General features: G+C 42.6%; 1 protein-coding gene, 1 long non-coding RNA gene and 1 pseudogene across 4 annotated transcripts; 1 reads left to right on the top strand and 2 right to left on the bottom strand.

Moving 5' to 3' along the window:
• The first annotated feature begins 33,252 nt into the window (after positions 1 to 33,252).
• Positions 33,253 to 110,673, top strand: MFSD14B (major facilitator superfamily domain containing 14B). 3 transcript variants are annotated; one of them, XM_003912003.5, is made up of 12 exons: positions 33,263 to 33,657; positions 69,650 to 69,745; positions 80,422 to 80,484; positions 90,115 to 90,242; positions 92,690 to 92,804; positions 96,643 to 96,861; positions 98,556 to 98,669; positions 101,391 to 101,462; positions 103,769 to 103,881; positions 106,013 to 106,110; positions 108,079 to 108,221; positions 108,934 to 110,673. In XM_003912003.5, exons 1-12 carry the CDS (start codon positions 33,550 to 33,552, stop codon positions 109,183 to 109,185), a joined length of 1,521 nt encoding a protein of 506 aa, XP_003912052.2. In that variant the 5' UTR covers positions 33,263 to 33,549; the 3' UTR covers positions 109,186 to 110,673. The 3 variants fall into 3 exon arrangements, with proteins under 3 accessions (XP_031509892.1, XP_031509891.1, XP_003912052.2); XM_031654031.1 differs by lacking the exons at positions 96,643 to 96,861; positions 98,556 to 98,669; positions 101,391 to 101,462; ... (2 more) ...; positions 108,079 to 108,221; positions 108,934 to 110,673 and adding an exon at positions 92,964 to 93,169 and having other exon boundaries at positions 33,258 to 33,657; XM_031654032.1 differs by lacking the exons at positions 92,690 to 92,804; positions 96,643 to 96,861; positions 98,556 to 98,669; ... (3 more) ...; positions 108,079 to 108,221; positions 108,934 to 110,673 and adding an exon at positions 91,543 to 91,930 and having other exon boundaries at positions 33,253 to 33,657.
• Positions 83,846 to 84,459, bottom strand: LOC103878541 (annotated as a pseudogene).
• A 24,730-nt stretch (positions 110,674 to 135,403) lies between the features above and the next one.
• Positions 135,404 to 141,405, bottom strand: LOC108582209. The gene is made up of 2 exons (XR_001895424.3): positions 136,373 to 141,405; positions 135,404 to 135,872 (listed from the first exon to the last, which is right to left on the bottom strand). It is a non-coding gene; the product is annotated as an uncharacterized LOC108582209 (long non-coding RNA).
• Positions 141,406 to 144,179: the final 2,774 nt, after the last annotated feature.

The following is a 144,179-nucleotide window of genomic DNA, read 5'->3' as shown; positions in this document are numbered from 1 at the left end:
GAACCAGGGGGATATACAGGTCGATACTTTACCTGGATTACTGCACTTCACGTAGCTGAATGCCATCTCCTTAATTCTCAGCTGAACTTTTACTTCCTCTGGGAAAGTAGTTCTGATTTTCCCCCCACAAAACTAGAAAACATAAATCCACAGGAATCCCACTGTTGAATGAACTAGGGAAAGTGGGTAATTTTTAGTAGAGATGGGGTTTCGTCATGTTGGCCAGGCTGGTCTCAAACTCCTGACCTCAGGCGATCTGCCCACCTCAGCCTCCCAGAATGCTGAGATTACAGGTGTGAGCCACTGCGTCCGGCCTAGGAAACTTTCTGAACTGCAAAAAGTCAAAAACACAATTACAACAGCTCTACTCTGTGTACGTGCTTTAGGAAATAATGCTATTTACCTTCATTTTCACATTTTCAACAATGAACAGGCACGATTTGCTAGTGAACAGGACCCCAATTTATTGTTTCCCTTATTACTATATTTCTCTATTGTTCTTATGATTCTACTTTAAGAAGATATTAATTTAATACTATGGAGTTGTAATTTATTATATTGGATACCTAAAAGGGGTAGAATCAGGTTGAACAAAGAATTTTCTTGGCATAATTAGTACAAATGTTTTGTTTATGAACTGCAGCAGTATCTCCTTTAGACCCAGGCAAGAGGGACCCTGCTCTGAACCCTAGCACCCCAACACATTTTATACACCCCAATACCTATGTTGCTTTGTTACAGGCAAATGGTACTTTCGTCTCTCAGGACCCCATGCCCTATTCTGGCACAGCATGACCTAAAGCCCTAAACACCCACGCTTATGTGCAATGCTGCTCACCAAGAGATATCTCTTGATCTATGCTCCCAAAACACAAGGCATCTGCATCGAAGGTCATGAGAGTTTGTGGGTTGTATGCTATTGATGTCAAAGCAGATACTGTTCCAATTAGAGGAAGGATTCCAGAGGAGGAGGCACTTAGGGAAGAAACAAACATAATTGCCTGCCAAATCCTTACACGTGGATAGCATGAAAGCAATTAACTCTTGCCACATTGAAATATTGGTATGCTGAGCATTCATGTTCTTGTCACATTCCAGTTCTGATTCCTGAGGTACTTAAATTACTTTGGTATTCACCACAGTTGCGTATAGGACCGGAGAAACATTTTGTAACACTGAATGATGCATGCTATTCTTACATTTGTATGTATGTAGGACTAGCCCCGTCTCTACTAAAAATACAAAAATTAGCCGGGCATGGCAGCGCATGCCTGTAATCCCAGCTACTCAGAAGGCTGAGGCAGGAGAATTGCTTGAACCCCGGAGGCAGAGGTTGCAGTGAGCCGAGATCACACCACTGTACTCCAGCCTGGGTGATAGAGTGAGACTCCGTCTTGGAAAATAAAATAAGTGAAGGCCAAAAAAAAAAAAAAAAAAAAAGCAATATGTATTTTATTTTTTTGCTCATCCCCAAATCACCAGCTTATCATCAGAGCATCCAGACACTTTCAACCATAATAACACTCAATTATCTTGACATTTTGCCTTTTTTTTTTTTCTAAGACAAAGTCTCGCTGTGTTGCCCAGGCTGGTCTCAAACTCTTGAGCCAAGTAATCCTTCTGCCTCAGCCTCCTGGGTAGCTGAGTTTATAGGTGCACACCATTGCACTAGCTCCATTTTTAACTTTAGGAGAAATAGAGCTTTAAACCAATTTTAAAAGTTTAATGTTCTGTAATCCCAGCACTTTGGGAAGCTGGGGTGGGCAGATCACCTGAGGTTACGAGTTTGAGACCAGCCTGGTCAACATGGTGAAACCCTGTCTCTACTAAAAAATTAGAAAAATTGGCCGGGCGCGGTGGCTCAAGCCTGTAATCCCAGCACTTTGGGAGGCCGAGACGGGCGGATCACGAGGTCAGGAGATCGAGACCATCCTGGCTAACCCGGTGAAACCCCGTCTCTACTAAAAAATACAAAAAACTAGCCGGGTGAGGCGGCGGGCGCCTGTAGTCCCAGCTACTCGGGAGGCTGAGGCAGGAGAATGGCGTGAACCTGGGAGGCGGAGCTTGCAGTGAGCTGAGATCCGGCCACTGCACTCCAGCCTGGGTGACAGAGTGAGACTCCATCTCAAAAAAAAAAAAAAAAAAAAAAAAAGAAAAATTAGCCAGGTGTGGTGGCCCATGCCTGTAATCCTGCTACTTGGGAGGATGAGGCAGGAGAATTGCTTGCACTTGAGAGGTGGAGGTTGCAGCAAGCCAAGATCGTGCCACTGCACTCCAGGCTGGGCATCAGAGCGAGTCTCTGTCCCCTCCACACCCCCTGCCAAAAAAAACTTTTAATATTTTAGAAAGGTGCATTTGTCAAGCTAGGAAGATAGAGCATGTTTTCTCTGACAGTTTAATTCGATTTGCAACTTAAATACCTGGATGTAGCATATTTGGGCCTTCTTTTGCATTCTTAGTCTGGGCCCTGCAGGTGTTAGGGGAAGTCTGAACTACTCTAATGGTTTGATTTTATTTAAAAATTTTTTTGAAATGGAGTCTTACTCTGTCACCCAGAGTATAGTGCAGTGATGTGATCTCAGCTCACTGCAACCTCCGCCTCCCAGGTTCAAGTGGTTCCCCTGCCTCAGCCTCCTAAGTAGCTGGGATTACAGGTGTGCACCACTACCTCTGGCTAATTTTTGTATTTTTAGTTTCACCATGTTGGCCAGGCTGGTCTTGAACTTCTGGCATGAAGTGATCCTCCCTCCTCAGCCTCCCAAAGTGCTGGGATTACAGGCGTGAGCCACCGTGCCTAGCCATAGTTTGATTTTAAACACCAATAACCTTGATATTTTTGAAAGCCTACTTGTTTATTACTTTTCTCTCTGGGACATTGCAGCTATTTTTTTTTTTTAAGAACAACTCAGCAAAATGAAATTCCTGTTTATTGTCGGACAACATTGTTTCACACATACATCAAACAGGCCTCCCCCCAAAAAAATAGCAACTTCATAGACAAAAAAAGGAAAAAAAAAGGTCAGGCGCAGTGGCTCACGCCTGTAACCCCAGCACATTGGGAGGCCGAGGCGGGCAGATCATGAGGGCAGGAGTTCGAGACCAGCCTGGCCAACATGGTGAAACCCCGTCTCTACTAAAAATACAAAAATTAGCTGGGCGTGATGGCATGCGCCTGTAATCCCAGCTACTCGGGAGGCTGAGGCAGGAGAATCACTTGAACCTGGGAGGTGGAGGTTACAGTGAGCCAAGATGGTGCCACTGCACTCTAGCCTGGGTGACACAGCAAGACTCCATCTTAAAAAAATAAAAATAAAAGGAAAGAAAAGAAACCTTTTATCTTTGGCCTTTTTGTTTTTGAGATGGAATCTCACTCTGTTGCCCAGGCTGGAGTGCAGTGGCACGATCTCAGCTCACTGCAACCTCCACCTCCTGAGTAGCTGGGATTACAGGCACCCACCACTACACCCAGTTAATTTTTTGTATTTTTAGTAAAGACCGGGTTTTGCCATGTTGGCCAGGATGGTCTCAAACTCCTGACCTCGTGACCTGCCCGCCTCGGCGACCCCCAAAGAAAGGCCTGGGATTACAGGTGTGAGCCACTGCACCTGGCCTGTTTTTTTTTTTTTTTTTTTTCAAAATGGAGTTTCATTCTTGTTGCCCAGACTGCAGTGCAATGGCAGATCTTGGCTCACCACAACCTCTGCCTCCCGGGTTCAAGTTGTTCTCCTGCCTCAGCCTCTCAAGTAGCTGGGATTACAGGCATGAGCCACCATGCCCGGCTAATTTTTTGTATTTTTAGTAGAGACAGGGGTTTCTCCATGTTGGCCAGGCTGGTCTTGAACTCCCAACCTCAGGTGATCTGCCCGCCTTGGCCTCCCAAAGTGCTGGGATTACAGGCGTGAGCCGCCACACCAGCCGGCCTTTTTAACCATCTCAGACAAACTACTTACAGTACAGCTAAGTACATACACAAAAAAGTTACTGGAATGGTGGGAATCAGATTGCTTTTCTGTTGTTGTTTTTGCTTTCTTTTGCAAGTTTTTTTTTTTTTTCTCCTTTGAGATTATAATGAACGTGGTCACAGTCACACCACAAGTAAAGTCAGAAGTAGGACAGAGAACGGTCCGAAGGCTGCTTTGGTCATCTGAGATCATTAAAAGTGGCTGACCCTAACAATATGTACAAAAATATAAAATGTAAATAAAAAACACAAACAAATTTCTTTTCTTAAAGTACTTTTAAGAAAAAAATCAGGGCCTTGGAAATTTTGGTTCTTTTTCCTCCCTTGTTGCAAATTCTTACGGTTTGGGTTGGGTGGTGGAGAGTGTGTGTCATCTGTGGGTGGCACTGCCCATGGCGGGCGGGCCTCAATACTGCAAGGTGACCACCTTTAGATTCTGAAGCAGGAAATGGAGGGTGAATAGGTCACGGTGGCCTTTTTTTTTTTCAGTTTAACTTTTCCTTTTTTGCTGTCTAGTCATCCTTGTCGGTCTTCTGCTTGTTGGTATGGACATCATCATCCTCATCATCTTCAGCTGCCGGCTTGCCTGTAGCAGACTCAGCTTCCTCGTCTTCATCTCCATCCTCTTCCTCACCATCACCTTCTTTTTCCTCCTCCTCTTCCTCCCCACCATCTTCCTCTTCCTCATCTACCTCATTGTCAGCCTCCTGCTCTCTATTTTCCTCATTAGCATTCCTGTTAGCAGGGCGTCTCTTCCATTTTCCGCCTCTTCCACAACTTCCTTCTTCTTTAAGTCCTTGGTGATGATTTCAGAGCTGGTGTCTAGGGCTGCATCTGACACGGTGGGGCACGTTGGTGATCTGATGCAGGGGATTAAAAAGAAAGCGAGAGCTGGGCACCGTGGCTCACGCCTGTAATCCCAGCACTTGGAGAGGCCGAGGCGGGTGGATCACGAGGTCAGCAGATCGAGACCATCCTGGCTAACACGATGAAACCCCGTCTCTACTAAAAATACAAAAAAAAAAAAAAAAAAAAAAAAATAGCCGGGTGGTACAAAAAAATTAGGCAAGCGTCTGTAGTCCCAGCTACTCGGGAGGCTGAGGCAGGAGAATGGCGGGAACCCGGGAGGCGGAGCTTGCAGTGAGCTGAGATCCGGCCACTGCACTCCAGCCTGGGCGACAGAGTGAGACTCCTTCTCAAAAAAAAAAAAAAAAAAAAAAAAACCAAACACACACACACACACAAAAACAAAACAAAACAAAAAACAAAAAGGAAGGAAGGAAGGAACGCAAGCACGCACAGTTCAGGGACTCTGGCGATAAAGCTGCCGGAGTCCGTGGCGAGCAAGGAGCCCGAGGAGGAACAATGCAAAGATGGCTTTTGAGAACAGCCGGTCGGGATCTTGAAACTATTAAAGCCTAAAATCATTAGCACTGTTTTCTCCCTCTAAGACATATGTGGCTTTTCACTTTGCTTTTTTGAGATCTATTCTTCTGTCGCTTCAGGTTGAGTGTGGCCGGATCTCAGCTCACTGCAAGCTCCGCCTCCTGGGTTCCTGCCATTCTCCTGCCTCAGCCTCCCGAGTAGCTGGGACCACAGGCCGGGCCACCTCGCCTCGGGCTAATTTTTGTGTTTTGTAGAGATGGGTTTCACTGCGGTGCTAGCCAGGATGGTCTCGATCTTTCTGGATCTTGTGATCCGGGCCTGCCTTCGCCTCCCCAAGTGCTGGGATTACAGGCTTGAGCCATCGCGCCCGGCCCACTTTATTTTCAACTGAATGCTTTCACTGTTCTGGGTTTAGTAAGCTTTTGGTCTTAAAAATATCCAACAATGCAGGTAAGAGGCCAAATGACTTTATGCATGAAATATTGTTAAGATGAGGCATTTTCCTATAGAAAGGTGACCAGATTTGAGGAAATTATTTAGTCAGTATCAACATTTCTCTGGATTTATATACAGTACAGATTTTACTTTCAGGCTTTCCTAGTAAAGTTTCTAACAGACCTGGAAAGGAGAAGGAAGAGTAACATCTGTTGCAAAACCCCAGTTACATGTAGGACAAATAAGAATCTGGTAGAGAGGTGACTTACTCAAATGACACACTGATTTGGGATATATTAGGGAGAACCATTAATTCTTGTCCATAAGGCTTGATTTAGAATTGTTTTTTATTTTAATGGAAGTTCTGTAGAAAGAAAGGAATACTTGGAAAAACTGAGCCACTTGTAAATACTTGGAAGATGAGAAAAGAGAGTGGTTTAAAATCTTCTTACCGTATTCCTATTCTCCTCCTCTTCCTCCTTCTCATCATCATCAGAATCACAATCAGTCAGTCAAAGTTGGCACTTTATTAGTGTTGAACAAGGTCAGTATGAAAACACAAAGTATAGGGAAGTTGTGACACCCAATGTGTACAATTTCTAAGTCACACCTCTCTGTTTCACATTTATATAGTTACTTCTCAGTTTCACTTGAATATGGTTATAGAACCATCAGGTTTGATTGCCTGTTGCATGGTAACAAACCAATGCACCAAAACAGTGGGGATTGCAGCAGAGAAAGAGTTGAATAATTGTAGGGCAGCTGAACAAGAAGACAAGATGAGAGGACTCTTCAAATCTGCCTCCCTGAGAGGTTTGGGGATGGAGATTTTAAGGGGTCTGGACAGATGATGGTCTAAAGTATGGGGATTGCTGATTGGTTGAGAAGTTTGGGGGTGAGGTCACGGGACCAGGAGATGCTGAATCGGTTTCTTGGTAGGGGTCTTCAGACCGGTTGGCATCAGCCATTCAGCTGGAATTCAGGATCTGAAAAACACCTTAAGCAATTCTTAGGTAAAAAGGTCTCGTGTCAGATTCTATCTATGGGAGCAGTGGGGGAGCAGGTGGTCAGTGTGCTGCATGACCCTCGATTGGTTAGCAGCTGCAGGGAGATGAGTCAGAGCACACCAGTGCCTGGTTGATGCCTGACCACAATTCAGCCTAAAGCCTGGCTTGTAATTCTCATTAACCCTGCGAGGGTGGTTTTTTCCTTGGGCTTTTACCCCATTCTAAGCAACACTTCTATGGATATTTTTGACTACATGTTTTTTGTAGTGCACGCTGGAAAATATTCTGTGTGCTCAGATTATTTTTTTCCAAGACTGTTTCTCATTTATTGAGTGCTTACTCCATGGTAGTTAGGCACTGGCCTGGGCACTGGAAAACAAAGGAATATAACATGGCCCCATCTTTCTCAGCATAAAACTTATCAGACTGTGTCCATTGTGTTTATTTAAGAATATATTTACAATACTAGTGGTTCTGTTTATAGCTATCCATCTTACCTCACCCCCTTCCCCCAAATAAAAAATAAGCAATGTTCAATTTTAAGACACTATCAAGGCCAGGCACAGTGGCTTCCACCTGTAATTCCAGCACTTTGGGAGGCCAAGGTGGGCGGATCACCGGAGGTCAGGAGTTCGAGACAAGCTTGGCCAACATGGTGAAACCCCATCTCTACTAAAAATACAAAAATTAGCCGGACGTGGTGGCAGGCTCCTGTAATCCCAGCTAGTCAGGAGACTGAGACAGGAGAATCACTTGAACCCAGGAGACAGAGGTTGCAGGGAGCTGAGATCACGCCATTGCACTCCAGCCTGGGCGACAGAGCGAGACTCCGTCTCAAAAAAAAAAAAAGAAAAAAAAGGCCAGGCATGGTGGCTCATGCTTGTAATCCCAGCACTTTGGGAGGCCCAGGCGGGTGGATCACAAAGTCAGGAGATCGAGACCATCCTGGCTAACACAGTGAAACCCCGTCTCTACTAAAAATACAAAAAAATTAGCCAGGCGTGGTAGTGGGCGCCTGTAGTTCCAGCTACTCAGGAGGCTGAGGCAGGAGAATGGTGTGAACCGGGGAGGCGGAGCTTGCAGTGAGCCGAGATGGCGCCACTGCACTCCAGCCTGGGTGACAGAGCAAGACTGTCTCAAAAAAAAAAAAAAAAAAAAAAGACACTATCAAGCTACAGAAATCAAGGCAGTGTGATATTGGAGAAGACTTAGACATATAGAATGGAACCCACACATAGATCCTCACAAATATGGCCAATTGATTGTTTTAAATTGTGGTAAAATACATGTAACATAAATTTACCATCATAACCATTTTTAAGTATACAGTTCAGTATGGTTTAATACATTCATATTTTTGTACAACTACTTTCCAGAACTTTTTTGTCCTGCAAAACAAACTCTATTTCCGTTAAACAACAACTGCCCTTTTCTCCTTTCCCCAACTCCTGGCAACCCCCATTCTACTTTCTCTTTCTATAAGCTTGACTATTTTAGGTGCCTCATATAAGTAATCATATAGTATTTGTGACTGGCTTATTTTACTTAATGTAATGTCCTCAAGGTTCATCCATATTGTAGCATTTGTCAGAATTTCTTTCCTTTTTAACACTGAATAATATTCTCTCGTATATGTATACTACATCTTGTATATCCATTCATTCATGGATGGACACCTGGGTTCCTTCTACCTTTTGGCTATTGTGAATAATGCTGCTATGAACATGGGTATACAAATATCTGTTCAATTCCCTGTTTTCAATTCTTTTGGGTATTGTTATACTGTGAAATATATATTTGGTCTTTGTTCCAATTTCCTGGCATACAACTCCTAAGATCCTTGGAATCTCCAAAGTGATGTCTTTTTGTACGCTAATGAGTTGACAGATGGCTGGTAGCTTCAGGATGGGGGCTGGTCACCAGAAATGATTAGAAGGTGGGGACTTTTGGCCCTAGCCCCATCCTTTAGAGAGGAAAAAGGGGCTCAAGGTTAAGTTGATCACCAGTGGCCAATGGTTTAATCAATTATGCCTACCCAACAAAGCTTCTATAAAAAACTGCAAATGACAGGGTGTGGGAAGTTTCTGGATAGTTGAACTTGTGAAAGTTCCTGGAGGGTGGCATGCCTGGGAGGCTATAAAAGCTCCACGTCCGTTTTCATCTTTTACCCTAGGCATCTTTTCATCAGCATCCTTTGTAATAGTCTTTATGAGAAACTGGGAAATGTAAGTTAAGAGTTAAGTGTCTTCCTGAGTTCTGTGAGCCACTCTAGCAAATTAATCGGACCAGAGGTGGGGATCCCCCATTTCTAGCCAGTCAGTCAGAAGTGCAGGTAAAGCAACCTGGGGCTTGCAATTGGCATAGGAAGTGAGGGGCAGTCTTGGGGAGAACCCCACACACTTCTGGTGTCTGAAGTACTCTGTGTTGGGAGAGTACAGTAGGATAAATCAAGTTTGGTTATTAGTAGTAGTATATATTATTTAGTATATATTATTATTAATATATACCCAGAAGTAGAATTGCTGGATCATAGTGTAATTCTCTCTTTAATTTTTTGAGGAGCCACCATACTCTTTACCTTAGTGGCTACACCATGTTACATTATCGTGACAACAGTGCTCAAGAGTTTCAGTTTCTCCATATTCTTGCCAGTGTTACCAAAAAGGGGTCCCGACCCAGACCCCAAGAGAGGGTTCTTGGACACAAGTTCATAGAGTAAAGTGAAAGCAGGTTTATTAAGAAAGTAAAGGAATAGGCCAGGCTCCGTGGCTCATGCCTGTCATCCCAGCACTCTGGGAGGCTGAGGCGGGTGGATCACAAGGTCAGGAGTTGGAGACCAGCCTGGCCAATATGGTGAAACCCCATCTCTAATAAAAATACAAACATTAGCTGAGCATAGTGGTGTGTGCCTGTAGTCCCAGCTGCTCGGGAGGCTGAGGCAGGAGAGTTGCTTGAACCCAGGAGGCAGAGGTTGTAGTGAGCCAAGATCGCACCACTGCACTCCAGCACTCCAGCCTGGGTGACAGAGCAGGACTCGGTCTCAAAAAAAAAAAAAAAAAAGTAAGGGAATAAAGAATAAACAGTGGCTACTCCATAGGCAGAGCAGTGGCATGGGCTGCTTGACTTAGAGTTATTTCTTGATGATATGCTAAACAAGGGGTGGATTATTCATGAGTTTTCTGGGAAAGGGGTGGGCAATCCCCAGAACTGAGGGTTCCTCCCCTTTTTAGACCATATAGGGCAACTTCCTGACATTGCCATGGCGTTTGTAAAAGGTCATGGTGCTAGTGGGAGTATCTCTTAGCATGCTAATGCATTATAATTAGTGTATAATGAGCAGCGAGGACCACCAGAGGTCACTGTCATCACCATGTTGGTTTTGGTGGGTTTTGTCTGGCTTCTTTTTTTTTTTTTTGAGACGGAGTCTCACGCTGTCGCCCAGGCTGGAGTGCAGTGGCCGGATCTCAGCTCACTGCAAGCTCCGCCTCCCGGGTTCACGCCATTCTCCTGCCTCAGCCTCCCGAGTAGCTGGGACTACAGGCGCTGCCACCTCGCCCGGCTATTTTTTTTGTATTTCTTAGTAGAGACGGGGTTTCACCGTGTTAGCCAGGATGGTCTCGATCTGCTGACCTCGTGATCCGCCCATCTCGGCCTCCCAAAGTGCTGGGATTACAGGCTTGAGCCACCGCGCCCGGCCTTGTCTGGCTTCTTTACTGCAACCTGTTTTATCAGCAAGGTCTTTGTGACCTGTATCTTGTACCGACCTCCTATTTCATCCTGTGACTTAGAATGCCTAGCCTCCTGGGAATGCAGCCCAGCAGGTCTCAGCCTTATTTTACCCAGCTCCTATTCAAGATGGAGTTGCTCTGGTGCAAACGCCTCTGACACCAACACTCATTATTTTCTGTTTTTCGTTTTGTTTTACAGTAGTCATTCTGATGGGTATGAGGTGATGGCCAATTGATTTTTGGCAATGGTGCAAAAGTAATTCAAAGGAGAAAGGACAGTCTTTCCAAAACCAGTGTTGGAATAATTAGTCATCCGGCAAAAAACTGAACCTTGACCTAAATTTCACCTTATACACAGACTAACTAAAAATTGATTATACATGTAAATGTGAAAATTCAAAGCATATTTAAAAAAGAAAACAGAAGAAAATATTCATGAACTGAAGTTAGACAAAAAGTTCTTAGATATGATGTCAAAAGCCTAATCCACTAAAAACATGACAAATTGGATTTCATAAAAGTTAAAACCCCTGCTCTGCAAAATACACTGTGAAGAGAATAAAAATACACACCACAGACTTGGAGAAAATGTCAGATAAGTGAGAAATCACTTATCTGACAGACTGGTATTCAGAGAATATAAAGACCTCTCAAAACTCAACAGAAGGAAAATAGAGTTTAAGTAAAAAATGGGTAAAAGACTTGAGCAGATACTTCATCAAAGAAGTTATATCAATGGAAAATAAGCACAAGAAAATATTTTCAACATCATTAGCCATCAGGAAGTGCAAATTAAAACCATAGTGAGGCTGGGGGCAGTGGCTCATGCGTGTAATGCCAGCATTTTGGGAAGCCAAGGAGGATTGCTTGAGCTCAGGAGTTCCAGACCAGCCTGGTCAACATAGTGAGACCCTGTCTCTACTAAAAATAAAAAATAGCTGGGAATGGTGGCACACCCCTGTAGTCCCAGCTACTTGGGAGGCTGAAGTGAGAGGATTACTTGAGCCCTGGAGATTGAAGTTACAGTGGGCTATGATAGCGCCACTGCACCCCTGCCTGGGCGACAGAATGAGACCTTGCCTCCATAAAAACAAAACAAAAAAACCATAGTGATACACCACACCATTAGCTAAAATAAAAAAACTGACCTGACCAAGTGATGTCAAGAATGTGGAGTAACTGGAACTTGCACACATTGCTGGTGGGAATGCAGAATGATGCAGTCACTCTGGAAGAACGCTTGTCAGCCTTTTATAAAGTTAAACATATGCTTACTATATGACCCACCAGTCCCACTCCTAGTTATTTACCTTAGCAAATGAAAAGTTATGGCCGGGTGCGGTGGCTCACACCTGTAATCCCAGCACTTTGGGAGGCTGAGGCGGGCAGATCACAAGGTCAGCAGATTGAGACCATCCTGGCTAACATGGTGAAACCCTGTCTCTACTAAAAATACAAAAAAATTAGCCGGGCGTGGTGGTGGGTACCTGTAGTCTCAGCTACTCGGAAGACTGAGGCTGGAGAATGGCGTGAACCCGGGAGGCGGAGCTTGCAGTGAGGAGAGATCGCGCCACTGCACTCCAGCCTGGGCGATAGAGCTAGACTCTGTCTCAAAAACGAACAAACAAGCAAGCAAACAAACAAAGAAAAGTTATGGTCACATGAAAACTTGTATAGCAGTGTTTCATAAAGCTTTGTTTGTAATACCCCCAAACTGGAAACAACTGAAAACTTCTCCCGCTGGTAAATGGGTTAGTAATCTTTAGTACATCCATACGGTGAATGGAACACTACCCCGCAAAAAAAGGGACCCAGCAAGTTGGTTGGATCTCAAAGGTAACATTCTGAGTGAAAGAAGCCCGTCTCAAAGGTTTACATATTGTATTATTTCATTTATATGACAACCTCAAAAAGATGCAACTATAAATATTAGAGAACTAATCGGTGGTTGCTAGGAGTTAGTGGGAGAATGTGGCCTTAAGGGAGCGGCACGAGGGAGTTTCTTAGGGTGATAGAGCTCTTTTGTATCTGCATTGAAGCAGTGGCTATATGAATCTGTATTTTTTAAACCTTCTGGAAATAGCCAGTCACGGTGGCTTATGCCTGTAATTCCAGGACTTTGGGAGGCCAAGGCTCGGGGATCATTTGAGCCAAGGTGTTTAAGACCAGCCTGGGCAACGTGGCAAAACCCCATCTCTACAAAAAATACAAAAATTAGCCCAGTGTGATGGTGCATGCCTGTAGTCCCAGCTACTCGGGAGCCTGAGGTGAGAGGATCGCTGGAGCCCAGGAGGTGGAGGCTGCAGTGAGCTGTGATTGTGCCAGTGTACTTCAGCCTGGGTGACAGTGAGACCCTGTTTCAAAAAAAAAAAAAAAAAAACAAACAAACTGATAAAACTGTACATAAGAAAAGTCAATTTCACCGTAGGCTAACTTAAAAATGAAATATCTAAAATAATATTGACATGAATACAATAAAAATGTTAACATAAATAACATAGTTATGCAAAAGAGAACTTCACAAAAGAATATCCAAAAGAAAAATGTTATAGTGAGAAGCATGGCATTGTTTTACAATTTTGCAAAAATTTTTTTCTGCCTTAAAGAAGACATTGGATTCAATTGTATATATATAATACTATGTATCTTACAGACTCAGCAAAGCTCTATTGTACACTCATGAGACAATGAAAGTAAATTAGACAAGTCATTCCCAGTATTTTTTTTTTGTGAGATGGAGTTTCACTCTTGCCCAGGCTGGAGTGCACTGGCGTGATCTTGGCTCACTGCAACCTCTGCCTCCTGGGTTCAAGCAATTCTCCTGCCTCAGCCTCCCAAGTAGCTGGGATTACAGGCAAGTGCCACCATACCCAGCTAATTTTTGTATTTTTAGTAGCGACAGGGTTTCACCATGTTGGCCAGGCTGGTCTGGAACTCCTGACCTGCAGTGATCTACCCGCCTTGGCCTCCCAAAGTGCTGGGATTACAGGCATGAGCCACCATGCTTGGCCCCAGTATTGTTTTGAGAATACTTTTGACCTCATAGACCGTTCTCCTAAAAAAAGATTTGGGGATTCTCCAGGGTTCCCTATGCCACACTTTGAGAACCACTGGCCTATGTTATAACTTTGTGCTAAAGGAAGTACTTTTCTTCTTATGATTAGTTTTAGGGAAAATACTACTTTATCCTTCACAGAAAAAAAATCATTTAATATATTTATTGATTGAATTATGATATACAGTCATAATTTTAAAAGTCTAATTCAGATGTTTCTTTTTTTTTTTTTTTGAGACAGAGTTTGCCCAGGCTGGAGTGCAATGGCACGATCTGGGTCACTGCAACCCCCACCTCCCGGGTTCAAGCCATTCTCTTGCCTCAGCCTCCCAAGTAGCTGGGATTACAGGTGCATGTGCCACCATGCACCATGCCTGGCTAATTTCTGTATTTTTAGTAAAGACAGTGTTTTACCATGTTGGCCAGGCTAGATATTCAGATGATTCTTATACTTAAATGGTCATTTTGTTTATGATTTCCAGTAATAACCAGCCCTAGGAACCTTAAAAAAACCTTCCTTAAAGGGTTTTTTTTCAGGCTGGGCGTGGCAGCTCATGCCTATAATCCCAGTGCTTTGGGAGGCTGAGGTGGGAGGATCACCTTAGGTCAGGAGTTTGAGACCAACCTGGCCAATATGGTGAAACCTCGTCTCTACTAAAAATAAAAAAAGTTAGCTGAGCGTGGTGATGCGCGTCTGTAGTCTCAGTTACTTGGGAGGCTGAGGCAGGAGAATTGCTTGAAACTGGGAGGCAGAGGCTGTAGTGAGCCGAGATTGTGCCACTGCACTCCAGCTTGGGCGACAGAGTCAGACTCTGTCTCAAAAAAAAAAAAAAAAAAAAAAGTTTTTTTTTCATTATAGGAGAGTAGATATTGTTTTCACCATATAAGAGGAATGACTTACAAATTATTTACTGTCAAAACTTTAACATAGCCTTTTCTTTTTTTTTTTCCACCCTGAGACAGAGTCTTGCTCTGTTGCCCAGGCTGGAGTGCTATGGCCTAATCTCGGCTCACTGCAACCTCTGCCTCCCCGGTTCAAGCAGTTCTCCTGCTTCAGCCTCCTGAGTAGCTGGGATTACAGGCACGCACCACCATGCCCAGCTAATTTTTGTATTTTTAGTAGAGATGAGGTTTTACCAGGTTGGCCAGGCTGGTCTTGAACTCCTGACCTCATGACTCCTGACCTCATGATCCGCCCACCTCGGCCTCCCAAAGTGCTGGGATTATAAGCATGAGCCACTGCACCCGGCCGCCATTTCTTTTTTAAAGTGAATAATGGGATTCCTTGTAAGGAGTGGCCTATCATGGGTGAAAAGATGCTTGTATACCCCATTTCAGGTTATACTGCACTGTTCTTTTGTTTGTTTGTTTTGTTTTGTTCAGACAGAGTTTCGCTCTTATTGCCTAGATTGGAGTGCAATGGTGCGATCTTGGCTCACTGCAATCTCTGCCTCCCAGGTTCAAGTGATTCTCCTGCCTCAATCTCCCAAGTAGCTGAGATGACAGGCATGCACCATCATGCCCGGCTAACTTTTTGTATTTTTAGTAGAGATGGGGTTTCTCCATGTTGATCAGGCTGGTCTCAAACTCCTGACCTCAGGTGATCTGCCTGCCTTGGCCTTCCAAGGTGCTGGGATTACAGGCATGAGCCACTGTACCTGGCTCATACTGCACTGTTATGTGAGCAGTACTATTCTTCTTGGAAGCCATTTGCTGTCTATACATCAGAAAGTTTCACTTCCTAAGAAACTTCATGAAATCTATAAGCAGCTTCTTTGAAGATGGCCTTTTGTAATCTGCATATGACCCCAAATTCTGAAACTGACTAGGACTGATTGCAACATCAGGAAGGAGGAACTTCCTGCCTCTGCAAGGTTTGGGCAATGTGGAGGTTGGGGCAGGTGCCACCACCCCGGGGCTTAGACTCAGTGAGTTTGCCTGGGACCCAGCTCTGTTAGCTTAACCAATATCTCAGAGTAAAGGCTATTAAGTAGGACAATCTGATCTGGTCTAAACTAATTTTGGCCTGGTGCAGTGGCTAACGCCTGTAATCCCATCATTTTGGGAGGTCAAGGCCAGAGGATTGCTTGAGCCCGGGAGTTTGAGACCAGCCTGGGCAACATGGCAAAACATTGTTATTACTAAAAAATAAAAAATTAGCGGGATGTGGTGGCACACACCTGTAGTCCCAGCTACTTAGGAGGCTGAGGTAGGAGGATCACGTCAGTGAACCAAGGTTTAGGTTTAGACCTGTGGACCAAGATGGCACCACTGCACCCCAGCCTGGGAGACAGAGGAAGACCCTGTCTCAAACAAACAAACAACACAAGAAAATCCCATTGTATTTGGAGTTGGCTGTGTTTCCCTCAGTAGGCAGGTTCATTATTGAGAGTTGGAGGCTTACCATCTAGCTGATATTTGTGGATGGTTAGACTGCTTTTCCCTGCCAGTCTCTTGGAAGCAGTCAAGGCAACCAGGCCTTTAGTGGAAAAAGGAGAAGAGACAGGAATACCAGAGGCAGTCCCTCAACCTTGGATTTCTCAGCCTCCATAACTGTAAGAAATAAATTCGTTTTATTTATAAAATACCTAGTTTCAGGAATTCTGATATAGGTAACAGAAAATGAACCAATATAGTACCTATGGTCCAAGATCTTTAAAGGGAGCTCCTAGGTCCAATATCTGGAAGAAATGTTACAACTAAATAACAGAAAGATTAAAACATGGGTAAAGGACTTAGACATTTCTCTAAAGATATACAAATAGTCAACAAGCACATGAAAAGATATTCAGCATCATTACTTATTAGGGAAATGCAAATCAAGACCACAATGAGGTACCACATCATGCCTACAAGGATAACTATATATATATATATTTTGAGACGGAGTCTTACTCTGTCACCCAGGCTGGAGTGCAGTGGCGTGATCTCAACTCACTTTAAAAAGAAGGAAATTTTGACACACTGATGAACCTTGAAAACATTATAGTAAGTTAAATAACTCAGTCACAAAAGGAAAAGCACTGTATGATTTGACTTATAGGAGGTACCTAGAATACTCACAATCGGGCAGACAGAAAGTAGAATGGTGGTTGTCAGGGATTTGGGGGACAGGGAGTGGAAAGTCTATAATGGACTTGGAGTTTCAGTTTGGGAAGGTGAAAAAGTTCTGGAGATGGACAGTGGTGTAGGTTGTCCCAAAATGAGAATGTACTTAAATGTTACAGAACCGTGTACACTTGGAAGTGGTTAAAATGGGCCAGGCATGGTGGCTCACGCCTGTAATCGCAGCACTTTGGGAGGCCCAGGTGGGTGGAACACTTTGGGAGGCCCAGATGGGTGGATCACCTGAGGTCAGGAGTTCGAGACCAGCCTGGCCAACATGGTAAAACTCCATCTCTACTAAAAATACAAAAATTAGCCAGGCATGGTGCTGCACACCTGTAATCCCAGCTACTCGGGAGGCTGAGGCATGAGAATCACTTGAGCCCGGGAGGCAGAGGTTGCAGTGAGCCAAGATTATGCCCCTGAACTCCAGCCTGGGCAATAGAGGGAGACTCTGTCTCAAAGAAAAAAAAAAAGGAAATGGTTAAAATGATAAATTTTTGTTATGTATATTTTACCACGATTTTTAAAAATAAATGAGGTATTGATACTTCATTGACAATGTAGATGAACCCAGAAAACATTATGACAAGTGAAAGAAGGCAGAAATTGAAGGTCATATGTTGTGGTATGATTCCAATTATATGGAACATCCAAGATAGGTAAATTCATAGAAACACAAAGCAGATTGGTGGGTACCAGGGGCTAGGGGGAGGAGGGAACAGCGAGTGACTGCTTGGTGGGTACAGGGGTTGGTCTCCTTTGGTGTGAAGAAAATATTTTAGAACTAGAGGTGATGTTTCTTACAACCTTGTGAATATACTAAGTGCCTCTGAAATGTGTGTTTTAAATTGGCTAATTTTATATTATGTGAATTTCACCTCAATTTTTTGCAACAGAGACTCCTTCAGGGTGAGCAAAGGCCTGGAAACAGTATGCAGATAAAGAAAAGGAGAGAAAGAGATAATCAGTGCATGCAGTTGTCAGCTGGCTGGGACCTGAGGAGAGTCACTTCTGGAGGCACCTGGTCTTTATCCCGGTCATCAGCTACAAGGCAGGCATTAATCCTGTGATCCTTATCTGAAGCTCAGGTTTGATTCGTTGTTTTCTTAAGTACCTAGTGTTATCCCCAAGCTTGTAATAATAGTTTCTTAATTGTTACAGCCAGTATCTCACCTTCAGAAGTAAGATGCTTAGGAAACCAAGACAAGGAACTGTGTGTTGCAAACACCATCACCCTGGAGAAGAGGTGGCAGGAGGTGACCTACAGAAAATGGAGCAATAGCCTAGAGCAAGAAACACAGAACAAAAGAGAAATGAGGGGTTAGGCAACCTCCTGGAAGCACCAACGGGACAAGCACATATTCAGGGGCCTCCTAACAGACTCAACTTCCAGCATCCTCAGATGCAGATAGACATGTGACATAGACATTCAAGACTGGAGAACTCAGGGACTTCTGATTTATATCAAGAAATGCAAAGGCCGGGCACGGTGGCTCACACCTGTAATCCCAGCACTTTGGGAGGTCGAGGCGGGCAGATCATGAGGTCAGGAGATTGAGACCATCCTGGCTAACACGGTGAAACCCCGTCTCTACTAAAAATACAAAACATTAGCCAGGCATGGTGGTGGGTGCCTGTAGTCCCAGCTACTTTGGGAGGTTGAGCCAGAAGAATGGCGTGAACCCAGGAGGTGGAGCTTGCAGTGAGCCAAGATCGCGCCACTGCACTCCAGCCTGGGTGACAGAGTGAGACTCTGTTTCAAAAAAAAAGAAAAAAGAAATGCATACACAGCAGACATGTGCCTGTGGAGTGGAATTCTGGAAAAGCTCACAGCCCAGAACATAATGCAGACTCCCCCAGCCACAGCACCTTCCAATCCTGAGAAGAATGCTGACTCTCCATCTGAGCACCCATTCTCCTGCAACATAAGGGAGAGGATTTCACCTGAGGTTCAGACCAGCATCTCTAAACCCAGCTCCCCACCTCAGCCTGTTGGTGGCACTTGTAGGAGAAGGGGAGATAGTATGAAAAGAGCCACAACTGGAGTCACCTGGACAGGGTGGAGCTTGATGGAAACTGACATTTGTGCCCGTTGGAGGCAAATGTAGAATTTGGTATCTTCCCTAGTGTCAGGCACATGAAACTCTTCAGTGCCCATGACTTTTGACAGTGACTTCAGAGCACATCTGGAAGACCCATGTGGCCCAGGCTTCACACAGGCAGGAGCTCAGCTTCACTCACAGCAGGATTCCTAGTGCCAAGAACACCACAGGTGCATAGCAGGTGATCAAAATAATTGTATGTGGCTGAATCAGTGAGGGGTGAGAGAGAGGACTTGATCCTAGCTGCAAACTAAGAGACCTCATTAAAACCTAACGTGGCTGGGCGCGGTGGCTCACGCCTGTAATCCCAGCACTTTGGGAGGCCGAGGCGGGTGGATCACCTGAGGTCAGGAGTTCGAGACAAGCCTGGCCAACATGGCGAAACCCTGTGTCTACTAAAAATACAAAAAATACAAAAAATTAGCTTGGCATGGTGGTGGGTGCCTGTAATCCCAGCTACTTGGGAGGCTGAGGCAGGAGAATCGCTTGAACCCAGGAGGCGGAGGTTGCAGTGAGCTGAGATTGCACCACTACACTCCAGCCTGGCGATAGGAGAGAAACTCCAACTCAAAGCAAAAAACAAACAAACAAAAAACACCTAACATGTGAGGTCCGGCACGGTGGCTCAGACCTGTAAGCCCAGGATTTTGGGAGGCTGAGGCTGGAAGATTGCTTGAGCCTAGGAATTCAAGACCAACTTGGGCAACATAGTGAGACCCTGTTTCTGGGAAAAAAAAAATTACCTGGGCATGGTTACAGTCCTAGCTACTTGGGAGGCCGAGGCAGGAGGATTCCTAGAGCCCAGGAGTTTGAGGTTATGATTGAGCCACTGCACTCCAGCCTGGGCAATGGAGCGACACCCTGTCCCTCTACAAAAACTATATATATATATAGTGTATGTGTGTGTATGTAAGTGTGTGATACCAGAAAAAAAAAAAAAAAAAAAAAAAAACACCTATTCATTGTGGGGGAAAAAAGAGCCTGACTTTGGAGGTGTATAAGCATGGAGTCCGGTTCAAATCAGGCTCTGATCTTTCTGGCTCTGTGATATGGGGCAGGGCATATTACCAAGCTCAGCCTCAGCGTCTCTACCTGTGAAATGGGCTTGATTCGGTACCTACCACACAGGGCTATTGTAGAACTATATGAATTAATGTTTGTGAAATATTTAGCATGGTACCCAACACATGGTACTCAGGAAGAAACAACTCTTGCTATTAAGTGCTTTGCACTTTGGTTTCCACAGAGCTAACAATTTTTACTGTCTAGCTTTGTGTCTTTGAAAGATTTTTGAGCTCTGAGAATAACCTCTTAAGACCCCAACACTTCTGGAAGAGGTCACACTTTGAGCTTCAGTAGCTGGCATATTTGTCAATTAGTTAACAGTGTGCTGCAAGCAAGTCCCTGTAGAGACTGTTCACGGGCATGAGCCACAGGGAATACAGTGCGAGGTCTGTGGAGGTGGCAGCTGAGGATGTCAACAGGGAAAGCAAAGAGTACCAAAGACAAAAGTTGCCCAGGACAGTTCTGTGTTAGCTACCTGGTGGCAGTCTGGACACCCAAAGATAGAGCTGAAGACACCTCTAATGCAAGAGGCGGATGCCCCGGAGACGTGGCTGATTCCTTGGCTGATTCCTCAGCCCCGCCATCGTGCAGCTTTGTGACTTCCTGGAGTGCCTACATGCAAGCAGAAAAGTCCCAGGATAAAGAAATGTGGATATTCCACATATTTTAAAAAGAACTGGAGGGATGAAGAGGACGAGCTGTCCCAGCAGGCCCGGGACTGCCCTGGTTTTAACACTGAATGTTCCACATCCTGATAACCCTTAGTCCCAGGCAAATCAGGCCAGTTGGTCATGTAATTGGAGGTTATCAAAGGAGGTTGGTTTTAGCATCCTCTTCCCTTTCCTGTTACATTGAGACCATAAGGTGCAATTGAATAAACTTGATTCGATTTCTTCAAAAAAGCCAGAAATTGATCTAATAGGTTTTGCTCGTATTTGGTAATTGAATTGGACTGTATACAGTCTGCATGTTTACCTTATTTTCTATTATATAATGGTACCAAATATCACAATGATTTTTAAAAATTAATGTCTTTAGTAGTGGATTACTAGGTGTTGAAATGCTTTATAATATACTTATGAAAACATTTGTACAAATAATTTTATCCTCCACATGACATTTAGAAAAGTTTAGTCTGGCTGGGCGCGGAGGCTCACTCCTCTAATCCCAGCACTTTGGGAGGCCAAGGTGGGTGGATCACCTTAGGTTAGGAGTTCCAGACCAGCCTGGCCAACATGGTGAAACCCCGTTTCTACTAAAAATACAAAAATTAGCCCGGTGTGGTGGCGTGCACATGATTTTTTTTTTTTTTGGTGGGGGCCAGTGTCTCCCCGTCGTTCCTTTTTTTTTTTTTTTTTTTTTTGAGATGGAGTCTTGCTCTGTCGCCCAGGCTGGAGTGCAGTGGTGCGATCTCGGCTCACTGCAAGCTCTGCCTCCCGGGTTCACGCCATTCTCCTGCCTCAGCCTCCCCAATAGCTGGGACTACAGGCGCCCGCCACCACGCCCAGCTAATTTTTTGTATTTTTAGTAGAGACGGGGTTTCACCGTGTCAGCCAGGATGGTCTCGATCTCCTGACCTCGTGATCCGCCCGTCTCGGCCTTCCAAAGTGCGAGGATTACAGGCGTGAGCCACCGCGCACGGCCTGCTGTTATATTTCTTATACTCCAGTGTCAGTGAAACTATATCATCCTTTGTAAAATCAATAAAATCCCTGTCAATTTATCTGGCCATTTGATACTTTATCATCTATAATTTTTCAAGACATCTATTTGGTTGAAGTGCCTTAATCAATTGATGGACTGTACCTCAGTCTGGTGTGGCAATTTATATTGTATTTTCATCTGAGTTTATCTTCTCTATTTCATGAGCTTCACTAGGGTCCGTGGTTCTCAAGTTGGATGACAAGAAACCCCAATCTTCCATACAGGGTACAATTTGGCCATTGGTTTTAACTCAGGTCATGGCATAGCAGTTGCATTTCTATGGAAACAAAGCTAACCTTGGAAATGGACTCTAATCAAAGACTCACTAACATCAAACAAGTCATAGCCACATTAAGTAATGACTTAAAGGCAAAAATCAATAGTAATTCACTTTGAGCATTTAAAGAGTTAGGCTCTCAGTCACTGTCTTTGAGATTTTGAAAGGATAGTAGAAAACAGCTCATTCAACTGCCTTATTTAATAGATGAGCTCACAGAAATGAAGTAACTCAGTCAAAGTGACATTGGTTTTCATGGCTAAGTGCAGGAACTGGAAAATAATGGAAGTATTGTTAGAAATTACAATAATATTGAAATTTGACTTCAAGCTAATGGGTCAAGTATGAAGATATTAGCTTCACAAACTCAATAGCAAACATGTCCTAAGAGAAAAGACAATTTTATTTAGCACTATCTTTTTTTTTTTGCAAAAGATTTATAATAAGATAAAGAAAATAAAGTTTGTCTGCTAAGAGAACAATGCATTACTTCCATAATTTCTTGAACAACTGTAATGAAGCCAGAGTATCCCAAGCTTCCCTAGCCTAAAACAGTCTACCACATGAACGTGAGGCTGTAGCCTCACACATCTGAGCACCTCCTCACTATCCACATCTGCTTATGCCGGGGTTTAGTCCCTACCCAAGTGTCACCCTAGTCTTGCCCATGAGGACATGCCCAGTGGACTCAAGTGCAAGTCCATCTGTATTTTTGGGCCTTTCTCTCATGATGGTGGCTTTCACTGTGATGCTCCCATGCCCTTCGAGCCCTGAGTGCAAGGCCAGGGTGCCCCACAGCCCCCTAGCTGCTGCTGAGTTCCCCACCCCACAGATGGGAGGTATGTTCCTCCCATTCTGGGTCTCAGTAGGTCACCTGGGCCCTGGTCCTCTGAAAGCCTATTGAATGCAAGTCAGCAACACAAGGCTGTTTTATTCATTACCCATACAATTCAAGAAATCCAATTTGCGGCCAGGCGCGGTGGCTCAAGCCTGTAATCCCAGCACTTTGGGAGGCTGAGACGGGCGGATCATGAGGTCAGGAGATCGAGACCATCCTGGCTAACATGGTGAAACCCCATCTCTACTAAAAATACAAAAAAAAAACTAGCCGGGCGAGGTGGCGGGCGCCTGTAGTCCCAGCTACTCGGGAGGCTGAGGCAGGAGAATGGCATAAACCTGGGAGGCGGAGCTTGCAGTGAGCTGAGATCCGGCCACTGCACTCCAGCCTGGGCGACAGAGTGAGACTCCATCTCAAAAAAAAAAAAAAAAGAAAAAAAGAAATCTAATTTGTGAGCCAGTATTGACTTGAGGCCAAAACCTCCAGGGTCATTCTGCCCCGACTTGAATCCTGGCACCACTTATTGCTATGTGATCTCAGATGCCATAACCAATCTCTCTAATTCTGTTTCCCTGCATTTAAAATGCAGACAATGCCCATGGTTTGCCCTAATGACTCAATGACTATGTATTAAAGGGCTTACTATTGGCCTGTCATGTCTCAATAAATGTGCTACCCTTCTTTCTTTGTGTTGACCCTGGATGTACAATTGCAAATAAAACAAATACTTGTCTTCAGGATGCTTGCAGTCTACTGGGCCAGTTGGATTTATTTCAGTTCAACTATTGGCTAACAGATGAACAATAAAAAGTATTGTCAAAAAGATGAACATCCAGAAAGAGTCTATTTGGTATACAGATAATTGTGATAAATACAACAAAAATATGTGCACAGGGTAAAAAGTAACAGGGAAAGTGACCAGGAGACTTTATAATTACAGTAATGTGATCCAGGCTACATTGACTGGCACTTCCCAAACACTCTCCACAGGGGAACCAGGATGGGATCAATCCTAAGACCTTCTCACTCATTCAACTAAGGCAGTGAGGAATGGGAACAGACAGAAAGGGGTGGTTTAAGCCAGCACTCAAAGTGTTAAAATCAAACCAGTGGAAAAGGATCAGCTGACCAGGCTGAAGGGAAAGGCAAACTAACCAAAGGAGGTGACACAATGCTCAGCTAGTCAACAGCAAGAAGACGAGGGTCTTGGCTGTGGCTTCCACTGGAGTTCGGAGGTACGGAATTTTCCTCCTACACAGTGGCCTTCAGTGTTGTGCTTGTTGATCCTTAAAAGAATGTTGGTCAGGTGCAGTGGCTTGTGCCTTTAACCCCAGCACTTGGGGAGGCCAAGGCAGGAGAATCTTTGAGGCCAGGAGTTTGAGACCAGACCGAGCAACAAAGTGAAACCAACCTTGGCTCTACAACAGCAACAACAACAAACTAGCTGGGCATGGTGGTGCATGCCAGTAGTCTCAGCTACTCTGGAGGCTGAGGTGGGAAGATTGCTTGAGCACAGGAATTTGAGGCTGCAGTGAGCTATGATCATGTCACTGTACTCCAGCCTAGGTGATAGTGTGAGACCCTGTCTCCTAAGGAAAAAAAAAAATGTTAACAAACTGTTTAACACCCCCTGTACACTTTTAAGTTGACATTTAAGTTTACCATTAGTTTGTAGATAAAGAATGTATTTTCCAGGATATTGTAGACTGGCTTTCAGTATATTTTTGTCAGACTTTTGAGGCCAATTTGGCTCTTTTGCTTAATGGAAAATGGGAGTGTTTAGGTCTCAGGGTGTGCTCATGAGCAGGCTGGGATGGGTGGGAGGCTTTGGTGAGGTGGCAGAAGGGTGATTGGACTGGGAGGAAAACAGGAACTTGGAGAACAGAGACACTTCAGGGAGCAGGTTAGCTGTAAGAAAAAGTACACACCTAGGACGAGGGCCTGGAAATTGGTGATCTAAAAGCTATCCATGGCCACGTAACCCCTGAAAAGTCTTTCCATATTACAAGGGGTGTACATACCCTAGTTTGAACACCAATGCTTACGTTCTCTCAAGTTCACAGTGTGTGCCAGGATTGAGTGAATTAAAAAGTATAGCATCAGGGTAGACAATGATAGTAGTGCTAGGCAAAATTACTCAAAACTTGGAAACAAAGTAAAGAGATTCCACTTCCATCAATGTCATGCTATAAGACGACTGTCTGACAAACCCACCCAAGGGTCTTCTGACTCAAAGGGTTTTGACTATTTATTTTTGATATTATGACTGATTAGGCTCAGATATTTTACAACCCTGTAAAGTTAGAAATTGTCTCCTAAGAAACTGATGAGTTGGTTTTCTTTTCCATGGTGGAAAAATGAGAACCCCAACTGCTACAGTTTGATTGCCCAATAGGACATTAACCGGGGCTACATCTAATGTACCGACATTAATTCATCCTTCCATTTTGTTCACGCTGACTATAATAATCCTGGTTTTTCAAATTCTCTTTTGAACCCACTTTATGGGTTCCCTTATTACTGAGATAAATAAAATGTGGGCATGTGCTCACTATCTCTTGGGTAAGATTTTTTGTTTGTTTGTTTATTTGTTTTTGTTTTTTGAGACGGAGTCTCACTGTGTTGCCAGGCTGGAGTGCAGTGGCGCAATCTTGGCTCATGCAACCTCTGTCTCCCAGTTTCAAGCGATTCTCCTGCCTCAGCCTCCCGAGTAGCTGGGATTACAGGCACCCACCACCACACCTGGCTAATTTTTGTATTTTAGTAGAGATGAGATTTCTCCATGTTGGCCAGGCTGGTCTCAAACCCCTGACCTCAAGTGATCTGCCTGCCTTGGCCTCCCAAAGTGCTGGGATTACAGGCGTGAGCCACCGTGCCCAACAAGATTATGTATTTTTTTTTTTTTTTAACATTCAGAGAACTATATGTTGACAGAAATCTAAACAAAGTGTACAGAAGGTGCAAGGAAATGTTTTGCAATATGGAAAGGGAAACTTGGAGAAGACCTGGTGGAGATCATACCTGAGCTGAGTCTTAACAGGAATTAGAATTCCTATAAACAGGAATTAGACAAATGGCTGGAGGAGAAGGAGAAAGAGGCTATTTCAGACTGAGGGAGCCTCACAGGTGATGGGAGCCCAATGACATGGGTGTAGAAAAATGCCAGGAGATGAGGCTGACAGGTGGGCAGAGGGCAGAGCCTGAGGCATTCATGTCATGCTAACGTGCCAGAGGCTTTTCCTTCATGAAAATGGGATATCTTGAAGAATTTTTAGCAAGAAAGTGACGTAGTCAGATAGATTTGTATTTCAGAAAGACCATTTTTTTTCAAACTTTTAGGTTTAGGGGTACGTGTGCAGGTTTGTTATATAGGTAACCTAGTGTCATGGGGGTTTATTGTACAGATTGTTTTGTCACCCAGGTACTAAGCCTAATACCCAATAGTTATTTTTTTTCAAATCTTCTCCCTCCTCCCACCCTCCACCCTCAAGTAGTCCCCACTGTCTCTTGTTCCCCTATTTGTGTCATTGAGTTCTTATCAATTAGCTCCCACCTATATGTGAGAACATGTGGTATTTGGTTTTCTGTTTGTGTACTAGTTTGCTAAGGATAATAGCCTTCAGCTCCATGAGTGGTCAAGCAAAAGATATGATCTCATTATTTCCTATGGCTGCATACTATTCCATGGCATGTATGTACCACATTTTCTTTATCCAATCTGTCATTGATGGCCGTTTAGGTTGATTCCATGTCTTTGCTATTGTGAATAGTGCCACCATAAACATACATGTGCATGTGTCTTTATGATAGAATGATTTATATTCCTCTGGGTAATATACCCAGTGATGGGACTGCTACGTTGAATGATAGTTCTGCTTTTAGCTCTTCAAGGAATTGTCACAGTGCTTTCCACAATGGTTTGAACTAATTTACACTCCCACCAACAGTGTAAAAGCATTCCCTTCTCTCTGCAACCTTGTCAGAATCTGTTAGTTTTTGACTTTTTAATAATGGCTATCCTGACTGGTGTGAGATGGTATCTCATTGTGGTTTTGATTTGCATTTCTCTAATGATAAGTGATATTGAGCTTTTTTTCATATGTTCATTGGCCGCATGTATGTTTTCTTTTGAAAATTGTCTGCTCATGTCCTTTGCCTACTTTTTAATGGGGTTGGTTTTTTTTCTTGTTGATTTGTTTGAGTTCCTTATATTAATAGAGGCTGGATATTAGACTTTTGTCAGATGCATAGTTTGCAAAAATTTTCTCCTATTCTGTAGGCTGTTTACTCTATTGATAGTTTCTTAACTATGTAGAAGCTCTTACATTTAATTAGATCCCATTTGTCAATTTTTGCTTTTGTCACAATTGCTTTTGGTGAGAAAGACTAAGTCTGTGTGAAGAGTACATGCATAAGTGGAAGTGAACCCAAAGATATACAGCAAACTACTGTGAAATTGGAAGGGTATGAACTAAGGCAGTAAGCAGGCATAGAACAATCTGACATATAAAATAAAGAGGGCGTAACAGTTGCTTTGATGTATGAGTGGTGAAAGAGATAGGAGGTGAGAAAGGGCATAAGCAAGATTTGATCATTGACTATGCGAGGGTGACAAGGAAAAAGAGGAGTTGACCTACATCAGCAATTCCTGCTTCTGGCATGGAGACGGTTGTGAAGACTACAGGGACAGCAGGCAGCATGCTGCATACATTTCCAGCATGTGAAACAGAAGTAGGGCAAGGAAAAATGTCCTTACATTCCTACTTTTTACATGATTCACACACATTGTAGAATAAACCCTTTGCCTGGGTCACTCAAAATTCCACCTTATTATTATTACACTTTAAGTTCTAGGGTACAAGTGCACAATGTGCAGGTTTGTTACATAGGTATACATGTGCCATGTTGGTTTGCTGCATCCATTAACTCATCATTTACATTAGGTATTTCTCCTAATGCTATCCCTCCCCCTGCCCCCACTCCACAAGAGGCCCCCGTGTGTGATGTTTCCTGCCCTGTGTCAAGGTTTTCTGTCCTCGTGATAGTTTGCTCAGAATGATGGTTTCCAGCTTCATCCATGTCCCTACAAAGGACATGAACTCATCCTTTTTTATGGCTGCATAGTATTCCATGGTGTATAGGTGCCACATTTTCTTAATCCAGTCTATCATTGATGGACATTTGGGTTGGTTCCACGTTTTTGCTATTGTGAATAGTGCCACAATAAACATACATGTGCAGGTGTCTTTATAGCAGCATGATTTATAATCCCGCGGGTATATACCCAGTAATGGGGTCACTGGGTCAAATGATATTTCTAGTTCTAGATCCTTGAGGAATCACCACACTGTCTTCTACAATGGTTGAACGAGTTTACACTCCCACCAACAGTGTAAAAGCATTGCTATTTCTCCACATCCTCTCCAGCATCTGTTGTTTCCTGACTTTTTAATGATCACCATTCTAACTAAAATCCCACCCTTTTTATAAAACGTTTGCCTGGTCCATCTGACTCTGAATCATCTTGGTATGTATAATTGCCAAATATACTTTTTTTTCAGATGGCAATTCACATCTGCCTTTTAGGCTAGTGCTGAAAGGAAGGCAAATAATTGAGGAGGTTCAGTAAGGATAGTTCTCCATGGAAAAAACAAAAAAAAAGCACCAACCAAACTGAATACTCTCTTATAGGACTGACTATGCATTGCAAATACTGAAAACAAGTTTTGATTAGAATTTTATCTTAAACTAAAATCTGTTGCCAGGCGCAGTGGCTTACCCTTGTAATCCCAGCACTTTGGGAGACCAAGGCGGGCAGATCACCTGAGATCAGGAGTTTGAGACCAGCCTGGCCAACATGGTGAAGCCCCATCTCTACTAAAAATACAAAAGTTATCTGGGCGTCATGGTGATCCCAGCTACTCAGGAGGCTGAGGCCAGAGAATTGTTTGAACTCAGGAGGTGGACGTTGCAGTGAACTGATATTGGGCCACTATACTCTAGCCTAGGTGACAGAGCGAGACACCGTCTGAAAAAACAAAAAAATTATCTGGGTCTGGTAGTATGCGCCTGTGGTCCCAAGCTATTGGGAGGCTGAGACAGGAGAATCGCTTGGGCCTGGGAGGCAGAGGTTGCAGTGAGCCAAAATCGCACCACTGCACTCCAGTCTGGGCGACAGAGCAAGAGTCCATCTCAAAAAAAAAAAAAAAAAAAAAAAAAAAAAAAAAAATTATCTGGGTGTGGTAGTATGCACCTGTAATCCCAGCTACTTGGGAAGCTGAGATAGGAGAATTGCTTGAGCCTGAGAGGCGGAGGTTGCAGTGAGCCCAAATTGCACCACTGCACCCCACACTCCAGCCTGGGTGAGAGAGCAATTTTCCAACTCAAAATAAAAAAAAAAATCTGTGAAAATAAGTTTATCTTAACACATTAGGTTATAATTGCAATTACAAAGTAGTGCTTGGAACAAACAAAATTAAGTGAAGTGTGTTTTAAACATTTAGACAATTATCATAAGACAGTCTGATATCCTTTCACACAGGGAACAGCAGACAGGTGGAGAAAGAGCAACAAAGATACCACGTGGAGGTATTGCTTTATACACCTTGGCTGGGATCTGGGCCATGCAGGTGCCAGCTCTGGATTTCCTTCCCAGCAGACAACTGCCAGTACAAGGAGACTCACATACGTTATTGAACAACTCAATTGCATCATACTTTTAAAAAGATTCAAATTATATATAAAAGTGATGAATTCAATACTATTTACCCCTTTCTGTTGATTACAAAGTGACCACACAAGGGAATATTTAGGGTTGTGTGGTGGTAAATGCCTAACTCTACCTATTTCTCTTGAACTCCTGGTCTCAAGTGATCCTCCCACCTCAACCTCCCAAAGGCCTTACAGGCCTGAGCCACTGCACCTGGCCCATCCATTTGTCAAAATCCACATTAACTATACACTGCAGAGAGTTAACTTTATGCAAAGTAAAGTGGGATCTTAGGATAGAATGGCCAGTAGGACAAATGAATTTAATTATATTACAAAGGTATTTTATAACCTCACCAAAGTGAATGGGAAAAAAATAAATTGATTTGAGTAAATAAATAAATCAAATTTTGATTGATTAGTCAATCAAAAAAGAATTGATTTGTGTAAATAAAATAGAAATTGAATTGATTTGGAAAAGTGTTTTGACTGGCTATCAGGCTAAAGACAAAAAAAACTGTACATAAACACTATAGTTGGAAAACTTGCTTCCACAGAGTTAGAAATTCTGAAACTACATGTATTGTTAACACACACACACACTCACATAAGTAGAGAGAGAGAGAGAGAGCGCACAGCCCCCAGATCCATATCATTGCTGGGAGAATTAAGTGCTGCCCATAGACTCAGAAAGGATAACTGGAAGCTTGTGCGTGGTCTCTCGTGGACTCTGCTGCCTCTTACCTTTGCTGATTTTCATCTGCATCCTTTCACTATAATAAACTGTAACTATGAGTAAAATGGCTTTTTGGGGTTCTTCTAGTGAATCATTAAACCAGAGAATAGTCTTGGGGATTAAAGACTCTCAGTTATTAGATACCCTATTTTAGCATTAAGTTTAACCCAATCTTAGAATCCAGCTTCAAGACCAGATAATTAATTTATTTAAAGCTAAAAATCTCAACAAAAGTATTAAATAGAAATCAGCAAGGCTAGGCACAATGGCTCACACCTATAATCCCAGTACTTTGGGAGGCTGAGGTAGGAAGATTGCTTGAGCCCAGGAGTTGGAGACCAGCCTGGGCAACATAGTGAGACACTGTCTCTACCAAAAATGAAAAAGGTCCAGGCATGGTTTTATGCACCTGTGGTCCCAGCTACCCAGGGGGCTGAGGTGGGAGGATCACTTGAGCCCAGGAGGTCAAGGCTGCAGTGAGCTGTGATCGCACCACTGAACTCCAGCCTAGGCAACAGAGCAAGATTCTGTATCAAAAAAAAAAAAAAAAAAGCAAATTGTTTGAATTTCTCCTCTTAGGAAAAAGAACTGTATTAGCATATATTACTCTGACATAGTTGATATGGCAATATCAACCATCAAAGATATAATGGTATACTTATCTGGTATAATTTATAAATTTGCCTCAGTAGAATCACAGCCTATTCTATAGTTAAATATATACACTGCTAGTATTATAGCAAACTTCAGTGGCTTTTGTGATAAAGAAAATAAACTTCAAAAACTTCATTATTCCCTCTAGAATAACTTTATTGTGAGTCTATTTAAGAAGACAGTCCAGGCTGGGCACAGTGGCTCACGCCCCTAATCCCAGCACTTTGGAATGTTGAGACAGGCAGATCACTTGAGGTCAGGAGTTGGAGGCCAGTTCAGCCAACATGGTGAAACCCTGTCTCTACTAAAAATACAAAAGTTGGCTGGGTGTGGTTGCAGGTGCCTGTAGTCCCAGCTACTCGGGAGGCTGAGGCACCACAATCATTTGAACCCAGGAGGCGGAGGTTGCAGTGAGCTGAGATCATGCCCTGTACTCCGAACTGGGCAACAGAGCAAGACTGTCTCAAAACAAAACAAAAAAAGTCTACAAAATTTTCTGTTTCATGGATACAGGAATCAGAAAATGATACCCAAGCTCATAAGTGGCATAAATGTAATACTCAAACAGCATGATATAATGCATATATTCCCTTTGTGTTTTGAAAACTATTACTTAAAACAATCATTCAGAAAAGTAGACAAATCTGGGTGTAGTGGCTCACGCCTGTAATCCCAGCACTTTGGGAGGCTGAGGAGGGTGGATCACCTGAGATCAGGAATTCAAGAACAGCCTGGCCAACATGGTGAACTTGTCTCTACTAAAAATATAAAAGTTAGTCATGTCGTGGCATGCACCTGTAATCCCAGCTACTTGAAAGGCTGAGGCAGGAGAATTGCTTGAGCCCAGGAGGCAGAGGTTGCAGTGAGCTGAGATTGAGCCACTGATCTAGGCTGGGCGACAAGAGCGAAATTTTGTCTCGGGAAAAAAAAAAAAAAAAAGGCCAGGCCAGCATGGTGAGTCCGAGGGGGGCGGATGACTTGAGGTCAGAAATTCAAGACCAGCCCAGTCAACATGGTTAAACCCTGTCTCTACTAAAAATACAAAAATTAGCCGGGTGTGGTGACGTGCACGTGTAATCCCAGCTACTCCACAGGCTCAGGCAGGAGAGTCGCTTGAATGCGGGAGACAGACGTTGCAGTGAGCCTAGATCACGCCACTGATCTAGGCTGGGTAACTGTAGCCTGGGTAACAGAGCGAGACTCTGTCTCAAATAAAAAGTAACAGTCAAAGACTTCTGCAAAGTGTGTGTGTGTGTTTGGGGGTGGTGGGTGGGAAGAGAAAGAGAGGCTTTTTTTTTTTTTTTTTTTTGAGACGGAGTCTCGCTCTGTCACCCAGGCTGGAGTGCAGTGGCACATCTTGGCTCACTGCAACCTCCGCCTCCTGGGTTCAAGCGATTCTCTTGCCTCAACCTCCCAAGTAGCTGGGATTACAGGCGCCCACCACCACGCCTGGCTAATTTTTGTATTTTTAGTAGAGATGTGGTTTCACCATGTTGGCCAGGCTGGTCTGGAACTCTTGACCTCAGGCAATCCGCCCATCTCTGCCTGCCAAAGTGCTGGGATTACAGGCGTGAGCCACCCCACCCGGCCTGAAAAAATTCTTAAATGAAATAACTTTAATTCAATTAAAATTATTAATCCTGTTAATAGAAATAATTTTATTCTTTTTTCTATTGATGTTTGTAAAAAGATCAAAATATATTATTGTTTTGTAGTCTTTTTCTTTTTCTTTTTTTGAGACAGAGCCTCACTCTGTCACCCAGGCTGGAGTGCAGTGACGCCATCTCGGCTCACTGCAACCTCCGGCTCCCAGGTTCAAACTATTCTCCTGCCTCAGCCTCCAGAGTAGCTGGGATTACAGGCGTGGCCCACGTGGCCAGGCTGGTCTCTTAACTCCTGACCTCAGGTGATCCAGCCCCCTCGGCCTCCCAAAGTGCTGGGATTACAGGCGTGAGCCACTGCACCAGGCCTCTAGGCTTTTTTATACTTCAGTATTCGGTAAATATCTTTCAAATTAAATAAACATAAAAAGCCAGGCTTTTCCAACTGTTTCCTACACATTCTGCAAGATATTAATCATGTTTCAAGAAAAAGTGTTGTGTTCAAGTACGTTTGGGAAACATTGTTATTATATTATTTTCTTCTTGGAGAATCATAGAAAAACTTGAGAGGTTGGTGGGTTGGCGCAAACCAAGACCAAAAACTGAACTGCAATCACTACCAAACCCCCCCGAGTTTGCTCCTCCCTACTTGCTAGGCTCAGTCCACACTCTCCGGAAAAAGAAATCAGACGTAGGGGGTTCTCGAGATGACGTATTTCCCGCGCGCCGCGAAGTCCTGACGTTAAGGCGCCAGTCGCGAGGTGAAGGCGGGGTCTGAAGTGGGCGTGGCGTCGCTGGAGGCTAGTCAGACGCGGGACCCGTTCTCGAGGCGGGAGCTGAGGTGCGGGGCGGGGCCTCCTGCCTTGCGCCGGCCTGTGGGGAGGCGGGGCGGGGCACAGTCTCTTGACCGTCCAGCCCGCCCCTGACGCCGCCGGCAACTGCGGGAGTCGGGGTCGGAGCGGTTTGTTAAGCGGTTGGTTCTTACAGCTGCGGTCCTTTGCTAACCTGACCGGCAGCTTCAGCCTCCGCCGCCTCCTCAGCCCTCGGCGCCGCCGCTGGCGCCGCCGCCCGACCCGCAGGCCGCCGCGGGCCGCAGAGCCCATGAGGGCGCGGGCACCGCCGCCGCTTCCGCGGCGTCGCCGTCGTCCCGGAGCGCCTCGAGCTGGCGCGGGCATGGCCGCGGCATGAGCGTGGAGCCGCCGCCGGAGCCAGAGGAGAAGGCGGCGTCGGAGCCTGAGGCGGGAGCCATGCCGGAGAAGCGCGCGGGCGCGCAGGCCGCGGGGAGCAGCTGGGTGAGCGCGGGCGCGGGGCCCGGCGGCCTGAATCCCGGGAAGGCTGGGTGGGGTCGCACGCGGGGCCCGCGAGTCCGTCGCTCCGGGCGGGGGCTTCGGCTCTCGGAAAGCCGGTCTTTTTCCATGGGGTGGGGGGAGGCGAATTCATCCCGAATACAAGTTTTTCCATCCCGAATACAAGTTTTTCCTAGTGACTGCAGACAGAACTTTACAGGATTTGGTGGTTGTTTCAAAAGGCGCTAGACATGGGACAGTGAATATAAGTAGTCATTCGGTTATTTCAGAGTTCTCCATCCCTGTAACAGTGGATAACAGTTTTCCTGGCGCATTTCTGCCCAAGTCTACATGGAAAACGGGTAGGGAGCATTTGAATCAGACCGTCGACCGGGAAGTTGGCGGCAGATGCTGGGCAGCGCCTCGCTGCTCCTTCCGTGTCCTCCCGGCGTCGGAGGGGCGGTCGCAGCGATGGGGAGCAGAGTTTCAGGGGCGTTGCTGGGGACCAGCTGAGGAGCAAGTTAGGCCGGCCTCTTTCTCCAGTTTTACTTTTACTTGAGGTCGAGATGGCTTCTGACAATAATACAGAAGCAATTGAGCCCTGACTTAATTGGCCTGGTTTCGGCAGAACAGGCCTTGTCTGTGTCAGTGGTTTCATATGGTGGAATGTCCGAGAGGCTTTGTCGTTTCTTTAAGGCCTGAGTTTAAAAAGGATTTTTTGTTTTTTGGTCTTAGTACCTGAAATATAGAGAATGTTATAGTGAATAGAAACTCTGACACAATGGGAAAGTTTTCCCAAAGAAAAGTAGAAATTTAAATATATGCTTTTTGGTTTTAGATTTTTAGCGTACATACCTGATTTTGTTTTTAGTTGAAGAATGCTAAGTGTTTACATGAACGTATTTGGGGGATGTAAATCCCTATTAGTAGTTTGGGAGGGCAGGTGAAGCAGGAGGAGCAGTAGGTAGAACGGAGCCGGCAGAGCTGGTTTTTCGTCCTGATTTTGCCTGAACAGTGCGCACTCTGGACAGGGTATTGAAACAGCCTTGCTCCTCAGTGCCTAATCTGTAAGATGAGTACTTAGTTGAAGTCCCCTCCCAGCCTAAGTGACTCCCTATTTGTGAAAAGCATTTCAAAGTTACGATCTGTAATATGAGAAGCTTATCTTGTCGGGGGAGAGGAATTCTGTAGAATCGCTTTCTCTCATTTTGATTCGTGTTAGGTAGACTTGTCCTCTTCCGGCTTGCTACACAAAACTAAAGCACCAGTTCCTCCTTCTGTCTGCCATGAATTGATGGACAGTAATAACTAACCGGTGGCCCCGCTAGTAACCTGCGAGGTAGCTTCCTTCACCCCTTCCCATGCTTACAACAACCAGAAATTCCAGTTTATTAGATACAGATTTTAGGTTTTTATCCTCTCCTATGCATTCTTGTGCTCATTTCCTCAGCATTTTTGACCCAGACTTGGACTATCTCTTTCAAGACCCTTGCTCACCCCAGCGTCAGTCCACCTTGCACATGGCTGAGTAGTGTGTTCTAGCATGTGAAGATGATCATTACTGCTGTCCTTAATTTTTTTCATTGGCTCCTTATGACTTACAGAATAAAAAATAGATTGGCAGGTTGAAGCATTATTAGCGTAGTGATTAGACGAGCATGCTTGGAATCCCAGTTTCCACAGTTTGGTAAGTTAACGTAACTTCTGATTAATAATGGCATTTACCTCATAGGGTTGTGAGGGTTGCCGCAACTTGGCATCTAGTAAGCCCTTAATACATATTAATGTTATTATTTTTTAATAATCTTCACATGTATGATTGAACGATCACAATCTATAGGTGATCTTCTGACTGTGATAAAAGGAGTAGTTGTCTCCCATTTCCTAATGTTGACAGGAACTAGACCCCAACCTAAAAATTAAAGTTGCTAAATTTATGTGCCTAAGAGCAGAAATTTGTGAGGGATATTTACTCAAAAAAAACTAGACTCAGTTTATTCCCCAATTCTTTCTCCGTTGAATCCTGATGGTAACCTGATTTTGGGCACGGGTAGGTTCCTGCCTGGTCTTTCCTCCTCTCTGAGAACGCATGGAGTTGATGTTAATAAACTGATGAATACTGAGTTTTCTTGGTGTTTGCTGTAGATAGAAGACTAGCGTGAGCAGGTAGCAGTGTTTTTCTGAGTGTGTGGACGTTGGGAGAACAGTGAATGCTTTTGATGATATGTGTTCGTGTCATATGCTAGTACCCCTGAATTATGCATTTTTCCTGTTTGCAGTTTCTAATGTCACCTCCGGGTGCTGTGTCCTATAGCCCCTGTATGAATTGATTTCATTTTAATGTGTTGGAATTTCCTTACAGCTTGGTTTCAGTGACACTCATGATTTCAGGTTCTTAGATGCTACTGGTAATCACAGGGAAGATTGTCCAGCTGATAACTTTTTTGTTTTTTGTTTTTTGAGATAGGGTCTTGCTCTGTCATCCAGGCTGGGATTCAGTGGCCAGTCATGGCTCACTGCAAAGTTGAATTCTTGGGCTCAAGCAGTCCTCTCACCTCAGCCTCCTGAGTAGCTGGGACAACAGATATGTGCCACCATGCCTGGCTTTTTTTTTTTTTTTTAATTTACTTTTGTAGAGATGGAGTCTTGCTCTGTTTCCCAGGCTGGTCTCAAACTCCTGGGCTCAAATGATCCTCCTGTCTCAGCCTCCCAGTGTTGGGCTTACAGGTTAGAACCACTGTGCCTGGCCCTTCAACTTTTTTCTACCTTGTTTGGCAAAAAGGTATATTGACCAGCAAAAGATACTGGCAAAGAGATGTCATAATCTGAAAAATAAAAGATAATCAAGTATTTGCTCCAAGAGATCATTTCCTTCTAGAAAAGGGAGGTATGCAGCTAGGCGCGGTGGCTCACACCTGTAATCCCAGCACTTTGGGAGGCTGATGTGGGCGGATCACGAGGTCAAGAGATCAAGACCATCGTGGCCAACATATTGAAATCCTGTCTCTATAAAAATACAAAAGTTAGCTGGGCACGGTGGCGTGTGCCTGTAGTCCCAGCTACTCAGGAGGCTGAGGCAGGAGAATTGCTTGAACCTGGGAGGCGGAGGCTGAGACTGGGGAATTTATCAAGAAAAGAGGTTCTTTAGTCTGTACAGGAAGTGTAGCACCAGCATCTACTTCTGGTGAGGGCCTCAGAAAGCTTGCAATCATGGCAGAAGGCGAAGGGGAAGCCGCTTATCATGTGTGGGGGAGGGAGCAAGAGAGAGGGGAGGAGGTGCCAGGCTCCTTTTAGCAATAAGATCTTGGCCGTGTTCGGTGGATCACTTAAGGTCAGCAGTTCGAGACCAGCGTGGCCAACATAGTGAAACCCTGTCTTTACTAAATATACAAAAATTAGCCGGATGTGATGGTGCATGCCTGTATTCCTAGCTTCCTGGGTGGCTGAGATGGGAGAATCGTTTGAAACTGGGAGGCGCCACTGCACTCCACCCTGGGTGACAGAGTGAGACTCTGTCTCAAAAACACAAAATAAACAAAACCAATCAGATCTTGTGGTAACTAATGGAGCTAGAACTTACTCATTACCGTGAGAAGGACACCACACAACTGAGCAGAGATCAGCCACCATGACCCAAACACCTGCCGCTAAGCCCCACCTCCAACATTGGGGGTCACATTTCAACATGAGATTTGGAGGAGACAGATATCCAAATGGTATCTGCCTTAAAAACAAGTTGGATAGTTTGGTTTTCTATTCTCTAGAAGAGTTTGTCTAAGATTGGTAATACAGTTCTAGAACTTTATAGTTCTTGGCCTTTTGGAGGTTAATTCTAGAACAGTGTAGGTTTTCTGTTTGATTTTTAGTTCTGTCAGTTTCAGTAAGTTGTGTTTTGTTGGGAATTTGCCCATTTTCTCTAAAATGTCAAATTAATTGGCATAAAGTTGTGAATAATGACCTCTTAGGCTCTTTTCACCTTCTGTAGGGATTCTTGGTGTACATTTTTTTTTTTTTTTTGAGACAGAGTTTTGCTTTTGTTGCCCAGGCTGGAGTGCAATGGTGTAATCTCGGCTCACTGCAGCCTCCGCCTCCCGGGTTCAAGTGATTCTCGTGCCTCAGCCTCCCAAGTAGCTGGGATTGCAGGCATGTACCACCATGCCTGGCTAATTTTGTATTTTTAGTAGAGACGGGGTTTCTCCATGTTGGTCAGGCTGGTTTTGAACTCCTGACCTCAGGTGATCCACCGTTCTTGGCCTCCCAAAGTGCTGGAATTACAGGCGTGAGCCACAGTGCCTGGCCCCCCGGCTTTTTTTTTTTTTTTCCTTTAAAGAAGTGGGGCCTCACTCTGTCATCCAGGCTGGAGTTCTGTGGCGCACAATCATAGCTTGCTGTAACCTTGAACTCCTGGGTTCAAATGATCCTCCTGCCTCGGCCTCCCTAGTAGCAAGGACTGTAGGCACGTGGCACTATGCCTGGCTAGTTTTTAAATTTTTTTGTAGAGATTGGGTCTCCTCACTATGTTGTCCAGGCTTGTCTTGAACTCCTGGCCTCACGTAATCCTCTAGCCTAAGCCTCTCGAAAGTGCTGGGATTATAGGCATGAGCCACCGTGCCTGGCTGGTACTCTGCATTGGTAACTTGTGCTTTTTCTTTCAAAAAATATTTAATTTTCTAGCATCTTCTGGATAAATATTCACAAATATTGCATGTGGTGATAATTTTGTATGTTATTTTGATTTTAAATAAACTAGAATATCCAGGAAAGTATTCAATGGTAATGGTAAAAGTGCATACAACCTCCTCTGCATAACAGGAATACATTAATTTTTTCTTACTGTTAGGTATCCTGTTGGCTGTATACATGTAAACATACTTTTACCCTATGGAAGCATTTTTGAAATTTCTCAGTTTCAGCTGGGTGAGGTGGCTCATGCCTGTAATCCCAGCACTCTGGGAGGCTGAGGCAGGTGGATCACGAGGTCAGGAGATTGAGACTGTCCTGGCTAACACGGTGAAACCCCATCTCTACTAAAAATGCAAAAAATTAGCTGGGCGTGGTGGCAGGCGCCTGTAGTCCCAGCTACTTGGGAGGCTGAGGCAGGAGAATGATGTGAACCCGGGAGGCGGAGCTTGCAGTGAGCCGAGATCGGGCCACTGCACTCCAGCCTGGGCGAGAGAGCGAGACTCCGTCTCAAAAAAAAAAAAAAAGAAATTTCTCGGTTTCTTACATGTGTTCTGTCTTCCCCTTTCCCTCTTCCCTTCCTCCAGTTCAGCATGTCGTAGAACTTTCACAAGTGGTTATGAAATCGTCAGATATGCTATGGAGAAAGAGATTATGGCATAGCAAGAGCAAGAGCATTGTTCTGTGAGAATCGGAGAGAAATCTATTCTTAATGTGTATTAATTTATTTTTTTACTTTTGAGACAAGAGTCTTGCTCTTTCATCCAGGCTGGAGTGCAGTGGTGTGATTATGGCTCAGTGTAGCTGGGAACTCCTGGGCTCGAGTCTTCCTGCCTCACCTTCCTGGTAGCTGCGACTACACGTACGTCCCACCATGACTGGCAAATTTTTAAATTTTTATTTGTAGAGATGTGATCTTGTTTTGTTGTCCAAGCTGGTCTTGAACTCCTGGCTTCAAATAATCCTCCTGCCTTGGCCTCCCAAAGCATTGGGATTGCAGGTGTGAGCCACTGTGCCCAGCCTTAGTCTGACTTTTTTATAGTTAGCTTTGTATTTGCTTGTCCTTTTTAAACAACCTTATTCAGTTTAATTGACATAAAATGAACTGTATGTGTTTGGAGTGCACAGTTTTGTGTTGCAACGTGTCTATACACCTGTGAAACCATTATCATAATCAAGATAGTAAACATTCATCACCCTCAAATGTTTGTTTTTACGTCCCTCTGCACCTCCATTTCCAGGCAATAATTTATCTATTCTGTCACTATATATTGTCTTGAATTTTCTTCCCTTTTTTGTTTTTTTTTTTGTTTTTTTTTGTTTTTTAGAGATGGAGTTTCATTCTTGTTGCCCAGGCTGGAGTGCAGTGGCGCGATAATGGTTCACCGCAACCTCTGCCTCCGGGGTTCAAGTGATTCTCCTGCCTCAGCCTCCCCAGTAGCGCAGATTACAGGCATGCACCACCATGCCTGGCTAATTTTATATTTTTAGTAGAGACGGGGTTTCTCCATGTTGGTCAGGCTGGTCTCAGACTCCTGACCTCAGGCGATCCGCCTGCCTCGGCCTTCCAAAGTGCTGGAATTACAGGCGTGAGCCACCACGCCTGGCTGGTTTGAATTTTCTAGCATTTTTTTTTTTTTTGTTATTTTATAAATACAGCGTATTCTCCTCTTTGGCTTTTAAAAAGTTCAGCCTAAATTATTTTGAGATTTATCAATGTTATGTAAATCCACAGTTCATTCTTTTTAATTACTGAGTAGTATTCCATTTTGTGGATGAACCACATTTGTACATTCCCTTGTTGATGGACTTTCGGCTTCTCACCAGTTTTTGGCTATTACAAATAAAGCTGCTGTGAACATCTGTGTGCCAATAATACACTTTTTTAAAAGTAAATAGGAGTGGAATGGCTGGGTCATATGGTAGATGTATTTAACTTTTTAAGAATCGGCTGGCCGGGCATGGTGGCTCACGCTTGTAATCCCAGCACTTTGGGAGTCCGAGGCAGGAGGATTGCCTGAGCCTGGGAGTTTGAGACCAGCCTGGGCAACATGGTGAGACTTCCGTCTTTAAAAAAATAATAAAATAAATTGCCAAACTAATTATTTTAAAAGTAATTGTACAGTATTACATTGCAGCTAGCACTGTATGATAATTCTAGTTCATCCATATCCTTACCAACACCTGGCCAATTTTAGCCCTTCCAATTGGTCTTTAGTGATGTCTCGTTGTTCTTTTAATTTGTGCTTCCCTATGGCTAGTGGTATTCAATACCTTTACATCATTTTTTTTTTTCGAGACGGAGTCTCACTGTCTCGCCCAGGCTGGAGTGCAGTGACTTGATCTTGGCTCAGTGCAAGCTCTGCCTCCCGGGTTCACGCCATTCTCCTGCCTCAGCCTCCTGAGTAGCTGGGACTACAGGTGCCTGCCAGCATACCTGGCTAATTTTTTGTATTTTTAGTAGAGACGGGGTTTCACTGTGTTAGCCAGGATAGTCTGAATCTCCTGACCTCGTGATCTGCGCATCTCGGCTTCGCAAACCAAAGTGCTGGGATTACAGGCATGAGCCACTGTGCCCGGCCAAGGTTTTTTTTTTTTTTTTTTTTTTTTTGCCTCTGGCAGAGTCTCACTTTGGTTGCCCAGGCTGGGGTGCAGTGGCATGATCTTGGCTCACTGCAGCCTTGACCTCCTGGGCGCAGGTAATTCTCCCACCTAAACCTCTTGAGTAACTGGGACTACAGGCATGTGCCACCATACCCAGCTAATTTTTTAGTTTTTTGTAGAGATGGGGTCTTGCTATGTTGCCCAGGCTGGTCTTGAACTCCTGGATTCAAGTAGTCCGCCTGCCTCAGCCTCCCAAAGTGCTGGGATTACAGGTGTGAGCCATGTGCCCATCTTCCCTAAGCTTATATGTCATCTGTATATCCCTTTTGGCAAAATGTCTTTTCTTGTCTTTTGCCTATTTTTTGTTGTTGTTGTTGTTGGTTGGTTGTCTTCTTATAATTGAGTTCTGAGAGTTCTTTATATATTTGGGATGCAAGTCCCTTGTCAAATGATTTGCAAATACATTCTAGTCTGTAGTTGATCTTTTCATTCTCTCAGCAGTGTCTTGAAGAACAGGAATTTTAAATTTTGATGAAATTTATCAATTTTTTCTTTTATAGATCAGGGTTTTGGTTTCATATTTAAGAAATTGTTGCCTAATCCCAAATCATAGGAATTTCCTTCTATTTTTTCTTTTTGTTAGATGGAGTCTCATGCTCTGTTGCCCAGGCTGGAGTGCAGTGGCACAATTTCGGCTCACTGCAGTCTGCATCTCGGGTTCCAGCGATTCTCCTGCCTCAGCCTCCCAAGTAGCTGGGACTATAGGCACAGGTGCGTGCCACCACGCCTGGCTAATTTTTTTTTTTGTATTATTATTATTATTTTTTTGAGACACAGTCTCACTCTGTCACCCAGGCTCAAGTGCAGTGGTGCAATCTCAGCTCACTGCAAGCTCCGCCTCCCGGGTTCATGCCACTCTCCTGCCTCAGCCTCCTGAGTAGCTGGAACTATAGGCATCTGCTACCACGCCCAGCTAATTTTTTGTATTTTTAGTAGAGACGGGGTTTCACCGTGTTAGCCAGGATGGTCTCCATCTCCTGACCTTGTGATCTACTCACCTCAGCCTCCCAAAGTGCTGGGATTTCAGGCGTGAGCTCAATCTACTGACCTTAATATCCACCCGCCTCGGCCTCCAAAAGTGCTGGGATTACAGGCGTGAATCATTGTGCTTGGCCTTCCTTCTATGTTTATGGAAGCTTTATAGTTTTAGATTTTACAATTGGGTTTATGTTTCATTTTGATTACATTTTTATATGGTGCAAGATAAAAATGGAAATTATTTATGACTAATCAGTTGTTCATTTGCTGAAAAGTACGTTTTTATTTATTGAATAGCTTTTGCATCTTTTTTTTTTTTTTTTTTTTGGGAATGGCGTCTTGTCTTGTTGCCCAGGCTAGAGTGCAGTGGCGCAATCTTGGCTCACTGTAACCTCCACTTCCCAGGTTCAAGTGATTCTCCTGACTCAGCCTCCTGAGTAGCTGGGATTACAAGCACATGCCACCATGCTTGGCTAATTTTTGTTTGTTTTTTTTTTTTGAGACGGAGTCTGGCTGTCACCCAGGCTGGAGTGCAGTGGTGCAATCTTGGCTCACTGCAAGCTCCGCCTCCCGGGTTCCCGCCATTCTCCTGCCTCAGCCTCCGAGTGAGTAGCTGGGACTACAGGCGCCCGCCACCACGCCTGGCTTATTTTTTGTATTTTTAGTAGAGATGGAGTTTCACTGTGTTAGCCAGGATGGTCTCGGTCTGACCTCGTGATCCGCCCATCTCAGCCTCCCAAAGTGCTGGGATTACAGGTGTGAGCCACTGCGCCTGGCCTAGTTTTTGTATTTTTAATAGAGACAGGGTTTTACCATGTTGGTCAGGCTAGTCTTGAACTCCTGACCTCGTGATCCGCCCATCTCAGCCTCCCAAAGTGTTGGGATTACAGGCGTGAGCCACCGCACCCGGCTTGCTTTTGCATCTTTGTCAAAAATCAATTGTCTGTGTATCAGTCAGTCTCTGAACTCTTTATTCTGTTCCTTTGATCTATTTGTTTTTACATCAATACCATGCAGTCTTGATTACTGGAGGTTCATAAGACTTGAAAATTAGGTTAGTCCCCTGATCTTGTTATTTTTTAAAGTCGTTTTAGTGATTCTGTGTCTTTGCATTTTAGAATTAGCCTGGCAATTTCCACAAGAAAACGTTTTGGGATTGTCATTGGTATTCTTTTGCCCTGAAGATCTGTTTGGGAAGAATTGATCAAGTCTTCTGATGCATGAATGTAGTATCTCCATTTATTTTAGATCTGTAATTTCTTTCAGCTGAGTTTTGTAGTTTTCAGTTGACATGTCTTTCCCCTCTTTTGTCAAATTATTCCGTTTCGTATTTCTTGACGTTATTGTAAATAGTATCATTACATAAATGTAAATTTTTTAAATTTAAATTCGCAATTGTTTTTTGCCATTATATAGAAATACAGTTGATGTAAAAAAATTGTGTAATTGTGGTAAAATACACATAGCAAAGAAGTTACCATCTTAAACATTCTTAAGTGTAGACTTCAGTAGTGTAAGTATATTCACATTGTTCTGCAGCCAATTTCCAGAACTTTTTCTTCTTTCAAAACAAATTCTATACCCATGAAACAACAACTTTCCATTTTTTGCCACCCTCCCATTCCCTGACAATCACCATTTCCTTTCTGTTTCTATGTGTTTGACTTGCTTTAGATACCTCATATATATGGAATCATACGGTATTCATCCATACCTTTTTATGATTGACTTATTTCACCTCGCATAATGTCCTCAAGGTTTGTCTGTGTGTGCCATGTGTCAGAATTTTCCTCTTTTTTTTTTTTTTGGAGACATGTTCTCTCTCTCTTGCTCAGGGCTGGAGTGCGGTGGCATGATCCTGGCTCGGGAGCCTCGACCTCCCCAGGCTCAGGCGATCCTCCCACCTCAGCCTCCCGAGTAGCTGAGAGTACAGGCGCGCACCAGCATGCTCAGCTAATTTTTGTATTTTTTGTAGAGTTGCAGTTTTGTCATGTTACCCAGGGTAGTCTAAAACTCCTGTGCTCAAGCGATCCACCCACCTGGGCCTCCCAAAGTGCAGGGATTACAGGCATGAGCCACCATGCCTGGCCTCTTTGCCCATTTTTAAATTGGGTTATTTAAGTAAAAATAAGTGTATCTATTTTTACTTTGTTGCCTGGGTTTTTGTTGTCATATCCAAGAAGTCATTGCCAAATTCATACCATGAAGTTTTTGCCCTATGTTTTCTTCTAAGTTTTATAGTTTTAAGTCTAATGATAGGTCTTTGGTTCATTTTAAAAGTTTGTGGTTTAAGAAAGCCCAACTTCTTTCTCTCTCTCTTCTTGTATTTTTAGTGTCGTATATAAGAATCTATTACCAAATCCAATATTTATCTGTTTTATGTTTTTAGCTCTTATGTGTAGGCCATTAATCCCTTTGAGTTGATTTTCATATATAATGTGAAGTAGGGGTCCAACTTTATTCTTTTACATGTGAAAAATTAGTTGCTCTAACAGCATTTGTTCAAGAGACCTTTCTTTTATGGCACCCTTAAAATCTGTTGGCATTCACGGCTTATTTCTGGAGTTTCCATTCTACTCCATTGGTGTATGTCTATCCTTATGCAAGTACCACGCTATTTTGATCTCTGAAGCTTTGTAGTTTTGAAATCAGGAAGTGTGCGTTTTCCAATTTTGTAATTTTTCAAGATTGTTTTGGCTGTTTGGTGTCCTTTGCAATTCCATATGAATTTGAGGTGACCCTTAATTCTTAATAATGACCTCCTTTTTATTCTTTACTTATTTTTTTGAGAGAAGGTCTTGCTGTGTAGGGATTGTATTGAATCTGTAAATCACATTGAATAGTATAGCTTAGTGATAGTAAGTCTTCCTTCCTGTGCACATAAATGTCTTTATTTAGGTGAAATTTGTTTTTGGTAACGATTTGCAGTTTTCAGTGTGTAAGTCTTTCACCTCCTTGGTTAAATTTATTTTTAGGTTTTTTTTTTTCTTTTAGATGCTATTGTAAATGAAATTACTTTCTTAATTTCATGTATGTATAGAACATATCGTGTGTTTATATAGTTTTCCTGCATTGTCTAATCTGCAGTTATCTTATTAGGCACATTTGGAGCAGTACTACTCATTGTAGGACTAATTATTCTCCACTACCCAGGCAAGGTTTTCCTGATTTTGTACTCAGCACTATGTGAGTGAAATAAGTTTTTTAAGGTTAGTTGGTGGAAACATGCATAGGCTCAGAGTGACATCTGGCCAGATCTGTATACTGGTCAGATGTTTTTTCCCTGGTTTTTGGTAATTATGTCCCATGCATGTGCTTATCAGTATCCTGCTGAATTCTTGAAGTGCATCTTCCGCAGATCTCTGGGCTTCTATCTCTCTTCTCTCCATTACTCTGTTCTGCCTTGATCTCCATTAGCTCTCATTTTCATGTCAACTCAGGAAGTTGTCCTCCAGGCCTTTGTCTGGTTTCTTCCTACTAGAGCAGCTCATCTTTTCTTTCCTGATTTTCAGGGATCTCTGTCCTTCATTGCCTGGCATCCAGTTTGTCTTGGTTGTCTAAAGCAGTAGGGTAATTTTGATTACTATTAACTATTTCTTTTCCACTTTGTTAAAGATGGATTTTGTGGCTCTTTCTTGAGATGGATGAAAAACTCAGCTTTTCAGATTTTTTTCTGTCCATTTATATTAATTTTAAATTAACAGTTGTCTTCTCTCTGGCTTAAAAGTTTCTTCCTCTTATAAAATCAGTATTTCAATATGCATATTACTATTTTGCCCCGGTGGTTTTCTACCTTTTCTTAACTTTCGCATCAGCTCTGGGCCATCCTCTCAATATTTTTATGGAGAACACTCTCGTGTCTACTGTGACATTCATTAAGGTGGGTGGGAAGGGACACTTCCTAGGAAAGGCACTATGTATAGTGTAAAAAAGTTTTTTCCCTCATCATCTTCATTTTCCTATGCTTCCCACATCCCTTTCTGTACTTACTTTTTTTTTGAAATCTATTGTTCTACTAGAAATCATATTAATATTATTTATATACAGTATTAGACCTTTCCACTGAGGCAGAATAACTAAGCACCTAAAAACCTGGATGTTTTCTTGCCTTTTAAATTTAATCTTAATTGCGTGAGTGTATCTCACCTGGTTTTGCTATGATTTTTTTTAGAATTCATGAATATTCTAATTAATGTTCTAAGGAATGTGATATGTTTTTATTGACTATGACTCATCAATTCTCATGATAGCTTTGAAGTAGATGGTAGAGCAGTGCATGATTTAATGGTGAGAAACATCAGTGCATGGAGATAAATTGACTTGCTGAAAGTGACCAGGCTGACTGAACAATGGAGCTGGGACTTTCCTCATCTCTGTTCTCAAATCTAATTTTTATTTGACAGCTCAGTTCCTTATGTTGCCTAGATAGGCAATTTTGTTTTTCATATTCAACAGTAGAGGTAGGAAAAAGACTCCTGAGTTATCTGAGCATTGTTTTTTGTTGTCATTTGTGTGCTGTCACAGAGTTAGGCATTGTAGTCCTGCCTAAATAGCTCCTCTGCTCTACATTGTCTATTGTTAAATTAGGTCAAGCCAGGAGGAGATCTGAAGAAAAATTTAAAATTCTGTGGTTAGTTTGCTTCTTGTTAATTACTATTCATCTGACTAATTGCTTCAATTTAAAAATAGCAAAAGAGTATGAATTTTATGTATTAGTAGTTCTTTGTGCATAGATCTTTGAAATAAGTAATTAAATGAAAGTGTCTTTTGCACGTAATGTAGAAGAATCTCTCTTTATACTGTGATACAGTAGAAGTACAGAAACTTCATTTAAGATCTGTAACATGGTAATGTGTTCCCTGAAGAAAAATAGTGGCTTTATATTTTAAACTATTAGCCAGCCAGATACATGTGAGTATCATGGGTCATGAAAAAAGAGTCATAAGATGGTGTGTAGTGAAATGTGGAGTTTTTTTTAGCTTTAGGCATCTTGAATACTGCTTTAGAGAAATTCTTAAGTTACCATTCTTTTGTGATATACTGCTTGGGTGGAAAACTTATGGAGGCCAGTTAATGTACACTAAAAAAAAGCCCATACCGATTGACCTGACAGTCACTCTTCAAGGAACTTACTGTAAGGCACTATTGGGACAAGACCACGGAGGTTTATTTGTAAGATATGTGTGTATTAATTATATATATTCATGAAAGATTGTAATTTAAAAGGGACTTGGTGAAACAGTTGTGGCACATACATTAGGTGGAGTACTAAGCTGCCGTTAAAAGTGATGAAATGATTATATGCCTATTGATATGAATATGGTGAATATATTTTTATGTCAATTGGCTACACAGCTTTTATCACATTAAAAATGCGTTTATATATTTGCATGGAAAAATGTCTGGAAGGGTTTATACCAAACTTTAAAACACTAGTGATCATTGCTGGTATTGAGATTTTTGTTGATTTTAATATAATTTCTTGCCTGTTTCTTTATTTTCATTTATATGTTTTCTGGTAAACATGTATATCAGTTACAAAGCCAAATGAAAAAAATAAAAAGACCAATGGAAAGGATACATGAATGCTGGAAGTTAGACACACCGTTGCCTCACAGACTTTCTGGTCCTGATTGTTTGGGTTGCCTCAAGCTCTTTCTTGTTTTCTGACCTATCTTCCCTCCTTCCTCATTGCCTGTCTAAGGATCCCCCTTTTGTGTGAGTTGATCCTGCTTTCAGATATGTATGCACTAGAGGCTATAAGGGGCCTTAGACGCCAGTCCTAGTTTTCTCAGTATATGTATGAAAGCACTAAAGGCCAGAAAATTGGTTAAAGACAGGAAGCTATTAATAGTTAGCAGCAGAGCCAGAAATAGAACTCAGGTTTCCTTGCTTCTACTTGATAATTTTTTCCATATTATGTGTGCTTTTCATAAGTAGGGTGATCAGACATCTCAGTTTATGCCTTTTGTCTACACTTAATTCTGTTTTTTTTGTTGTTGTTGAGACAGAGTCTCACTGTTGCCCAGGCTGGAGTGCGGTGGTGGAATCTCGGCTTGCTGCAACCTCCGCCTCCCACGTTCAAGTGATTCTCTTGCCTCAGCCTCCCAAATTGCTGGGACTACAAGCATACACTGTCACCTCCAGCTAATTTTTGTATTTTTTTTTTTTTCCCCAGTAGGGACGAAGCTTCACCATGTTGGCCAGGCTGGTCTCAAACTCCTGACCTCAAGTGATCTGCCCGCCTTGGCCTCCCAAATTGCTGGGATTACAGGTGTGAGCCTCTGCGCCCAGCCTATGCTTAATTCTTAACAAGGACCCCCTTTTATTCCTTATTTATTTGAGACAAGATCTTGCCCTGTTGCCCAGGCTGGAGTGCAGTGGTATGATAATGGCTCACTTTAGCCTCAAACTCCTGGGCTTAAGTGATTCTCTCACCTGAGCCTCTGGAGTAGCTAGGACTATAGGTGTGCACCACCATGCCTGGCTAATTTGTTAATTTTTTTTGCAGAGATGGGGTCTCACTATGTTGCCCAGGATAGTCTCAAACTCTTGGCCTTAGGCAGTGCTCCCACGTCGGCCTCCCAAAGTGCTGGGATTACAGGCATTAGCCCCATGCTTGACCCCTCTTTTACTCTTAAAAGTGTCTCGGCTGGGTGCAGTGGCTCACACCTGTAATCCCAGCACTTTGGGAGGCCGAGGCGGGTGGATCACGAGGTCAGGAGATCGAGACCATCCTGGCTAACACAATGAAACTCCATCTCTACTAAAAATACAAAAAATTAGCCGGGCGTGGTGTCAGGCGCCTGTAGTCCCAGCTACTCAGGAGGCTGAGGCAGGAGAGTGGCGTGAACCCGGGAGGCAGAGCTTGCAGTGATAGGAGATCGTGCCACTGCACTCTAGCCTGGGAAACAGAGCGAGACTCTGTCAAAAAAAAAAAAAAAAAAAAAAGTGTCTCATTTGTGTGATAAATGTTTACCCCACTCATAAGGGAAACAGGCATAATGGATAGTGTCATACAGACTAACCCTGTAACCAGGATCCGTTAATAGAAATTGGAATGATTGGAAGGAAAGGCAGTTTGTAGAGTAAGATGCTTTTCATATGTTGAATTGAAGGTGTTGCCAGGACATCTAAGTCATTATTTTCTAGTCAGTAAAAGTAGCTGGGACGTCATTTTGAGAGAGATATGTTTGTGAGCTTTTTTTGTTTGGAGATGATAGTTGAAGCTGCATCAAGACAGTCCATTCATTTTTAATCTTATCGGGGGAGGATTAGTGAGCTCAGCTTATGAAGATGAAAGAATGGGTTACCCAGTATAATATACATGCCTGAGGACACATGTTGATCCCGCATGTGGATGTGCACATGTGACTGCTTTGATTTTTGTCTAGTGTAGACATGCTTGAACATTTATGTTTTGAAATATGTAATACTTCATTAAATTTCTTTTCTTTCCTTCTCCTTTATGTCACAGAGCATGAAACAATATTTTCTGATAGTGGCTGGAAAGAGTTGGGTAGTACTGATACATGCAAGGCTGGTTGATGAAGAGCAGTCTCTAGGAATTAGGAGCACCTCAATTCAAATGCTGCCTATGTAACTATACATAGCTTATTACTTCCTTTCTTCAAAGTTTAGACAAGTTTGATCATGGGAACAATGAGAAACTATGCTCATGATTGTTCTTCAGGAAGATTTATCTGATGCAATGCCTGAGTGTGGAGAGACACAAGAGTTAAGTGATTGATAAGGAGGCAAAACCTTGGGAGAAAAGAGCTTCTGGACCAGGGTCTTGACCTAGTAGAAGAAGATTGTCTGGGTATGGTAGCTCACACCTGTAATTCCATTACTTTGGGAGGCAGATGCAGGAGGATTGCTGGAGCCCCAGAATTTGATACCAGCCTAGTGTCTCTACCAAAAACGAAACAAAACAAAACAAAATGCTGAGCTTGGTGGTGTGTGTCTGTAGTCCCAGCTACCTGGGAGGCAGAAGGATCACTTGAACCTGGGAGATTGTGGCTACAGTGAGCTGTGATCAGGCCACTGCACTCCAGCCTGTGCAACAGAGTGAGACTCTGTCTTTGAAACAAAAAAAAAAAAAAAAAAGGAAAAAGAAAGGTGATTAATGTGAGAGATGTTAAGGAACTAGTAGAGGAGCTAGAAGCAGATTGAATTTTGGGGAATGAGATAATCTAATCAGGTAAAAAATCAGTACAGTACTATCACTAGAGAAGTCAGGAGGAGAAATTAATTACTATGATTAGTTTTCTTTTGGTATTGTTGACTTTGAGAGTGCTGACTACCCTTGGATGTGAACTCTTTAAAAAATATTTTGGCCAGGTATGGGGGCTTAGGCCTGTAATCCCAGCACTTTGGGAGGCTGAGGCAGACAGATCGCCTGAGGTCAGGAGTTTGAGACCAGCCTGGCCAACATAGTGAAACCCCGTCTCTACTAAATATACAAAAAATTAGCCAGGTATGGTAGTGGGGACCTGTAGTCCCAGCTACTCCGGAGGCTGAGGCAGGAGAATCCCTTGAACCTAAGAGGCGGAGGTTGCAGTAATCCAAGATCATGCCACTGCAATCCAGCCTGGGCAACACCCCATGTCAAAAATTTTTTTTTTTTTTTTTTTTTTTTTAGTAGAGACAAGATCTCACTAAATTGCCCAGGCTGGTCTTGAACCCCTGGGCTCCAGTGATCCTTCTGCCTTGGCTTCCCAGTGTGTTGGGATTACAGGCATGAACCATTGCGTCTCCCCACAACCCCCTTTCTTTTTTCCAGATATGTGTTTTTGAGGCTGGATGGTGAGAAAATCTAGAGATAGGAATCAGGGAGAGATGTTGGAGGTAGAGACACTGGTTATTTGTATCAAAGTTGTAGTGTCAACTGAGCCCATAAGATTGAAAGAGAGCAGGAGATTGAGGGGTGGGAGAAGGGACACTCTAAAGAAACCCTTGGGAATGCTGACATTTCTGTTATTTTGCTCTCCTGATACACACTGTTCATCCTTATTATTGATACTTGTTCTTGATCCTTCCCAGTGCTGGGCTTCCTATTTTCAGCATTCAGACTATACATGCCTTGTACCTTCTCTTAACTGTAGCTCCACCCTGACTTCTCAAGACTCCTTAGACTGCCTTCGAGGAAGATTATAGCTGTTGTTAAATGTGTGATATCTGTCTCAAGATCTTCAATTGAACTGAAAGATTGCAGTATAGTGGGAGTATTTTCTTTGTATTTAAAAGCAATGTGTGGTTTTTTTTTTTTTTTTTTTTTTTTTTTGAGACATAGTCTCACTCTATTGCCAGGCTGGAGTGCAGTGGTGTGATCTTGGCTTACTGCAACTTCCGCCTCCTAGGTTCAAGTGATTCTCCTGCCTCAGCCTCCCAAGTAGCTGGGACTACAGGCTTGTGCCACCACACCTGGCTAATTTTTGTATTTTTAGTAGAAACGGGGTTTCACCATATTGGCCAGGCTGGTCTTGAATTCCTGACCTTAAGTCATCCGCCCGCCTCGGCCTCCCAAAGTGCTGGGATTACAGGAATGAACCACCGTGCTGGCCTTGTGGCAGTATGTTCAAATTAGGGAAGCACCAGTTTTCAATTTGAATATATTTTAGAATAATATATATTTTTTTGTTTAGAAGTACAATAGAGTCAACAGTTTAGACAGTTATATTCTTGATTTCTTAACTTGCTCATAAAAATAAAAAGAATATTTCATTTTAAATAAGTTAGCATTGTGCAAAATGCCTATACCTGATGTATTTGATAATAAGGGGATTTATTATTGCACATAAGAACTCCAGGAATAGAGTGCTTAGCACAGCAGCTTAATGATATTGCCAAGGACCTAGACTCATTATATTCTTATTTGCTCTTCCCAGTGTGCTGCCTTTTGATCTTCAGGATTGACCCCTTGTGGTCTCAAGATGACTGAGCAACTCTAGCATATCATTACATAGCAATGCCCCCAAACGGGAAGTAATACTGTTTTGTCATGCATCCCTTAGAGAGTGAGAAACTGTCCATAAGCCCTCCCACATGTTTTCCCTTATATCTCATTGACCACAGTTGGACCATGTAGCTCATTCCTGTCTTAAATCATGGAATTACTATGGTTGAATTAGATTCAGCTTCAGGACCTAGTGAGCTCTCTAGCCTGCAGTGTCAAGATGGTGACCATGGTAAGCTTAAGCATGCAGTTAATGAAACATGAACAAAACTGAGAAGATGTTAGCAAGCGATCCTCCTCAGCCTCCTGAGTAGCTGAGGAGTGGGCAGTGTAGGAAGCCAGTCTTTTCTGCCACAACAAATGTCTGTTATCTCTGAGTTCAGGATGCATTTAGAGAAATACTATTAGAGCATGTCTTTGAGAGAGTTGTGTATTATAGGAGGAGGATGTGTGCTAAATGGAAAAGAAGCTGCAGGGGTATGGTAGTGAAGTACCTGCCTCTGCTCAGGAAAGTCATGGGATGTCAGCAGCTTCTCAGATAATAAATTATATGGGTATATTTGTAATATAACCATATAATTGGTATTTGTGAACTCCGCATTGGGTTCTATTTATTCAAAGTGGGGTTGGCACCAGGTGCAGTGGCTCACACCTGTAATCCTGGCACTTTGGGAGGCTGAGGCAGACGGATTGCCTGAGCTCAGAAGTTTGAGACCACATACTGAGTCTCAGGCAACATACTGAAACTCCATCTCTACTAAAATACAAAAATTAGCCAGGTGTGGTGGCACACGCCTATAGTTTCAGCTACTGAGAAGGCTGAGGCATGAAAATTTCTTGAACCCGGGAGGCGAAGGTTGCAGTGAGGTGAGATTGCACCATTGCACTCCAGCCTGGGCAACAGAGGGATTATCCCCAAATCCAATATTGCTTTATTTTCTTGTTCAAATTGTTCTAGCTTTGGCCAGTGGGATTGCTTTGACATACATACCCCATCTTCTTTTTTTTTTTTTTTAAACACTTATGTTCCCGGAGCAAACTGAGGGTGGGGCTGCTGTTTCTTGTGGCCCAATAACGAGATGCAGATGAACTGGGGAGGAAGAGAGTTTTTATTTCTGCGATGGGTTACAGGGAGAATACCTGAAAGTTATCACCAGGCCAACTCAATATCACAAAGTTTACATACCTTATATACCTTCTAAGTTATATATCTATCTGTAAGTGTGCATTCATCTAAAGACATAAATGATTAACTTCTTTTAGTCCGTAACTAAGGTCTGAGTCTTGAACACCTTCCTCTGGAGCCTCAGTAAATTTACTTAATCTAAATGGGTCCAGGTGCTGGGGTGATTACCCTTATTTTGTCTCCTGCTAAATCACGGAGGTTTGGGGAGTTCCTTTATACGCCAATACACTTGTTTGTGGAGGCCTGAGAAGTTTCTTTAGACCCACAGTAAAACTTGTTTAATCCTAAATGGGCCTTAAGAATTCCTTCATTGTTTTGTCGTGCTTTAAGGCCCAGGAAAGGCCTAGGCAAAACTCTTGGTGGGCTTTTGTTAAATTCCAGCCTTTGCGTAAGGGTACTGGCTTTTCCCCGCCCACGCCCCTCGAGATGGAGGCTCGCTCTGTCACTGAGGCTGGAGTGCAGTGGTGCAATCTTGGCTTACTACAGCCTCCGCCTCCTGGGTTCAAGCGATTTTCCTGCCTCAGTCTCCAAAGTAACTGGGATTACAGGCACCTACCACCACGCCCAGTTAATTTTTTGGATTTTTAGTAGAGATGGGGTTTCACCATTTTGGCCAGGCTGATTTCAAAGTCCTGACTTCAGGTGATCCGCCCACCTTGGTCTCCCAGAGTGGCTAGGATTACATATGTGAGCCACCGTGCCTGGCTGGCTCTTTCAGCTTTTAAAATTTAACTTAACTACTCAGTCTGTACAGAAACAGTTGTTTTGGAGGCCTGAGTTAGTGAGACCTGGCCTGCCATGCTTATATTCTGGAATTACAAGATACTCCACGCTCCTCTTACATATTTCCCACTCTAGTCCCAGAATTAGCTGTTTCTCCAAGGAGCCTTGGTTTCTTTTATTTGAGAATGGCATTTGAAACCGAGATGTCACGCTAGATGTGCTTATTGCTGTTGAGTTTCTAGGGTGTCATTTCTTTTAGGCTCTTTCAGCTGATAGAGTGAGGAAACACATGTATATAATACACACATTTGTAAGTATTTCCATTTGTGACCATGTGTATCTATATGAAATTAAAAATGAGTTTATAATGATGTGTCCAACTCTAATTCATGATTACATGGATCATTCGTGCTTCCTTCTCTTGTTTATTTGTAACCTTCCACTCCAGCAGTGAGAAACCTGGCTTCCACCATCTGCCATCCAGTTTATTTAATTGGTCAATCACAGTATTCATGGTTTCAGAATTGTTAACCTTTATTTCCGTGGAGTACAACTTTCAACTATAGCTTAACAGTTGTTTAAGTTACAGAGATGCCAGGTGGTAGATCTAGGTCCTGTTTCTTGCCACATGGAAAGCCAGTCACTGAGCTGAGCATTGCCAGAGAAAAAGCCTTTTTTTTTTTTTTGGAGACAGAGTTTCGTTCGTTGCCCAGGCTGGAGTGCAATCTCGGCTCACTGCAGCCCCTGCCTCCCAGGTTCATGCTATTCTCCTGCCGCAGCCTCCCGAGTAGCTGGGACTACAGGCGCCCGCCACCTCGCCTGGCTAGTTTTTTGTACTTTTTTAGTAGAGACGGGGTTTCACCGTGTTAGCCAGGATGGTCTCGATCTCCTGACCTCGTGATCCGCCCGTCTCGGCCTCCCAAAGTGCTGGGATTACAGGCTTGAGCCACCGCGCCCGGCCAAGAATGAGTTTCTATGTTTATTCAAAGACCTGTAAATATAATTTCTATGGGGAAATTGAGCCAGTTTCATTTATGCGCAGCTTTTTTGCCTCTGGTCTTTAAAAAAAAAAAAGAAAACAACTAATATGTTTGTTACCTATGATAAAATTCCAGCTTCCAGCTTCCAAGTGAAAAAAAAAAAAAAAAAAAAAGACTCCACTATTTCCTAAAGTTACTTGGATCACTGCCTTCCCCCATACCCCCTTTAGTGAAGGTTGTTTCATGTGTTTGTACTACAATTAGATTCTTTTGCTACATTCTGCATTCCATCCTGGGATTCCCCACCTCTGAAATGTTTTCTAAAAGTTACCATGTACTGAGGCTCACTCTTGTTCTCTGAAGTTCTGCTAGTTTTGAAAAATGTGTGATGCCGTTTACCTATCATTAAAATGTCATGCAGAACAATTTTACTACCTGAAAGTGTCCTGTGCTTCATCCATTTAACCCTACCCTCCAACTCCAGCTACCACTGATCTGGTACTATCTATAGTTTTGCTTTTTCCAGAATGTCCTTTAAATGGTATCTTACACTTTGTAGCCTTTCAGACTTGCTTCTTTCATTTATGCATTTCAGGTCCATCCTTCTCACAATTTCATTTTAGTTTGTATTTTAAAATGACAGTGACACATAATGAACATCTTTTCTACCTTTTTTTTTTTTTGAGATGGAATTTCGCTCTTTCGTGCGGGGTCAACTGCAATAGAAAAGAGGACCCTCAAACACAGGCTGATTTTTTTGTTGTTGTTTTTGAGACAGAATCTTGCTCTGTCACCCAGGCTGGAGTGCAGTGGCACGATCTTGGCTCACTGCAACCTCCGCCTTCCAGGTTTCAAGCGATTCTCCTGCCTCAGCCTCCTGAATAGCTGGGATTACAGGCGCCAGCCACCATGTACAGCAAATTTTTTTGTATTTTTAGTAGAGATGGGGTTTCACTGTGTTGGCAAGACTGGTCTCGAACTCCTGACCTCAGGTGATCCGCCTGCCTCGGCCTCCCAAAGTCCTGGGATTATAGGCATGAGCCACTGCGCCTGGCAGTGAACATCTTTTTATAGGCATATTTGCCATCTGTGTATCATCTGTGAGGAGACTGTTGCGATCCTGTTACCCCTCCTCCTTTTTCTTGTTTATGATTGGGATTTATTACCTCATTTAACAAGAAATCTGATGGAAAGACAGTTCCAGGAGTAGTCCTTGATTTTGCGTCAAGGACCAGGTTCTTTCCATCTTCAGTGTGTTGATTTGTCTGGCTCTCATGGTCTCAAGGTGGCTGCCGTAGTTGTGTTACAGGAAAGGGGTCCCAATCCTGACCCCAAGAGAGGATTTCTGGATAGACCTCGCACAAGAAAGAATTCAGGGCAAGTCCCTAAAGTGAAAGCAAGTTTATTAGGAAAGTAGAGGAATAAAAGAATGACTACTCCATAGAGCAGCCCTGAGGGCTGCTGGTTGCCCATTTTTATGGCTTTTTCTTGATTGTATGCTAAACAAAGAGTGGATTATTCATGCCTCTCCATTTTAGACCTATAGGGTAACTTCCTGATGTTGCCATGGCATTTGTAAACTGTCATGGCACTGGTGGGAGTATAGCAGTGAGGATGACCAGAGGTCACTCTTGTTTCTGTCTTGTTTTTGGTGGGTGTTAGCCAGCTTCTTTACTGCAACCTGCTTTATCAGCAAGGTCTTTATGACCTGTGTCTTGTGCTCCTATCTTCATCCTGTGAGTTAGAATTCCTTAACTGTCTGGGAATACAGCCCAGTAGGTTTCAGTCTCATTTACCCAGCTCCTATTCAAGATGGAGTTGCTCTGGTTCACATGCCTCTGTCAGTTCTAGGCTTCACATACAATTAAAGTATTCCAGAGGCAGAAAAGGAATCTCTCCTTTCTTTTTTCTCTATGGTATTTTAAAAATTGAGATATATATTCACGTACCATATAGTTCATCATTTTAAAAGTATACAGTTCAGTTTTTTTTTATATATATATTCACAGTGTTGTAGAACTATCACTATCTAATTCTAGAACATTTTCATCTCCCCTAAAAGAGTCTGTGTCTCTATCCATTAACTGTCACTCTCCATCTCTGTCTTTTCTCAGATCATTTGCCCATTTTTAAATTTGGTTGTTGTGGTATTAGTGACTTTGTAAGAGCGCTTTCTGTGTTCTTGGTTGAAGTTCTTTATCAGATAAGATTGTTGCAGATACTTTCTTCCAATCTGTGGCTTATCTTTTCTTTAACTTACCAGTGTCTTTTGCAGAGCAGAGGTTTTTAATTTTAATGAAGTCCAATATATCAACTTTTTCTTGCATGTGGCTTGACTTTAATCTTGTGTCTACAGACTCATCTTGAAACCATGTGACCAAGGTCACTTATATTTTCACCTGATAATCCTCTAGAAGCTAATAGTTTTGCATTTTATTTTTAGGTCCATGATGTATTTTGAGTTACTTATTTTTATTTTAGTATATATACATAACATAGTTCAGTAGCATTAAGTACATTCACATTGTTGTGTACTCATTACCACAGTCTGTCTCTAGAATTTTTTCATCATCCCAAACTGAACTCTGTGCCCATTAAGCAGTAACTCTCTAGTCCCTGGTAGTCACTATTCTACTTACTATGAATTTAATTACTGTAGGTACCTCATATAAGTGAAATTATGCCACACTTGATTTTTTGTGACTGGCCTCTCCTCTCCTCTTCTTTCTTTCCTTTCTTTCCTTTCCTTCCTTTCTTTTCTTTCCCCTCCCTCCCTCCCTCCCTCCCTTCCTCCCTTCCTTCCTTCCTCCCTCCCTTCCTCTCTTCCTCCCTCCCTCCCTGCCTTCCTTCCTTCCTTTTTTGCAATGGCACAATCTTGGCTCAGTGCAACCTCCGCCTCCCAGGTTCAAGCAATTCTTTTGCCTCAGCCTCCCGAGTAGCTGGGATTACAGGTGCCTGCCACCACGCCTGGCTAATTTTTTTGTATTTTAGTAGAGACGGGGTTGCACCATGTTGGCCAGGCTGGTCTCGAACTCCTGACCTCAGGTGATCCACCCGCCTCGACCCCCCAAAATGCTGGGATTACAGGCGTGAGCCACCATGCCCGGCCATGACTGGCTTATTTCACTTACTACAATGTCCTTAAGGTTCATCCATGTTGTGACAGTCAGTTTCCTTTTTTTTTTTTTTTTTTTTTGAGGTTGAATGATATTCCATTGTATACATTACCATATTTTGTGTAAACATTCATAAGTTGATGAACACTTGGGTTGCTTCTACTCTTTGGCTATTGTGAAGAATTCTGCTATGAATATGGGTGTATAAAAATCTGTTGAAGTCCCTGCTATTGTTTCTTTTGAATATGTACCCAAAAGTGGAATTGCTGGGTCATGAAGTAATTCTATTTTTAATTTTTTGAGTACCTGCCAAACTTTTTCCATAGGAGCTGCACCATTTTACATTCCTACCAACAGTGTGCAAGGCTTCTAATTTCTTCACATCCTTGCCAGCACTTATTTTCTTATTGAAGAAAAAAAAATCACAGCTGCTGTAGTCTGAATGTGTCTCCCAAAATTCATGTGTTGGGAACTTAATTTCCAATGCAGGAGTATTGGGAGATGGCGCCTGTTGGGAAGGATTTATCATGAGGGCTACACCATTATCAATGGAATAATGCTGCTATTAAAAAGGGCTTGTGGGAGAGGGCTCACCCTCTTTTGCCCTTCCACCTTCTGCTTTGTGAGGATGCTGTAAGAATGTCCACCCCAGATGCTAACACCTTGTTTTGGACTTCTCTGCCTTCAAAACTGTGAGAAAATAAATTTCTGTGCTTTATAAACTGCCCAGTCTCAAGTATCCTGTTATAGCAGCACAAAACAGATTAAGACAGTAGCCATCCTAATGAGTATGTGGTGATATCTCATTATGGTTTTGATTTGCATTCCCCTAATGATTAGTGATGTGTATCTTTTCTTTTTCTTTCTTTTTTTTTGGGGGGTGGGACAGAGTTTTGCTCTGTCTCTTAGGCAGGAGTGCAGTGGTGCAGTCTCGGCTCACTGCAACCTCTGCCTCACGGGTTCAAGCAATTCTCCTGCTTCAGCCTCCAGAGTAGCTAGGAACACAGGCATGCGCCACCATGCCTGGCTAATTTTTGTATTTTTACTAGAGACGGGGTTTCACCATGTTGGCCAAGCTGGTTTCAAACTCCTCATCTCAAGTGATCCGTCTGCCTCGGCCTCCCAAAGTGCTGGGATTACATACGTACATGAGCCCCTGCGCCTGGCCTATGTGTATCTTTTCATGTGCTTCTTGGCCATTTGTGTATCTCTTTTAGAGAAGTCTGTTCAGTTTCCTTGCCTGTTTTTAATTGGGTTGCCTTTTCACTGTTTTGATAGTATCCTTTGATATACGAAGGTTTTTCGCTTTGATGAAGTTTGATTTATGTGTCTTTTCTTTCGTTGGCTGTTCTTTTGGTGCCATATCCAAGAAGTTATTGTCAAATCCAATACCATGAAGCTTTCCTCCATGTTTTCTTCTAAGAGTTTCATAGGTTTTACTTTTATGTTTAGACTTTTGGTCCATTTTGAGTTAACTTTTATATGTGGTTTAGGGTAGCGATCCAACTTCATTCGTTTTAATGTGGATATCCAGTTTTTCCATCACCATTTGCTGAGAGAGTGTCCTTCCTTTCTCATTAAATGGTCTTGGTACCCTTGTTGCATATCATTTGTTACATGTATGTATTTACTTCCGGGCTTTTTATTTCCAAGCTTTTAATTTATTTTTTGCCATGTTGCCCAGGCTGGACTTGAACTCCTGGGCTCAAGTGATTCTCTTGTCTCAGCTTCCTCAGTAGGTAGAAATACAAGGACACACTGCCAGGCCCACTCGGGGTTTTTTTTTTGCGACAGAGTCTTGCTCTGTCGCCCAGGCTGGAGTGCAGTGGCGCGATCTTGGCTCACTGCAAGCTCCGCCTCCCAGATTCATGCCATTCTCCTGCCTCAGCCTCCCGAGTAGCTGGGACTACAGGTGCTCGCCACCATGCCCAGCTAATTTTTTGCATTTTTAGTAGAGACGGGGTTTCACCATATTGGTCTGGCTGGTCTCGATCTCCTGACCTCGTGATATGCCCATCTTGGCCTCCTAAATTGTTGGGATTACAGGCGTGAGCCACTACGCCCGGCCCCGCTTGGGCTTTTAATTCCGTTGGTCTGTATGTCTGTTTTTATGCCAGAACCACACTGTTTTGATTGCCATATGTTTATAGTAAGTTCTGAATTCAGAAAGTGTGAGATAACTTTTTTTTCTTTTTCAAGATTATTTTGGCTATTGGGGGTCCCTTCAGATTCTATATAAGTTTTAGGATGGAGTTTTCTCTTCTTGCAAAAAAAAAATCGTTGGGATTTTGATAGGACTGGCATTGAATCTACAGATCACTTTTGGTAACAATGATACCCTGACTATGTTAAGTCTTTAAATCCATGAACATGGGATGTCTTTATGTTTATTTATACCTTCTTTAATTTCTTTCAGCAGTGTCTTAAAGTTTTAAGCGTAGAAATCATTTACTTTCTTGGTTAAATTTATTCTTAAGTAACTTATTCTTTATGATGCTATTGCAACTTGAATTTTTTTTTTTTTTGAGGCTGGGTGTCACTCTTGCCCAGGCTGTAGTGCAGTGGGGTGATCATAGCTCACTGCAACCTGGAACTCCCAGTTTCAAGTGATCCTCCCACCTCAGCCTCCTGAGTTGCTGGGACCACAGATGTGTGCCAGCACGTCTGGCTAAGTTTTTTGATGATTTTATTTTTTTGAGACACAGTTTCACTCTTGTTGCCCAGGCTGGAGAGCGATGGTGTGATCTTGGCTCACCACAACCTCCGCCTCCTGGCTTCAAGCGATTCTCCTGCCTCAGACTCCCATGTAGCTGGGATTACAGGCACGTGCCACCACACCCAGCTAATTTTGTATTTTTAGTAGCGACAGGGTTTCACCATGTTGATCAGGCTGGCCTTGAACTCCCAACTTCACGTGATCTGCCTGCCTCGGCTTCCCAAAATGCTGGGATTACAGGCGTGAGCCACCATGCCCAGCCGTTTTTTGATTATTAGTAGAGACAAGGTCTCACTGTGTAGCCTGGGAGGGCCTCAAATTCCTGAGCTCAAGCTGTCTTCCTGCCTTGGTCTCCCAAAATGTTAGGATTACAGGTGTGAGCCACTGCACTCAGCCCAATTTGAATTTTTTAAGTTTCATTTTAAAATTGGTAATCTTTAGTGTATAGAAATGCAGCTGATTTTTAATGTTGATTTTTGTATCCTGTAACTTTGTTAAATTCATGTATTATTTGTTTTTTTTTTTTTTTTTGGAGACGGAGTCTCGCGCTGTGGCCCAGGCTGGAGTGCAGTGGCGCGATCTCGGCTCACTGCAAGCTCCGCCTCCCGGGTTCACGCCATTCTCCTGCCTCAGCCTCCTGAGTAGCTGGGACTACAGGCGCCCACCACCGCGCCCGGCTAATTTTTTGTATTTTTAGTAGAGACGGGGTTTCACTGTGGTCTCGATCTCCTGACCTTGTGATCCGCCCGCCTCGGCCTCCCAAAGTGCTGGGATTACAGGCGTGAGCCACCGCGCCCGGCCAATTCATGTATTATTTGTAACAGGTTTTTTTGTGTGTGGAATTTTTAGGGTCTTCTACTTACAAGATCTTGTCATCTGTGAACAGAGATAATTTTACTTCTTTATTTCCAGTTTGGACGCCATTTTTTTTCTTGCCATATTACTCTGGCTAGAATTTCTAGTGTTGTATTATACTGAATAGAAGTGGTGAAAGTGGGCATCCTTGTCTTGTTTCTGTTCTTAGAGGAAAAGTTTCCAGCCTTTCCCCATTGAATACGATGTGAAGTGTGGGTTTTTCATATTTGGCCTTTATTATTTGAGATAATTTTATTCTTTTCTTAGTTTTCTAAGTGTTTATTATGAAAGCGTGTTGGATTTTGTCAGATGCTTTTACTTCGTCAATTAAGATGAGTTTGTGGGTTTTTCCTCTGTATTTTAATGTGATGTAATTACATTGATTGGTTTTCTTTTCTTTTCTTTTTTTTTTTTTTTGAGACGGAGTCTTGCTCAGCGCCCAGGCTGGAGTGCAGTGGCGCGATCTCGGCTCACTGCAAGCTCCGCCTCCCGGGTTCACGCCATTCTCCTGCTTCAGCCTCCCAAGTAGCTGGGACTACAGGCGCCCACCGCCATGCCCGGCTAATTTTTTGCATTTTTAGTAGAGATGGGGTTTCACCGTGTTAGCCAGGATGATCTTGATCTCCTGACCTCATGATCCGCCCACCTCGGCCTCCCAAAGTGCTGGGATTACAGGTGTGAGCCACCGCACCTGGCCACGTTGATTGGTTTTCATAGGTGAACTGTTATTACAGTCTTAGAATAAGTCCTTGGTTATGGTGTATAACCATAATAAACTGCTTAATAAACTGTTGAATTTGGTTTGCTAATATTTTGTTGAGGATTTTTGCATCAATGTGCATAAGGAAATTGTTCTGTAGTTTTCTTTTTCTTTTTTTTTTTTTTGAGATGGAGTCTTGCTCTGTCACCCAGGCTGGAGTGCAGGGGTGTGATCTCAGCTCACTGCAACCTCCGCCTCCCAGGTTCAAGCAATTTTCTTGCCTCAGTCTCCTGAGTAGCTAGGATTACAGGCACGCACTACTACGCCTGGCTAATTTTTGTATTCTTAGTAGAGGCGTGGTTTCACCGTGTTGGCCAGGCTGGTGTCGAACTCTTGACCTTGTGATCCACTTGTCTCGGCCTCCCAAAGTGCTGGGATTACAGGTGTGAGCCACTGTGCCTGGTCCTATAGTTTTCTTGTAGTGTCTTTGTCTGGCTTTTTTAGAGTATGGCAGTACTCCCTGATCTGTGATTTTGCTTTCTGTGGTTTTGCTTTCTGAGGTTTTAGTTACCCGAAGTGGGCTGAGGTTTGATAATCCTAAATGGAAAATTCCAGAATAAAAATTCGTAAGTTTTAAGTTGCACATCACATTCTGAGTAGTGTGATGAAATACTGTGCCATCTTGCTCTATCCTTTCGTCCAGCATTTACAGTGTATATGCTGCCCATCTGTTAGTTAGCCATCAGTTATCAGATGGACTGCAGTATCACAATACTTGTGTTCAAGTAGCCCTTATTTTATTTAATAATGACCAAAAGCACATGAGGACTGTGCCTAATTAAAAATTAAACTTAATCATAGATGTATGTAGGAAAAAAACAGTATATATAGATGGTCCCAAATTTGATGGTTGAACTTAGATTTTTCACCTTTACCTTGATGCAAAAGCAGTATGCGTTCAGTATGCACCTCTACTTATGATTGTGTTGTCTGGATAAGCCCATCATAGGTTGAATATGTCATAAGTCTAAAGCGTCAACTTAGTGTATTTTCAACTTATAGTCGGTTTATTGAGACGTAACCCCTTTGTAAGTGGAGGAACAGCTGTATAGGATTTGGTACTTTTCAAGGCATCCACTACAGTTCTTGGAATGTGTCTCCCTTGGATAAGGGGGCAACTACTGTAATACTGGCTTCAGAGAGTGAGTTAGAAAGTGCTCCTTCCTCTTCATATCTTAGGAAGAGGTTTAATTCTTTAACTCTGCTGGAATTCTGGGAGGTTTTTGTTTACTGAATCAGTCTCCTTACTGGTTATAGGTCTATTTTTATTTTCTATTTATTCATGATTCATTTTTAGTAGGTTATGTGTTTCTAGGAGTTTGTCCATTTTATTTCATTTATCCAGTTTGTTGGCTAATTGTCTATAAGACTACCTTATAATCCTTGCTATTTCTGTAAGGTTGACCATTGTTATCTTCTCTTTCATTTCTGGTGTTAGTAATTCAGGTCTCCTCTTTTCTTGGTTTGTCCATTAGTTTGATATTTGATTTTTTTTGTTGATTTTTCTTCTCCCTTTCCTTTTTCCGTTTTTGTTTTTGTTTTTGTTTTTTTTTTTTTTTTGAGACGGAGTCTCGCTCTGTTGCCCAGGCTGGATTGCAGTGGCACAATCTCTGCTCACTGCATGCTCCGCCGCCTCCTGGGTTCAAGCGATTCTCCTGCCTCAGCCTCCCGAGTAGCTGGGACTACAGGTGTCCGCCACTATGCCTGGCTAATTTATTTTTTATTTTTTATTTTTAGTAGAGATGGAGTTTCACCATGTTAGCCAGGATGGTCTCGATCTCCTGACTTCGTGATCCGCCTGCCTCAGCCTCCCAAAGTGCTGGGATTACAGGCCACTGCGCCCGGCCTCCTTTTTTTTTTCTTTCTTTCTTTTTTAGGCAAGATTTCACTCCCTTATCCCAGACTGGAGTACAGTGGTATGATCGTGGCTCATTGCAGCCTCAACTTCTCGGACTCAGGCAATTCGTCCACTGCAGCCTCCCAAGTAGCTGGGACTATAGGTGTGTGTGCGCCACCATCCTTGGGTAAACTTTCTTTTTTTTTTTTTGTATTTTTAGTAGAGACAAGATTTCACCATGTTACCCAAGCTGGTCTTTAACTCCTGGGTTCAAGTGTTCTGCCCGCCTTGACCTCGCAAAGTGCTAGGCTCACACTGCACCCGACCTGATTTTGTTGATTTTTCTGTATTGCTTTTCTATTCTGTATCACGTTTGTATCTGCTCTGATCTTACTTTCTTTTCTTGCTTTGAGTTTAGCTTGCTCTTTTCTAGTTTCTTAGGGTGGAAGGTTAAATTATTGATTCGATACCTTTTATAACCACGTATCTACGGCTGTACACTTCCTGTTAAGCGCTGCTTTAAGGTGCATTCAACTGGTGTGTCGTGTTTTCATTTTTGTTCAAATGAAAGTTTTGTAACATTCCTTGTGATTTCTTTTATCTATTATTTAGGAGTATGTTTTAATATTTTAATATTCATGAATTTTCCAAATTTTGTTATGTTAATGTCTAATTTCATTCTGTGTGGTCAAGAACATAGTTTGTATAAATTATATAAATTAACTCCTTTTAAATTCATTCAAACTTGTTTTACAGTCTTCTCATGTGCACATGAGAATTTCTATCTTGTTGGGAAGAGTGTTCAATAAATGTCTGTTGGGTTTAGTGCACTGTGTTACCAAAGTCTTCTATTTCTCACTGATCTTCTAATTGTTCTATCAGTTACTGAAAATGGGTATTGAAGTCTCTAGCTATTGTTGATTTGTGTATTTGTGCTTTTATTTTTAGAGAGTATTGATGCTGGTAGGTGAGGATGATGACTTTTTTTCCTAAACGAGACTGGCGTCTCACTTTGTGGCCTAGGCTAGAGTGCAGTGGCGCAGTCATAGCTCATTGCAGCCTTAAACTCCCGAGCTCCAGCGATCCTCCTGCCTCAGCCTCCTGAGGAGGTGGTACTACAGACACATGTCACCATCCCTGGTTAATTTTTAAATTTTTGGGAGAGATCGAGTCTTACTATGTTGTCTATACTGCTGTTGAACTCCTAGCCTCAAGTAAATCTCCCACCTGCCACCTGAGCCTCACAAAGTGCTAGGATTACTGGCATGAGCTACTGCACTGGGCCTGTTTTGTTTTGTTTTTTCCCCTCTAAGAGATGGGGTTCTTGCTGTGTTGCCCAGGCTGGACTTGAACTCCTAGGCTCATGTGATCCTTCCAAGTAGCTGGGACTACAGGTGCACACCATCACTCCTGGCTGAGAATGATAATTTGATGTTGCATTGTATAAATCTTTTTAATATTGATTCTAAAAGGGTCCTATAAATCAATATGAAAGATTAAGGTCACCAATAAAAAATTGACAGAAGATGAATAGGCAATTCACAGAAAAAGAAATGCAAATTCCTAATCATAGGAAAGAAGCTCAGCCTCATTGGGAGTAAGGGAAATACAAAATAAAATTAGATAACCATTAAAAAAATCAAATTAGGAAAAATTTAAAAATTATTATTATTTGAGATGGAGTCTCGCTCTGTCCCCCCAGGCTGGAGTGCAGTGATACGATCTCGGCCTACTGTAGCCTCCGCCTCCTGGGTTCCAGTGATTCTCCTGCCTCAGCCTCCTGAGCAGCTAGGATTATAGTTGCTCGCCGTCATGCCCGGCTAATTTTTATGTTTTTAGTAGAGATGGTGTTTCGCCATGTTGGCTAGGCTGGTCCCGAACTGCCTGCCTTGCCTCCCAAAGTGCTGGGATTACAGGCATGAGCCACTGCACCTGTCAAAAAATTTAAAAATTATTATGTAGTCTTAGGATATGGCGGGACAGGTATTCCCCAAAAGATTGTTAATGAGACTGTAAGTTGTTCTTTTTTTAAATTGTTAATGACACTGTAGAGTGCAATGGCGTGATCTCGACTCACTGCAACCTCCTCCTTCCAGGTTCAAGCCATTCTTCTGCCTCAGCCTCCCTAGTAGCTGGGATTACAGGCACCCGCCACCATGCCCTGCTAGTTTTTGCATTTCTAGTTTCACTTTGATGGCCAGGCTTGTCATGAACTCCTGACCTCAAGTGATTGGTCTGCCTCAGCCTCCCAAAGTGCTGTGAGTATAGGTGTGAGCCACTTCCCCAGGCCCAGAGTTAATTTTTGCTGTTACAGTGTTTTAGCTTTGTGCATATGGCATCTCATAGTTTAGGGATAAAGAGAATTGTTGCTTCAAAGGATAAATATGTAGTTTGTCTAGATGTTGCCGCATTTTCTTCCATAGTGGTGTACCATTTTTAGTTCCTATTTGCAGTTTTTGTTTCTTTTCAATTGCATCATCAATAGAAGTTTATAAATGTTTGAATTTTTAATGTCTGATACTGAGAACTTGTGTTTGAATTTAGCTTAATTTTGTATTTTTCTTACTACAAATGAGACTAGTGAAGGGACATTTGATTTCTTCAGTGAACTGATTTCATATTTCTTGCCTATCTTTTTATTGGGCTGTTAGTCTTTTGCTTAACATTTTTAGAAGCTTTTTATATGTTAGAGATATTAGTTGATTAGGTGACATAAGATAAAGTATTTTTTTGACTTATAATTAGTGAAACTTTTAAATTATAATTGGATTCTAAATTAAAATGTATATATTCTTTGACCCTGCAACTTCACTTCTAGAAATATATCCTAGAATGCTAATAAAAGGATATTAATAGTCCCAGCATTTTCACCCTTATGTGTATGGCCAAGGGAATTGGAGACATGTTCATACAAAAACTTCTATATCCATGTTTATAGCAGCATTATTCATAATAGCCAAAGATGGAAACAGCCTGAGTGTCTATGAACTGATGCATGGATAAACAAAATGCAGTATCTTGATGTAGTGGAATATTATTTAGCTATAAAATTGAATGAAATACTGATACATGCTACAACATGGATGAACCTTGAAAAAATGCTGACTGGAAGAAGCTAGACACAAAAAGCTACATGTTATGTGATTCCATTTATGAATTCTATTTATGTATAATCCCAGAATAGGCAAATCCATAGAAACAGAAAGTAGATTAGTGGTTCTGAGGGGGAGTAGGGGGAGAAGGAAATAAATAATGTCTCCTAATGGGTGTAGGGCTTCTTTTGGGGGGTGATAAACATGTTCTGGAGTTAGATAGTGGTGATGGTTGTACAACCTTGTGAATATTCTAAAAACCACTGACTTGTGCACTTGAAAATGGTGAATTTTTTGAGATGTGACGTATTTTTTTAAAATAAAATGTATAACCTCAATCTAATCATGAGAGAATATTAGATTAATTCAAATTGAGGAACGCTATGTAAAATTATTGGTAAAGAGTATACTAGTATTCCTTGAAAGTATCAAGATCATGAAAGTAAAAAAATAAAAGTCTTGGGAGCTGACTTAGATTGGAAGAGCCTAAAGAAATGTGAGAACTAAATGCGGTGTTAAATCTTTGATTAGATTCTGAACCAGAAAAAGAAAATGGGAAAAATGGCAAAATTCAAATAAGGTATGTAGATTAAAGTTTTGTAGCAATGCTAATTTCCTGTTTTAGATAATTATACCATGGTTATAGAAGATTTTAACATTTGGGGAAGCTGGGTGAAGGGGATATACAGGAACTCTTGGTTTTTGCAACTTTTCTGTAGGTTTAATATTATTTCAAAATTAAAAAAAATTAATTGCAGCAGTTTTAAATAAGTGAAAATTCCATGTACTCTTATCAATATTGGAATGGTTAAAATTATGGCACATTCATACAGTGAGATGCTGAGTAGTTAGCTATTAAAAAGTGTGGGCCAGGTATGGGGGCTCATGCCTGTAATCCCAGCACTTTGCAGTACGCTGAGATTATACCACTGCACTCCAGCCTGGGCAACAAAGCGAGACTTCATCTCAGAAAAAAAAAAAAAAAAAGCTACATAAGAAACAACCCTAATACTTAATGGCTTAAAACAACAAGCATTTATTGCAATTCTTTGGGTTAGTGGTGTGAGTGAAACTCAGCGAGAGTTCTTCACTGATTTCTCTCGATGTGTCTCATGCTTCTGTAGTCACCTGTAGGTTTGATTATAATTGGGTCGTCTAAGATGGCCTTGCTCCTATGTCTGACAGTTGGTGATGGCTGTTAACTGGTTTGTCTGTGAGGCCTTGATAGGGGGGGTTTCTTATGCTCTCATACTCCTGTGGCAGGAAGAGATTTCTCCTTGTGGTAGTCTTGAAGATCTTTGGCAATCTAGGTTCAGAAATCCATGTTTTCACCTCGCCTGACTGTTGGTTACAGGAAGTTGTCAAACCAGCTTTGATCTAGGGACGTGGAGAAATAGACTGAACCTTTTGATGGAATTGGCAGCAAAGTCATATTGTGAAAATGTGTGTGTACAGGGATGAGAGCAATTTGTAGCTCTTTGTTTTTGCAGTTTTCCATAGGAGTGATGGAATAAGATTTGTATTTTTAAAAAGTTCACTCTGAGTGTAATGTTACCACAAGTTTGGAGGGGACAGGGAAAACGAGTCACGGCAGGGTTAACAGGTCATTGCAGTAATCTGTGGAAGAGATGGTAAATAAGAGCGTGCACAGACATTGCACACTTTTCATCCTCTGCTTCTAAACATCTGTGGAATTGGGATATCTCAAGATATTCCATACTGATTTAAAGGGGTCCGAGCTGTCTCTCAGGCCTTTGAGCATGTGATACCCATACCCATCTCTCTTATTATGTAGGTAAAGAAACTTCAGCCCTAGAGAAGTTAAGTTGCTAAGGAACACATAATTTGCAAGGGACAGAGCAGTCAGATCCTGAAACCTCAGTCTCTTGAAGACCCAGTTGATTTTCTACTAAAGCTCCAGTGATTGGCATTGATGGGACAGATCAAAAGTCTATAATCTTTTTCTCTTTTATTTCTTTCTTTTTTTTTTTTTCCGAGATATAGAGTCTTGCTGTGTCACCCAGGTGGGAGTACAGTGGTAGGATTTCAGCTCACTGCAACCTCTGGCGCCCGGGTTCAAGCAATTCTTCTGTCTCAGCCTCCCAAGTAACTGGCACCAAGTAGCCCGCCACCATGCCTGGTTAATTTTTGTATTTTTTAGTAGAGGTGGGGTTTCACTATGTTGACCATGCTGGTCTTGAACTCCTGACATTGTGATCTGCCTGCCTCGGCCCCCCAGAGTGCCGAGATTACAGGCTTCAGCCTGTGCTATAATCTTAGCACCTTCCCTTATTAGGGGGAAGTGAAAGCATCAGGGATAACACCAAATGAAGTTTTATTTTAAATGACCGAGGTAGGCCCTAACTTTATTTTACACCTTTTTTCTGTACCATTTAAAGATAATAGATTTCTTATATTTCTTTGCTAATTTTCATAATAACTTTATTTTTTAGCTACAAGGCTTTGGCCGACCAAGTGTGTACCATGCTGCTATTGTCATCTTCCTTGAATTCTTTGCGTGGGGCCTGTTGACAACTCCAATGTTGACTGTAAGTATTGCTGAACTGGGTTTTTGTTTTGTAAGAGAAAGAGGTAAGTTCTTAGGCATGTATCACTGTGTATGTCTAGATACGTGTTTGGGAGTAGCTCTTGATAGTGATTTAAAACAGCTTGTTTCATTTTTTTTTTTTTCCTTTGTAGTTTCTGAACAACGTGTAACACAAACACCTCTTTAAATATTCCTGGGTAGCACTGCACTCTTGTTGAACCAGACTTGGGGGTGCTGTTACACAAATGAACTGTATATGTTTAGAAAGATCTTTAAGATGCTTTAAAGCAGCAATTCCCAACCTTTTTAGTACCAGGGACTGGTTTCGTGGAAGACAATTTTTCCACAGAAGTGGGTTGGTTAGGGGAGGGTTTCAGGGTGAATCTATTCCACCTCAGATCATCAGGCATTAGATTCTCATAATGAGCGCAACTTAGGTCCCTCACGTGCATAGTTCAGAGTAGGGTTCCCACCCCTATGAGAATCTAATGCCACTGCTAATCTGACAGGAGGCAGAGCTCAGGTGGTAATGCTCACTCACCTGCTGCTCTGTGTGACTGGGTTCATAACAGGCCACCGACTCATAGGGTCCTGTCCTACAGGAAATTGCAAAGCATTGTTGAAGTCTGTAACTTCTTTATGGGGATGTTAATGGTCTTTGACTTAAGAACATAGTAAATAGCAGATTGGTGAGTACTTTGTAACAATGAGTAATAATTGTAGGAATGTCTAAATTTCAGTTTTTCGTAGCTTATCGATAGCCATTTTCTTCAGAGGTGGTATTGAATATCTTAGCAAGAACTTGTATGTTTGATCTATGATGTGGTTAGAAGGAAGGGAGATGCCAAAGAAAAGATGACGGGGCAGATCTTAGGTGGCTTACAACTATTTAATGCTTAATTTTAATAAAGTATTTTAAATTGGAGTTAAGTTTCAGTTGTTTTAATTATTCTTTAAAAATTATTGATGGGCTGGGGACAGTAGCATATGCCTTTAGGCCAGCTATTTAGCAGGCTGAGGTAGGAGGGTTGCTTGAGCTCAGGAGTTCAAGTCTAGCCTGGGCAACATAGCAAGACCCCATCTCTAAAAAAACAAAATTAAAAAAATAAAACATTGGAGCTCAACTCTTCCTAATCATTTTGCCTTACTGAAGAATCCCTCTGGGTACAGATAATCATTGTTCTTAAATAAGGTTTAGACAGCAGAGAACTTTAGAGGGTGGCTGTTAGCCCGTTAGCCTTACATAAGACTTTGCTATGAACCTTTTAAAGTTTTTAATTCTTCTGGCACATTTCAAATACAGTTTGAGGCCTGATGCAGTGGCTCACGCCTGTAATCCCAGCACTTTGGAAGGCCAAGGCTGGTGGATCACCTGAGGTTGGGAGTTCAAGACCAGCCTGACCAACATTGAGAAACCCCATCCCTACTAAAAATACAAAATTAGCCAGGCATGGTGGCGCATGCCTGTAATCCCAGCTACTCAGGCGTCTGAGGCAGGAGAATTGCTTGAACCCGGAAGGTGGAGGTTGTGGTGAGCTGAGATGGTGCCATTGCACTCCACCTGGACAAAAAGAGCAAAACTCCATCTCAAAAAAAAAAAATACAGTTTGATTAATTAAAATTATAATTTGGGTGGAACAGAGGACTTAAACATTGCCTGCTTCCTTAATACTTCTTTTTTTCTTATTGCAGTTTTTCCTTCATAGTAGGAAACCTATAGTAGGTTATTTGTTATTAGTTAATGAGGATAATTAGTCCCATTTTGAGTTTCATGAGATTCTAATTTTCTTCACTGTTTGCGTAGTGCTGCCTGGGATATGGTTGGTGCTTACTAAATATATTCCTTGAACAAATACATGTGTTTGTTCAGGACACATTTTTAGTATGAATATAGACAAACCAGATCACTCTTTTTTTTTTCCATTTAAAAAAATTATGGTAAAATACACATAACAAACTTACCATTTTCACTCTTTTGAAGGATACAGCTCAGTAGTATTAGATACATTTCATAATGTTGGGTATCTGTCACCACCATCTATCTCTAAAACTCATTTCATGTTTTAAAAATGGGTGGCTTGAGTGTGTTCCAGTCTCTTATATGCATGTATATAGTCTAGAAGTCAACCGATTTGGGGAGAGCTTTTCAAGCCTCTTGTGGCTGTCTCACCTCCTACAACTACCTGTTGTATCTATCCCGGGCCTAGTCCACCAGTCTTCCGTGTTTGCCCTGTTAACTTGACAACACTCCAAATCCAATGAGTCCTCTCAGGCAGCAGCATGTCATGTTTAAACTAACATACCCCACACAGCTGGGGTTGGGGGAGGGGCAGGAGTCTGGGAGCAGCTCAAAACTAAAACCACCGTTACTGCCTGAAGTTCAGGAACTTAATAAATAAATGCTCCCAGTTTGTTTTATGCCTTTGGTTGAATTCCAGAGCACGGAAATAGGTTCATACAGCTGTATTGAAAGATAATTTGTTAATCTTTTTATACTGTCATGTCAAATGTGAGAAGTCTGACAATCTTTTTTTTCTTGTAGAGGTTGGGTTTGTAATACATTAAAAAAAAAATTCAAGGCCGGGTGCAATGGCTCACGCCTGTAATGTCAGCGCTTTGGGAGGCTGAGATGGGCAGATCACGAGATCAAGGAGTTCAAGATTAGCCTGGCCAACTTGGTGAATCCCCGTCTCTACTAAAGATACAAAAAGTAGCCAGGCATGGTGGCATGCACCTGTAGTCCCAGCTGCTCGGGAGGCTGAGGCAGGAGACTCGCTTGAACTCGGGAGGCGGAGATTGTGGTGAGCCGGGATCACACCACTGTACTCCAGCCTGGGCAACAGAGTGAGACTCCTTCTCAAAAAAATTAAAATTAAAATAAAAAAAATAAGAAAGAGAGAGAGAGAGAAATTCAAATCAAACCATTAGAGGGTTCCTATAATATTTCTGAGTAATATAGTTAGAAAAACCACTGGATTAGCTGATCTCTCAGTACTTTATGCACTTTTCAATTTCTGTATTTCCCTGATTGTCCTAAAAACCAGAAAATAGGAAAGATGTTCTTCTACCCTCACAATATAAAATTATAGGATTTTGAGCTGTGTTAGGAGTTTGAACTGAGGAAAATATGATTCTATAGAATGATATATTTTCCTAAAGTTTCCTCATGGCTAAAATAGGAACCAGATACCTTTTTGTGTAAGCTTTTAATTTGAAGTATAATGTGTACAGAAAGATGTACAAATTATAAATACACAGCTTGATGAATTTTTTTATACAGTAAGTACACTTACATATCCAGCATTGTACCACACTCTCAGAAACAATCCTAAGTAATTTCTGTCCTTGACACATTTCTAATATGACAGTTTGGCCTTTGTGTTTGTGTGTTTAATATTATATGAGTGGAATCATACAATGTATACTCTTTGTTGTCTGGCTTTTTTGGCTGAGTACGTTTATGAGATTAATCCATGTTGTATGTAGCAACATTTCATTGTTGTAGAGTGTGTTGTTATATAACCACATACAATTTTCTGTTATCTTGGGCAGGAAAGGATTAACTGAGCAGGCCCGAGTTGCTCAAATCTTTCATGTTCCCAAGAGGACCATTTTCTGTGACTAGTCCTTGACAGGCCCCAATTGAGCTCTTAGAATATTCTGCATTCAATAACATTGAATCTTTGAACTTCACTTGTCCAGTTTGTGCAAACAGCATTATTTATGATGAACACCTCCTTTCCTTCTCATGAACTAGAGCTTTGGTAACTGGTCATTCATTGTGTGCCTTCAAGATCACCTGCCAAGAAAAACCCTGAACTCCTAGGCTTTTGTGAGCTTCCATAGTAGACAACACTTCACATAATGTTGTTACAGTTTCTCTTTTTCTTTTTCTTTTCTTTTTTTTTCCCCCCAAGACAGAGCCTGGCTCTGTTGCCCAGGCTAGAGTGCAGTTGCGCTATCTCGGCTCACAGCAGCTCCGCCTCCTGGGTTCAGGTGATTCCCCTGCCTCAGCCTCCCGAGTCCTGGCTAGTTTTTGTATTTTTAGTAGAGATGGGGTTTTGTCATGTTGGCCAGACTGGTCTCAAACTCCTGGCCTCAAGTGATTCACCCGCTTCGGACTCCCAAAGTGCTGGGATTATAGGCTTGAACCACTGTGCCTGGCCATTGTTGCAGTTTATTGCTGGAGGAATTAAATGCTTTATGTGTGACTCCACTGGGAGAGGACTCTTAGAAGCATGCACCTGGTGTCCTCCAGACTTTACCTGATGTCCCTTTTCCCTTTGCTGATTTTACTTTGTGTCCTTTTGCTGTAATAAACTGTAAGTGTAACAGTTTCAGAGTCCTGGAATCCTCTTAGCAAACTGCTGAACTTAGAGGTGGTCCTGGAGTCTATTGACACAAATCCATTTGGGTGTTGGACTTTTGCGTTTCCAGTTTTTGCCGATTACATATATTGCTGTTGCAATATTTCTTGTATATATCTTTTGGTGAACATGTATACGTGTTTCTTGGAGTATATATCTGGGAGTAAAATTGCATGGTTGTGTTCAACGTCACTATGTAGTGCTAAAAGTTTTCCAGAGTGGGTGAACAGTTTACTCTTCAGCCAGGCAGACTCCATATCTTCACCGGCAATTTGAATTTCATTCTGGTGGGTACATTATGGTCTTAATTTGCATATTTCTAATGACCAATGAAGTTAACTCCCTTTATATATAACATATATCTATTGGCCATGTGACTATCTTTTTGTTAAGTGTCAGTTCAAGCGACATCAGTTTTTTAAAAATTGGGTTGTATGCCTTTTTCTTATTTGTAGGAGTTCTTCATATATTCTGGGTACAATTTTTTTTCATGTGTACATTTGTCTCTATACACACATATATACTTATTGTTGATATCTTTTCCTTATTCTTGGATTGCCTTTCTTCCTTTTTTTTTTTTTTTCGAGATGGAATCTTGTTCTGTTGCCTAGGCTGGAGTGCAGTGGTGTAGTATCGGTTCACTGCAACCTCCACCTCCCGGGTTCAAGCAATTCTCCTGCCTCAGCCTCCCAAGTAGCTTGGAATACAGGCGTGTGCCACCATGCCCGGCTAATTTATTTATTTTTAGTAGAAATGGGGTTTTACCATGTTGGGTATGCTGATCTTGAACTCCTGACCTCAAGTGATCTGCCCGCCTTGACTTCCCAAAGTGCTGGGATTACAGATGTGAGCCAGAATGCCCAGCCTGGGATTGCCTTTCTGCTCTCTTAATGCCTTTGGATGACACTAATTTTAATTGAATTTAAGTTTTTATGTAGTTCAATTTATTTTTCCTTATGGTTAGTGCTTTTAAAAAATCCTGTTTAAGAAAACTTTTTCTACCATAAGCCTTTATTGGTTTACTGTTCTCATGTAGTCCTATCATCTAAAAAGATCATCGTGTTTGGTAGGGGGTCAGTATTCACGTTGGTTGCAAGACTATATAGTTGAACCAGCATCATTTACTGAAAAAATTCTTCTTTCCCCACTGTACTGTGTCACCTTTGTCGTAAATGAGACAGCCATCCATGTATGGGTTTGTTTCTAATTTTTTTAGTATTCTGTTGAGCTGTATATATATATATATATATATATTTTTTTTTTTTTTTTGAGACGGAGTCTTGCTCTGTCGCCCAGGCTGGAGTGCAGTGGTGCAGTCTTTGCTCACTGCAGGCATTTTTTTTTTATTTTTATTTTTTGGGCAATGGAGTCTTACTCTTATCACCCAGGCTGGAGTGCAGTGGTGCGATCTCGGCTCACTGCTACCTCCGTCTTCCGGGTTCAAGTGATTCTCCTGCTTCAGCCTCCTGAGTAGCTGGAATTACAGGCAGGCGTGCACCACCATGCCTGGCTAATTTTTATATTTTTAGTAGAGACCGGGTTTCACCATGTTGGCCAGGCTGGTCTCGAACTCCTGACCTCAGGTGATCTGCCTGCCTCAGTCTCCCAAAGTGCTGGGATTGCAGGTGTGAGCCACTGTGCACAGCCATAATATCTTGTATAAATTCTTTAGTGTGGTTCATTTTCCTAAAGATTGCCTTGGTCTAAGGCTTTTTTATGTCTCTGTATATTTTATAATCAGCTCTTCAATATCCACAAAATAATTTGCCAAGAATTTTGATTATGATTGCATCGACTATAGATTGATTGTGGAAGAATGGACATGTTGTTGTCTTCTTTTTTTGTTTTTCTTTTTTATTAATTCTTTGGTTGAGAGTCTCTCTGTCGCCCAGGCTGGGGTGCAGTGGCGTGATCTCGGCTCACTGCAACCTCTGCCTCCCGGGTTCAAGTGATTCTCCTGCCCCAACCTCCTGAGTAGCTGGGACTACAGGCGTGTGCCACCACACTCGGCTAATTTTTTTTTTTTAGTAGATACGGGGTTTCAGCGAGGCTGGTCTTGAACTCCTGGTCTTGAGTGTGTTGTGGAGAAATACTTTGAGACTATCCAGATATCTTGTTCTTTTTCTGTTGGCCTACTAGTTTTAGTATCCATAAATGCTTGTCTGCAACAGTTTTTACTGTGGTATTTGTCGAATGACATCTGTTTCCCTATTTTGTTCAAGATCAACCTCGGCAAAACCCCATCTCTACTAAATTAGCCAGGCGTGGTGGCGCACTCCTGTAATCCCAGCTACTCAGGAGACTGAGGCAGGAGAATCACTTGAACTCGGGAGGTGAGGTTGTGGTGAGCGGAGATTGTGCCACTGCACCCAAGCCTGGGTGACAAAGTGAGACTTTGAATCAGACAACAACAAAGAAAGATAATATGTCTGTTCTTCCCCAGTTAATCTGTAGTCAATGCAATCATAATCAAAATTCTTAACAGGTTATTTTGTGGCTATTGAAGAGCTGATTATAAAATATATGGAGACACAAAGGCAGATCTTAGACCAAGGCAATCTTGAGGAAGATGAACCACACTACAGAATTGGTCATGGATGAAGTCATAGGGGGTCGAAGCTGTCTTCTTGAGTTGAGTCAGTTCCTGAGTGGGGGCCACAAGATCAGATGAGCCAGTTTATTAATCTGGGTGGTGCCAGCTGATCCATTAAATGTAGGGTCTGCAGAATATCGCAAGCAGTGATACTAGGAGCAGTTTAGGGAGGGTCTGAATCCTGTAGCCTCCAGCTGCCTAATTCATACCCATAATTTCTAATCTTGTGGCTAATGTTGGTCCTGCAAAGGCAGTCTAGTCCCCAGGCAAGAAGGAAGTCTGCTTTGGGAAAGGGCTATTGTCTTTATTTTAAAAACTATAAACTAAGTTTCTCCCAAAGTTAGTTCATGCTATGCCCAGGAATGAACAAGGACAGCTTGGAGGTCAGAAGTAAGATGGAGTCAGTTAAGTTAGATCTTTAACTGTCTCAGTCATAATTTTGCAAAGGCTATTTCAAGTTTACAGTCAAGTTGTAGCCAGTTTTCCACCTGTAGTCTAGATACCTGTGGTTACTAGCGTGTAGTTCTTCAGCCCAGGTCGAAAGCCTTATTCCCTGACATTTAATGCAGGGACTGGTTATAGGCACTCTTGCTCTGTGGAAGTGTGGATATTCTACTGTACTGAAGTACTCTATGGAATTATGTGGTCATAGGGCTTTGTGCACTTTTGGCAGCTTAAGAGATCTGGGGCACCGTCCTTTTTGAATCTCATCCCATTCAGTTCTACAAGTATCCCACTTAGAAGTCCCACAGTTTTCAGAGAACTATGCTTGTGATTGTTATCACAATAACAATCCCTGGAGAGGAAGACAGCAGGGAGCTTACTTTGTGACCTTTTAGTACTCTTTCATTTATGGCTATTTTTTCCTACTCCTCTGGTTTGGGAGGTTTCTTTCTGGGTTCTGGAAAATGAACTTCTTCAGGGTCTTCTCTTTCACCTTCAAGTGCTACTTTTCTTCAACTCTTTCAGGTTTCGTTGTCAGCCTTTTCTCATCTGTTTTGTATCATCCAGAAGTGCCTTATGATTCTTGGCTTTCCAGGAATGCTGTAAATTTGGTTTCATATTTTTTTCTGTTTTATCTGTGGAAGTGGAGAAACACGGCTCTGTGTATGTTTATTACATGTAGATATTTCTAAGCTCTGTCATACTAGAAGACAGTTCATTTCTTAAAACTTTATAGTTACTGTTTTAAAGGTAAGAAGCAAATGTCATTTTTTTTTCTTTTAAAATGTTTCCTATTTTTTTTTTTTTCAAGCAAATGCCATTTTATTTTATGTTTACTGTAGTCCATCTCAAGAATACTTACAGGGGATATTTTCCTTGAGTTATTTATTTATTTATTTAGATAGATAGATCGATAGATAAATTGATCGATCAATAGATAGATACAAGGTCTTGCTCTGTTGTCCAGGATAGAGTGCAGTGGCGCAATCATAACTCACTGCAGTCTTGATCTTCTGGGCTCAAGCCAATCCTCCCACTTCAGCTTCCTCAGTAGCTAGGATTACAGGTGTATGCCACTGTGCCTGGCTAAGCTTGAGATTTTTTAAATATAGAGATGTTAACAATGAAAGCTTTGATCTCTGAGATATGTAATACACCTTTTATTATTAGGCTTACTTTATTCTGATAACATTTGTTGCCTTTTGTAGCTAAATTATTTACATACTTTATTTTGGTTTTTAAACTTTATCAAAAGCCTGAGTAGAATATAGCTGTTTTATTTACAACTTCTTTATTTTATGAAGGTTAGCCTTTTTAAATTATTGACTTGTTTTACTTTTTTCTCTAGTAAGGTTTCACTGTTTCCTTTTGCTGGGGAGGGTGGGTAGAAAACGGTAGAAGAGTTTCTAAAAGCATGGATTGAAAATTTTTAGAGGAATTGCCTGCATGGTAGCTTGATTGCTTGAAATGGGCCTATACTGTCCAAAATTACGTGAGATCTATTTAGTTTAGTGTGTAGCTCAGTGAGTATATATTCTGTCATTCATCCATAGATACGGTTTTGCCAAATTAAAATGATGTTCTCTTATTCCTAAACTGCATCACCTGTACAAAGGGAATGCAAGATTGCATCATTTTCCATGTAGAATTATAGCAGTGGTCTGAGGTTGAGAGGGTAAGGTTTGAGGTGGGATTAGGGAAGGACCAACACTGCTGCTCCTTTGACAGCATGAGAGAACCCTGGAGGTGTTGGTGCAGTGTTGACCAGCACTCACTCCACCCTCTATTTCCCACTGCAAGAAACTAAGAGGAAGCTTGTGGGGAAGGGGAGTCAGAGAAATGTCCATAGTCTCTTATCTCTGATCTGACAGAGTAGAGTATAGAAGGGAGAATGTGGGACTGAGAGATAATGGGTTAATAATGAACATGATCAGGCTGGGAGTAGTGGCTCACGCCTGTAATCCCAACACTTTGGGAGGCCGAGGTGGGTGGATCACAAGGTCAGGAGTTCAAGACCAGCCTGGCCAATATGGTGAAACTCCATCTCTACTAAAAATACAAAAATTAGCTGGGCGTGGTGGTGGGCGCCTGTAGTCCCAGCTACTCGGGAGGATGAGGCAGGAGAATCGCTTGAACCTGAGAGGCAGAGGTTGCAGTGAGCTGAGATTGCACCACTGCACTCCAGCCTGGGCGACTGTGAGACTCCATCTCCAAAAAAAAAATTGACATGATCCGATAAGCATTTTTTTTAAATACACTTTTTTTGTTTTGCATTTTACCATATTTTTGTGATGTGTGTGACAAATCAAGTTATTCAACAGTTCTAGTCTTCATATTATTCTTTAAAGAAAATTTCTATATCTCTGTGACTTAAATTTATTATTTTTGGAAGATTTTTCTGAGAACTTTGATATTTTCACTTGAAATATTTGGTGTCCTTCATTTGCTTTTCTTTTTCTTCAGTACATCCAAGTAGAGTTCAAATGTCAGTAGTTGAGATGACAAACTTTTTCTAAACCTTAAAAATAATGTTGTTAGAGAAAAGGTTGGAAATAATTTGTGAGTAGATTTTAATTTCCTTTTTTTAAAGACTTAATTTTTTAAAGAGTCATTTAAGGTTCACAGCAAAATTGAGAGGAAGGTACAGAGATTTCCCCTGTATCCCTTCCCCTACATACACATAGCCATTTTTTTTTTTTTTTTTTTTTTTTGCTATGGACATTCTTTTCTAAAGGGATACATTTGTTTTATTTGATGAACTTACATTGACATACTGTTATCACCCAAATTCTATAGTTTAGGGTTCACTCTTGGTATTCTATACTCTGAGTTTTGATAATGCATATATCCACCATCATAGTATCATACAAAGCATTTTCATTGCCCTAAAAATGCCCTGTGCTCTGACTATTCATCCCTCCTTCCTTCACAATCCCTGGCCACCTCTGATCTTTTTATTGTTTCCATAGTTTTACCTTTTCCAGAATGTCATATACTTGGAATTATACAATACGATATGTAGCCTTTCAGGTTGGTTTCACTTAGCTATGTGCATTTGAGATTCCTCCATGTTTTTTAGTGACTTGGTAGCTCATTTCTTTTTAGTGATAGCCTGGATGTACCACAGTTTGTTTATTTATTTTTTTGGATTTTATTGATATTTTATAATTTTTCATTGCAGGGCTCATTTATGTAGCATGCCATTAAGAGAGACAGAAAATTTTTCCTTTAACTTAAATTTGAATTTGTCTTGATGTTTGTTTGCTTTTGTAGGTTCTACATGAAACATTTTCTCAACACACATTCCTCATGAATGGTCTCATTCAAGGTGTTAAGGTAAGAAAAAAATTTTATGTAGTTTGTAATGAACCAAAGCCAGGAATCCTTGGTAGTTTAATTCTGGATGTTTTAGTGGGACTTTGGGAAACAAATACTATTTGTTCTGGGGACTGAAATCTAAATTTTTAGCTGGGTTATTAAAAGTCACTTTAAAATACAACACAAATACATAAGGCATAGAATTGTTTACTGGCAAATAGCAGTGTGAATACTCTATAGGCCTAACTTCATTTTTATTATTGTGTACACAATAGGTCATAAAGGGTTTAATTATGTAACTTTTAACTTCTGTGCCTATCAACAGAATAAAGTGGGCAATTGCTACCGTCTTCTTTTTAGGTATATTAAAAAGAAGTGTATCTGAGGAAGAAGGAAGCCCAGCTGATACATTGGCCATAGCTTTATAATAACCACTTGATATAATTAGTCTTAATTCATTATGTCGATTTTAATATGATATATATATAAACGGCTTTTAACCGTTTTCCTGTTTGCACCGAGAATACTCACTAGTGGTGCTGCATTTACTCCAAGATAACTTTGCCACAAAATATGTTGCTTTTATTATTATTTTTGCATTGCTTTAGTATATAGACTTTGGAAACAAAAGACATCATTCTACTGATAGCATTCTTTTTCCTCATTCTTTTTTTTTTTTTTTTTTTGAGACGGCGTCTCGCTCTGTCACCAGGCTGGAGTACAGTGGTGTCATCTCGGCTCACTGCATTCTCCGCCTCCTGGGTTTAAGGAGTTATCCTGCCTCAGCCTCCCGAGTAGGTGGGGCTACAGGCATGTGCTACCACGCACAGCTGATTTTTGTATTTTTAGTAGAGACAGGATTTCACCATGTTGGTCAGGATGGTCTTGATCTCTTGACCTTGTGATCCACCTGCCTTGGCCTCCCAAAGTGCTGGGATTACAGGCGTGAGCCACCGCACCTGACCTTTCCTCATTCTTTTAAATAATTTTATTTTTGAGATGGAGTCTCGCTCTGTTGCCCAGGCTGGAGTGCAGTGGTATGATCTCAGCTCACTGCAACCTCCACCTCCTGGGTTCAAGCGATTCTCCTGCCTCAGCCTTCTGAGTAGCTGGGATTTCAGATGCCCACCACTATGCTCAGCTAATTTTTTGTATTTTTAGTAGAGATGGGGTTTCACCATGTTGGCCAGGCTGGTCTTGAACTGCTGACCTCAAGTGATCTGCTCGCCTTGGTCTCCCACAGTCCTGCAATCACAGACATGAGCCACTGTGCCTGGCCTTCCTTCTGTTTTCAGTAGTGGTGTTTCCAGTTACAAACTATAGTAACATTCTGTCACTGAAAATGTCAAATCCTAGAAAACGCAGCACTTCTACCTGTGGTGTTAACATTGTTCTTGAACAGTTATCAGCTTAAAGTTCATTTGATGAATCCAGTTTTTTGAAATAGGCAGTTCTGATGATTCAGGTTATTCTGATGTTCTGTTTAGAAATAACTCTAAGAACACTTTTTATATTTTACTTTCGCATTGAAAAATCAGCCAGCTTTGCTTCAGCCTCAAAGAGTGTGTGTATGTAAAATTAAATGAATGCTGGCAGTGAACTGCACTTGTTTTTTCTAAGTAGGAAAAGGGTTAAATAGAGGTTTAAAGTATAATAGTATTTTTTAGTCTGTTATAGTAAAGCATATGAGTATAGGGTCTAATTTGTGCTTTCCAGTTTAGATAATGTCAATCTATGCATAATTATACTTTGTACTGAACAACATACTTAAAATTATTCCCAAGGCCGCACGTGGTGGCTCACACCTGTAATCCCAGCACTTTGGGAGGCCGAGGCGGACAGATCACGAGATCAGGAGATCGAACCATCCTGGCTTAACACAGTGAAATCCTGTCTCTACCAAAAATACAAAGAATTAGCCGCGCGTGGTGGTGGGTGCCTGTAGTCCCAGCTGCTGGGGAGGCTGAGGAAGGAGAATCGCTTGAACCTGGGGGATGGAGGTTGCAGTGAGCCAAGATCACGCCACTGTACTCCAGCCTGGGCAACAGAGGGAGACTCTGTCTCCCCAAAAAAAAAAAAATTATGCCCTAGTAATGTGCCGAATTTAGCCATTGTAATTCGCTGTTTTCATAGCTCTTACAAAACACTCATATAATAAATAATAATAAATACTAATAAATTAATAAATATTATTTGCCTGTTTTCAGAAAGAAGTTGAGGATATTTATATGTAAAACAGCATTTTATTTATTTTTTATCATTTGGGTACTTTTTTTTTTATAGCGTCTGTCTTTTTACTAAAGAAAAGCAAAGTTCAAATGCCCAACAGTAATTATGTTGAACACTTAGTATATATAAATAGACAAAAGGCTACTGAGAACACTGGACTTAGATAAAAGTGTTATAGGTATAACTACAACCTAATTTATAAATAAATAAGAAAAAAGTCCCTGACTGAAAGGATAGTGAAGATTTATTTCTCAATATTCTTTAATTTGGACAACCCCCACCAACTGAGCAGACGTCCCAGTGTTAGACGAAAATGACTGCTCTCCCCACCAGCAGTTACAGTACTCGACACCACTGGCCCCACTGGTTCAGAGGAGAGAGTGTTTGGCCCGTGGCTCTATGTGGTTCCAGCTTCAGGAGGCCAACCCATGCCTTTGGTCACCTGAGACTTTTTAAACAGCATTGGCACTTTTAGCTGGTCTGAACCATTTTGAATGCTACCACCCAGCAGAGAGGAGGCTCTCATTAGATTCTAAATCTGCTATTTCAATTACTTTTCACTTAAAAAAAATAAACTTATTAGAATAAGGCCACCTAGGAATGTTGTTAACCTCTTCAGCCTTTGGCTGATATTACATGAGACTACAAATAATAAATACAGCTTTTCCCACAGGTGCAGCTTCTGGGGCTTGGTCTACAGTCTTCAGAAAGACACATTATGGAAAAAAAAAGTCAGGCTAGGTCAGGTACGGTGGCTCACGCCTGCAATTCCAGCACTTTGAGAAGCTGAGGTGGGCAGATCACCTGAGGTTGGGAGTTTGAGACCAGCCTGACCAACATGGAGAAACCCTGTCTCTACTAAAAATGCAAAATTAGCCAGGCGTGGTGGCAAATGCCTATAACCCCAGCTACTTGGGAGGCTGAGGCAGGAGAATTGCTTGAACCTGGGAGTCGGAGGTTGCAGTGAACCAAGATCGTGCCATTGCACTCCAGCCTGGGCACCAAGAACGAAACTCCGTCTCAAAAAAAAAAAAAAGGTCAGACTAGTGCAGGAGCTCCAGTGGCCTCTGCAAATGAGGGCTTGGCAATTATCAGTGGACAGACACATGGTATCCAGCACCAGGCCATGGGCCTTCCTGCTTCCTGAGTTTCACAAGTAGGATGCATGTGAGGGGAGCAGCCCATACCTCTGTTGAAGGAAGGCTAGAGTACTTTCCAGGGCACAGCCTGGATGAATGATGCCTAACTTTCTATGCACAGATAAGTCAACCACGGTTGAGCCAAGGCAACACTCAGGGGTCTGGCTATCCCTAGTTAGTCCCCCATCAATGACCAAGGACAACTGAGGCCAGAGGTCTTATAACTCCATGACATTCAGAGAACTGTCCTGGGAGCTGAGGTTGGCGCTAGTGAGAGCAAGAGGATGCTCATACATCTTGGCCAAGTCTTGCATAAAGGCATAATCAGGAATCTGGATGCCTTATAAGAGGAGTTAAAGGTGTTTGGGTCCTTGTTGAGTTCCTCTGAACGTTCCATCTCTGGGGGCACTGGTCCTGGTAGTAGATCTTTCAGGAGCTCCTGGGGTACTCTCATACAGCCAGTAACTTGGCCTTCCTGCAGCCCTTGAGACGGTACACAGTGCGCAGGGCAGCTTGCTGCGCAGGCCAGGCCATGTGGCATATCGGTGGGGACGGCTACCATGGTGCTGGTGTGCAGCTCAGCCATGGCTGAACGCTCTGGGCTTGCCCCCTCACTCAGTCCCATACTGGCAGCCACTGTGGTCCTCGGATCTCCCTGGACTGACTACAAATAACAAATAATGGCCTTTCACACAGGTGCAGCTTCTGGGGCTTGGTCTACAGTGTTCAGAAAGACACATTGCATAAAAAAAAGTCAGGCTGGGTCAGGCATGGTGGCTCACACCTGTAATCCCAGCACTTTGGGAGGCCGAGGTGGGTGGATCACCTGAGGTTGGAAGTTTGAGACCAGCCTGACCAACATGGAGAAACCCTGTCTCTACTAAAAATACAAAATTAGCCGGGCCAACCAGAGACATCCTCCCATTTGGATACTTTTATTATTTAACAAACATTGTGGACACATAAACAAGTGAAACACAACCTAGAAATAGTTTACAGACTTTCTGTTTCCAGTTAAGCAGAGAACTATGACTAAAGTGTTAATAACATACAGAGTTTATGCATAAGTACATTTCTAAATAAAATTCCCAATTTACCACTTTTTTGTTTGGAATAATCCTCACAAAACCATTAGAATCCTAAAGTAAAAATACATTTAACTTACATCAGAAACAATGATTCAAAATGGAAAGTAGTTAAAAATCTGAAATGTTTTTTCTCATAAACTTGGAAAGAAACAATGAATTCAAAATGGGAAGTAGTTAAAAATCTGAAATTTTTTTTTCATAAACTTGGAAAGAACTACCTTCTACTTCCATAAATACATTATGCTTTATAACAATGTATTGTGTTGCCACATACAACAGACCTTTATGAACTGCTAATATAACTTTTCATACTCACTCTGAACAATTCTAGATTGTTGAGAAACCTTTTGTTGCTGTTATTGAAGTAGGTGGCGGGCGTCTGTAGTCCCAGCTACTCGGGAGGCTGAGGCAGGAGAATGGCGTGAACCTGGGAGGCGGAGCTTGCAGTGAGCTGAGATCCGGCCACTGCACTCCAGCCTGGGCGACAGAGCGAGACTCCGTCTAAAAAAAAAAAAAAAAAAAGAAAAAAGTATATTCTACAAATATAAAAGAAAAAATTGTGAAATAACAATTTGGGTAAATTTTTAAATTTACTAAAAAATATTCTACGTTAAACTTAGTTTTAAAATCAATACTTTAAAAATTTTGTTTTTAACAACTATTATGACCAAATTTAGGTAATTTGTGTTTACCACTAATGTGGGACAATATAATCTTACCAGTGGCTGAATAGGAAATTTTAGCAATATTCAAGACCTGTCTTTTTTTTTTTTTTTTTGAGACGGAGTCCCGCCCTGTTGCCTAGGCTGGAGTGCAGCGGTGTCATCTCAGCTCACTGCAACTCCCCACTGTCCGGGTTCAAGTGATTCTCCTGCCTCAGCCTCCTGAGTAGCTGGGATTATAGGCACACACCACCACACCTGGCTAATTTTTGTGTTTTTAGTAGAGACGGGGTTTCACCATGTTGGCCAGGCTGGTCTCAAACTCTTGACCTCATGATACACCCGCCTCGCCTCCCAAAGTGCTGGGATTACAGGCGTGAGCCACCGCGCCCGGCCAAGACCTGTCTTATTTCTTGGTTGTTTCAATATCCACACAGATTATCCTTCCAATAATAGTGGTCTTTCAGTTCCTTGATCTATTTCCCTCCACCCTAAGTTAGCCATTCACTTATAATAACTCTAACCATTACGTAGTATTAATAATGGCAGACTTTCTAAGAGAGAGGTACTCATTATTCCCTTTCATAGATAAGTGAATTGAGACATAAAGATAAATACTTTGCCTGTTGTTTCACAGATGCAATTGCTCAAACCAGAATTTTATCCCAAAAAGTATTGCTTCCAGCATCCAGACTCTAACCATTATACGTACTGTTTCTCTATATACCCTAGTATTCAACCACTACCTCCTTACCATTCTAGCTTACTGTATGTTGTACTACAGCTCAATATATCAGCACTGAAAACCCATCCTACCTGCCTTTCACTGTCACCCCTAACCCTGTATCTTCACTTTCATCTTTCTTGGCTTTAATTCTGTGGTCAATCATTATGATCACTGCTTTGCATATAAAGCTTGCTCTCTTTTTACTCTGTCACACTTGGTTGGCTAAACCCCAACCCTTGAAAACTTAATTCTCTAGCTACTCTGTCTGGAGGCAATACCTTTTCCACCATCTGATGACCTTAACTATGTCACTAAATAAATGGAAGTAATCCAAAGAGAAATTTTAATCTCCCATCACCACATCTACCATCCACCTACATGTATCTGTTCTCATATACTCTACCTCCTCTCCTGTTTCTAAGGATGAACTGTCCTTGTTCCTTGCTAAAGCCAGCTGCTTCACATATCTCATCCATTCTCAGGAATTCAGCAATTATGCCTTTTTTCCCCAGTATTTTAAATTTTCCCTCTAAATTATTCCTTCCAGCATACAAGCATTCTATTTCTCCAGTCTTAAAAACAAAACCTCTTTTCCTTTTCTCCTCAGTCTACTATAGCATTTCTTTCTTTCCCATACTGTCTTACATTCATTACAAGTAGACTTCCACACTCACTTTTCTTTTTTCTTTTTTTTTTTTTTTTTTGAGCCCAGTCACAAACTCTGTCGCCAGGCTGGAGTGCAGTGGCCAGATCTCCAGCTCACTGCAAGCTCCGCCTCGGGTTTCGCCATTCTCCTGCCAGCCTCCCACAGTGCTGGGACCACAGGCCCGTCACCTCGCCCGGCTAGTTTTTTTGTATTTTTTTAGTAAAGGCCGGGGTTTCACCGTGTTAGCCAGGATGGTCTCGATCTCCTGACCTCGTGATCGCCCGTCTGCGGCCTCTAAAGTGCTGGGATTACAGGCTTATTTTGGCGCTTGACCCACCTCACTCTTCTACCAAATTATTCACAGTCCTTTTTCTTTTTTTTTTTTTTTTTTTTTGGAGACAGAGTTTAGAAGCTCTTGTTGCCCAGGCTGGAGTGCAATGGCGCGATCTCAGCTCACTGCAACCTCTGCCTCTTGGGTTCAAGCGACTCTCCTGCCTCAGCCTCCCGAGTAGCTGGGACTACAGGCGCACACCAGCATGCCCGGCAATTTTTTTGTATTTTTAGTAGAGACAGGGTTTCACCATGGCCAGGCTGGTCTTGAACTCCTGGCCAGGTGATCCGCCCACCTCAACCTCCCAGAGTGCTGGGATTACAGGTGTGAGCCACCGCGCCCGGCCCCTTTTTCATTCTTAAAAGGCTTTCTTTACTTGCTTTCTTCACTTGGCCTAGCATAGTTTTCTTTCTACCTGTTAGGCCACTCATTCTCAGTCTTCTTATACTATAATTCATCTCTAGATCACTTATAATACCTAATACTATGTAAATAGTTGTTACACTGTATTTTTTAAATTTGTATTTTTTATTGTTGTATTCTTATTTTTAATTGTTTTCTTCCAAATATTTTTCATCCATGATTGGATGAATCTACAGATATGGAGCCTGCATATACAGAGGGTTGGCTGTGTAGTGATTTAAACTAGATACATGGACAATGGGCAAATGATCCGGACTAGATCAGTGATATTTCTCCAGAGGAATTTCCCGCTAGAGCTATTGAGATTTTCTCAGTCTACTGGGGTTACTTAACTTGTAGTAAGCCTAGGATTGCAAAAACTGTCCTGCTTACTGTGTTGAGACACCTTACTAAGAATTGGTGAGAGAACCCAGATGACACCACATGAACAACTCCTTCCCTGTGTCCATCTAGCTGTGCCTGAAGCTCAACTTACCCACAGCTGCTTTTATATAAAGTATTAATAATAATCCTTCTTTTGTATGAGGAAGCTCTCTTCTTTCATTTGCCTATTAAACTTTCCCCTCCTTCACCCACCCATGTGTGCCCATGTCCTTATTCTTCTTGGTGCAAGATGATGAACCTTGGGTATTTCCCCAGACAACGAAACTGCTTCACTTTGAGTCGTTCCGCTTATCAGTTTGTCTGCTGTCCTGGGTTAATCAGTTGGTGGCTGATAGGGTATTGGAATCTGTTCCTCTTTCTTTTGAGCTATGTGAACTTGGAGACTTCTGTGAGTTGATTTTCTCCGAAAAGTTCTATTCAATTCACCAAATGTATTTGAAAACCGGTGTTTACCAGGCCCTGTGATGGGCACCGCGGGTACAGAGATAAGAAGAAACCTCATCCTTCTGACCTTAATCTCAATTTTGAGTCCAGTAGAGAAGATAGACAAATAACAAGTGATTTAATGGAGTGTTGAAATCATAATAGAAGAACTAAGAGACTAGATAGAGGAGAGGAGGTGCTTCTCTCCCAGGGTTGGGAAGAATCACTAGCAGTTTCTAGGCTCCAAGTGTGGGATGGACATGCATGCCAAGGCCCGTGCAAAGGCCCATTGGCACACAGGAACATTGTATGTCCAGAAAACTGGAAGTATTGCATGCAGCCACAGCATAGGATGTGTGTCAGGAGCCAGGTTTTGGAGTGTCCTATTTATGTGATGTGCTGAGGAATTTTTAAAATGTATCATGGAAATTCAGATACACAAAAGAATCGTGTAATGAATATCTGTGTACTCATCACCTATTTCATTATTCATCAGCATTTTTCTACTCTTGTCCATCCCTGCTCTCCCCACTCTGCTGCTTATCTGTAGCATTGAAATGAAGGTGGCCAGCCAACAGAGTGACTGGCAAATAGTGGGCAAGCAGTGAATGTGAGTTCCTTGACTTCCTTTGCTTCTGTGTGGTGTTACCTGTGTCTCACACTCTTCCCCTTAGTTTCAACTGTAGTTGTTATTCAAGTTGGATTATCTCCTTCTTCCTAAACTCATCAGGCAGAGAGAACTTTACTTTGATTGACAAAGTTGACAAAGAATCTTGTTTTCTTTTGAGCATTAAGCATATGTACACTCCTATTTATCCCTGTGAGGCCCTGGGGATAGTATATGGTGTACATTCATTTGGGTGTCATTGTACCAGTTAATGCAGAGTTTTGTGCAGAATTGATATGCCATATATATTTATTAAAGTGATTTAAATTTCTAGCTTCTTCCCATATGCTTGGTGTGTGTTCATCTTAAGGGCCAAATGTGGGGGTGTGTGTGTATATATATATATATATATCATATCATCTCTCTTTTCTGATTCCTTCTGGAAAACAAGCTTTTTTACTTCTTCCTTCCCTTTCTGATAGAACATTTACATTTTTGTTTTTACATTATTTTATTTTATATTTTATTTTAATTAGACAAGAGTTTTGCTCTTGTTGCCCAGCCTAGAGTGCAAAGGTGTGATCTTGGTTCACTGCAACCTCTGCCTCTCGGGTTCAAGTGATTCTCCTGCCTCAACCTCCTGAGTAGCTGGGATTACAGGCGCCTGCCACCAAGACCAGCTAATTTTTTGTAATTTTGTATTTTTAGTAGAGATGGGGTTTCACCATGTTGGCCAGACTGGTCTTGAACTCCTGACCTCAGGTGATCCACTTGCCTTGGCCTTCCAAAGTGCTGGGATTACAGGCGTGAGCCATCATGCCAGGCCTAATTTTATTTTTTAAATATTAGTTTGTATTTAATGTTTCAAATTATTATTCTGTTTTGGGGCCAGTACAATGAATTAGAGCTAATGCATTTAGAAAATATGAATTACAGGTAGTTGAGGGATCAAATTATAAAACTAACCTTTTCTTCTGTTTCTTCTCCAGGGTCTGCTCTCTTTTTTGAGTGCCCCACTCATAGGTGCCCTGTCTGATGTGTGGGGGAGGAAACCCTTTCTTCTCGGCACTGTATTCTTCACCTGCTTCCCAATCCCGCTGATGAGGATCAGCCCATGGTGAGTGACTTGGCCCTTCACCTCCCGACTGCCTGTTTTGAGTCACATGTAAATTATACTTACATTTGCAGAGCACTTCTTAACTATTAACAAAGCAGTTGTACTTGTGTTTTCATTTGATTTCTCTGGTAATACTGAAAGCCAGTTTGGACAGTTGTCATTATATCCATTTTATAAATGGGGAAGTGAAGACATTCTAGAATTAAGTCTGAGATAAGTTATTTAGGTGAAGAAATAGAAATAAAAAATGCCTCTTCAGGCAGCTGATGTTGCTATGATGTCAGGTATGGGAGTTTAACCCTGGAAATGGGCTAACAATCTCCTGTCTTCATCACTGTGGCTTTTAGTTGACTTTGTAAATATGTTATATTTGTCAGCTCATTGCTATGGGGCACTGACACAAACATAGTTTATATCGTAATAGGCGGGAGTCACTTTAAAATATACTATAGTAAGCCTGATAGCCTATTTTAAATCATAATGTGAATTTGAGTTCGTTTTTTTTCCTTCTTTTTTTTTGAGATGGAGTGTCTTCCCCTGTCGACCAGGCTGGAGTGCAGTAGCATGATCTTGGCTCACTGCAACCTCTTCCTCCCAGGTTCAAGCAATTCTCCTGCTTCAGCCTCCTGAGTAGCTGGGACTACAGATGGCTAATTTTTGTATTTTTAGTAGGGACGGGGTCTCACTATATTGGTGAGACTTCCCTTGAACTCCTGACTCCTGGTTACCTGCCTCGGCCTTCCAAAGTGCTGGGATTACAGGCATGAGCCACTGTGCCCAGCCCTTTTTTTTTTTTTTCCTTTGTATAAATCAGGAGAGTATTTAGCATGTGACCAAAGCCCATTTAGTTACCGAAGGTGGGTCGGAATTTGCATGTGAGCTGTAACTTAGTTGGTTTTTTTTGGATAACAGAAGATGGTATTTTGGTGTGTATTCCTATTGCAGAGATGCTCTTATGTGAAGAACACACTTAGATATGGAAGTTTTGTTTTGGTTTTTAATCCTATTAATATATTTTTTTGGGGGGGCTCGTGTGAAAATATTTTCATTTGATTATTTGGTAGGAATTTCATGCTAACATCTATCACATTCTAAATTTATTGGGTACCCATAATCATTTTATTTTCTATGAGTTGATGAATTTTTTGGTATTGAGTCTTTATGTCCAAGATGTCATGCTTTTCCAATGAGTTGGGACTTTTTAATGTCCTTTTTTTAGCTTAAAATTTTTTCTTTAGATCTTGTACCTTTCTTGTTAAGTTTTGTTCCTATAAATTTTATCTTTTTTGTTCTGCTGCAGCATGAGCTCTTCTAATTGCTTGGTTTTCTAGGTATGTTAATATCATCTGTAATTTTATCTCTTTCCTTCCTGTTTTCATACTGCTCACTGCTTTTGCTAATTGCTTTCACTAATGAATATTAGTAAATCAAAGTGATGATTTTGGTCTTATTTTTCTTTATATATATAAAAAGGGAGTATTGTAGTGTTTCGTCATTAGGTGTTAAGCTAGTTTTTAGACTGAAAAATATTCCTATTGTATACACAGATTTTTAAAAAACATTAAGAGTACATGTCAGATTTTGATGACTTTATAGCATTAATGGATATTATTTGCCTTTTCTCTTGTTTTTTTTTTGAGATGGAGTCTCGCTCTATTGCCCAGGCTGGAGTGCAGTGGTGCAATCTTGGCTCACTGGCAAGCTCTGCCTCCTGGGTTCACACCATTCTCCTGCCTCAGCCTCCTGAGTAGCTGGGACTTCAGGCGCCCGCCACCACTCCTGGCTAATTTTTTGTATTTTTAGTAGAGATGGGGTTTCACCGTGTTAGCCAGGATGGTCTCGATCTCCTGACCTCGTGATCTGTGATCCCCTTTTCTCGTTAGAGCTACTAAAATGAATAATTATATTATAGATTTTTAAATGTTAAATATTTGTCTATCCTGAAGTAAACCCCACTTTTTGTTCTATAAGATTTTTCTTTGTTAATTTTAAACTAGGTTTTTAAAAAAGCATCTATCACATGATAGAAATTTTTGGTCTTAATTACACTAATATAATATTTTTCATTATGATTTCTGCTTTTATGTAGATCTTCAAATCATTTGTTGTATGTCTTTTTTTTACTTATAGCTAGGATATTTGAGAAGGTTTTTTTTCTGTCGGCTACCTTTAAAAATAAAACTTTTACCTAATCCCTTTATTCTTTCCATTTTTCCTCTTCTTTTGTTTCTTTAGGGGGCATGTACTGACCCCCTTTGAACACTGATGAAATTAGTATGTTTCTACTTCTTCCTGTCTTAAATTTTTTTTGGTATATTTAAGTATATATACATATACAAGTATACTTATTTCTTTATGTGTAATCTTGACATGATGTCTTTGGCTCAGGTAATAAAGGTGTACATATACTCCCTTTCTCTTGGGTCATTAAAATAATCTTTTTATAGGTGGTATTTTGCGATGATTTCTGTGTCTGGAGTCTTCTCGGTCACGTTCTCTGTTATATTTGCCTACGTAGCTGATGTCACTCAGGAGCACGAGCGAAGTACAGCTTATGGATGGGTAAGATAATAGACTATATATTTTTTTAACCAGAATAGTAATTAACATTGTATTAGAAATTTACTGGAAAGTGAGTTTATTAGTCCTTTCCTGCACTGCTATAAAGAAATATCTGAGACTGGGTAATTTATAAAGAAAAGAGGTTTAATTGTCTCACAGTTCTGCAGGCTATAAAGGAAGCATAGAGGCTTCTGCTTCTGGGGAGGCCTCAGGAAGCTTTTACTCATGATGGAAGGCAGAGCCGGAGCAGGCATCTTCACATGACTGGAGCAGGAGGAAGAGAGAGCGAAGACGGAGGTGCTACACACTTTCAAAAGATCAGATCTCAAAGAATTCACTCACTATTACAACCAAGGAAGGTGGTGCTAAACCATTCCTGAGAAACTGCCCCCGTGATCCAGTCACCTCCTACCAGGCCCCATCTTCAACAATGGGGATTACAATTGAACATTTGAATTTTTAAAAAAAGTATTCTGATTTGTTTCTTGTTATCTGATCCTGAGGAGTGTTAAGCAGTCAAGGTGCACGAGTCTTTGTGCACCTAATTTTAATTGGAGAGGTGCTGAACCTCAGCAATGTTAATCCATTGTTAACTCTGTTGGTGGTTGTGTGTTTTGGACATACATTTGGGACATGGTATGTAGAAAAGGACTACGTTCACTCATTCATCAAATACATAGTTGCTGAATAACGAAAGTTATAGGAGACCGTTTTTCTGATAATTTCACACCAGACAGTGTTTCTAATTTTCTCAGGCATGGTAATGGCATTATGGTTATGTAGAAGAAAGACTTGTTAGAAGATAGCTGAAGTGTTTTACATCAGTGTCAGGACTCTGCCAGTTATTTTCAGATAGTTCGGGGAAAAGATAGCATAGCATGTGGATGTGCATGGGTGGGTATGTGTTCCAAGCCTGAACCTGTGAGACATGGAAGTATGCTTTGTACGATTCTCCCATCTTCCTCTGTATTTGAAAACATTCAGAATAAGAAAGTGGAAGAAGAAAGATGATCTGGCTAGGTTGTGGGGAATAGGCTGGAGAGAGATTGAATGCCAGAAACTTAGGTTATTTATCTCCTTTTCCTGGGTGTTTTAAATCTGCTTCCTGGAGTAGAGTAAGTTCTCATTCATTGCTGACTGAATGAATAACTTCCTGAATCAATGATGGGCATATAAATGAGTTACTACCGTTTCACAGAACACAACAGTTTTTACTTTGTTGACTTTAGACATCAGTAGTTTGAAAACTACTCTTTCAACCCCACTTCCCTCTGACTATTCTACCTTCCCTCTCTCTCCTTGCTTCTTCCCTCCACTCCTGAATGTCCCTCTCATGCCATGCCCCAAAAAGGGGCTTCTCCAGAGTCGTGATGGAGGAGGACAGAGATAGAAGCTGATAGGAAAGCTTCAAATAAGGCAAGATTTGGAGCTCACTCAGGAACACCCAAAACATAAATAGGCCGGGTGCGGTGACTCACGCCTGTAATCTCAGGACTTTAGGAGGCTGAGGCGGGGGCAGATCACAAGGTCAAGAAATCAAGACCATCCTGGCCAACATGGTGAAACCCCGTTTCTACTAAAAATACAAAAATTAGCCGAGCGTGGTGGTGTGCACCTGTAATCCCAGCTGCTTGGGAGGCTGAGGCAGGAGGATTGCATGAACCCGGGAGGCGGAGGTTGCAGTAAGCCAAGATTGTGCCACTGCCCTCCAGGCTGTACAGCCAGACCTCTAAAAAATTTGCACTCCTGAATCCCAAAGTTGCCTACACCTCCGGGCCACTCGGCCAAAAAAAAAAAAAAAGAAAAAAGAAGGCAGGTTGTTCATGTTCAACATGTGCCCATAAGGCTTGGGCTAACAGAGTGGGTGGAGGGATAGCTTTCTAGCAGCATGTTACTCGTTGAGATACTCATTTTTCTGCAATATTATTAGATTTTTGTTCCTCCCTTTCAGCTGAGAAACCATTCACACAGCTTTGCTAGCTGGAGGTGAGGCGTTTGCAGGGAAAGATTTGGTGAGTTCTAACCAGAAGTGCCTGCGTGGACTTCTATTTTCATCTCTCTCCAGCCTAGCTCCCTGGAATGTATAAATGGCAGCCAGGGATTACCGGGGTTCACTCATAGGGCAATTGAGAGAAACTGCGGAGCGCATTATCGATCCGATCAGGCGGCAGCCCCAGCTTTGAAGTGTGGCTCCTAGCTAGCATAAGCAGGTAATCCCAGCACGCCCTGATCGGGCAGCCCACCCATCCTACAGATACAGGAGACAACCTTATCGCCAATCAATCACAGAACGCATCAACTGCCCTAAGGAGATTTTGATTCCATTGAAGAATAATATAAAATATGTGCAACTTCCTTACTCAAACTTCTTCATTAAACCAAGAAAGTAGTAATTCTTTCAGGGCTACAGCAATGATTAGTCAAATTAATAAGTGAGTTAACACTAAGAGTTTGTTGTGGTGAAATCATTCTTTAGATTTATTCATCAGAGTTGTATTGAATGTTAAATGAAAGAGGAGTTTAGATAAAAAAACAAACTAAGCAAGTAGGCTACTTTAGGCTTTAAGATAGACACATTTTGCAGAGTTTCATGAGGCCATAGACCCTTTAACACCTGAAGATGCTGCAGCAGTGCTGCCCTAACACCTGAGAAGAATGTAGGAATGTTCTCATAACTTTGCATGTCGTTGCAGTTTATAATGCAGTTATTTGGTTGCCCTGATATTCTTGAATAAAGCGGGAAAAACTGAGGGCAAGAGCTTTGTCGTCTTTGTCTGGTACATAGTAGATACTCAGTAAATATTGAATGAAGGATTCCTATTCCCCAAATTGGAATTTTCCACATTCTTTTTTTTCCCTTCAAAAATACTTATTTTTAGCTTTTATAGTACTTTTAGTATAATACTAATTTCAGATATAGTGTTTTTTTATTCAGTTGGGAGATGATGGATAAAAATTTTTTTTATTGGCAGAATTTTTGTGATTTTTAATAAAATCCATTAGAAGTTTAAAAAGCTGACTTAGAGATATGCATTTGACATTTAGTGTGGTTATAATTTGGAGTTTGCCCAATAAGCATCTGACCATTCAGATTGTGTTCTAAATAAAGTGGGCATTCCACATGCTTATAGAAATGCAGTGTGAAGGGCTTCACTGTGGCTTTAGGTTGTGGGTGTGCTTAGCTGGTTCTGTGGTCAGGTGGTGACAGAGAGACAAATCTACAGCTGTCTAGTCAAAAAGCTTCAACTTCCACCTCAACGAATTCTTTGTTGTTAATAGTTTTTTTTCTAAGAATAGCAGATGGTTCCCCCTGACCCCCAGCAGTGCTAATGAAATGACCACCACATGATAAAATGTTCAAACGGTGCAGTGTTTTTAGAAGATTAAATCAAGCACAGTCCCTGAGTAGTTCATAGGTTTTGTCATCAGCCCTACAGGAATTCTTTTCATACCGTCTCACATCCCCAGTCCCCAGTTAAAGAAGACCAAAGAGCTAATGTTTTATTTGTGGGGAAGGTTTTTACAGTTTTTATTTCTAATAAGATAATTGTTTTTTAACTCTTGTAGCTCTGCAGGGTATCTCCAGTTAGCTAATAGTTTGTGAACACATTCTTAAATCCCTTTAATTCTTTTTCATTCTTAAAATTTATATGCAACACATTTCTTTTGTCTTACTTAAAGCCAGGGAGGCATGGCTGCAGGTATGCACCTGTGGGAGCCTGGTTGAGTGTGCTTTCCTGAAGGTGTGCACCTGCAGCAGGCAGGACCTGGGTAAGGAGATGCTTTCCCCACAGGTGTTCACCTGTGGGACCCTGGGTGAGAGTGTGCTTTCCCACAGGTCTCAGCCACCTTTGCGGCTAGTCTTGTCAGCAGCCCGGCCATTGGAGCATATCTTTCTGCCAGTTATGGAGACAGCCTCGTTGTGCTGGTGGCTACAGTGGTGGCTCTTCTGGACATCTGCTTCATCTTAGTGGCTGTTCCAGAATCTCTGCCTGAGAAAATGAGACCGGTTTCCTGGGGAGCTCAGATTTCTTGGAAACAAGCGGACCCTTTTGCGGTAAATAAAAATATGGAAATATTTACTTTCCTAAATGTCTTTCTAAGCCAAGCAAATGAAAGTATGTATGTGCAGTCTCAAAGATCCTAGCAGTTGTTGAGTTATTTCTTTAGTAAAAATAGAAAAACAAAATTAATTGCAAGTAAGGGATTTAGTCTTTGTATTAAGAAACATAGAATTGGTACTTAAGCATGTCTTAAGGGAAGAGAGAGAAAATGTCTAGTTAATTCTTGATGAGAATTTGGGAAGAAAGTTTCTTCTTGCATGGTTGTTTTCATCCTTTTTAAACAAAATAAGTGAAAGTGATCATTTGAAGTGGTCATTTTCACTCATTTTAACTCAAAAAGGATAAATGCCTTTGGTTTGAATGAGTTATTTTAATTTTGACCAGAGATGTTTAATTTGTATGTTACAGATTATTGTTTTCTATGTCCGTCCCTCCCTGTCTCCCTCCCTCTCTCCCTCTCTCCCTCTCTCCCTCTCTCCCTCCCTCCCTCCCTCCCTCCTTCCCTCCTTCCCTCCCTCTCCTCTCCTCCACCCCCTTCTTTTTTTTTGGCATGGGAAGGTGATGTGTCACACAGCTGGAAAAAGTATCTTATGTCTCACCTTCTCTCTACCCTACCTGGTTTGAAATTGTTATTGGGGGAAAAAAAAATTTGTACACAAAGAAAAGAACCAGCGGTTTGGTTTTCACTTTTTGTCCCCCAAGTTTACCTTTCAGAAAAATTCATTTAATTAGTTAAAAATTACTTTTTCTAAAATACCACGAGCGCATGACCTAGGGATCCTGCCTGTTCGATTATTGTCACAATGTCAGACACCAAAAGAAATATTTAGAGAAGGAAGCCAGTAGTGGGGTTGGGAGCCAGCCAGTTAGGCTTCCCACCTTCTTTTGTAGTGATCAAGTTACACATCAAAGCTCCTCTGTGAAGTAGAGCTACTGTGGCTTACTTTTCAGGGCAATTGTGAGGATTATTGTTAATGTGTATAAATTAACTAGCGTAGTGTCTGTTGCCCAGCAAAGTCTCAACAAACATTAGCTGCTTTTGCTATTAATTACATAAAAGCTATGGTCTGATGACCTAGAAACTCTGCAGCACTTTCCATTCCTTTGGTATTAACTTACCATTTGGTTCTATTCAATAATCCTATGTATGTAAGAAGGATTTTTCAACAAGGTTGTAACATTCAACAAGTTCTTACCAGTTTGACCCTATGGCTGGAGCATACTTATCTGTCTACCAGATATACAGATAAATTGAATATGAACACTTTGAAGAATAGAGTGAATTTACATATATGGAAACCTCTGTACTGAATATGACTTTAAAGAAGTTACATTATGAATCGAGAGAAGTGATTTTCTTAAAAGGTTCTGTAGGAATGTATTTCCAGGTTTTGTTCATAGGAAGTTCAGGATCTGTTCAGGAATTTTAATCAGTGTGTTAACAAAGATGAATAAGTGTGTTTTGTGGGGGTTTTTTTCTCCTTTTTAGCTATATGATTTGAAATACATACCTCTGAAATTAAGACTTATAACTTTCTCAGAAAGATGGTGATAGAACTTCCTTTTATTACCATTTGACTTTTGTTATTCATCTTAATAGATCAAAATAATGAAGCTAATGTCCCAGAACATTGCCAACATAAATGGGTATTGGCATTTTAAGTGTGTTCTTTCTGCTTATTCTCAGTCGTTGAAGAAAGTTGGAAAAGATTCTACTGTCTTACTAATCTGCATCACCGTGTTTCTTTCATACCTTCCTGAAGCTGGACAGTATTCAAGTTTTTTTCTCTATCTTAGGCAGGTGAGTAGTGAGTGGCTAGTAGCCTTTCAATACCAGGAAAATCAAAGATGGAGATTTGTCTAAAGATATTTTGAGGAAACCACTGCAGAGGAAAAAACATGTGAACTTGCTTCTAGTTATAAATGTAGGTGCTGGCATATAATTACTAAACAGGGCACCTTTAATGCAATGATTTATAGTAAGATAATTACTGTGGAAAATTTTTTTTCTTGAGAATCAGAATTAGCAGAAACATAATTTATTTATTTATTTATTTATTTTTTTGAGACAGAGTTTTGCTCTTGTCCCCTAGGCTGGAGTCCAATGGCATGATCTTGGCTCACTGCAACCTCTACCTTCCAAGTTCAAACGATTCTCCTGTCTCAACCTCCTGAGTAGCTGGGATTATAGGCATGCACCACCATGCCCAGCTAATTTTTGTATTTTTAGTAGAAACAGGGTTTCACCATGTTGGCCAGGCTGGTCTCAAACTCCTGACCTCAAGTGATCCACCCGCCTCAGCCTCCCAAAGTGCTACGATTACAGGCATGAGCCACCATGCCCGGCCGGTTTTGTTTTGTTTTTTTTTTTTTTAAATAGACTATTTTTCTACAACAGTTTTAGGTTCACAGCAAAATTGAGAGTAAAATATGGAGATTTCCCATATATCCCCTATCCCCACACATGCATAGCCTCCTCCACTATCAACATCTGCCACCAGGGTGGGGAAATTTTTACAGCTGATGAACCTACATTGACAAATTATCTTAACATAAAGTCCACAGTTTACATTAGGGTTCATGCTTAGTGTTGTACATTCTATGGGTTTGGACAAATGTATGATGACATGATAACATGTATCCACCCTTACAGTATCAACACAGTGAATTTTCACTGCAAAAATCCCTTGTGCTATGCCTGTTCATCTCTCCCTCCACCACCAACCCCTGGCAACCACTGATCTCTTTATTGTCTCCATAGTTTTGCCTTTTTCATTCAGTATGTAGCCTTTTTAGATTGGTTTCTTTCAATTAATAATATGCATTTAATGTTCTTTCATGGCTTGATAGCTCATTTTGTTTTTGGCATTTGTTTGGATTTGCCACTGAATGACACCTTACTTGCTTCCAAGTTTTGACAGTTGTGCATAAAGCTGCTGTAACATTCATATACTGTAATGTTTTAAATCTTTAATAATATTAAATTTAACAGATGAAACTTATTTCAGACATGCCCTTGTTCCAAGTCTGACTGAAGCCAGCTTGCTGAGGCATCTTCAGTAGGTCATGGCTCAACTGCTGCTGTGGACTTCAGAGGGGCTCAAAAGCATTAATCAAAATCTTCCCTCTCTAGAGTCTTTTACACTTTAAAAAAATTTATACCCCATTTTGTCCCTCAAAACAGATAATTGACTTAAGGCAATTAAAAAAAAGAAAACCAAAAACCTCCCCTTTCCGACCGTTCTTCAGCTCTCTGGGATTGCTCAGACCTAAACTGCCTTCCATTGCATCCTGTGCTCTTTTACTGATTTCACTGCAAGGCAGGCCTTTTCCTAATGGTTTACTTTGACAGAGCAAGCTTCCTCCTAAGATAAATTCCTCTTTTTCTGGTGATATTTAAAAATGAAATATATTAAATTCTTCATTCTGATAGTTTTCCTAGGTCTTTTTCATTAGCCAGTTGTGTGCCTGGAAGCAAGACACTCATTTATGAAATGAGAACAATGTATATAATTTAATCCCATAATTTTTAAGGTCCTTTTCCTGAATTTTAATATAGGGCAAAATAATGTAACTTTTTTTTTTTCTTGAGACGAAGTCTCGCTTCGTTGCCCAGGCTGGAATACAATGGCGTAATCTTGGCTCACTGCAACCTCTGCCTCCCGGGTTCAAGCTGTTCTCCTGCCTCAGCCTTCTGAGTAGCTGGGATTACAGGTGTGCGCCACCACGTCTGGCTAATTTTTTGTATTTTTAGCAGAGATGGGGTTTCACCGTGTTGGTCAGGCTGGTCTCGAACTCCTGACCTGATGATCCGCCCACCTCGGCCTCCCAAAGTGCTGGGATTACAGGCATGAGCCACTGCGCCCAGCCCCAAAATAAGCTAACTTTTTAAAAACTTGATATTTAAGACTTAAAAGTTGTAGACATTTCAGAGATACTGTTATGGTCAGAGGCCTAGAAATCATTGCCTGGTTACTTTGGCTGCTTGTTAGAATCACCATGGGAGCTTTTAAAACATACCAGTGCCTGTGTCATACCTTCAGAGAGCCTGATTTAATTGGTTTCCAGTGGTCTTCCAGCATCTCACTGCTCTCCTTCCCTTGCTCTCCTTATCCCTTGTCTTTTGCTCACATCATGATTTTAATGTACAGGCAAAGTTGAAAGCCACTAGCTTTGCTAATGAGCAGTGCTGTATTGGTAGCATCAAAAGTCAGTCATTTTCTTTCATTTTTTATTACTTGATATCATATTTATCAATTTGTGGTTTGGGGATGGAGAGGATATATAAAACAACAGGTAGACATATAATAGAAAATGTCTGAAAATAAGTTGTTCCTGCTTATAACGATTTCTTATATCAGTTTTAGATATAAATTAGTGGTTACACAGGTTCAGCTTTCAGCACTGTCTTAATTTGCCACTGGTTTTATGAATTTTCCTCAACTTACTGTAATAGAACATAATATTCCTTATTATTTTATAGTATCTATATTACTAAAGTGTTTTCATTCCATTCCCTTAGGTCATAGGTTTTGGATCTGTTAAAATTGCAGCATTCATAGCTATGGTAGGAATTCTGTCTATTGTGGCTCAGGTGAGTATCATTTTATCTATACTTTAAAAATTAAAAAAAATCCTGATAACCATAGTTTCACAGGAAGCCACATATAAAAATACAGGGAGATATTCCCTGAACTGCTACCTCAGTCCCTCACCCCCTGCTATGGTAAGGTCTTGCACAGCTATAGTATACTACCAGATCAAGAAAACTGATGTGAATGTGGTCCACAAAACTATTCCTTCTTATATAATGTGTTGAGGTTATTTTCTTTTTTGAGGGTGTAATTTAGGGGAAATTTTTTATGTTTTTATTTAAAACAATGTTTTAAAAATTATGTCCTTGACCAGGCAGCCCAGCTTGGTGACTGGCATCCACTCCTTGTCTTCAGCCTTGCCTCTCTCAGCTCAGGGACCCTGGCCCGATGCCACTGCCTAAGCCTTCTCACCACAGTGGTTCCCCGTCCCAGGCCCCTGGGGGCCTCTGGCGCTCCCCTTGCACCGGTGTCATCTACCATTTAGTGTTTTCTCGGAGAAGATGATTTAGGAGAACTTTGATACAACTTTCCCTACTTTTTAGAATATTTTTCATAACCTCTGCTGGGTCAATTATTTTATTTGCTTTTACACCATCCAAAATAGTAAATAATTATAATCTATCTCTGGATTGCAAAATCAACTAAGAAAATGTTTCAGTGTTATTTTAATCTTGAAATGTGAGTAGAAGTGAAAAGCAGAAATGAAAATTGGTAACTGCTTCAACTCCTACTGTTCCCAGGACTGAAGAAATATGAATCAGAGCATTAAAATATATTCAGTGAAGGCCGGACATGGTGGCTCACACCTGTAATCCCAGCACTTTGGGAGGCCGAGGCAGGTGGATCACCTGAGATCAGGAGTTCCAGACCAGCCTGGCCAATATGGTGAAACCCTGTCTGTACTAAAAGTACAAAAATCAGCTGGGTGTGGTGGCACGTTCTTGTAATCCCAGCTACTCAGGAGGCTGATGCAGGAGAATCGCTTGAACCTGGGAAGTGGAGGTTGCAGGGAGCCGAGATGGTGCCACTGCACTCTAGCCTGGGTGACAGAGTACGACTGTCTCAAAAGAGAGGGGGGGAAAATATATACATATATAAAATTTTCAGTGAGTAAAGAGCATTAACCATTTCCCCATCTATTGTAAATACAGTACCAGAAAAGGTGAAGCATATTGTCCTCAAATTAATTCACTGTTGTGCTGAGGCACATTCACTGTATTGTGTGGTACTGCCTACAGGTTGTTTCCCTGAAATGGCTACCAGGGAAGCAGAGCATTCTTCTGTGGTAACCCTCTCTCAGGGAGAAATGAGAAGGCTGCAAAACTGCTTTACGAAAATACTCCATTTGACAAGGCTTATGGGAATGCATCAAGGCAAAGGCCATTTTTGTTTTTGTTGAAATGTGTTGCAAATGTAAATTATGTTAACCTTTCAAGTTGATCATTTTGGTTTTTTACAAAATCAAACATTAACTCTAGTTAGTTAGCCCAGCCATCTTTTTTTTTTTTGAGATGGAGTCTCCCTCTGTCACCCAGGCTGGAGTTGGAGTGCAGTGGTGTGATTTCGGCTCACTGCAACCTCCACCTCTCGAGTTCAAGTGATTCTACTGCCTCAGCCTCCCAAGTAGCTGGGACTACAGGTATGCGCCACCATACCTGGCTAATTTTTGTATTTTTAGTAGAGACAGGGTTTCACTGTGCTGGCCAGGCTGGTCTCGAACTCCTGACCTCGTGATCTGCCTGCCTCGGCCTTCCAAAGTGCTGGGATTACAGGCGTGAGCCATTGCACCCGGCCAGCCCAATCATCTTTTATCCAATCCCTTTTCAGACTGTCTCACTCTAGTTATATTTAGCAGAGTATATATTTGTTAAAATCAAACTTACATCAATTCCAACTTCATAACCTTCCAGCAGAAGCTCTTATGTTCTGTAAATGTTTAGCAGGAGTTTGCTATTCACAGATATTTAAGTGATTAGCATTTCTCCAAAGAGACTGAGGCTGTCCCTGTCAATCATGGTAACTGGTGAACAGTTGTGATATTCTTTCGGGAAGTGCCAGCAGAGCACCAGGTAGACAGGCTTCTTAGGGAGGGGGCTGAAAGCGTTGAGCCCCAGGTCAGGCTGGGAGCCCCCAACACTCCACCCCTGTAGAGAGTCATCAGTTCTGTCCAGACTCTGAAGTCGCAGATCAGGCAGTGTGCCCTTAGAGGTCCCTGGTCATCAGGGAAAGGTCTTCACACACAGAGCTTGTATTTTAATTCTGTGTGTTGATGTGGTTTTTCAGAGTTGTCTCCTTTAATTTGCAGACGGCCTTTCTTAGCATCTTGATGAGATCATTAGGAAATAAGAATACTGTTCTCCTTGGCTTGGGCTTCCAGATGCTCCAGTTAGCCTGGTACGGTTTCGGATCTCAGGCCTGGTAAGCCTCACTCTTAGATTCTCATAAACTGCCAGACAGATGCCTCTTAGGGAGCTTGGGGTGGATGGGTATGATGAGAAGGAAGCAAGGGTTATTTTACTGGTTTGGTGTATTCAACGTTGCAGAAACCATTAGGCTTTAATTTGGGGAAATGTGTAGCTAGATAACAGGATTATTTATAAAGACTGCCTTCATGTCATTGGACTTTCACAGAATTGTTCCTTAATTGAACGTATCTCTCTCTTCCCTCCAGCCCCCAAATAAAGTTTTATGTCTACTTTTTAAAGCATATGCCAGTTTTTTTTTTTTTCCTTCCCTGAGACGGAGTCTCACTCTGTTGCCCAGGCTGGAGTGCAGTGGCACGATCTCAGCTCACTGCAACCTCTGCCACCTGAGTTCGAGCAATTCTTCTGCCTCAGGCTCCTGAGTAGCTAGGATTACAGGCGTGTACCACCACGCCCAGCTAATTTTTGTGTTTTTAGTAGAGACGGGGTTTCACCATGTTGGCCAGGCTGATCTCGAACTCATGACCTTGCGATCTGCCCGCCTCAGCCTCCCAAAGTGCTGGGATTATAGGCATGAGCCACCTCACCTGGCCACATACACCAATTTTGAGACACTGAATATAGTCAAAAGCAAAACAAAAAGATACAAAAAAATGACTGATTATGGCAAGCTTCACTATCATTGACTATCATTAGCTATCATTAATTGAGTGACCTTGGGGCAATAACATCACCTTAATAAATCATTTGAGTTTGAACACAAAGATTTCTTCCAAAACCATGTGCATTCTGCCGTAGTTATTACTACCATATTAGATTCCCATAAACAGCAAGGAAGGTCAAAATAAGCTCAGTGGAATAAGAAAAAATAGAAGGAATTGTGAGTTTTGTTTTGTTAATGTGGCAGGTTTCTCCATGTGCCTGGTGGGCAAATGCAGAAATGCCATCTCCATTTTAGATGGTAGAGCTGGTCCTTACTTTGGACACATAAACAGACAACATAATTTAGAGAAACTAGAATTGCCTTAGTTATCAGTGTTTAGTTTGGGGAGTAAGTACATGTGCCCATTCGGAATTTCAGAATTTCATTTGATCCGCTTGTTTTTTTTTGTTTGTTTTGTTTTTTTTTTTTGAGAGGGTCTGGTTCTGTTGCCTAGGCCAGAGTACAGTGGCACAATCATGGCTTACTGCAGCCTCAAGCTCCCAGGCTCAAGCGATCCTCCCTCCTGAGTAGCTGGGAGTATGTACATGCACCACCACGCCTGGCTAATATTTTGATTTTTTTTTTTTTTTTTTTGTACAGATAAGGTCTCATGTTGCCCATGCTAGTCTTGAACTCCTGGGCTCAAGCAATCCTCCTGGCTTGGCCTCCCGAAGTGCTGGGATTACAGTCATGAGCCACTGCCCGTAGCTGTCTGTGACTTTTTACCAGATTAACTTGTTTGATTCTCCTTGTTCTTTTTGATTTTGCTCCTGTGAACTTTGGTTCAGTGGGTGATTTAGTCACATCCATGCAGTGTTAAAAAGACTGTCATCATGTAAGGTTTTTCTTTTTCAGTAATGACCATCCCAAAGTTGGGGCCTCACTTTACTCACTCACACTTCATACTGTTAAAACTCTTTTATTGAGAGAAGGACAAAGGTCTAAAGAGGAAAGCAGGGTCTGTTTTTCCAGTTGGAGGCACACCATGCTGTTGAGGGGTAGCAAACTGTGTAGCTCAAGGGCAGTGTGAAGGTGAGCCTTTGCGAGGTACAAAGAAAAAATGAGAAGTCAGTGGAGAAAATGTGATATTTATAGAAACAAAAATCTCCTTGCGAACTTCATTGAGGTTATGTCTAAAGACGGCAATAGGGAGACCAGGGAGAAGAAAAGTTTGTAAAAGAAGTAAAATCAATCAACAAAGGTTTCCTGGCCCTTCTGTCTGCATCCTAGGCCATTAGTTTTCTACAATGTGATGTGTAACCTTGTAGGTTTAAAAAAGAATGCATTTTTAGAGACAAAAAAATAAGTAAAATGTAACAGGAGAAAACAGAAGGCATTTGTACTTTTGCCACTGATTGCATTTTGAATAGTGAGCTCTTTGAGGCTGGCCTGCTGCCTGACTGTGCCTGTCCTGTCATTGCAGGATGATGTGGGCAGCAGGGACCGTGGCCGCCATGTCCAGCATCACATTTCCAGCAATCAGTGCCCTCGTCTCTCGGAATGCAGAGTCAGATCAGCAAGGTGAGGTCACTGCCCGCCCTTGTTTTTCTCCTTCAGTGGGAGACCTCCCTACTAGAAGCCGGAGAAGCTCTGAGTTCTCCCCATCGACAGCAGGAGCTGACAGCCATGTGGCCCCTTCTCAAGGATCATACCTATTTTCTTTGTCAGATAGAAACATTCTGTTTTCCTCTCTGCTTTAATCTTACACTTACATTTTTTAAAGCTAGACTTAGCAGTTCAGATTACTAACAATTAGAACTATTAATATTCCCTTTTCAGTTTTGATACCTCTTTTCTTCTTTAATGTCACAATTAAGCAGACTATAGTCACATTTTAACAGATGTCTATTAAATAATGAAAAACCAGTTAACCACGAGTTACTTAATTACTTTATTCACTAAAATGTATTTGGAATAACTCATAGTCTGTGAGCGTAATTTAGAAAATAGTACTTGAGAGTAGTAAGAAAAAGTCTGTGTGGTTGTTGATAGTTAGACGTTGAGTGAGAGATTAAATTAAAATTAAGACTGCTATGTGGAAAATAGCTTTCCACCATCTAGATCCATATCTCATCCTTCCCGTGCTTCTGCTTCCCTTCCTGTCCTGTCTTGTCCTGTCCTCCCTTCCTCCCTCTTTTTCCACCCTTCCTACCCCCCCCCTCCCCCCCCCCCCCCCCCCCCCCCCCCCCCCCCCCCCCCCCCCCCCCCTCCTCTCCCCCCACCTCCCACAGGGTCTCACTCTGTCACCCAGGCTGGAGTGTAGTGGTGCGATCTTGGCTCCCTGCAGCCTCCGCCTCCTGGGCTCAAGTGATCTCCCAGTCAGCCTCCCAAGTACCAGGGACTAGAGATGCACACTACCATGCCCAGCTAATTTTTTTGTATTTTTAGTAGAGATGGGGTTTCACCATGTTGCCCAGGCTGGTCTCAAACTCCTGGGCTCAGTTTACCTGCCTTGGACTCTCAAAGTGCTGAGATTACAGGCGTGAGCCCCCGTGCCTGGCCTGCTTTCCTTTCAAGCAGTTCCCATGGCTAGATTTAATCCCTTTCCTTCTCTATCTGCTAATGGCTCACCTCATTGTATTCAGGAAAAAGTAGTAGAGAATTTTAGAGGGAGAAAAAATTTTAATGCCTAAGAGCCCTTTAAAAAGTTTTAGTAAAAAACTATATTGGAAAGGATAGTTTATTCATTGCTTTTTTTTTTCTATATCAGAAGTTAGATATCTTACTCATATTCATTGTTAAATATTGTCCCTTGAAGACCACACATTCTGTATGTCGTCACTCCTGACTACAGTAACTCACTTGGCTTGCATCCTCAGGGAGGTGCTGTGTCTGAAGTGAAGATGTGACCCATCCGTGGAGGACTGTCACTGCCTTGGCATCTGACAGACACCATCCTGTCATTTGGGGCATGGATTTTCTTTTGACTGTTTTTATACTTACTCATGTCAATATACATGTTTCTGAATGTCAGCATATAAAAGTTTTGGAACACATTGTATTAGGCTGAATTATATACTACCATTTTTGATTTACAGAAACATTCATTTCATACAGTTCAAGCTAACTTTTTACTTGCTATGTTAGAAAGCATTTGGCACTTCTGGGTTTTTCAGTATAGGTCTCTAGGGAGACAGGCCTGGAATACACCTGGGAAGATGAAGTCTGCCTAGTGGGGACTGATCTGTATTCCTGAGACCAGGGCTGCCAGAGGTGAAGAGCAGGTTTTTGTTGTGAAAGCACCAGAAATGACCAGAGCAGGGAAATCTCAGTTGACAGAAAAGTGGAAATTGCCTGAAATGGGAGGATATTAAAGTTTTGGATTTTATTTTATAATGGATGAAGTCTTCCTAATCTACTTTCATTAGCATGCTTTCTCCTCAGTCTTGCCAAATTAGTATATCTTGGTTGTGAGAAAGTACTGTTCACCTCCAAATCTTGTGATGCCTTTCCGAGAAGACTGGCATTCTTTTCTTTGTTCTGATTTAGGAGTTGCCCAGGGGATCATAACTGGAATAAGAGGACTATGCAATGGCCTGGGGCCAGCACTGTATGGCTTCATATTCTACATGTTCCATGTGGAACTGACTGAGTTGGGCCCGAAATTGAATTCTAACAACGTTCCCCTGCAGGTAATTTGGTCGTAAGTCTAGTTTTGTAACAACAGTTATGTATGATTATAGCAAAATCCTGTGACCTTAAATTTGGAGAGCATTCTTACTTGTATGTTACTATATTTTATTTGACAGCAATAAGTATTGTGTTCATTGCTTCTCAGGATCAGGGAGGGGTCATTTTAGTGATTTAATTAATATCTTATGTAAAAGATACGTCTTAACTTTGTTCAGATTCTGTTTTCACCTACACAATCACTATGCTATTCTCTGGCTAAGCCCAGACCAGTTAAAATTTGAAATGACCTAAAAATCCAGCTAAAAATTGAGCTAAGGTACTTTTTGTGCTATTTATTTGAAATTTCTTCCTTTGTTCCCTCTAAGCCATATTTAGTATAGATATCTATATAAAGCTGGAATTAATGTTAACGTACAAAGGTGCATGATCTGAAGTCATAGGATGGGATTATAGGTTAACAGCTGTTGCTTAAAAGCTTACAGTTTTGCTGAAGCTATTTAGAAGTGGTACAGAAAGCAGTTAATTAGTTGCCCTTTTTCATATTCCAAACACCAAGCTCTAGTGGAGTTTGCCTTGACATTTAATGAAACATTTGCTTATGAGAATATGATTCACTTTTTGGTGGTGTGTTTTTTTGGGTAATCTAGGAATAATTTCGAGTTAAAAGACTAACTGTATTCTTGGTCTCCATTTGTTTTCCACATCCATCAGGGAGCTGTCATCCCAGGCCCACCATTTTTATTTGGGGCATGTATAGTCCTTGTGTCTTTTCTGGTTGCCTTATTCATTCCTGAATACAGTAAAGCCAGTGGAGTTCAAAAACACAGTAACAGCAGCAGCGGCAGCCTGACTAACACCCCAGAACGGGGCAGTGATGAGGACATTGAACCACTGCTGCAAGATAGCAGCATTTGGGAGCTCTCTTCATTTGAGGAGCCTGGGAATCAGTGCACTGAGTTGTAAACTCGGCAGAAGGTGGGATTCTGCATACGCCATCTCTGAGAGCCATGGAGGGAGCCACACCCCTGGTGACTTCATGGTGCTGGATGGGAGATGCTAGCGGCATCCTTCAGGGCCAAGTTTGATAAATACCACCACCATCGTTCTGCTCTTCCTCCTCTTGTTTTTTTTTTTTTCTCTTACATTTTTTTTTCCTGTTTATACATTAGAATAAGATAAGATTTGAAATACTTCCCTGCAAATAATGTGCAACTCTCAAGGTGAAACTCAAATAGAAAAAGTGATCTCTCTGGTAGAAAGGATGGCTTTCCTGTAAGACTGTAGACTAAGTGACAGCAGTCTTTCCATGCCCTTTTCAGCAAAAGGTACAGAACTATAGTGGGACTGCCATCTCTGGCAAGATTTCAGGTAAAGAATGTCTTCTTAATTTCTACCTTGCTGTTTCTCTGAATCAGCCCATAGGTGTTGATGAGTGGCCACTCTTAAGAGTCACTCAGTATCAGGGATCTATTGTCTTTGTTCAAAGGTCAAATAAAAACCTAGTCTCCTTTTATTCTACTTCCTATTCTTGGCTAGAATGAAACTCAGCATATATACACTTCTGGACATAAATAATATTGAATAGTGATTACCTTTACTAGATGAAAGAAATTTTTATTACAAACTTAAATCATGTAAAACTCACAACGCAGATTCCTGGACCTAGTGTCCTGGTTTGGTCCGAGGTGATTTTACAGAAGAAAAAAACAACTCAAGCATTCTGGTGACAACACAGAAATTGTAGGCTGCTTCTAAGAAAGTTAGTAACAATTTGGAAATTCCTAAGTAGGATGAGAGTTAATAACTGGATACAAGTGAAGTTTATATCCAAGTTCAAACTCATAGGCATCATTATGATTTGCTTCTTCCTATGTCTCCCATGTCCTGCTTCTCATCCATTACACTCCTGCCTTAACTGCTCTGTTGTAGTATGCATTTGTTTTTAATTCATCTTTATTTCAATCTGTTTGACTTTCAAATCGCATGGGAATATGCACATTAAGTTGCTTTCTAAAATAAGGTTTTATGAAGCTGAGTTTCATGATAAGTGTCTTGCTGTTTTTTGAGATGTTTTATGGACAAAGAAAACTTTACAGATTTATATGTATTTTGCTGCACCGGTAAATGGACCATTAACTAGGGCCCACCTTTAACAGAGCACTCCTTTGAAAGTTTTATAGGTATGAAATATATGTAGATATTTGTAAAGGGTTTTAATTTTTTTCTGATGGGGTGCTGTGTAAATCTTGTATTTATAAATGTAATGAAGGTATTGACAGAAAAAATATATACAACTTTTATAAAGGATTGTGTACTGACTGAATACATTTAAAAGAAAATATATTTTGAAACCTGTTCTGCTATGAACAGAGATAACATATCTTTTTACTATGCTATTGGTTTTTAGGTTAAGCTTCTTAATGCATAATAAATTTACAGTGGATACTTTTATGTCTTTTGTGTCTTTTTTTTTAAAGCAAATAGTATCATTGCTCTTTTGTGTTCTCTGTTGGGTGGGTTTCAGTTAAACTGAGTTGTAATCTTTCAGCTGATGCAAAAGGTTTGTATTTTCAAAAAAATTTTATTTTTAACAAAATTCCTTCAAAGTCTCCCTTCAAAAACATCATAACTACAGATGCTCCTTGACTTACCGATGGGGTTCCAATCCTGATAAGCCCATTGTAAGTTGAAAATATCATATGTTGCAAATGCATTTGATACAGCTTAGAAGCTTCAGCACTTTCATTATCAGCATGGTAGAGTATTGGTTGGTTACCCTCCTGATTGCATAGTGATTGGGAGCTGCAGCTCACTTGCCACTGCTTAGTGTCATGAGAGAGTATCATACCACACATTGCTAGCCTGGGAAAAAAATAAAAATTTGAAGTATGGTTTCTACTGAATGTGTATCACTTTTATACTGTCATGAAGTTGGAGACCATCTGTATTTTTATTTTTAAAAAACAGGGACAGAACAGAAATGCGTATATCCATGTTCACAGCATTCATAACAGCCAAAAGATGGAAAAAAGAACCTAAGTGCCCATTGACTGATGATGAATGGATAAACAAAATAGGTATATCCATACAGCAAACTATTATTCAGCCTTGAAAAGGAAGGAAATTCTGACATATGGTGCAAAATGGATGAGCATTTAACACATTATGCTAAGTGAAACAAGACAATCACAAAAAGACAAATACTGTATTGTGCCACTTAATGATATGCCTAGAGTAGTTACATTCAGAAAGCAGAGTAGTGCTCACTATGGGGAGGGAGAAGTAGGAAGCTGTTATTTAATGGGTACAAAGTTTCATTTTGCAAGGTAAGAAAAGTTCTGAGATGGTAATGGTAGGTTGTACAAAAGTGTGAAAGTGTACTTAATGCCACTGGACTGTATCCTTAAAAATGATTAAAAGGATAACTTTATATGTATATTTTACCACCATTTGAAATAAATGCTCTCATGGCATCTTTTTTATCATTGCTTATCACAATTGCAGTTACTTTACCCATTTTAACAAATATCCCAGCATGACAAACATCTTTTAAAATTAGTTTTAAATTTCGAAAAGATTTACCATTTCAACCATTCTAAAGTGTACAATTCTATGTTTTAAATATATTCACAAGGTTATGCCTGAACTTTACTTTTCCCAAAAAGAAATCCTGTGCCTTTTAGCATTCACTCTCAATCCTCCCTTTCCCCTCCCCTGGCAACCGTTAATCTACTTTGTCTCTCGAAATTTGCCTGTTTCGAACATTTCATATGAATGGAGTCATGCAGTATATGACCTTTTGTGTCTGGCTTCTTTCACATGTTTTCAAGGTTCATTCATGTTATAGTATGTCCAAATTTTATTCCTTTTTAAGGCTGAATAATACTCCATTGTATATACATACACGTTTTAAAAATTCATTTATCAGGTGATGGGCATTTGAACTTTCTCCCTCCTTTTGGCTATTATGAATAATCCTGTGGTGAACATTTGTGTACAAGTTTTTGTGCAAACATGTTTTGAATTCATCATAGGTATATAGTTGGGAGTTAGATTGCTGGGTTCTGTAGTAACTTTACTGTTTGAAAAACCACCGAACTGTTCTGTGCAGCAGTTGCACACTTCAGTTTCCATCAGCAGTGTAGGAAGGCTCCAATCTCTATATCCTTATTAACACTTGTTATTTTCTGTTTTGTTGGTTATAGCCATCTAGTGGGTTTGAAATGATCTCTGTGTGTGTGTGTGTGTGTGTTTTGAGATGGAGTCTTGCTCTGTCACCCAGGCTGGAGTGACTGCCACTTCCACCTCCTGGGTTCAAGCAATTCTCCTGCCTCAGCCTCTTGACTAGCTGGGATTAGGCACTCACCACCACGCCTGGCTAATTTTTGTATTTTTAGTAGAGACAGGGTTTCACCATGTTGGCTGAGCTGGTTTCAAACTCCTGACCAGGTGATCCGCCCACCTTGGCCTCCCAAAGTGCTGGGATTACAGGCGTGTGCCACCGCACCCGGCCCCTCATTGTGGTTTTGATTTGCGTTTCTCTTAATGCCTAACCAAGTTCGGCATCTTTTCATGTGTGTGTTTGCCATTTGTATATTGTCTTTGGATAAATTTATTTGAGTCCTTTTCTCCGTTTTCCAATTCTGTTGTTGCATTATAAACATAGTTCATGTATTCTGGATATTATTTCTATCAGATACATGATTATCAGATACATGGTTTGCAGTATTTTTTCACATTATGTGGGTTGTCTTTTCACTTTGTTGATGGTACCCTTTCATGTACAAGGTTGTAGTTTTTGATGAAATCAAGTTTAGCAATTTTTTTCTGTTGTTGCTTGTGCTTTTGGTGTCATGGCTAAGAATAAATACATTACCAAATCCAGGGTCATGAAGATTGTGTGTTCCTCCTATAGTTTTACGTTTTAGTTCTTATGTATTTAGTTCTTTAACTCATCATGAGTGGGTTTTTGTATAAGATGTCAGGTAGGAGTCTGGCTTCATTCTTCTGTGTCTGGGTATTTGTAATCTCAGTACAGCGTTGAAGAGACTATACTTTCTCCATTGAATGGTCTTAGCACCTCGTCTAAAAAGGTGACCATAGATAGATATATGGATTTGTTTCTGGATTTTTTATTCTATCCCATTGGTCAATATGCCTATCCTTATGCCCAGCACCACGACTTTAATTACTATAGCTTTTATGTGGTAATTGTTGAAATTAGGAGGTATGAGTCTTCCACCTTTGTTTTCAGTATTGTTTTGGCTATTCAGTATCCCTTGTGATTCCTTATGAATTTTAGTTTTGGCTTTTCCATTCTTCCCTGCGTGCTCTCCTCCTCCCCCACCACCAAAAAAAGAAGAAAAAAAAAAGGGGGATTTTGATAGAGATTGTATTGACTATAGATCACTTTGGGTAGTACGATCGTCTTAACAGTATTAAGCCTTCCTGCACATGAACGTGAGATGTCTTTCCATTTATGCCTCTAATTTCTTTCAGTAATGAGTTGTAGTTTTTAGTGTACAAGTCTTGTTCCTCCTAGCTTAAATTTATTCCTGAGTATTTTTTTCCTTTTTGATGCTATTGAAAATTGAATTATTTTCTAGATTTCATTTTCAGGTTGTTCATTGCTAGTGTATAGAAATATAACTGATTCTGGGCCGGGCGCGGTGGCTCAAGCCTGTAATCCCAGCACTTTGGGAGGCCGAGACGGGCGGATCACGAGGTCAGGAGATCGAGACCATCCTGGCTAACACGGTGAAACCCCGTCTCTACTAAAAAATACGAAAAATCTAGCCGGGTGAGGTGGCCGGTGCCTGTAGTCCCAGCTACTCGGGAGGCTGAGGCAGGAGAATGGCGGGAACCCGGGAGGCGAAGCTTGCAGTGAGCCGAGATCGCGCCACTGCAGTCCAGGCCGGGCGACAGAGCGAGACTCCGTTTCCACAAAAAAAAAAAAAAAAAAAAGAAATATAACTGATTCTTGTGTGTTGATCTTGTTTCCTACCATTTTGTTGAATTTCTTTACTCCAGTTGTGTGTGTGTGTGTGTGTGTGTGTGTATTCTTGAGGACTTTCTATGCATTAGGTCACGTCATCTGCAAATAGAGATAATTTTACTGCTTCCATTCTAATTTGAATGTCTTTGGATTTATTTTTCTTGCCTAATTTTCTGGTTAGAACTTCCAGTACATTGTTTTATAGCAGTGTCAAAAGCAAGCATCCTTGTCTTATTCATGATCATAGAGGGAAAGCTTTCAGTTATTCACCAATGAGTGTATTAGTTGTGAATTTTTCATAGACACATTTTATCATGTGGGAAGTTCCCCTCTAGTGCTAGTTTGAAATAGGAAGTTCAGTGTTTCTATCATGAAAGAGTGTTGAATTTTGTCAAACGCCTTTTTTTTTTTTTTTTTTTTTGGCAGCAGCAGCAGATGTGTGTTCATGTGATTTCCCCCCCCTCATTCTATTAATGTAGTGTATTACATTGATTTTCATATGTTGACTCACCCTTACATTATTGAGATAGACCCCACTTGTTCATAGTGAATAATAACTTTAATATGCTGCTGGATTCAGTGTACTAGAATTTTTTGATGTTTGCATCTATATTCATAAAGGATATTAGCTGGTAGTTTTCATTCTTAGAAGGTCTGTCTGGCTTTGATATCAGGGTAGTGTTTGCCTCAAAATGAGTTAGGAAATGTTTCCATTTGTTTTGTGGAAGAGCTTGAGAAATATTTAATACTTTTTAAAGCATTTGATAGAATTCACTGAAGCCATCTGATCTCTTTACTCCAGTAGCAACTATGTTAGAGTGTTACACATGTTATTGAAACCGGTAACATAGAATTGTCAACTGTAAATGTTAAGGAGGCAGCTGAGTGAGTGAAATAAGAACTCCAAGTCAGTGGGCAGTGGTTCTCAAACTTCAGCATGCGTCAGGGCTCATTAAACACAGATTCCTGGTGACACCATCAGAGATACTTAATAGGCTGGGATGCTTAAGAACCTGAATGTCTTAACAAGTTCCCAGGAAATGCCAGTGTTGCTGGTCCTAGGATCACAGTTTGAGAACTACTCTAAGGTATTGTAAGGGTGACAACAGCAGTTTCCCCAGGGCTGAAGGAACAAAGGGTGTAAGTTTGAATTATTGCAACTTACAGAAGGGTCCCTATGTAATTGAGTCAGACGTCTGAGGAGGGGCCACCTGCTGGTTGGTGGTGGTATTTCTAGGTTTAGAGAAAAGGTCCATGAGGGGTAGTGGCTGGGGCTGGCACAGTGTACCTAATTTGCATATGTTGGAAAAACTGCAAAACTGCTAACTCAGTTCAGCTGCAGCTATGGGAGGGAACTGCCTTTGCCAGGGTGAAGGAGCATTGTTGGAATTAAGCTGTGAGAAGCAGACGGGAAGCAGTCAGTGCCTCCTCCTCTTCAGTTTGCAGTCTCCCTCTAGTGTCCTCTGTTGGTAGAACTAACAGCCAGTTGACAAAGAAATGGGTATGCCGAGCAGAGGACGACAGAAGAATTGAGGGACTGAATCATTGGTACCATCAACATACCTGCTACGTGTGTGTGCGTGCTTTTGTGCAGCCATCAACTGGCTCCATTTTCCGTCAAACGAGGTACCAGATAGTGGGGGACTGCTGTCAAGATACCCGAAAATGTGGACGTGACTTTGGAACTGAGTAACAGGCAGAGATTGGAACAGTTTGGAGGGCTCAGAAGAAGAAAGGAAAATGTGGGAAAGTTTGGAGCTTCTTAAGAGACTTGTTGAATGGCTTTGACCAACATGCTGATAGAGATATGGACAACGAAGTCCAGGCTGAGGTGGTCTCAGATGGAGAGGAGCAATGTGTTGGAAACCGAATGTGACTCTTCCTATGTTTTAGCAAAGAGACTGGCAGCATTTTGCCGTGGCTCTAGAGATCTGTGGAACGTTGAATTTCAGAGAGATGATTTAGGGTATATGGTATAAGAAATCTCCAAGCAGCAAAGGGTTCAAGAGGTGATTTAGGTGCTGTTAAAAGCATTCAGTTTTATGTATTCACAAAAATATGGTTTGGAATTGGCACTTTACGTTTAAAAGAGAAGCAGAGCGTAAAAGTTCAGAAAATTTGAAGCCTGACAGTGCAATAGAAAAGAAAAAAACAATTTTCTAAGGAGAAAATCCAGCTGGTTGCAGAAATTTGCGTAAGGAGGAGCCAAATGATAATCACCAAGGCAATGGGGAAAATGTCTCCAGGCATGTCAGAAGTCTTCATGGCAGCCCCTCCTATCATAGGCCCAGGGGCCTAGGAGGAAAAAATTGTTTCCTCAGCCAGGCCTAGGACCTTGCTGCTTTGTGCAGTCTCGGGACTTGGTGCCCTGCATCCCATCTGTGGCTAAAAGGGGCCAATGTACAGTTGAGGCCGTTGCTTCAGAGGGTGCAAGCCCCAGGCCTTGCTGGCTTACATGTGGTGTTGGGCTTGCGGGTACACAGAAGTCAAGAATTGAAGTTTGGGAACCTCCACCTAGATTTCAGAGGATGTATGGAAATACACGGATGTCCAGGCATACGTTTTCTACAGGGGTGGTGCTCTCATGGAGAATCTCTGCTTGGGCAGTGCGAGAGGGAAATGTGTGGTTACAGCCCCCAGAGTCCCCACTGGGGCACTGCCTAGTGGAACTGGGAGAAGAGGGCCACCGTCCTCCAGACCCCAGAATGGTAGATCCACCTACGGCTTGCACTGTGTGCCTGGAGAAGCTGCAGACAACCCCTGCAAAGCCACAGGGGTGGAGCTGCCCTAAGCTGTGGGAGCCCACCTCTTGCATCAGAATGCCCTGGAGGTGAGACGTGGAGTCAAAGGAGATCATTCGGAGCTTTAAGATTTGGCTGCCTTGCTGGATTTTGGACTTGCATCAGTCCTGTAGCCCATTTGTTTTGGCCAGTTTCTCCCATTTGCAACAGGTGTATTTACCCAATGCCTCTACCCACATTGTATATAGGAAGTAACTAACTTGCCTTTGACTTTACAGGCTCATAGGTAGAAGGGTCTTGCTGCCTTGTGTCAGATGAGACTTTGGACTCAGACTTCTGAGTTAATGCTGGAGTTAGTTAAGGCTTAAGGGGACTGTTGGAAGGGCATGATTGTATTTTGAAATGTGAGGACATGAGATTTGGGAGGGGCCAGGGGCAGAACAATACGATTTGGCTGTGTACCCACCCAAATCTCATCTTGAATTGGGGTTCCCGTAATCCTGTGTCATGGGAGGGACCTGGTGGGAGGTAAATGAATCATGGGCGTGGTTATACCCATGCTGCTCTTCTCGTGACAGTTCTCACAAGATCTGATGGTTTTATAAGGGGCTTTCCCCCCTTTTGCTTGGCACTTCTTCCTGTCAGCATGTGAAGGACTTGTTTGCTTTCCCTCCATCATGATTTTAAGTTTCCTGAGGCCTCCCCAGCCCTGTGGAACTGTGGTGTGAAATAAACTTTATAAATTACCCTGTATTGGGCAGTTCTTTATAGAAGCATGAGAATGGACTAATATACCTTTCTCTAAATGTAGAAAAGACAACCACCACACTGCACACATATCTAGCAATGAAGACGGAGCAGGCATGAACAAAGTATACTCTTTATTCAACTATAATCCTTTGCAAAACTGAATTGGAATGTTTAAAAACCTTCATCATAGAATTTTTGTGTTTCCCGAGCATTATACATCCAAAGGAGCTGCTCTTTTATGTTGGAGAGGCAAGATGTTGCTAGGTCTTTTCTCCCCTGTTCTGTTAACATGTGTATGTTCATGTCATTACTGTATTCAGTGTTTCACCAAGGCATCCATGTGATTCCACTGCTAGGTGATAGAGTCTGAAGGCAGTGGCTGTTTCCTCCATCTAGGCTTGTTTTGTTTGTTTTGAGACAGAATCTCGCTCTCACCCAGGCCGGGGTGCAGTGGCACCATCTTGCATCTTCGCTCACTGCAACCTCCACCTCCCAGGTTCAAGTGATTCTTGTGCTTCACCCTCCCAAGTAGCTGGGATTACTAGACGTGCACCATCCCTGGCTAATTTTTTTTTTTTTTTTTTTTTTTTTTTTTTTTGGTATTTTAGTAGAGACAGGTTTTGCCATGTTGGTCAGGCTGGTCTCGAACTCCTCACCTAAGGTGATCCGCCTGCCTGGGCATCCCAAAGTGTTGGGATTACAGGCGTGAGCCACCGAGCCCGGCCTCCATCTAGGTTGCTAACAGGAAGTTTGGCTTGTCTTTATTGAATGAGCTAAGGAACCTCTTTTATCCTTGATCTCCCTATTGTATTCTGGGATTGTCCCTCTGGACAGTCCCAGGTGTGTAGGGAGGCTAGGCCAGCTTGCATTTGAGGCAGCACTCCTCTCTGAAGTGGGAAAGGCCCTTATTATTGAAAAAACAATATACAGGCACCAAGGTACAGAAAAGAATGTGGAGAAAAGAGAGAAATCAGTGGGAATGAGGGTCAAGAAGGTGAAATGCTAATGGGTAGAGATTCATTTGGGATAAGAAAAATAAAAAAACTTGCATTTTCTAAAATTTATAAAAAGGAACATAACCTGAAAAGTTAGGAAAAAACCCATGAATGGGAATAGTAATGTGGAGGTTATTAGTCCCTTTATATTTCAGCATGAATTTTTTTTTCAGTCCCATCTGAGATTAGCTTGATTAAACTGAATCATTTAGGATACTCAAGAATGCAGAACATGTAAAGATAAGTGGACTGTCAAATATTTTAATAAGGTGTATTAGAATATCTAGGTCTTTTATTGTGGTTTTGTTAATGGGGCATATATTTTAAATTGTTTTTCATGGGCATTGTTAGAAAGCTGTTTTTAACTTTTTTTTTTTTTCTTTTTTTTTTGAGACCGAGTCTCACTCTGTTGCCCAGGCTGGAGTGCAGTGGTGTGATCTTGGCTCACTGCAAACTCTGCCTTTCAGCCTTCCAACTAGCTGGGACTGCAGGCGTGAACCACGACGTCTGGCTAATGTTTGTATTTTTAGTAGAGACAGTTTCACCATGTTGGTCAGACTGGTCTTGAGCTCCTGACATGAGGTGATCCACCCGCCTTGGCCTCCCAAAGTGCTGAGATTATAGGCATAAGCCATCGCACCGGGGGCCAACAATGTCATTTTTATAAAGCCACTTTTGCTTGTCTTGGAAGTGGAGTGATTATTTTGTCATTGTGTTTTAAACTGCAGTGACCACTAGGTGGCAGTGTTAGATGGCCATTTTTAAAGTTAGACCCAGCGCAACAAACTTCAAGTACCTATATTAACAATATGCATCATGTTGTACATTAGATGTCTAGAACTTCAACTTAGAACTCAAAGTTTGCACCCTTTGCCAACACTGCCCTTTTTCTTCCCACACCCAAGCACCTGGTGACCATTGTTATTTTTCTGGGTTTGGCTTTTATAGATTCTATATATAAGTGAGATCATGTAGTATTTGTCTTCCTGCATCTGGCATATTTCACTTATCATAATGTCCTCCAGGCATATCCACGTTGTCACAGATGGCAAGATTTTCTTCTTTTAAGGGTGAATAATATCAAATTGTATACACACACAGACGTCACATTTTCTTTATCTGTTTGTGAATGGAAATTTAGATTTTTTTTCCATATCTCAGCTGTTGTGAATACTGAATTGAACATGGAAGTGCAGATATGTCTTTGAGGTGCCGGTTTTATTTCCTTTGGATATATACCCAGAAGAAGGAATTACTGAATCATAAGGTAATTCTACTTTCAGGTTTTTGAGGAACCTCCATGTGTCTTCCATATTGATTGTAGCAATTTACATTCCCACCAACAGAGTATAAAGTTTCCCCTTTTCTCCACATCTTCATCAGCACTTGTTATTTTTTGACTTTTTGATAATAGCCATTCTAACAGGTGTGAGGTGATACCTCTTTATGACTTTGATCTCCCCTGCCCCCCCTCTTCCCCCCCGTCCCTCCCCCTCGTCCCCCCTTCCCTCTCCTCTCCTCCTTTGTCATCCAGGCTGGAGTGCAGTGGCACAATCTTGGCTCACTGCAACCTTGGCCTCCCAGGTTCAAGTGATGCTTGTGCCTCAGCCTCCCCAGTAGCTGGTATTACAGGCACATAGCACTATGCCCGGCTAATTTTTGCTGTTTTTAGTAGAGACGGGTTTCCCCATGTTTGGCTGGGCTGGTCTTCAATTCCTGACCTCAAGTGATCTGCCTGCCTTGGCCTCCCAAAGTGCTAGGATTACAGGCATGAGCCACCGTGCCAGGCCTGGTTTTGATTTTCATTTTCCTGATGATTAGTGATGTTGGGTAGTTTCTCATATACCTGTTGGCCATTTGTATGTCTTCCTTGGAAAAATGCCTATTCAGGTCCTTTTCCATTTTAAAATCAGGTTAGTTGTCTCTTTGCTATTGAATTGTATGAGTTCATTATACATTTTGGATATTAGCCTCCTATCATATGGTTTGCAGATATTTCCTCCTGTTCTGTAGGTTGCCGTTTCATTTTATGGATTGCTTCCTTTGCTGTGCAAAAATGTTTCAGTTTGATGTGGTCCCACTTATTTTTGTTTTTGTTACCTATGTTTTTGGTGTCAGGCAAAAAATCATTGCCAAGACCAGTGTCAAGGGGCTTTTCCTTTCTGTTTCCTTTTACAATTTTTATGGTTTCATATCTTACATTGAAGTCTTTAATCCATTTTGAATAGATTTTTGTCTATAGAGTAAGGTAAGGGTCCAATTTCATTCTCTTTGCAAGTGAAAATTCAAGTTTTATAGGGATTGCATTGAATCTGTTGGTTACTTTTGGTAGTATGGACATATTAACCATCATAGTCCTTTCAATCCAGACATGCGGTATCTATTTCTTGTGTCTTTTTCAATTTATTTTTATCAGTGTTTTATAGTTGCCAGATTACAGATATTTCACTTCCTTGGTCAAATTTATTCCTAAGTATTTTATTCTTTTTGATGCTGTTTCAAATGGGATATTTTTCCCCTTAAATTCTTTTTCAGGTAATTCATTATTATTATATAGAAACACAACTGATTTTTGTATGTTGGGTTTATGTTCTGCAACTTTGCCAATTTTTAAAAACACAAAAATTAGCCGGGTGTGGTGGTGGGAGCCTGTAGTCCCAGCTACTCAGGAGGCTGAGGCAAGAGAATGGTGTGAACCTGGGAGGTGGAGCTTGCAGTGAGCTGAGACTGCACCACTACACTCAAGCCTGGGCAACAGAACAAAGACTCCGTCTCAAAAAAAAAAAAAAAAAAAATTGCAACTTTACCCAAAAAAAGTATTATTATTATTTTTTGGTTGGTATGGGTTTACTACATATAAGATCATCTGCAAACAGAAACATTTTTAAATTTCTTCCTTTCCAATTTGGGTGACTTATTTTCTAATTGCTCTATTTAGGATTCAGTACCAAGTTGATTAGAAGTATTAAGAGTGGGCATTCTTGTCTTCCTTGTGATCTTAAAGGAAAATATTTCAGCTTTTCACCACTGAGTATGATGTTTGCTGTAGGCTTGTCATGTATGGCTTTTATTATGTTGATAGTGTTTATTATATTTATTACATGCCTTCTCTGCCTAATTTGTTCAAAGTTTTTAACATGAAATGTTGATTTTGTCAAATGCTCTTTCTGTATCCATTGAGATGATGTGATTTTTTTAAACTTCATTCAGTGAATGTGGTGTATCACATTTATTGATTTGCATATGTTTAACCACCCTTGCATCCTACAGTTAAATCCCACTTAATCATGGGGGAAGATTCTTTTAACATGCTCTTGAATTCAGTTTACAAGTTAGTATTTTGTCAAGGAGTTTTTGCATCTATGCTCATCAAGAATATTGGTCTGTAATTGTCTTTTCTTGTGGTGTCCTTTTCTGGCTTTGTATCAGGGTAATGCTGGCCTCATAAAATAAGTTTGGAATCGTTCCCTCTTAAATTTTTGGGAGATCTGAAAAGAATTGGTATTGATTCTTTAAATGTTTGGTAAAATTGACCAGTGAAACCTTCTGGTCCTAGGCTTTTGTTTGCTGGGAGATTTTGATTATTGATCCAATTTCCTTGCTTATTATTGGTCTGTTCAGAATTCCTATTTCTGCATGATTCAGTCTTGGTAGGATTGTATGTTTCTTGAAATCAGTCAATTTTTCTTGCTTATCCAATTTAAGTGTGTTTGTGTCTTATGATCGTCTGATCTTTTTTTTTTTTTTTTGAGATGGAGTCTCACTTTGCCACCTAGGCTGGAGTGCGGTGGCCTGATCTTGGCTCACTGCAACCTCCGCCTCCTGGGTTCAAGCGATTCTCCTGCCTCAGACTCCTGAGTAGTTGGAATTACAGGTGCCCACCACCACACCCAGCTAATTTTTGTATTTTTAGTAGATAGGGGTTTCACCATGTGACCAGGCTGGTCTCGAACTCCTGACCTCAAATTATCTGCTTGCCTCGGCCTCCCAAAGTGCTGGGATTACAGGCATGAGCCACTGCGCCTGGCCGATCCTTTGAATTTTTGTGTTATCAGTTGTAATGTGTCCTCTTTCATTTCTGATTTTGAGTCTTTTTTTTTCCCTTAACCAGCTGAAGATTTTTTTTCATGTTGTTTTTCTTTTCAAAAAACCATCTCTTAGTTTGTCCATGTTCTAGTTTCGTGAGGCATAATGTTAGGTTGTTCATTTGAGATTTTTTCTTAACGTAAGCATTTATTGCTACAAAATTCCCTCTTAGAACTGCTGTCTCCCTTAAGTTTTGATATATGGTGTTGTGCTTCCCTTAGGTTTTGATATGTTGCATTTTTGTTTCTCAATTTTTTTTTTTATTTCCCATTTGCTTTTCTCTTTGGCCCAGTGGTCATTCAGGAATGTGTTAATTTCCATGTATTTGTGAATTTTCCAGTTGTACTCCTGTTAGGATTTCTAGTTTCACTGTTAGAAAAGATACTTGATATGGTTTCAATCTTGTTAAGGCTTGTTTTGTGGCTTAATATATGACCTATCCTGGAGAATGTTCCTTATGTGCTTAAGAATGTATATCCTGGCCAGGCGTGGTGACTCAGTCTGTAATCCCAGCACTTTGGGAGGCCGAGGTGGGTGGATCACCTGAGGTCACAAGTTCGAGACCAGCATAACCAACAGGGTGAAACCCCATCTCTACTAAAAGTACAATACAAAATTAGCTGGGCATGGTGGCGCATGCCTGTAATTCCAGCAACTTGGGAGGCTGAGGCAGGAGAATCACTTGAACTTGGGAGGCGGAGGTTCCAGTGAGTCAAGATTGCGCCATTGCACTCCAGCCTGGGCAACAAGAGCGAAACTCCCCCCACCTCCCCCCCCCCCAAAAAAAGAGAATGTATATCCTGCTCCTGCTGCGTAGAATGTTCAGTATATGTCTATTAGGTTTATCTAATCTAAAGTGTAATTCAGGTCCGGTGATTTGTTATTGATTTTCTGTTTGGATATCTATCCACTGTTAAAAGTTACTAAGAAAATAAAAAACACTTAAAAAAAACCAAAAGAATTAAAATGGTACACTATAAGGTGGTAAAAAAGTAATAGAGGAACAACAACAAAAAGACATGAGGCATATAGAATATAAATACCACAGCTGGGTGTGGTGGCTTATGCCTATAATCCCAGCACTTTGGGAGGGCAAGGTGGGTGGATCACTTGAAGCCAAGAGTTAGAGACCAGCCTGGCTAACACACAAAACCCATCTGTATTAAAAATTCAGAAATTAGTCAGGCATGGTGGCATGCACCTGTAGTCCCAGCTACTTGGGAGGCTGAGATGGGAGGATTGCTTGAGCCTGAGAAGTCAAGGCTTCAGTGAGTTCTGATCATACCACTGCACTCCCGCGTGGGCAACAGAGTGAGACTCTGTCTCTCAAAAAAAAAAAAAAAAAAAAGAAATGAAAATGGCAAACAGAACTCTCACCATATCAATAATTACATGAGATGAGAGTGGATTAAACACTCCATTCATAAGTTCAAAAGGTAAAGATGGTTGGGTGTGATGGTTCACACCCGTAATGCCAACAGTTTGAGCAGCCAAGGTGGGAGGATCACTTGAGCCCAGGAGTTCCAGACCAGCCTGGGCAACACAGTGAGACCCTGCCTCTATTTTTTAAAAAAAGGTAGAGATTACAGCTACTCTGGAAAATGATTTGCCACTTTCTTACAAAGCTAAATGCAATTTCCATATGACCCAGTAATTGTACACTGGGCATTTATCCCCAAGAAATGAAAATTTATGTTCACACAAAACTCTGTACAAGAGTGTTCACAGCAGTTTTATTTGTAACAGACAAAAACTGGAATCCACCCAGATGTCTTTCACCTTGGGAATTGATAAATTGTGGCACATCCGTACCATGGAATACCACTCGGAAATAAAAAGGAACAAATTACTGGTATATGCAACAACTTGGATCAAACTTGAGGGAATTATACTGAATGAAAATTATACTGAGTTAACCCTGCAAAGTTCTAATCTTTACAATTCCATTTATATAACTTTTTATTTTTTTTCATTTTTGAGACAGAGCCTCACTCTGTCACCCAGAGTGGAGTGCAGTGGCACAGTCTTGGCTCACTGTAACCTCCGTCTCCCAGGTTCAAACAATTATCGTGCCTCAGCCTCCCAAGTAGCTGGGATTACAGGTGCGTTCCACCACACCCAGCTAATTTTTGTATTTTTGGTAGAGACAGGATTTCACCATGTTGGCCAGGCTGGTGTGGAGCTCCTGACTTCAGGTGATCCACCTGCCTCGGCCTTCCAAAGTGCTAGGATTACAGGCGTGAGCCATTGTGCCTGGCCATGTGTTATCAATGTTTTAAAAAATCTGCAATAGGGCCAGGCGCAGTGGCTCACACCTGTAATCCCAGCACTTTGGGAGGCTGAGGCGGGCGGATCACAAGGTCAGGAGCTCGAGACCAGTCTAGCCAACATAGTGAAACCCCGTCTCTACTAAAAAAATACACAAAAGCCAGGCGTGGTGGTGTGTGCCTCTAATCCCAGCTACTCGGGAGGCTGAGGAGAATCGTGTGAACCCAGGAGGCAGAGGTTGCAGTGAGCCGAGATTGCACCACTGCACTCCAGCCTGGGCAACAGAACGAGACTCCGTCTCATCAAAAAAAGAGAAAAAAATCTGCAGTAGGATTTTGTATTTTTTCTTTGATTAAGAGATTTTGAGGGTCTTAAAATACCAAGCATAATAAGATAGATGTTCAGCACAGGATTATGCTGTCTATCCATTTGTTTAAAGTTTACTTTTAATATACAGTGTTCTGACTTTTTCTCAAACAGAAATTGTATATTTCATGTTGTTTATTAGTGTCTACTGTGAAATGGAGGGGCGTGTCTTCCATCCCATCCTTAAACTATTTAGTTTATTTATTTTTTTAAATTTATTTATGTTTTTTTTTTTTTTTTTGAGATGGAGTCTTGCTCTGTTGTCCAGGCTGGAGTGCAGTGGCGCAATCTTGGCTCACTGCAACCTCTGCCTCCTGGGTTCCAGCGATTCTCCTGCCTCAGCCTCCCAAGTAGCTGGGGTTACAGGCATGTGCCACCACACCCGGCTTTTTTTTTTGTAGAGATGGGCTTCACCACGTGGGCCAGGCTGGTCTTGAATGCCTGACCTCAAGTGATCCACCAGCCTTGGCTTCCCAAAATGCTGGGATTACAGGTGTGAGCTTCGGCGCCCAGCCAACAATTCTTTATCTAAGGTCATCCTCTATGGACCAGAGAACTCTGGGAATTTCTTGCCTCTCGGGACCCAGAAGCAGAGAAACAGCAGAGCACAGGGTGACTTGTGGGTTCCCACAATCAGAAGGCCACTCAGACCTGCTGTTTCCCACCCCTGACAGGCAACAGAAGGCCTCCAGGTAAGCCCATTCCTTCTCCAGATGCAACTGGGACTCTTCAGACTACCAGACAGGCTGCACCACCAGCAAAGGGGATGGATACAGGCGCCACACCAACAATAAGCAACCAGGGAAGGCTCCATATTCCTTCTGGGCCTGGGGCTGCCTTTTCAAAGGAAAAATATCTAAAGGCAGAACCTGCAAGAGAGGTGCAGCTACGTCAGTGACCTGACCAAGGAAGGCCCTTTGTCCCTGCAGGTTTGAGATGGAGAGTCTCCTCCCAACCCAGACACAGAGGCAGAGGTGGTGGAATAGGTGAGGGGATACTGGGAAGAGGGATCCTTCCAACCCCACCTCACCAACATCTCCCCTAGCCCACCCCACCCCACCCCACACACTACCACAAGCCTGGTAAACCCTTCTGCACCCTCAGCCAGCACCAGCAGAGAGCAGTGGCACTAAATCCACTGAGGAAGTAAAAGCAAAACCTTAAAGGCTCCAATAATCAAACTATCATTGAAGCCTCCTCCCCAGTCCACAAAATAGTCTAAGGCCCACATGCCAAGCCCAAACAAAGTGCTTCCTTGCTAAAATTAAAGATGTAAATAGCACCTTGCATTACATAACATGACAGACAAAAGGGCCAGGATACAATCATCACACCAAGAGCCAAGAAAATCATGACTTGAATGAGGAAAGACAATCAACTGACCCCAACTGAAATGAATCAGAGGTTGGACCCATCTGAAAAGGATTTTAGAGCAGACATCTTTTTTAAATGCTTCAGTGATCATTTACAAATTTTCTGCAATCAAATGAAAACAAAATTTAAAATTTCAGCAAAGAAATAAAGGTTACAAAAAATGAACAAATGAAATTATGGAACTAAAAATACAATAATAGAAGTGAAAACTCAAATGGGCACAGTGGCTCCCGCCTGTAATCCCAGCAATTTGGGAGGCCCAGGCAGGTGGATCATGAGGTCAGGAGAGCAAGGTCATCCTGGCCAACATGGTGAACCCCCATCTCTACTAAAAATACAAAAAAAATTAGCTAGGTGTGGTGGCGGGCGCCTGTAGTCTCAGCTACTTGAGAGGCTGAGGCCGGAGAATTGCTTGAACCCGGGAGGTGGAGGATGTAGTGAGCCAAGATTGTGCCACTGCACTCCAGCCTGGTGAAAGACTGAGACTCCATCTCCAAAAAAAAAAAAAAGTGAAAACCAAACATTGCTAGATTTTCTTAATATTAGAATTGAAATGAGCAAGATCATTCTAGTGCTTTCCTTTTCATCCTATTATATTGTGTTTTTAATTACAAGTTAAAAATTTTTTATACAGCCATATTAATCTGTCTTGTTTTTTCTATTGCTTAATTCAAAATGTATTCTGCAGACATAGTGGCTGAATAAATTTAGAAAGAAAAACAAGATCCAACCATATGCTGCCTACAAGAGACTCCCTTCAACTGTAAGAACACACAGACTCAAAGAAAAGTGGTGGGAAAAGGTATTCTATGCAAACAAAAACAAAAAGGGCAAGAGTAGCTACACTAATACAAAATACTTAGACTTTAAGGCAAAAACTGTAAAAAGAGAAAAAGAAGACCATTATGTAAAAGGCCATATCAAATAATCAATACAGCAGGAAGATGTAACAGTTATATATATTCATCCAACGTTGCAGCACCTAAATATATAAAGCAATTATTAATAGACCTAAAGGGAGCAATGAAGTCTATACGAATTTTAAAAGTCAAAAATTATATCAATTATCTTTTCTAACCACAATGGAATAAAACTAGAAATCAGTAACAGGAAGAATTTGGAAACTGTACAAATATGTGAACATTAATATGTTCCTGAATAACCAATGGGTCAATGAAGAAATTTAAAAAGAAATTTAAAACTTTCTTGAGAAAATGTAAAAAGAAATTTAAAACTAAAAATGTTGTTTCCATATGAAAATGGAAACACAACATTCCAAAACCTATGTGATACAGCAAAAGTAGTTAAAAAGCAAGGGGACAAAGTTAAAGTGTAGAGCCTTAATTAGTCTTCTATTTGCTTGTCAGTTTATGCAAGCAGTGTTAAGTTGCTATCAGTTTAAAATTAAGTTATAAAATAGTATCACAAGCCTCATGATAACCTCAAATAAAACAACACATAAAAAGGATACACAGGCCGGGCGCGGTGGCTCAAGCCTGTAATCCCAGCACTTTGGGAGGCCGAGACGGGCGGATCACGAGGTCAGGATATCAAGACCATCCGGGCTAACACGGTGAAACCCCGTCTCTACTAAAAATACAAAAAATTAGCCGGGCGTGGTGGCGGCGCCTGTAGTCCCAGCTACTCGGGAGGCTGAGGCAGGAGAATGGCGTGAACCCGGGAGGCGGAGCTTGCAGTGAGCTGAGATCCGGCCACTGCACTCCAGCCTGGGTGACAGAGCGAGACTCCGTCTCAAAAAAAAAAAAAAAAAAAAAAAACCATATCAGAGAAAATCAATTTCACTAAAAAGAAGACAGGAATAAAAACAAAACAAAAGACAGAAAAAAAAGGGAAGAGAAGACCACAAAACAACTGAAAATAACAAGATAGCAAGAGTAAGCCTTTACTTATGAGTAATAACAATGACTGTAAATGGACAGAACTCTCCAATCAAAAGACATACATGGCAGAATGGATTAAAAAATAAGACCCATTTATCTGTTGCCTACAAGAAACACACTTCACCTATAAAGGCACACATAGGCTGAAAATAAGGGGATGGAAAATATATTCCCTGCCAATGGAAACCAAAAAAAGAACAGAAATAGCTGTACTTATATCAGACAAAATAGACTTTAAAACAACAACTATAAGAAGAGACAAAGAAGGCCACTATTCAATGATAAAGTGGTCAATTTAGCAAGAGGACGTAACGATTGTAAATATTTAAGCACTCAATACCGAAGCACCCAGATATATAAAGGAAATATTATTACAGTCAGAGAGCTAGAACTCAATACATTTATAGCTACAGACTATAAAAAAGCTATAGAAAAAGACTACAAAAAGTACTATTAAAGCTGGAGACACCCCACTTTCAGTATTGAACAGATCTTCCAAACAGAAAATTGAGAAGCACTTAACTTAATCTGCATTATAGACCAAATGGACCTAATAGATATTTACAGAATATTTCATCCAAGAGCTGCAGAATACACATTATTCTGCACATGGCTCATTCTTAAGCACATACGATACGTTAGGTCACAAAAGAAGTCTTAAAACATTAAAAAATTTAAATAATATCAAGCATCTTTTCTGACTAGAAAGGAATAAAACTAGATACCAACAAGAAGAGAAATTTTGGAGACCATACAAGCACATGGAAGTTAAACAATATGCTCCTGAATGACCAGTGAGTCAATGAAGATATTAAGATGAAAATTGAAAACTTTCTTGCAACAAATGGTAATGGAAACACAATATACCAAAACTTACAATACACAGAAAGCACTGCAAAGGCAGAAATTTATAGCTATAAGTGCCTACCCTCAAAAAAGAAGAAAATCTTCAAATAAACAACTTAAAAACTAGAAAAGTAAGAGCAAACTAAATTCAAAATTATGAGAAAAGAAAGATCATAACAGAAATAAACAAAATTGAAATAAAAAATACCCAAGATCAACAAAACAAAAAGTTGGTTTTCTACAAAGTTAAACAAAATCAAAACACCTTTAGCCAGGCTAGCTAAAAAGAAAGAGAAAATTCAAATAAAATCAGAGATAAAAAGGAGGCATTACAATGGATACTGCAGAAATTCAAAGGATCATAACTTACTACTACATGCCAATAAATTGGAAAACCTAGAGAAACTGATAAATTCTTAGACATATACAACCTATCAAGATTAAACCATGAAAACATCCAAGACCAGAACAGATCAGTAGCAATAACATTGAAGCCATCATAAAAAGTCTCCCAGTAAAAAAAAAAGCCCAGGAACTGATGGCTTCACTACTGAATTCTACCAAACATTTAAAGAACTAGTACCAATCCTACTCAAGCTATTTTGAAAAACAGATGAGGGAATACTTCCAAACTTATTCTATGAGGCCATTATTACCCTGATACCAAAATCAGACAAAGACATCAAAAAAGTAGACCAGTATCTCTAATTAATATTGGTGCAGAAATCCTCAACCAAATATCAGCAAAGCAAATTAAACAATACATTGAAAAGATAATTCATCATGATCAAGTGGGATTTATCCCTGGGATGCAAGAACGGTTCAACACACAATCAGTGTGATACATCACATCAACTGAATAAAGGACAAAACCATATGATTACTTCCACTGAAGCTGAAAAAGCATTTGATAACATTCAACATCTCTTCATGCTATAAATTCTCAAAACACTGGGTACAGAAGAAACATACCTCAACATAAAAGCCCATATATGAGAGACCAACAGCTAGAATCATAGGGAATGGGGAAAAACGGAAAACCTTTTCTCTAACATCTGGAACATGATAAGGATGTCCACTGTCACCACTGTTACCTACCATAGTACTGGAAATCCTAGCTAGAGCAATCAGTGCAGCCCCCTATACCATCCCCAACCCACCCCCAGCCTCAGGCAATGCAGCACCCGATAGCATCCCTAACCTGCCTCTGGCTGCAGGCATTGTAGCCCCCCCCCAACCATGGCTCACCAAACCCGCCCCCGCTATGAGCTGTGCCAGCAGCTGATAGTGTCCCCAACCCGCCCCCTGCTGCAGGCAGAGTAGCTGCGGATATGCACCTACCCCGCTGCTTTTCTACCACTCTAGCCAAGCTGCAGTCTTCCTCGTGGCCACCAACTTCAGTGAAGCTCAAGCTCCAGCCTCCAGCCTGTGGCAGGGGCTCCCTCTTCTCCTGTAGCAGGGCACAGAGAAACTTCCGCTGCAGGCAGCCCTCCTACTGCTCAGGCAGCGCTGCAGTTTCCATCTTCCCCACCCACCACAGTGAGGTGAACTGTGGAACAGCAAGCTCCAGCCTCCACCTACCACAGCGAGGAGAGCTGCAGAGCCGAAGCCGCAAGCTCCAGCCTCCAGCATGCCGCAGGTCGGGCTTCCAAGCCCGATATGGACCAGCAGAACCGGCAAACTCAGAAGAGCCTGGAATGGCCTAACGCCGCCTTAGCATGCTTTATATACCAAGGTTCCTGGACTACATGTTCTGATTGGATGAGAGCAGATCTTAGGCTAACCAATCAGAACATGATAATAAAGTCCAATCAGAATAGGCTTAGAGGTTTTCTCTCATCCAATCAGAACATGGGTGGCCACGACAGAGACGGAAGTGTCGCCAAAGTGGTAAGACCGGGGCAAGGCAGCCAGAGCTGCTCCCTGCCCTTCTACAGGAGGAGAAAAGGGAGCACCGCTGCCACAGGCTGGAAGCTGGAGCCTGCAACACCATGGCTCGCCTCGCTGAGGTTGGTGGTGGTGATGGAGACTGCATTGCGCCAGCTGGGAGTGGTAGAAAGGTGAAGGCAGGGTAAGTGCGTATCTGCCGCTGCACTGCCTGGCGGTGGAGAGCGGGTTGGGGGCACTATTTGGGGCATCACTGCCTGCAGCGGGGAGTGGGTTGGGGTGCTATCCAGGGCTGTGCTGCCTGCGGTGGGGGCGGGTTGGGGTGCTATGCTGGGCATTGCTTCCCGCGGCCAGCAGCAAGTTGGGGGCACTACTGGGTGCTGCAGTGTCTGAGGCGGACAGGGATTAGGGGTGCTATCGGGGGATACACTGCTGGTGAGTGGGGGGTGGTGTTTAGGGCACTATTGGGGGATACACTGCCGGTGGGGGTTAGGGAAATATCAGGCTGCACTGCAGATGGCAGAGGTGGCTGCCACAGTGGTGGTTTCTAGGGAAGGAGCCAGACTCGAGACTCCTGGTTATGCTGTAGTGCGGCGGGTGCACAGCATTTCCATGGGAATCTAGAACACTGCAGGACCTCCACACCCGCTGTAGTGTCTGGATCTGCGTCCTCTCATTCTGTGTGGCAGAGACAACCTGGGACCCCCAGGCATGGAGTAGCGGGGACCATGGGCAGACAGGGCCCAGTGGGTGGAGGCATCAGGAATGGAAACCGGCACTTGAGTGTGGGGGGAGGTGGCTGGATCTGAGTTTCTGCTGTTCCTGGTCCTGAGGACCGCAGCCCCGTTGCCCAGCAATTCCTGTGGAGTGGGTAGCCAGCCACTATGGAGTCTCCAGTCCCCACCCTGGGCCCCAGTTCCTGGCCCCTTGGGCCAGGGGAGAGGCTGGACTTTGGAGGGTGTGAGTGCCTTCCGTGAACCAGCCCCTCCCACCCAGTGGCCAGCCTGACAAGGTGAGGCTTTGCTACCTCTCTCTCCATCCTGTTCTAGGCTTTTCTGGCTTTGCAAGCCAAGCTGCTCTGTGCCAGGAGGAGGAGCCCCTGCTGCACTCTGGAGGCTGGGGCATGCCACACTGTGGCTCACCTCGCTGCCACCACCTGCTGCAGTGGGTGGCCGTGACAGAGACTGCAGCGCACTGGAGCAGTAGCAGTGTGGCTGGTTATGGCCAGGGTCGGGGCAGGGATGTGGCAGTGGCCAGGGGGTAGGAACCTTGTAGGGTGGGCCGGTGCATTGAGGGCGACAGCAGCAGTGGTTGTATTGGCATTGGCGCTAGTGGTGGCAGCCGCAACAAGTCTGTGTCAGGGGAAGGCTGGGAGGGAGAGCAGCAGGCCTACCTGGCCTGGCGGGTGGTGGCGTTTTCTGTGGGTGCTGTATCATGGGCCTCAGTGGCAGCAGTGGAGGCACAGCCAGGGTAAGGCGGAGGAGAGTCCTTCCCAGCTTCCTGCAGAATCTGGTTCTCCTTCCTCCCAAGCTGGACACCTGAGCTTGTGCAGTGGAGCCTTATTTCACTCTTTAACAAAATTGATGGGTGACGAAAATGTGTATCTTCGCTTGTTTTGCCAAGCTATGACAAAGTCTTAAACTTTTTCAAATTTCTTGAATCATGAGGAGGAATCATGTATCGTATTAGGGCCTCCACCTCTACCTAGGTTCTTTTCTCTTCCAGTCTGTTTTTTTTCTTTTTGTCATCATCATCTTCTTGTTCCTCTTTATTTGCTTTCTATAATTGCTTCTATTCTTCTTTTTGTTTCTATTCTTGTTTCTGCTCCTCCTCCTTTTGTTTGCTTTTTCCCAAGCAATGGCATTAACAAACAAAATTGGAGTTAAAAGTAATCTACTTGTCAGTGTGTGGTATTTTAGAAATAATCGGTCCCATTAATATGTTTTGGAGATTTGCATAATTCTGTAGTTACTTGAATAGCTATGCTTTCCTGATCCAGTTAATGCATTCTAAGTAGTTACTCAAGGAATGTTAAAAAAGGAATTGAAAAAATGATACAATATAGATTTGTTTCTTTAAAGTAGTCACTAAAATGCATAAACTTCTAGATAAAAAAAAAAGAGCTCATACTAAAGGTTGTAATACTAGGAATAAAATAAAGCTCAATACTGCAGGTTCTTAACGGCAAAAATTAATAAAGCATTGAGCTTTATTGTGAATCCTGGCCTAAAATAGGACACAGGATCCCTTCCTTTTGTTGCAGCGATGTGGGTGATAAATAAGGTCATCATGCAGATAATGCCCTTGAAAATAGTGGCAGAGAAATAACATAAAGGGAAATATAGTTCACTTAATGATCTCATAAATTGGAACTTAATTCCCTTCCCCAGCCTCCTTGGCCCATTCCTCGGACTAACATGTGAGAGAGGTGAAACGGCTGTTTGCTAACAATATTTTACTTGATGCTTCTTTTTTTAAATTCCTTGAGTAACTACTTAGAACGCATTAACCGGACAAGAAAGCATAGCTATTATTTCTAAAATACAACACACTGACAAGTAGATTATTTTTAACTCCATTTTTGTTTGGTTAATGCCATCGCTTGGGAAAAAGCAAACAAAAGGAGGAGGAGCAGAAACAAGAATAGAAAATCCATCTTTGAAAGATGACTCTCAGGACAGTGCACCTACTGCCAGTCTTCCTTAGGTGCTAAATGCTTTTGTGAAACATCAGTAGAGGAGTGGGGAAATAGAGATGGTGGAAAGGGAATGGGTGCAGTTAAAGGAAAACCCCCACTGGAGAACGATTCACTGTGGCAGCCAGGATCTTCAAAGGCCCGGCCAGTTTCCTCCAAGAGACAGCATAGAACATGTGCCTCAGAGTCATTCCAGCCAGAGAAAAGGAGCTGGGGTGTTTATCCACCGATACCCAGCAGTCACTCCTTGGGGTTCCTTTCAAGGGCATGATTCCTCCAGAATGTCCTGCCTACAGGCTAAAAGGTCAGACCTGGATTGGAGTGGGCAGGGCCCCTGAGCAGGCCTCCAGCAGGAGCAGGGACACAGCCCGCGTGTGGAGGAGTTTCAGCCACTAGTGATCTGCAACGCCAGCATAGTTGGCTACACAATTCACACTCCAACACCAACATGCATATGTGTACATACACATACATGCATACATGACTGTTACCCACTTAGATCCTTGTGAATCCATGGAATAGAAACAAAAAATAGAAGCATGTATAAGCAACAAAGAGGAATGGGTGAAGATGATGATGACAAAAAGAAAAAAAACAGACTGGAAGAAAGGAAAAAGAACAGGTGAGGGAATCGGAAGGCCTATTACTTATAATCTTCCTGATTCCCTCCTGATTCAAGAAATTTGAAAAGCCTAAGACTTTGGCTGGCACAAATAAACAAGGCAAAAAAGATATACCCAGCACTTTTAGCCACCCATCAATTCCGAGCAGAAGAGGAAATATACTCCACTCACACCTGGCCTAGGTACACAGCAGGAGGAAGAGACTTCAGATTCTGCAGGAAAATTTAAGGACTCTCCTACTCCTGGCTGTGCCTCCACTGCTGCCACTGAGGCCCATGATATAGCACCCACAGCTTCCTACCCACGCCAGGCCAGGTAGGCCACCACTGCTCTCCCACTCCCACTTCCCTGACCGCAGACTTGTTGCGGCTGCCACCACTAGCGCCAATGCCAATACAACCACTGCTGCTGTCGCCCTCAATGCACCATGGAATAGATGATAAGGCGGGAATCAGAGGGAAGAGCATAATTAAGGGGAGTGAAGGTCTTGGGAACAGAATGCAAATTTGGGCAGAAAATGAAGGGGGAAGTGGAGTGGTCTGGACACCAAATGCCTGCTGGGTGGCATCTGCTCTACACAAACTGTCACTAATTCTCCAAGCAGCCTTGTGGGGTAGAAGAAATTTCCCTCAATTTACATACGCAGAAATGTAGTTCAGAAAAGAAAACTGATTTTACTAATGTCTCATATCAAGTTAGTGGGTGAAGATATGGACTCCCAGATCTGTCCACAAAGCCTACAAATTCTCCCTTGTTAGGCAGGCTGGGCACCAGGCCCTGCTTCTGGGCTCCGCTCCTTTTCCTGCTAGGCAATCATGGCAGAACTGGCAGAAACGTTATCCCCCTTCACCACCTGAAGCAGAGCCAATGAGAGGAGCTGGGGAATATCCATGAGGCCCTGCACCCACCATTCAATGTCTTCAGGATTGTGGTCCCTCACGACTCTTGCAGCACGTGCTGGCAGCACTCGCAGTGTCTGGGTGTCTTGTGAAGTTGTACAGGATCTAGTAGAGGCCACTGGCTGTGCAGTCATATCCTAAGAGGCAGCCAGGTAGGTTTGGGCCGCTTGGCTGCTTCAGCACCAGAGGATGGACAGCGCCCATGCATTGAGGCCCTGGGGAGACTGGGAAGAGGGAAAGGAAGGGCAGAATGGAGTGATATAGGGCCCATCTACCATGTCCCTGAATGGAGAGACCCCTGTTCTTACAGTAGTCCACACTGGGACCACCACTGCCACTAATGAAGATGCCAGTCTCCATATATGTCCTTGTCTGACAACTCCTTCCCACTTTCGTCCTGGAGACAAGACCTCTGAACACACTAGTTTTGAGGGTACCTGAGTGTAACCTGAGATAGTTCCTGAAGACTTTTCATCCAAGCAGGATCCCTCCCTTGCCATCTCCAGACCTGCCCCACAAGCTCCCTCCCTGGTCTCCTGGCTCTTGTTCGCCGCTTCCACTCAGCCTTCTACAGTCATCTCTAAAACGTGGCTGACTGTCCCTCCTTTATCCAGCACCTTCCATGGCTCCCCAGAGCCCTCCAGATCAAGTTCAAGTTCTTTGATCAGACACTTGATCTCAAGCTGCATTCTACCTCCTGAACTAAGATCCCGGAGAAGCCCACCTTGCTCAGCACAAGTGCATCACTGAAGTCCGAAGTCTTGAACGTGGCCTTGGCCTTGAGGGTGTCACCAGCACCCTGGCTAGTGAGGCTGCAGTGCTGCTCCACGGTGATGGTGTCTAAAGTTGTGCACCAGGTCATAGGCCCTGCAGAAGCGTCACCCCTCAGGAGTGAGCTAGGACAGAAGTCCGTGCACAGGCAGATCTGCTGGTGCCATTACACTATGAGGGCATGGAGCTCCAAGATGGTGGCAACATAGTCACTAGAATTCCTGCAGGGTGAGGCTGGGGAGAGGAAGCAGTTCCATAACACATATGAAACCCTGGAAAGACTTCCCAGCCAGAATCTCAGGACCACATTACATCCAGAAATGGGTGCCTTCTGGGCACACTTCTCTCCCTGCCTCCAACTCTGAGCTGCCTCCTAGCCCCACATGCCCCAGCCTGGCCCAGGGCTTGGAGCCCAGCGGGTGTTCAGTCCATGGTGTTGACTGCTCCCTGGGCCAGGAGAGCCCTTGGCGGCTCTGTGACTCCTCCTGTAGAACCCCTGACTGTGCCTTGGGACCTCCCAATTCCCATGGGAAGCCCCCACAGCTCTGGATTGCCCCACCAGCCCCATAGACCTTACTTGACGCCTTAGCCCTCCCAGAACATGACATGTTTCTCAGAATCTGGCTGATGTCCAGGGCCATCTGCGGATGTTTGCTGGGGGCCTCTTGCTGTTCTCCTTTATGGTCTGTAGGGCAGGGCCAAAAGGAGAAACCAATCCAATCTCAGAATGGACAAAAAGCTCACTGCCACAACGGCAACCACCAAACAGTCAGCAGTGCTTCTGGATGGAAAAGAGGTTTCATTCTGCAGAAAGCTCCTTGTTTGGCTTCTCTCGGAAGCCAGGGATGGGTACCAAGCCCAGCTTACCTGCAATGCCTACGTTACCATCTGTTCCTAGGATATGCGATGGGCCCCTGCTCCCACTGTAGGGTTGACGTTCCCTCCAGCTGGAGACCTGGGCTCCTGACACCAGCTGACCTGTTTGTCCTGCTCTGGATGACAATGGAAAGGCTGTGCCTGGTATTTCCCTAGGTCCTTGGTTTCCGCCGTCCAGACATCCAGCAGCAGTGACCATGCCCAGCCGCACACCTCAAAGTGGACTCCCCTGTAGAGCAGCCGAGACGTCTACAGACAGAGGAGTGCCTGGCGAGACAGGCCGCGGGGTCTCCGGGGAGGACCGGGGGCCAGAAGATTCTGGAGGTTTCCAGCCTTGGGGTCTGTGGTTCCTCAAAGAGGTTAGGTCTACCTAGTACCAGGCCTGCCCTCCCATGATTCAAAGAGTGGATGATTGCTCAGCATCAGGAACTCTGATCTGGAACTAGTTTTTCATTTAGGTCACCAAGAGACAACCCCTAACCCCTGAGCAAGGCATGGTCCAAGCTCTGGCATGAGATTCTCTTCCAGCAATGTGATGCTTACAGGGACAGGTAGAAAAGCTGGTGACCAGGCCTGCTGCCCTCCGGGTAAGGACAGTGTGCCACCCACCCTCTGAGAGGCAGGTGGTGCCAGACCACAGCACTGGGTGCCTGTACCCCTGGCTCTGCAGACACCGGTCATGGAGGTCCTCCCCTCTTCACATTACCTTCTTGCTGCTCCTAGATTTCCTCTAGTCATTAAACACTTTGAGCCATTTTTCTGTGCATCTGATCTGACATTTTTGCTCTCAGATGAAACACGATAAAGTAAGCCGAGCCACCAGGATTCCTGGAGGGGACCTTTGGGTCTTGGGCTCCAGGGCCCTGATGGGACTGAACCAGAAGGAGCCAGGGAAGGACAAACACTGGGACTGAGGCCCTATGACCCAATGGCCATTGGTGGCCTGGGTCCCAAGACACCCTGTCCTCAGGCCACAGACACCATGGGCTTTGGTCAGGACCCAGTCTCCCAGTAGTGTCCTGGCACTAGCAGGTGCTGACCCCTGAGCCACAACCGCAGTTCTGGGTTTTGGGTTTGGTAAAACCACCTCAGGGACAGAGTTCTGGGGTTGGGTTTGGCAGAAACCATGGTGCCTCCCAGGGATGGTGTGTCACTCCTACTTGCCACGAAATGTGCACACAGGCTGTCCCCCTGCCCATCCCATCCTGCTGGACAGGATGGAAGAAGTCAGGGAACAGACAGGGTGGACATCTGGGGTGCAGCGAGAGGCACGTGCATGCTGGGAGGTCAGACCCTGCAAGGACTGTGGAGGCATCAGGTAGAGTGGGCTCCAGGTGTACCCTCAATGCACTGGGCAGGTCTCAGGCCAGGTTCCCTGGACCCCGCCTGGGTGATGTGGTCCCTCCCTGGGGGACTGCTGTCAGGCCCCAGCCACCCACCCTGGGCAGCACTGTCCCAACTCAGGACTAAACTTTCTGAGTCCTGAGACAGGAAAGTGCTGCCCAGGCCTGACAGACTGGGAGGACCTGTTAAGTCCTCCATCCCTAGACCAGCCTTCCACACACAGCATGGACAGTCTCTTACCTTTACCTTCAGGGCACTGACTGACCCATCTCACTCTAAGGCAACCAAGGCAGAGCTGAGGACCTGTGCCAGGCTAGGAGCCAGTCCCCCACCATAAATGGGCCTGAGGGAAGCACCATTCCTGTCTCAATCCTCCACAAGTTTCAGCCCAGGAGACACACAGGTAAGGGAGGATGGAGCCTCCCTGCTGGCTGACACTGGAAAAGCTGGACCTGGGAGAAGAGGGAGCGCAGGAATGCCAGGGGATGCTCCAGGCCCATAGAGAGCTCGGGTTGCACCATGGGGCTGACCCTCCTGGGCTGGAGGCTGTGCCCTCTGCAGGATCTGAGAAAGTCCAGACCTGAGATAGGACAGTGCTGCCCATGGTGGGTGGCTGGGGCCCGACAGCAGTCCCCCAGGGAGTGACCACATCACCTGGCTGGGGTCCAGGGAGCCTGGGCTGAGACCTGCCCGGTGCACCTGGAGCCCACCCCACCTGACACCCCCACAGTCCTCACAGGGTCTGACCTCCCAGCATGCACCTGCCTCTCCCTGCACCCCAGGTGCCCACCCTGCCTGTTCCCTGGCTTCCTTCATCCTGTGCAGCCCATAGACTGTGACCATCTCACCAGCCACTCTGGCCCTTCCTCCTGGTCCTCTTCTCCCAGGTCCCGCTTTTCCAGGGTCAACTAGGAGGGAGATTCCATCCTCCCCTCCCTATGTGTCTCCTGGGCTGAAACTTGCAGTGGACTGGGACAGGGATGGTGCTTCCCTCAGGCCCATTTAGAGAGGGGACTGGCTCCCAGCCTGGCACAGATCCTCAGCTTTGCCTTGGTTGCCTTAGAGTGAGATGGGTCAGTCAGTGCCCTGAAGGTAAAGGTAAGAGACTGTCCATGCTGTGTGGGAGGTTGGTCTAGGAATGGAGAACTTAACAGGTCCTCCCAGTCTGTCAGGCCTGGACAGCAATGTCCTGTCAAAATCTCTGAGCAGGATCTCCCAGGTCCATCCAAACACCTGCTTTGTCCACTTTTGACTGGGCCTATGGGCACCACTGGGCCATCCCAGCTGTCCACAGGGCCTTTGATAATGTGCATTGCACCTGACATCTCCCAGCAGTGCTCAGCAGCCCCCATTGACCAGGTCCCTGCTGACCAGATCCCGCACATCAGGTCCTCCCTGACCACATCTTCACTGATTAGAATCCCATGACCAGCCCCACTAACCAGGCCCCCAGTGACCAGGACCTTACTGACCAGGGGCTCACTGACAAAGCCTCACTGACCAGGTCCCAGTGATCAGGTCCTTACTGACGAGGCCTCACTAACCAGGTTCTTACTGACCAAGTCCTTACTGACAAGGCCTCACTGACCAGGTCCTTACTGACAAGGCCTCACTAATCAGGTTCCACCGATCATGGCCCCATTGCCTGGCCCCACAGATGAGGCCCCACTAACCAGGCATCCAGGGAACAGGCTGCCACTGACCAGACCCCTACTAACCAGGCCTGAGGTGACCAGATGCCCCTGACCGTGACCCTAGTGAGTAGGACCCACTGAATAGGCAACCACTGCTCAGATCCCCGCTGACCAGGTCACCCCATAAACCAGTGCTACAAAAGCCACCACTGACCACGCACGCTCTGAACAGGTCCCCACTGATTAGGTTCCACTGACCAGGGTGCCCTGACCAGGGCCCCACTAACAAGAACCTCACTGATGAGGACATGCCCTCCTGACTAGGTCCCATGTGACCAGGCCTCCACGGAATAGCACCCCTTGACCTGGTCACCAGTGACCCAGCCCATGCTGACCAGGTCTCCACTGACAAAGTCCCACAGCCCAGTTTTACACTGAGCAGACACCAAACAAGTGGCTGCCACTAGGTCCCTACTCACCAAGACCCCATTACTAGATCCCCCTAATGAGACCCTCTCTAAGCAGACCCCTGGTGAACACGCCCCCAATAAATAGGCCTCACTGACCAAGTCCCAACTGACTAGTCCACTGACCAGGCCCACACTGATCAGGGGCCTTCTAACCACACCAGAAGGCAAGCGGCAATGAGATAGTTCATCCGGCAGGAGTAGGAGCAAGACAGAGAGAGGAAGGAGGTGCCACATCCTGTTGTACAACCAGATCTCATGAGAACTCACTATCAGGAGATCAGCATCAAGAAGGTTAACCATTGGTGAAGGAACCACCACCCACACCACCGCCCACTGTTTCCAGGCAGAAGCCTCCTGCAGAGGCAGAGCCTCTTGGGAAACTTCCACTATGGCAGTGCAGAAGGAAAATATGGGCTTGGAGCCCCCACACAGGAGGCCACCATCCTCCAGACCCCAGATTCATAAGCCCACCAACAGCTCACACCCTCAGTATGGAAAAGCTACAGGCACTCAATTCCAGCCCAGCCCATGAGAGCAGACATGGGGGCTAAAGCCTGAAAAGCCACAGGTGCACTGCCCTAGTAGAGGTTTTCCATGAGCCTCTGCCTCTGCAGCAGGCTACTCCCCCTTCCTACTACCCACCACCCTCCCACCACCCTACTGCCAACCTACTCCCCACTCTACCCACCCCTTTTCCTTCCAACCCCAACCCCCTCCTGCCATGATTAAATCACCTCCCACCAGGCCCCACCTCCAACATTAAGGATTACAATTCACATGAGTTTTGGTAAAGAAACACAACCAAACTGTTTGGGTGAGGGAGAAGGGACAAAATGGAGGAAGGTGAACAAGATGGCACAGTCCCGATTGCTTCCGGGTTCTTCATCACCAACTTTCCTGTGCCCAGGAAAGTGCAGGACAACCGAGCGTGCGCCAGGTGACGTCAATCCGAAGAGATCGAAACTTACCCAGCCACGCCTATGGAGACATCCCTATCACGCCCTTATCCCGCCCACTGCCTTCCCCCTTCGAGTGCCAATGCATAAAAGTCCGCCGCCGGCAGGAGCCCGTGTGACTTCTTCGGCCCCCGCATTCGTGGACCAGAGAACCTCACCCGAGAGCGCCGGCGTGACTTCCCTGGCCCCCCACACCTGAGGACCAGAGAACCTCGCCTGAGAGTGTGCGCATATTTGCAATAAAAGACTGCCACTTTCTTATGTACTTTGGCCTCATGTTTAATTATTTAGCTCTCCTAAATTAAATTAAATGAAACAAAACACAAACCATATTATTCTGACCCTGATACCCCAGAATCTCATGTCCTTCTCACACAGCAAACTACATTCAGGCCTTTTCAAAAGTTTCCTTACGTCTTAACTCATTCCAGCATTAACTCAAACGTAAAAAGAATTCAACATCTCATCTGAGATAAGTCTACAGTCCCTTTTGCCAATGACTCCCTGAATTTAAAAGGATGTTCTTTTCTTTCAGGGTACAATGATGGTACAGGCATTGGGTAAGCTTTCTCAATTCAAAGGGAAGAAATTTCCCAGAAAAAAACACAAATAGGACCACAGGCCCAAATGCAAGTCCAAAACCCAGGAGGCCACTATTCATTCAATCTCAGAGCTCTAAAATCATGAAGAGAATTCACTGTCACAAGCACAGCAATAAGGAGGTGGTGTTTAACCATTTGTGAAGGATCCATCCCCCACCACCACTTTTCACCCCTCACCCCCACCATAATCCCCTCATTCTCCCTACCCCCCACCTTCCAACCCCCACTCTCTGCCATGATTAAATCACCCTCCTCCAGATCCAAACTTTATCATTCTGTCCCTGACTCCCAATTCTCATGTCCTTCTCACATTGTAAAATACAATGATGCTTTCCCTACAGTCCCCCCAGATCTTGTATCATTCCAGCATTTATACAAATGTCCAAAGCTTAAAGTCTCATCTGACACAAGGCTACAGTCCCTTAGGTCCATGAGTCGCTGAACTATAAAAGCAAGTTAACTACTTCCAAGGTATAATGCTTGTGCAGACAATGGGTAAGCATTCTCAGCCTAAAGGAAGACTTTTGCCAGAAAGAACAAAACACAGACAGGACTTACAGGCCCCATGAAACTCTAAACCCAGAAGGCCAGTCATTCATTCCTACAGTTCCAAAATCACCCTTTTTGAAACCTTGTCCCACATCCAGGGCACAGGGATGTGAGGTCTGGTCTCTGAAGGCCTTGGGCTGCTCTGCCCCTGTGGCTTTGCAGGGTTTATGCCCTATCGCTGCCCTCATGGGCTGGGCTGGTGTTGAATGTCTGTAGCTTTTCCCGAATGATGGTACAAGCTGTTGGTGGGTCTATGAATCTGGGGTCTGCATGGTAGTGGCCTCCACTGTGGGGGCTCCAACCCCATATTTTCCTTCTGCACTCCTCTAGCAGAGGTTTCTTTTTTTTTTTTTTTTTGAGATGGAATCTCGCTCTGTCGCCCAGGCTGGAGTGCAGTGGCCGGATCTCAGCTCACTGCAAGCTCCGCCTCCCGGGTTTGCGCCATTCTCCTGCCTCAGCCTCCCGAGTAGCTGGGACTACAGGCGCCTGCCACCACGCCCGGCTAGTTTTTTGTATTTTTTAATAGAGACGGGGTTTCACCAGGTTAGCCAGGATGGTCTCGATCTCCTGACCTCGTGATCCGCCCGTCTCGGCCTCCCAAAGTGCTGGGATTACAGGCTTGAGCCACCGCGCCCGGCTCTAGCAGAGGTTTCTCATGAGGCTCTGCGTTTTTGGGATGCTTTTGTCTGGTAACCCAGGCATTTCCATACATCTTCCAAAGTCTATAGAGAGGCTCCCAAGCCTCTAGTCTCATGATCCATCCACCCAATGGCTTAACACTATGAGGAAGTTACCAAGACTTCCAACTTGCACCCTCTGAAGCAGTGACCCAAGATGCATCTGTGCATTTTTAGCCGTGGCTGGAGCTGGAGCTGCAGGGCTGCAGGCAGCAGTGCCCTGATGTTGCACATAGAGGGGAGTCACAGGACTGGCCCAGGAAACCATTCTTCTCTCCTAGGCCCAGGGCCTGTGACAGCAAGGGCTGCTGCAAAGGTCTCTGAAATGCCTTCAAGGCCTTTTCCTGTTTTCTTGGTTATTAGCACTGGGCTTCTTTTTACGCAAATTTATAAAGCCTTCCTGAATTTTCTCCCGGAAAGTCAGCTTTTCTTTTTGACACTTGGCCAGGCTGCAAATTTTCCAAAATTTTGAGTTCTGTTTCTCATTTAATATAAGAGTCAGGACTCATTTAATGTAAGTCCCATCCAGAGGTCATTTTCTTGGTCACACATCAGAGCACAGGCTATTCGATGCAGACAGGACACCTCTTGAGCTTTACTTCCTAGAAGTTCATTCCACCAGATACGCACTAAGTCAAAATCCTCAAGTTTA

This window comes from Papio anubis, chromosome 13, assembly GCF_008728515.1.
Source record: "Papio anubis isolate 15944 chromosome 13, Panubis1.0, whole genome shotgun sequence".
Lineage (NCBI taxonomy): Eukaryota > Metazoa > Chordata > Mammalia > Primates > Cercopithecidae > Papio > Papio anubis.
This window is presented reverse-complemented; position numbering and strand designations above follow the sequence as displayed.

Bases quoted from the DNA above. Each gene is read 5' to 3' on its own strand.
- MFSD14B (XM_003912003.5), top strand. From the start codon at position 33,550: ATGAGCGTGGAGCCGCCGCCGGAGCCAGAGGAGAAGGCGGCGTCGGAG. The intron at 96,862-98,555 runs GTAAATAAAAAT...GCTTATTCTCAG, and splicing joins AACAAGCGGACCCTTTTGCG to TCGTTGAAGAAAGTTGGAAA. The intron at 103,882-106,012 runs GTAAGCCTCACT...CTGTCATTGCAG, and splicing joins GGTTTCGGATCTCAGGCCTG to GATGATGTGGGCAGCAGGGA.